The sequence below is a fragment of the Cryptomeria japonica genome, chromosome 4 (genome assembly GCF_030272615.1).
Source record: "Cryptomeria japonica chromosome 4, Sugi_1.0, whole genome shotgun sequence".
NCBI classification, from domain to species: domain Eukaryota; kingdom Viridiplantae; phylum Streptophyta; class Pinopsida; order Cupressales; family Cupressaceae; genus Cryptomeria; species Cryptomeria japonica.
The window spans coordinates 290,012,563-290,156,741 of record NC_081408.1 but is presented as its reverse complement, the minus strand read 5'-3'; positions in this window follow the sequence as shown (position 1 = coordinate 290,156,741).

The following is a 144,179-nucleotide window of genomic DNA, read 5'->3' as shown; positions in this document are numbered from 1 at the left end:
TGCAAGTAGCTCTAGGACTAATGTAATCTACATCATGCTCGATTGACCTCATGAAGGTGTACAACCCCTATCTGACTTCTAAGATACTCAAAAGTAGTCTTAGGATGAGGTTTAGTAAAGATATCTGCAAGATGCTCCTTTGTAGCAACATGTTGTCAAATCAAATCTTTACTTTGCACTGAATTCCTCAAGACATGATACTTCAATTCAATGTGCTTTGTTCGTGCATGCAAGACAAGGTTCTTTGAAATATTTATGGCACTGGTATTGTCACATAAGATCTTTACAGGTTCTGAAAACTTCATCTTGAAACCTTCCAAAATGTGTCTCATCCAGATAGCCTGCATACAATTCATATAAGCAGCAATGTACTCAGCTTCAATAGTAGACTATGAAATACAACTCATCTTCCTGCTACTCCATTAAACAAGTCTTCCTTCCAGACAAAATGTTGCACCGGTTGTGCTTTTCTGGTCATCAACATTACCTGCCCAAACTGCATCTGTATACACCTTCAAGTCAAAGTTTCCTTCATATGGATACCATAATCCATATTCAATAGTACCTTTCAAATATCTTAATATCCTCCTGGTTGCTATCAAATGTGTTTCCTTTGGATTCTTCTGAAATCTAGCAACTAGACCAACTACATGAGCTATATTTGGTCTTTTGTGAACAACATAGTGCAATTTTCCAATCATTGACCTGTACTCCTTTTCATCAACAGATGTAGAATCATCTTCCTTAGACTACTTACAACCTGTAAACATTAGCATCCCAACTGATTTACAGTCACTCATACCAAATGTCTTTAATAACTCTTTCACACACTTAAACTGTGTGATGAAAATACCACTCTTCATTTGCTATATTTGCAAACCTATGAAAAATTTAATCTCTCCCACTAGAGACATTTCAAACTCACTTTTCATTTCATTTGCAAATTCATTTCTCATGTCATTATTGGCTTGATGATTATTGTAATGTATTCATCATTTATTATCATTAATGAAACACGCTCACACACACACACATGATTATATTGACTATTGGTGTAACTTTAATTGTTTACACTGTTAACTGGTATGTTAGAGGTTTCTCTCTAACCGGTACTTTGTGTCAACTAGTATGAGCATAAGAGATAACCTATGGTTATACTATGTCAGCATCAAGATGAAGATCAAGTTGGAGATCAAGTGGAGACTCAAGGACAATGGTTCATATGTTTTATTCAAACTGGTATTAATTATTCCAATCGGTATTTGGTTAATTTTTGTGATGAGTTACCAACACTGACTACTTGGCAATAATTTTTGTGATGAGTTATGGTCACTTGTCAAGATACACTGCACCTAGGAAATTGTGCTATGATTTCCTTAAGACGATATGAAATCTTAATTTCTATATATATCGGCATCTCAGTACAACTTTAACAACTGATGGTATGCATGAAGAGAAAAAAACTTTGTTGAAGAGTGATAAGTGTTAAGATGAAAAGTTTGTTGAAGAGCAGTGTTGAATGTACTTAGAAGGATCTGATCAAGCAAATATTGTGCTACTTAGAATAGATCAAACCATTCTTATTGTTTTTAACCATTACAAAAGAATCAAATCCCTTAACCGAGTAAGCTCTAACAAGCTTCAATGTATAAATCATCTAACAAGGTGATCTATTAGTTTGGATTCTTAAATCTCCAGCGACGTTACTACTAGCAGGGTACTAGTGCAGGAGCACCTAGGACTTAGGCTCATAGTCCTTTTACAATTTTGGCTTATACTGACCTTAGCCAGGTCAGGTTTCTAATAAGGACTCCAGGAGGGTCCAAGGTGTGTGTGTAATTTTTGTTTTGAGTCAAGTGTAGGCCTAGTTAAGTTAGTTTTTGTCCTAGGTTTGCACTTTGTGAGTAGGTGGTAGTTTGAGTAGGTAAATGGTCAAAAGAGGCATAGCTTGGTGTGAATATTATAGAGATTTAGAATAATTTTAGGAATTTTTAAAAAGTCATGATTAATGACTTGTAATAGGTTGCTTGGGTTGAAAAGACAAAATGTGGAAAGTTGTAAAAGTTGTCATGACAACTTTGGTCCTAAAAGAGCTTAGCAATGGAGTTAGGGTTATCATATTGACATAGGATGCCTTCACACATGGGGAAGACTATTTAAACCCCCTCTTGCATGGTTACCAAGGTTGGAAGTTTGATTTTGTATGATTGACAATCTGAAACTACTCATTTTTGGACTGTTATCACTGTTTTTGTCTTATTTTGCATAAAATGTGAGCACAAATGGATTGTCGGTGACCTAAGAAATTCTTCTATCATTTGATATCGGTGTTGGTGCTAGTGTTGGTGAATTATCTGTGAAGTGCCTATCGGTACACAACTAAATAAAAGTATGAAGCCGGAACACAATACTATGTTGCCATCAATGACAACATAGTGAAACCAACCAATTATGTTGAACATAGAGTACTACTAAGAGTGGGGGTGAATAAGTGGTTCCTAAACTTTTTGACTTTCAAATAAACTTTAGAATATCATTTATTCACTTAAAAACTAAACAATCAAACTAGTAGAACAAGAAAGAAAGACAAAGAGATCATTCACACAAATGTAACTCTCAACACCATATTTATGAGGAGAACCCAATGTGGGAAAAACCTCGATGATAAAAGTTGTTGGAGACTACTTGGTGTGGGGGAACTTGAGAAATTTTATTGTGTAAATTCTCGGAGTTTGGTATCACATAAATGAGAACCATAACACACAAATTTATATGTGGAAAACCTCAAAGAGGAAAAACCATGGTGGGATTTGTGACCCACAATATCAATCCACTAGCCATATGAAGGGATATTGAAAAAAATGAGGGTCCTGCACTTGTAGGAAAGATTATAGCCTAGAGCAAACTGCTCAATCAAAAAAGGAGCCTCACTGACTTCATAAAATTCTAGACTACAACCTGGAGAAGTGTGAACTACTAAGATAGCATCTTTTATGCCTGAATGCAGTTCCAGTTTAAGCTCTATCTATTCCGGTTTGAAACCCTAAACCCTTTACCAGAATAACACTTAGATTAATTTCCTCACATACATGATCTCTCTGATACATTTTGCATCATATTACACTCTTATATCCATAATTTCCTATCTCATGTCTATATCAGAATGATCTATCAAACTGACGTATATACCCTATACAAATTGACATGTCTTATGTCGGCTTACAAAGATATATACAATATCAAATTACATGTCGGCCAAATAATATAAATGCATAAACATTAAAATCAATTGCCAATGATAGATCCAAGATATGTTGGCCTACAATATAGATAATTTTTACTAAACCATGTTCGCCTGGATCGTCGGTGACCTAAGAAATCCTTTTATCATTCGATGTTGGTGTTGGTGCTGATGTTGGTGAAGTATCTATGAAGTACCTATCGGTACACAACTGAACAAAAGTATGAAGCTGGAACACAATACCATGTTGCCATCAATGACAACATAGTGAAACCAACCAATTATGTTGAACACATAGTACTACTAAGAGGGGGGGTGAATAATTTGTTCCTAAACCTTTTGACTTTCAAATAAACTTTAGAATATCAGTTACTCACTTAAACACTAAACAATCAAACCAGTAGAACAAGAAATAAAGCCAAAGAGATCATTAACACAAATGTAACTTTCAACACCAGAATTATGAGGAGAACCTAATGTGTGAAAAACCTCAGTGATAAAAGTTGTTGGAGAGTACTTGGTGTAGGGACACTTGAGAAATTTTGTTTTGTAAGTTCTAGGAGTTTGGTATCCTATGATTTTTGGTTTGTAATAAGGTCTAAGGGTTTTAGAATAAGTGCTTAGATGTTTGTAAGGGCCCTAGGACTTACTGATTGGTCAATTTTGGCCTATGGGCTCTTAAGGGTGCCAGATAGAGAAATTGGTCAAACAAGTTGATTTTGAGTTAGAATAGGTTGGTATGATGTAGTTGAGGAGGTTTTAAGGTTATTTGATTCTATAGAAGTGACCTAGGTTGGAATTCGGCAAAAGTTTCTCATAGCAACTTTGCAACATTTTGATAGCTCAGTCACTATGGGTGCAGAGCGACGAGCAGGAATCCCAAATTTCAAATATGGGAATGGTAGATTTCCTAGGGAAGGCAGTCTTTCTAGGGGTGGAAGTGGCAATTAGGCAAGTTTCCAGGCATCCCAAGGTATAGAAGAGGACAAGGAGATAGTCAAATTAGTGGAAGACAAAGATTCCAAAACTGGGGACCCACATGATAGAGGTAAGAAAAATAAATGGTCTTCACTTTTTGGAGGGAAACCGCTGGTAAAATAGGGACTCCCGGAAGTTACAAACATCTCTGATCCAGTTTCAGAGGTGGTTACTATTTCTGTTCTAGATAAGCTGGTTGATCTCACTGTCGATGGTTTAACAATGACATTAGTCAGATGATTTGCTAGTTTTAGGCCTAACATTGATGTTGTTAGGAATTTTATAAGGAGGAAATGGGTTCTTAAGGGTCAAGTGGATGTGGCGGCGTTGCCTAGGGGATTTTTTTCCTTTGCTTTTAACTCTAAAGAAGATATGAACAAGGCTCTATGTGAAGGCCCATGGATGTTTGTCAAGAAAACTTTGGCTCTACAGAAATGGGCTGCTAACCTCTCTCTTGATGAGTCATTTTTTGTATCGGTGCCTATGTAGACATGCCTCCCGGGCATTCAGTTGGGATTCTGGAATGAGGAAGTCTTTAAGGGGATAGTGAGTTCTTTTGGAGAACTTCTCTTGATCGACCTAATGACGGCAGCTAAATCAAGGTTAGTCTTTGCTCGCATTTGTGTAAATGTTAATCAAATGATGAACATGCCCCAATCTATTGAGAATATTTCTAAATAAGGGAAATGGACCCAAGCGATTGAATATGAATCACTCTCGTTTGCTTGCTTCCATTGCAAAAATTTGGGCCATTGGGTAAAATTATGTTCACTTAAGAAAGGTAAGGACAATAAGACTGATAGTAGTGTGCAGCATAAGAAGAAATGGCAAACTAAAGAAAAAAAAGGAGACCCATCAGTAGGGTGTGATCCAGAGAATGAAGTGATGAAGCCAGAAAAGGAGGTGACGAAGGATGTGAATAGTAATAATGAAAAACCTGCTTGTGCTTGTGTCTGTTCTAATAATCAAATAGAAAGTACTAAAGAAGATGAGAAAAGAAGGGAGTTAAATAATAAAAATGATCCAGAGGACTAAGAGGTTGGATTAGTTAGTCAGGAGAAAGTAGAGGAAATTCCCAATGATGATGTGTCTGCATCGTCCTACTCAAAAGCATTTGAGGAAGACTTTAATGAAGTGCAAAATTTTAACCTTTTTGATTTTGAGCCTCTGTTGCTTCTAACCAATGGAATCCCAAAGCCATCCTAATGCAAAACCCCATCACATAGTTTGGAAATGGAAATCTTGGAAGGAAATCTTAGGATTCTTGGCACGAAAGAGGGAAAATCAAATAAGGAGGGACCCCATGGAGGTATTGCAACTAGAAGCAAGAATTAAAAAAGGTAGATGTTGGAAGCCAAAACAAAAAGTAGGGGAGACCATCTCTAAAACATCAGAGGGAATAGGAAAGTTGGAAGAACCGTGTTGATGGAACTCAATGTTCCATTGAGTCAGCCCTATCTCCGGTTAAAGTATGAAGATAATTTCCTGGAATATAAGAGGGTTGAATGCCCCTCACAAGAAGGATGTGTTACATAAAATTATAAGAGATCATAAACCAGATGTGGTCCTTGTTCAGGAAACCAAGATGTGTAAGGATAAATTTGAGAAGATTAGAATATTTAAAAATAATAGAGTTATAGGATCTAGCTCGAAGGGAGCCTCTGGAGGAACTGCGATTTTTTGGAACCAAAAAACTATTAAATGTAAGGAAATCATCTCTGAATTTAATAGGATCTCTATGCATCTTGAGCATATCAAGGATAACTTTCTCTGGGTTTTATCCAATGTCTATGCGCCTAATACCAAAACTGGGAGAGCTAAATATTGGAGAAGCCTTGCTAAAGATAGACTTAATTTTGCTGATTTAAGCTGGATTATAATGGGAGATTTCAATACTCTGCTAAATGAGGAAGGGAATATGGGAGGCATTCCCTTGTAGCTTGATGGTAAACAAGATCTTATGGATTTCATTAATGATCAAGCTCTTATGGATGTGGATCTCCAAGGGATTAACTATACCTAGAATAATAGAATAACTGGAGTTGATCTTATTCAAGTTAAGTTAGATAGAACTTTAATTTTTCCTGAGTGGTTATCTAAGTATAGTTGTTCTCTAGTGTCTATTATCAAGATTGGTTTTGATCATTACCCTATTTCTTTCACGGCCAACTCTTTTTCTGCTAAGAGAAATTTCCCTTTTAGATTTGAAAAAGTGTAGTTATCCCATCCTTCCGTGGAAGCTTGTGTTGCTGATTGGTGGAGTTCTGAGGTTGAGGGAACGACTCTTTTCAGAATAGCTAAAAATCTCAATATTATAAAGGCTAAAATCAAAATCTGGAACAAAGAGATTTTTGGGGATATCTTCAAGAGTAAAATTCAAATAAAATCTGAAATAAAAGAAGTTCAAGATAAAATCCAAGAGGATGGGCTTTTTGAAGAGTTGAGATCTGTGGAAAATGGTCTGTTGTCTAAATACCACACTATCATTTCCAGTGAAGAGGCATTCTGGAGACAAAGATCTAGAGCCTTGTACTTGAAGGAAGGTGATAAAAATACCTAGTTTTTCCACTTAACTGCTATTAAGCATAAGCGGCTAATAGGATATCTAGGTTATCCAATAATAAAGGGATTTTAATAGAGGATAATGATATAACAAAGGAAGCTCTGGATTATTTTGGTTCCCTTATGGGAGAAGTGGATAACCTTGACGACAGTAACCAAAATCTTTTGTTGCAAGCTATTCCTCCCACCTTGACTGAGGAAGACAATAAACATCTATCCAGAATTCCTTCTAATCAGGAAATCAAAAAGGGGGTGTTGTCTTTTCAAGGAGATAAGTCTCCTAGACTAGATGGTTTTCCTATGTTCTTTTTCCAATCTTTTTGGCATATTGTGGAGACTGACATTTGTAAAAGGTGTTAAAGAATTCTTTGGTTCTAGAAGGCTTCTTAAAGAACTGAATGCTACCTTCATTGTCCTTATTCTGAAGATCTTTGGAGCTAATTCTCTTAATAAGTTTAGACCTATTAGTCTCTGCAACTTTGTCTACAAGATTTTGTCCAAGGTTCTTACCTCAAGAATGTTGGATATTCTTCCAATAATTATCTCAGCCTAGCAGAATGGTTTTGTCCCTGGTAGACAGATTCTGGATTCCATTATTTTAGTTCATGAAAATATTCATTCTCTAAAGGCGGCTAACAATTAGGGGTTCTTTTTGAAGTTAGACATGGAAAAAGCTTATGATAGAGTGAATTGGCAGTTTCTCTTAAGGATTATGAAAGCATTTGGATTTGGAGAAAAAATTATTCAGCTTTGCTCACAATTTATGGAAACTTCCTCTTCTACTATTATTGTCAATGGATCCCCTTCAAGTTTCTTGAAAAGTACCAGAGGTCTTAGACAGGGGGATCCCATCTCCCCTATCTTGTTTACTATTTAGCTGAAAGTTTGGGTAGATTCATCTTTAAAAATGTGGAAGAAGACAATCTTAGAGGACTGAAACCTTCCTCCTCCAATTTTACCTGTACTCATGAACAATTTGTTGATGATTCAATCACTATGGGAGAAGCTACTATTAGGGAAGCTAAAAATATGAAGAATGTTTTGAATATTTATGAATCTGCCTCTGGTTAAAAAATTAATTGGGATAAGAGCTCTTTGTTCTTCATCAATACCCCTATTCAAAGACAATTAAGGATTGAGAGAATTATTGGCTGTAAAATTGATGAGCTTCCCTCTACTTATCTGTGACTTCCCCTTTTTATCAATCCTGTGGATAATTTTTAGATTAAGTTGGTTGATAGATTCAACTCCAAATTGGTTGGTTGGAAAGGGGCAGTCCTTAGCCAAGCGAGCAAAGTTACTTTGCTCAAAGCTTCTCTCCAAAACCTGCCTGTTTATGCCCTTAGTTTGTTTAAAATTCCTAGAAAGTTTGTGGAAGCAATTGAAAGAATCCAAAAAAAGTTTCTTTGGTCTGGAGTGGAAGTCAAGAACAAAATTCCCCTTATTGCATGGAATAAAATATGTTCTCCTAAGGCCTCTGAAGGGTTGGGTTTAAGGGATATTAGTTCTATGAACAATGCCTTATTAGCTAAACAAATTTGAAGAATGAAAGGGGAGGAAAGAGAGTGGAATTTAATCTGGAGAAATAAATGTCTTCACATGCAACCCTCTGATGAAGAATTTTTAGATAAATCTTTTATTGTTGAAGGTTCTGCAATATGGAATGCAGTTCAATCGGCAAAAAGTTGGGCTGCAATTGGTAGAATGTGGAATCTAGGAAATGATAGATAATGGATAAACCTCTAGAGGAAATTCCAATCCTTTATGATTGGAAAGATTGGTTCAAAAGAAGGTTTGGGGGTCTGGCCAAAGATTACTGGAGAAATGGGAAATGGATTGATTTTAGCCAGTAGAGTCCGGAGTTAAAATTTCTTGAGGTTGTGATTTCTTATAAAATTCTTAGAGACAACAAAGAGGATAGTTTGATATGGAGGGAAACCCCAGATGGGAAGTATTTTGTGTCCTCAGTCATGGCTATCCAGAGTAAAGTTGTGGAAGAAAATCCTATTTGGGCTAAAGTTTGGAAGAAAAAGTTAGTTCCTACATTTAATATCTTTATTTGGATCTTTATCCAAAACAAGGTATTAACTTTGGACAACCTTCAAAAGCGAGGATTTTTTTTTCATAACAGGTGTGCTCTTTGTTGTAGGGAAGAAGAGTCTGCTTGCCATATCCTCCATCAGTGTACCTTCAGCTAGGAAATTTGGAAAATTATTTTAAGTAGGTGGAAGCTAAGTTGGGTCTTTCTGAACTCTCTAGGGGAATCCTAGCAGCAATGGCAATGCCCTAATTCCAACCCAAAGATAGTGGAGCTTTGGAAACTTACCTTCCCGGATGTTATCTGGAATATATGGAAAGAGCGTAATAACATGATATTTAGGGATAAAAGTGCCATCACTGATGTGGTGGTGGATAAAATTTATAGGAGTATCTTCGAATGCGTCAATGATATTGATGATGGACCAGTTGTTAAAGAAGACTTCGATGACAGGTGGAACCTCTACACTACCAAACCTAGTAAGGAGAAGGGTAGAGAAGGTCTTGTTTGGTGTTTTCCACCTTAGGGATGGCTAAAGGCTAACTTTGATGGGGCTTCTAAGAGGAATCCAGGTAAAGCTGGTTATGGGGGCATTGTCAGGAATTTTGCTAGAAGTTTCCTAGTGGCGGTTGTTGGTCCTTTGGGGAGTCAAACCAGTCATTTTGTTGAAGCCTTAGCTATGCTGAACACTCTTATTGTAGCAAAGAACCTAAATCATGATAAATTATGGCTTGAGGGAGACTCAATTAATATCATTAAGTGTTTGAAGGAGGAAACTGAGTCATCATGATCCATTGAAAACTTTATTTTTAAAGCTAGGGAAATCATTGCTAGTTTTAAAGCAATTATCATTGAACATGCCTTTAGAGAGAAAAATATGGTGGTGAACTATTTGGCAAACCTAGGTGTTAACTATGATTCTCATATAATTTGGCATGGGGGAGATATTAATATGAGTATTAAAGAGCTCCTTAGAAAGGATATATATACGAGGAAAGAAGGACCACATAATCATGATAGCTTATATGAATAATTTATGCTCTGATGGTAAGGTTATGACTACCTCGCAAAGTGACATAATCCCTGTCAAATATAATATCACTTTGCACACTTTGTGGGTCATCTTTTTTGAAATCTTGAGAGACAACACAAAGAAAGTTTTGAGTTTGCAGAAGAATAGAGGCGAAAGTCTGAAATTGAATATGGGAGGAGATTTAAGGAGGGAGGAACCAGAAAACATCTCCAGATGGAAGGACATGCCAAACATTTGGGCGAAGCTGGAAAAAGGATCCCTTATGAGTTTCATGGAGAAGCTGGCTGATTACGACAAAGGTAGGGTTAATCTTGCTATCTCCAAAATCTCTGAAAATTGGTGTAATGGGTCCTTTAAAATCTATGGTGTTAGGTTCAAATTGGACATGGGCCTCATAGCGACTATGATAGGTATGCCCCACTCAGGGCTTAATTTCTTTAGAGATCTCAAGGTTTCCAATAATGCGGTAAATTTGTTCCCGCGTAAGGAAAAGGAGAGGGATAAAATTGGTAAAGCCACAGGCGGTTATTACGAAGCCTCCAACATCAAGAAAATCTGGGGCTGGGTTTTGAATGCCATACTGGAATACATAACTATTGAGGGCCACTTTTCCAAGGCCCACACTTATCATTTTGTGTTATTAAACCACTTTAGACATGAGAAACGGGTATCCTTGCCCTACTATCTCTTCAGGTCCCTTTCTAGGTCTCTCAAAAACCTGCTGGTAATTATCTCGAATATCTTGTTTGCTTTCACAAAAAACCTTGAGGATATTTTGAAGGTCCTCGATAATTCCAGCTCTCCCAAACTAGTGGTGGACCTCGACATGGATGATGATGCTATCGAGATTGGAAGTGGTGAAGCTACACTGGAAACAAAACTAGAGCGAGTGTTAACAAAGTTGTTGTTGCGTCTGCTAAGGAGATCCCTAATCTTAGGGAAAATATCAAAGACTTGTATGGGATTAGCAATAACTTGGCTAATGCCCTAAAAAATATTAATTATTTCCTTTTGTCGGGTCTGGTCGGCTTTTGCTAGTTTTTTTGGGGCTTTAGTTGGTTTTCTCTAGTTATTTTTCTGGCTTTTCTTGGGTTTGTTCCTCTTGATTTCTTAATGCTTTTATCTTGTAAGGTCCTTTTGTAAAGGGTTTCGGGGTCCCTTCAAAACCTATTTTTACCTTAATCAAAAAATTTGCAACATTTGGATTTTCCAAACACCAATGGCTAGTTGGTTGTCCTTTTCAATTAAAGACATTTGTAACCAATCCAAGGCCGATATAAGGCTTGGTAAAACTGATGAGAATGTTGGTTGAAGAATTGAATCAAGGAGAGCAAGTTTAGCCTTTCAAATTTTTTGTTTTCAGCGAGTAGAGTTGAGTTCTATTGGAACTGTATGGTCTTCCAAGCCCAAAACAAGACATGAAGTGTTAGAGAAAACACATATCTTTCATTTGATAGTGATTTTAGGCTTTGAACTATTATAGTTTGCAAGTTTTGTCATTTTTAGTACAGCCAGGTCTTGGAGACCTAAAATTCAGGGTTTTGAAGACTCTATGGCTCATTCCTAACATTCCATGATGGAGCTTTGTACTAAAACCTTATGGAATTTTAGGAGGCCTTGTAAAGTATGTTTTCATTTTTTTTTAAGACAAGGGAGGATAAACTCCAGATTTGCCACCATACCCTAGGCTTAGCACGTTGAGGTGGAAAGCAATGGGGATCATGGACAACAGGCCCTAAATGGGTGAATCCTTTGGATGGAATTGATACAAGGGTGGATTTTACATCCTCATGGATGTACATAACTGAAAAAAGCATCATATTCCTTTTCCTATTGGACTAGTCAAGATTTTCAAGCAAAACCCTATTTTGTAGGCTTAAAAGGAGGATATAATGCCTAAAAAGGGTTAGAAGGGTTAGAGACCAAAACCAAATCCAATTCTGTGATATTGTATGAAAATTCCAAAAGGTTGTTTCAAAATATAAAGAGTTCATAGGGGTGTTCAAGACTTCTGATGGATAACTGGAAAATACCTCGTAGGTAGGCCTAATTGGACTAGGTCTCCTAATAGGTTGAAAAGAGAAAATTAGTCCTTAAGATTGGAATGGGTAATATCCAAAGACCTAGATTAAGGGATAGGCTTGGAAAAAAAGAAAATCAACCCTATGTGTTTTGGGAGTGTGTGAGTGAAGATCCTAAAGTAGAGTGGGGTGGCTCTTAGTGAAGGTGTGAGAAGGTGTTGGGTAGGTGAGTCTCAATTAAGGAGTTTTGGACACTCACAAGATAAGAGGTGGCCACCATAGTCTAAGTACCTTGGGAAGGTCAATAAGGGTGAACCCTACAACCTTTGGAAGGTTGGGATATTATGGAAATAGTGGATGGCTTAGGAGACTACCTAGAGAGACATCAAGAATAAGAAAACCCTGTAGGAGTGAGCATCCTCTCTAAATCAAATTGGTATCAGAGCCACTTGATTTAATAAAGTGGTGTATATCACACCAAGAGGTAGAGTCAGAAGCCAATAGAATTTCCCCTAAGGCAATGAGTAAAGAGGCCATTAGGAAGTTGGTCCAATAAATGCTTAATGAAGCACGAGAGAAAGACTCCAAGCAAGGTAAGGGCAAGATCATAGAGTGGGGTGATGAAACTGATGATGAAGATGCAAATGTGATAGGAGTGGTAATAGAAAAGAAGGAGTTGAAGAAATATCAGCAAATATTTTTGGATTCCCTTAAATCACTCAATAAAGATATCCTAGATTGCATATCGGTATATAGTGGAAGCCCAAATGGAGAAGACCTATTGGATTGGATAGAAGCTTTGAACAATTATTTTGAATACAAGGAGATTGCAGAAGAGAAGAGGGTCTATATGACTAAGACAAAGTTGAAAGGATCAGCTCTAGTATGGTGGAACATGATGCAAGAAGAAAGGGAACAAACCAAGAGAAAGAAGATCAACTCCTAGGAGAGAATGAATATTAGAATCAAAACTCAATTCCCACCTCTAGATTATGAAATGCAAATACACAAGAAGTTGATGAGTTTGAAGAAAATATATATGGATGTGAGTGCTTACATAGAGGAGTTCAACAAACTAACTCTAAGAAAAAGGAAACAAGAGGAAGAAGTGGAGAAGGTAGCAAGATACCTAAATGGCCTTAGACAAAACATTCAAGATGAAACTAGCATGATGGCACCTAAGATAGTCCATAAGTGTTTCCAGTTAGCCTTGAGAGTAGAGGACAAGGTCAAGAGGCAAAGTGAGTTCAATCAAAGAGGTAGAGTGGTAGAGGATTCTGAGGAAGAGGAACCTTTGGAAGGGGTCATAACTCTAGAAAGAATGAAGAAAGTAATCAATCTGAAAATAGTGGGGATAACTTTAGCAAGCATGGTCAGTTTAGAGGCAACTCTAGAGGAAGAAACAAATTTAGGTGCAAATTTGGCACTCAAGGAGGAGGACCCGTAGTCTTCACTAGTAAATGATTTCATTGTCATCAAGTGGGCCACACAATGAACCGGTGTCTTGGAAAGACTTCAAGCTCTTATGTAGGTGAAAGGAGAACTCAATTGGTGTAGGAGGAAGACAATCAAAGTGTTACCTCATCAATCAACAAAGCTGGACTAGTGATAGATGGAGAGAACCTGATGCTAAGAAGAACCTTGTTGAAGATACCATAGGCCAAAGAACCTACTCAAAGAAAGACACTTTTTAAAACCACTTGCAGATCATACGGTAAGATTTATAAGGTCATAGTGGATTCAGGGTCTACAAAGAACATTGTAGCAGTTGAGATGGTTGAGAAACTCAACTTGAAAAGGTTGCCACACACCAATCCCTATAAGGTATCATAGTTGAGTAAAGGACAACATGTGTTAGTTGATGAGAAAGCTTTGGTAGACTTTGAAATTGGAGAGTATAAAGACAGGGTACTATGTGATATACTACGCATGGATGAATTCCATTTGTTGCTTGAATGCCCTTGGCAATATGATGTCAAAGCCATAAATGATGGGGAGAAGAATTCTTATGTTATCACCAAGGAAGGTAGGAAGTTCCAAATGGATCCTTTGGTTGTCTAGGGAGAAGAAATATATGTAGGTTAAAGTGTGATGTTTCTTACTGGGAAAGAGTTCTTTAAGGAGTTGAATCATGAAGGGAACCAATAATGTTCCATCATAGTGAAACCAAAAGTAGAGGCAAAGACTGAACGCAAACTGGTAGTACCTCAAGAAGTGAAGGCCTTGTTGGACCAGTACAAGAATATTGTTGTCAATGAGATACAGGATCATTTACCCCTATATAGAGATGTGAACCATCAGATAGACCTCATAACCAGAGTTACCTTGCCAAATAAAGCTGCTTACAAAATGACACCTACTAAAACTGAGGAAATAGAAAAACAAGTGTAGGAGTTGTTAGATGAGGGATTGATAAAGAAGAGCTTGAGCCCATGTACATTACCTACTATTTTGGTACCTAAGAAAGATGGAAAATGGAGAATATGAACCAACTCAAGAGCCTTCAACAAGATTACCATCAGATACCATTTCCTAATGCCAAGAATTGAGGACCTAATGGACTACCTAGGAGGAGCTTGTTATTTTTCAAAGGTGTATTTGAAATCAGGCTATCATCAAATAAGGATCAGACCTGGTGATGAGTGGAAAACAACCTTTAAGACCAATGAGGAGCTCTATGAATGGTCGGTGATTCCCTTTGGGCTCACAAATGCACCTAGGACTTTCATGAAACTCATGAATGAAATGCTTGCAGAGTTTATTGGTAAATTCGTTATTGTTTATCTTGATGACATTCTGATTTTTAGCAAGTTAAGGGAGTATAATATCAGACATTTGGATGAGGTCTTGAGGAAGCTACATCAATAAAAGTTGATGATCAACTTAGACAAGTGTGAGTTCTTCAAAACTAAACTAGTATATCTTGGTTTTGTAGTTTCTCAAGGTTGTTTGAAGATGGATCCCACAAAAGTAGATGCAATAGTTAATTAGCCTACTCCTAAGTCAATAGGAGATGGTTGAATTTTTCATGGATTAGCTTCAAACTATAGGAATTTTATTAGAGGGTTGAACCATGTATGTGCAACCATATTGAACACAATCAAAGGAGGAACAAACCAAGAAGACATGAGCAGGTCAAGAAGACATTGTTGCAGCACAATGAGAAGTACAAGGCACTAGCAGATAAAACAAGAAGAGAAGTACACTACAAGGTTGGTGATCTAGTATTGGCCTACTTTAGGAAGGAGAGGTTACCCAAGGGACAACCTAGTAAGCTATACATGAAGAAGATTGAACCTCTTAAGGTGATGCATAAATTTGGCAATAATGCATATGAGTTAGAGTTACCTCTAAACTTGGTAATATCCCCAATCTTCAATGTATGTGATTTCTATTCATACAAAGGGTCTCAGATAGATATACCTCAAGAAGAACCTACTTCTATGGAAGAAGTATACTGGTTACAAGATTTACCTCCAAGACAAATGCTCACATTGGAATGCATTTTGGATTCTAAGGTTGTGAAAAAGACTAGTAAAGGAGTCTATAGAGACTATCTAATCAAATGAGAAAGGATATGAGAGTCATAGGCTACAAGGATGTCAAAGAGAGATATAATACAACATGGTACCACTGTTCAAGCCTTATCCACTCAAGGGACTTGAGTTCTTCTAACCTCCAGAGCATGGTACAGTGGCACTTCAGCAATTTTGTTGCATAGGTTCCAGGAGTGTGGTATCTTGTGATTTTTGGTTTGTAATAAGGTCTATGGGAATTAGAATAAGTTCTCAGATGTTTGTAAGGGCCCTAGGAGTTACTGATTGGTCAATTTTGGCCTATGGGCTCTTAAGCATGCCAAATAGAGTACTTGGTACAACAAGTTGATTTTGAGTTAGAATAAGTTGGTATGATGTAGTTTAGGAGGTTTTAAGGTCATTTGAATATTTGGAAGTGACCTGGTTGGAATTGGGTGAAAGTTGCTCAACTATATAAAAGTTGTAAAAAGTTGCAAAATTTGCTCATAGCAACTTTGCAACATTTGCATTTTCCAAACACCAACGGCTAGTTGGTTGTATTTTTCTATTAAAGACTTTTTTAACCAACCCAAGGTCAATATAAGGCTTGGAAAAACCAATGAGAATGTTTGTTGAAGAATTGAATCAAGGAGAACAAATTAGCCTTTCAAAATTTGTGTTTTCAACAAGTAGAGTTGAGTTCTATTGGAATTGTACGATTTGTATGGTCTTCAAAACCCAAACCAAGGCATGAAATATTAGAGCAGAGACATATATTTCATTTTATGGTGATTTGAGGCTTTGAAATGTTATATTTTGCAATTTTTGTTGTAGGTGGGTCCTAAAGACCTAAAATCCAGGGTTTCAAAGACTCTATGGCTCATTCCTAGCATTCCATGGTGGAGCTTTGTACTGAAACCTTAGGTAATATTAGGAGGCCTTCTAAAGTATGTTTTCATTTTTTTTTTAAGACAAGGGAGGATAAACTATAGATTTGCCACCATACCCTAGGCTTGGCATGTTGAGTTGGCAAGCAATGGGGATCATGGACAACAACCTCTAAATGGGTGAATCCATTGGATGGAATTGATACAAGGCTGGATTGGAAATCCTCATTGATGTACAGACCTAAAAAAATCATCATATTCATTTTCCAATTGGATTAGTGAAGACTTTCAAGCAAAACCCTATTTTGTAGGCTTAAAAGGAGGGAATTAGGCCTAAAAAGGGTTAGGAGGGTTAGAGACGAAAAGCAATTCCAGTTTTGAGATATTGTATGAAAATTCCAAAAGGGTGTTTGAAAAGATAAAGAGTTGATAGGGGTTCTCAAGACTTCTAACAGATAACTGCAAAATACCTCGCAGGTAGGCCTAAAAGAGAAAATTAGTCCTTAAGCTTGGAATCTGTAATATCCAAAGACCTAGATGAAGGGATAGGGCTGGGAAAAGAAATAAAATCAACCCTATGTGTAGTGGGAGTGTGTGAGTGAAGATCCTAAAATAGAGGGGGTTGGCTCTTAGTGAAGTTGTGAGAAGGTGTTGGGTAGGTGAGTCTCAATTAAGGAGTGTTGGACACTCACAAGACAAGAGGTGGCCACCATAGTCTAAGAACCTTGGGAAGGTCAATAAGGGTGAACCCTACAACTTTTGGAAGGTTGGAATAGTATGGAACTAGTGGATGATTAAGGAGACTTCCTAGAGAGACATCAAGAATAAGAAAACCCTATAGGAGTGAGCATCCTCTCTACATCACTACTGCTCCAATCCAACCTCATAGGTAAAACGCTAACTTACAAAGATTTAGGGCACCAACCCAAGGAGCACCAACCAAAGGAGAACCAACCCCTACACCAAGCTTCAACTTGGTGATGTATATTGAAATACTATTTGAATACAATTATGACTTCTTGTTGCAATTAAATTTTACAACTCTTTGATCAAATAACTTATTGCTGGTTGACACTATTTTCTCCTGCACTGAATCTCACACTATTGGTTGTGAGATTAGTTTCTCTGATTCTTAGCCTTTGTTATCTTTCTCTCCCACTCTTACACAGTCTCTCAACATACTATGTCACACTTCAATGTTGCCAGCTCTGACACACCTTGCCCATTTGGCTCAAATACAAAACTATAGTTATGTCGGTAGAATCCTCTCAAAGGTATGATTTTTCACCTACACTACAACTTCCTTAGAACTATTTATTAGGCTAGCAATTATTCTCTTTCACTAACTCTCTCTTTTCTCTTCCTCTTCTCCATAGCATCAACTCGCTCTATCTTGAGATCTCTTCTTTTATTCCATGATTTCCCTCCAGAAAGCAATTCAAACTTTAGAACAGTTAGTGTTTCCTCTAACTGACACAATCTTCATGTGATCCGATCCAACCTATCTTGGATTGATCACCTATCCTTCAAGGATGCATCTCTACACACTTTCCATTATCCAACACATATTTGCTGAAAATAGCAATCTCGAACAAGATCTCCTACCTTGAAATATGTCGACACATAAAACGCTTCAGCTGTTTCTTTTTCAACATCGTCCTTAATTATATTTCCTTTGCATTGATCTAGGCGCTAAATACTCCCCGATCTTCCTCTGTCATTATTTTTTCCTTGAGTTGCAATAGTCATATACAATCTTGTGGTTTGTGCTTGTTTCATTTATATCAACAGACAGTTTCACCAACTGTGTCGATGATGGTTTTATCAACCTCTACCTATTTTCCACCTTGACTGCACATGGCATAACCATGGTCAATCACTCTGCTCACTAACATTTAGTTGGTTCAATCTTAAACATTCACCAAACTCATATCGGTACTCACATTTATCAGTAAATCCTTCTTCTTCTGCTAACTTGTAGTGCACACTAACCAGTAACACATCTTCACCTCCAGTGATTTGTGACAACTTTAACATTCTGCCTCTTCATCATAAACAAGTAGCTTTCCTTCAAATTGGTTTATGCCTTACTAGTAACCCTTCATTCTGTCTGCTCACACTCATGTGAATATCCATCATACCGATTGACATGAATGACAACTAAATGCCAAAATGACAACAATCTCCCCTTTTAGCATTGATGTCATGCCAATTGACATCAATGACAACTAAATGCCAAGATGCCAACAATCTACCCCTTTTGCATTGATGTGTCAACTTCTCGCAAGATATTCTATACTAATACATTTCTCCCCCTTTGACACAATGACAAAGGGTACTGTACACTCCCCCTTTGATCTATACCAACCTCCCCCTTTGACTGCTATCAGCTCCCTCCAAATGACATAAAGCCTTCCTATACAAATGACAACTCCCAACTTGTGTTAGAGGTACTGAAAAGTGCTTACCGGTAATGGTTTGGTGAAAATGTCTTCTACTTGTTCATTAGAAAGAACATAATCCATCCTTACCTCTTGTCCTTCAACCTTCTCTCTGAGTCAGTGATACTTGATAGCAATGTGCTTTGTCCTAGAATGCATGATTGGATTCTTTGTTATGTTGATTGCACTTGAATTGTCCCACTGAATGAGAACAGGATCAGTGATGTCCACTTGTATGTCTTTGAGAGTCTACTTCATCTAGAGAACCAGAGAGCAACATGTAGCAACAACAATGCATTCAACTTTAGCAATAGATAAAGAGACTAAGTCATGCTTCTTGATGTGCCATGAGACCAACTGGTAACCTCGAAAGAATGCACCACCACTTTTTCTCTTTTGATCATAAATGCAACTTTCCCAATCAGCATCAGCGTATGCTTCCAAGATAAAATATCCTTGTTTAGGATACCACAAACCATAGATGAGTGTCCCTTGTAGGTACCTAAAAATTCTTCTAACAATGTTCATATGTGACTTCTTTGGTGCAACTTGCAATCTGGCCACCATGTATACTGCCTGAACTATATCCGGTCTTGAAGTAGTTAGATATAGTAGACTGCCTATCATGGATCTTTACAGAGTCTGATCCACCACTGGTGATTCATCATTCTTGTTCAATTTGCTGCCGATCACCATGAGGTACTTACCAATTTACAATCTTCCAGTTAGAATTTCTTCAACATCTCCTTTGCATACTTGATTTGTGAGATAAAGATTCCTTTATCTTGCTACAATATCTACAAACCAAGGAAGTAAGTGAATTCACCAAGAACTGACATCTCAAATTATAATTGCATTTGATCAACAAATTCTTTGCAGAGGGTTTCCTTGTTTCCTCCAAAGATGATGCCATCTGCATACACAACCATAGTGATCATGTGGTTCCCATCTTTCTTTATGTACAAATTGATATAAACACTTCTCTTTTTGAATACCTTCTCCTTCAAATATAGATCTAGTCTTGAGTGCCATGGTCTAGGAGCTTTCTTTAAACCATACAAGGCCTTCTTCAGCCAGCACACAAATATCTCATCATCATGTAGTAGACACCCTTCTGGTTGCTCCATGTACACTTCTTCTTCCAAATTTCCATTTAGAAAGGAAGATTTTACATCCATTTGGTATACTTTATAGCCCTTGTAGGAAGAGTAGGCTAGAAACATTCTGGTTGCTTCTAATCTAGCTATTGATGTAAACATTTCTTGAAAGTCAATCCCCTCTACTTGAGAGTACCCTTTGCAAACTAGTCTAACGTTATGCCTAACAATCTTACCTTCTTCATTCATCTTGTTCCAGTACATCCATTTAGTGCCAATGATGTGTTGGTATTTTGGTATGGTTTTGTCATTGATGTCAACACCTACTAACACCTATCAACTCTAGCACTTTGGAGAATCAACAACATTCACCGGCAAGCAAATGACTCATGCACTATCACCGGTATCTGGTACACCAGGAGGATATAATGATCACCGACACTTGGAATGGCATGGAAAATACTTTGTTATGTCAAAGACATCGTTTGGACACTTTGTCTTGAAGATTTGATTATTGGTATATTCGTATTTGCATATTTGTTGTTACCGACAAATAGGTCTAGGCTATACACCAACAGGTTTATCTTTTCTAGATCAGCATGGCACGCTATGGAGATGATTTATTATTGTTGTAAATGCATTAAGCTGACATGTTGAATTGGTTATTGCATTGGGCATTAATTTAATTATAAATTGATTTTATTGTAATATCCTTTAGAGCCGACCTACTAAAATTGGTCCTAGCTTATGATATAAATGTAAGATCTTATTTGTAAGATCAAATGTGGAATGCGAAGAAGAATTGTGGGAAGGTATATGAAAGAATAAGCAGAGCTATACACATAGACATCATTTGAAGGTAAAACAAAGGTTTTTAAAAGTATATCAAAACTACAGTGGTACTGAATCCAGCATATGAAGATGCTATTTTGAACAGTACATTCTTATTGGATTTAACCATCAAATTATAGTCAGTGTGACTCCTATTTTGTGTTTGAGCAGTGAGCTCTAGGCACTTGGTCTTTCAACATGCGCAGACCCCTTTTGTATACACTTACTATCTGTAGTAGTATCATCTGATTGTGGGTAAGGTTTCCCACCATGGTTTTTACCCTTACAGAGTTTCCACATAAAAATATTGGTGTTAAGTGTTATGGATGACTTTGTCTTTTTGTTTCATGCATTAATATTTACCGGTATTCCAATTAACTGATAAAACTGTCTACCGGTATAAAAGACTGGTTTACCGGTATTAAGAAATAAGTTGGTTAAGTTATTTTGGTTTGAATTTATTTGACAACTGATTCATCTCCCCCCCTCTGAGTTGCCTCTGAGACCTAACAATTGGTATCAGAGCCTAGTCCTCTTTTCCAGAAGTTTAATAGCTTGAGGAGACCCAATGTCTACTAACTATTTTAGGAAGGACAATCCTAAACTCGATGGAACCAACTATGGCATCTAGAAGATCAGAATGAAGACACATCTGAATTTCATTGGAAAGGACATCTGGGATGTTACAAAGAATGGCTATATTGCTCCTACTCAGAGTCAACCCAATCCACCTACCTTGGGGAAATATAAAGAAAATGATTGCAAAGTAAGAGAAGCACTTTTGAGCACATTAACAGATCAGAAAATCATGGGATTATCAGATAGGTCTATTGCTAAAGCTACTTGGGATCATTTGGAAACACTGAATGAAGGAGATTCCATAGTCAAAATTGCAAATCTTGAAAGCTTCCGGGTCAAGTATGAAAATCTGAAAATGGAAGAAGATGAAAGGATTTCTGCTTTTATGGAAAAAGTTAATGAAATTGTTTTGGGTATTAAATGTTGTGGAGGAACCTTAAGTGAAGATGAAATTGTTTCAAAAGTTTTAAGAGGATTGCCACTGGAATATAAAATGAAAGTCACTGCTATAAATGAGTTAAGAAGAATTCCTAATACATCAGTAACTAGAGATACATTGATTGGAAAACTTTCAGCCTTTGAAATTGAGGAATTTGGTCCTCTTGCTACTATAAAGATAGATTTAGCCTTTAAAGCATCAACATCATCTGCATCATCATTTGACAAATCTGATTGGAAAGCCTTTTATGTAAGAGAACTCTAAGAAAGCAGGAAAGAAAATGAAGAACTTGAAGCACTATTTGCAAGGAAAATGCCTAAAGGTCTAGTTGGAAGTAAGTATGAAGGTAAAGCACCCTTTAAATGTTTTAACTACAATAAGATTGGTCATATGGCTTCAAGATACTCTGATAGACATGCTAGACTTAGAGAAGAAGCTAGAAGAACATACAATCCTAACCCTGAATATCAGAGATAAAGATTTAAGAAGAATAAAGACAGATCTTGTTATCTTGTTGATGAAGGAGTGACTGATGAGGATTTGATAGACAATGGATGGGTTTTTGTTGCTATAACAAAATACCAACTAGCACCCACCATTCAACCAGTAGAGCAGGCCTTGGCAGCTAATGTTGAAGTAAATGATGAATGGATCATTGATTCAGGATGCTCACATCATATGACAGAAGATAAAAGTAAATTCTTGAACTTTCAAGAATATAATGGAGGTCTAGTGAGATTTGGAGATGATAAAGCTTGTCTAATCAGAGGTAAAGGTACAATATCTCTTGATGGAAAGCATAATACTAACAATGTCTACTATGTTGAAGGTTTCAAGCATAATCTTTTGAGTGTTGGTCAATTAGTTGACAAAGGATTTCAGTTACAATTCAAAAATGGAAAATACAAAATCATGAGTAGAACTGGTTTAGAAATTGCAACCGGTAATCAAACTAGAGGTAATATCTTTCATTTGAATAACAGTGAAAAGACATGCTTGATTGCACATATTGATGAAAGTTGGCTATGGCATAAGAGACTCTGTCATGTAAACTTTGATTGCATGGTAAGAATCAATACTACTAAGGCAGTTGGAGATTTACCTAAAATTGTCAAACCTCACAATGCAATATGTAAGGAATGTCAATTTGGAAAACAAGTTAGAGCCACCTTCAAAAGTATTCCAGAAAAATCCAATAATGCTCTTGACATAATTCACACTAATTTATGTGGTCCAGCTAGAAGTAAAAGTTTACAAGGTGATAGATATTTCATGCTAATCATTGATGACTATTCTAGAATGTGTTGGGTTACTTTTCTCAGAGAAAAATAAGCACTTGGGAAGTTCAAACTATTCAAAGAAATGGTAGAAAATGAAACCGGTAAGAAAATAAAATGTCTAAGATTAGATCAAGGAGGAGAATTTACATCTAAGGAATTTAATGCATTATGTGAAGTGAATGGAATTAGAAGACAACTATCATCACTTCAAACACCACAACAAAACGGAGTTGTTGAAAGAAAAAATAGAAGTGTCTTGGATGTAGCTAGAAGTATGTTATCAGAAGCAAACCTACCACATGTATATTGGAGAGAGGCAGTAAGTACAACGGTTTATACATTCAACAAAGTTCACATCAAAGGTGAAACCGGTAAGACTCCTCATGAACTATGGTTTGGTATTACTCCTACTTCAAAATATTTGGAAGTTAATGCTATATTAGAAGAGATGAGAATATTGGGAAATTTGAACCTACAAGTGATGAAGGAATATTTCTTGTTATTCATCTAAGAGTAAAGCATATATATATTTTAACAAAAGATTACAGAAAATTATTGAGAGTACAATTGTGAAGATTGATGAACAATTCAGAGGAACTTCAAGGTATATAGACTTTGAATCAGCATGAAAAATTCCAACAAATGAACCTACACTGAATCCACCGATACAAAATGAAGATCCAGCTACACTGGTATCATCTAAAAATTCCACAGTAACTGAGGAACAACAACAAACAAAGACACCCCAGTATGTAAGACTGAATCATTTTGAAGATCAGATAATTGGAAATAAGTATAAAGGAGTTATGACAAGAGCAATATTGGAAAATGAAGAGGTATGTCTGATTTCTCAAATTGAACCATCATCAGTTAATGAGGCATGTGAAGATAAACATTGGACTAAAACTATGGAAGAAGAATTAGAAAAAATTGAGAAGGATAACACTTGGACATTAGTTCCCCAGCCTAAAGATAAAAATGTAATTGGAACCAAATGGGTATTCAGAAACAAACTTAATGAAGATGGTAAGGTAATTAGAAATAAAGAAAGACTAGTGTGTAATGGATATTCTTAGAAAGAAGGAATTGGTTATAGTGAGACCTTTGCACCGGTAGCCAGAATTGAAGCAGTTAGATTGTTTTTGGCTTTTGCAGCACATAAGAACTACAAAATATACCAAATGGATATTAAATGTGCATTTCTGAATGGAGATATTGAAGAAGAAGTCTACATTGAATAACTTGATGGATTTCTCTGACAGATAACAAAGATATGGTTTGCAAGTTAAGGAAAGCTTTGTATGGGTTAAAGCAAGCTCCAAGAGCTTGGTATGCAAGATTCGATAAGTATCTTTTGAAGATTGGTTTTTCTAAAGGTAACATTAACAACAACTTATATTATAAAGTGACTAATGATGACATCTTGGTTATAGAAGTTTTTGTTGATGATATAATCTTTGGAGGAGAAGATGGATTATGCAAAGAATTTTCTATTGAAATGCAGCAAGAATTTGAAATGTCTATGATTGGAGAAATAAAATTCTTTTTAGGATTGCAGATTTCACAGACTGACAAAGGTATATTCTTGAGTCAATCCAAGTACTTAAAGGAGTTACTAAAGAAATTTGGGATGGAGAACTCTAAACTGGTAAGCACACCTATGACTACAAGTGAAAAACTATCACTAAGGGATGAATCTACACCTGTTAATCCAACTAGGTACAAATCTATGATAGGAAGTTTACTGTATTTAACACAAACAAGACATGATATCATGAATGTAGTATGTATTGTTTCAAGATTTCAGAGTAATCCTAGAGAAAATCATGAATCAGTAGTAAAAATGACTTTTCAGTACTTACAAGGCACTACAAATCTTGGATTATGGTATCCTAGAGATGAAAACTTTGAATTATGTGCATACATAGATGCAAATTGGGCAGGAGATGTGGATGATAGAAAAAGCACCACTGGTAGAGCATTTTTTCTTGGAAATAGACTAGTTTCTTTTTTGAGTAAGAAACAAAGTTGTGGATCCTTATCAACAACAGAATAAGAATATGCTACAGCAGCAACGAATTGTACATAGGTATTATGGCTTAAACAAATGTTGAAAGACATAAAGGTCAAATGCAAGGAACCTATTACTATCTATTGTGACAACATTGCAACAATTGATATATCTAAGAATCTGGTACTACATTCTAAAACCAAACATGTTTCTATCAAACTAAATTTTCTAAGGGAGAATGTTGAAGCAAAAGAAATAAAACTGGTTTATGTGAATACTAAAGAGCAGATTGCAGATATATTCACTAAACCTCTGCCTAAGGAGACTTTTGAATATCTTAGAGATTAGCTTGGGGTCATACCCCCACCGGTAGATAATTAGGAAGTTGATGTTTGTCATCAACTGACAGAATTAACAGAGAAATATTTTCCTCCTGCTTTGATGAGGAAGCTACTTCTCAGGGGGAGTAGTTGGTATACTGAATTGGTTGGTATTTTGTATCTGAAAAATGTTTTTACTTTGGCAATTTATGTCAAAGGGGGAGAGATTGGTATGGAAAAATACAAGGAAAAACATATCAATCTCAGGGGGAGAGATTGATACTTTGGGAGAGATTACTTATATTTTGGTAATTGTTGATATGTTCGTATTTGGCATCTTTATTTTGGCACTTTGATGTTTTTTCCATCTTGTGTTGCCATCAATGCCAAAGGGGGAGATTTTTGGTATTTTGGTATGGTTTTTTCATTGATGTCAACACCTACTAACACCTATCAACTCTAACACTTTGGAGAATCAACAACATTCACTGGCAAGCAAATGACTCATGCACAGTCATCGGTATCTGGTACATCAACAGGATATAATGATCACTGGCACTTGGAATGGCATGGAAAACACTTTGTTATGTCAAAGACATTGTTTGGATACGTTGTCTTGAAGATTTGATTATTGGTATATTCATATTTGCATGTTTGTTGTTACCGGCAAATAGGTGCAAGCTATACACGGGCAGGTTTATCTTTTCCAGACCAGCATGGCACACTATGGAGATGATTTATTATTGTTGTAAATGTATTAAGCCAACATGTTGAATTAGTTATTGCATCAAGCATTAATTTAATTATAAATTGATTTTATTGTAATATCCTTTAGAGCCAACCTACTAAAATTGGTCCTAGGTTATGATATAAATGTAAGATCTTATTTGTAAGATTGAATGTGGAATGTGAAGAAGAATTGTGTGAAGGTATATGCGAGAATAAGCAGAGCTATACACATAGACATCATTTGAAGGTGAAGCAAAGGTTTTTTAAAGCATATCAGAACTACACTGATATTGAATCCAGCATATGAAGATGCTATTTTGAGCAGTACATTCTTATTGGATTTAACCATCCAATTGTAGTTAGTGTGACTCCTATTTTGTGTTTGAGCGGTGAGCTCTAGGCACTTGGCCTTTTTGCATGTGCATACCCCTTTTGTATACACTTACTATCTGCATTAGTATCATCTGATTATGGGTAAGGTTTCCCACCATAGTTTTTCCCCTTACAGGGTTTCCATGTACAAATATTGGTGTTAGGTGTTGTGGATGACTTTGTCTTTTTGTTTCATGCATTAATATTTACTGGTATTGAAATTAACTAATAAAACTATCTATTGGTATAAAAGACTAGTTTACCGGTATTAAGCAATAAGTTGGTTAAGTTGTTTTGGTTTGAATTTATTTGACAACTGATTCACCCCCCTCTTAGCCTCCGAGACCTAACATTATGTTCTTGTCTTTCGGTCTAGGGACTAATTCCCAAGTCTTGTTCTTCTCAATTTGTTGCAATTCTTCTTCCATGGCATCCTACATCCATTCTTGTCTTTTGCTTGCCTCATTGAATTTTTTAGGTTAAACTTCGGTCATGAGGTAGAGATTAACTTGTTCATCAATCCGAGCAAGTCTTCTTCTAGTCTGCACACCATCACTCTTATTTCCCAAAATTTTCTCTTCTAGGTGATTCAGTTGTAAATACCAGTTGGGACCCTTCTTGGATGCTTCCTTTGGTTGAATGTCTCACTGAGCTTCATCATCTTCATCATCAAATTTATCATACCAGTTGATCTATGGTTGACATACTTTGTGTATATCCTCATCAAGTTTTACATGCACACTCTCAATGATCCTTCTTAGTATTTTATTATAACATTTGTAGGCCTTGTTGTTTGATGTGTAACCAAGGAAGATTCCTTCATCACTCCTGGAGTCAAAACTTCCTAGACCATCCATATCTTTCTTGATAAAACACTTGCTTCTAAATACTTTGAAGTATTTGACTGATGGCTTCCGGTCATACCACAACTCATAAGGTATCATCCTGTAGTTTGTTCTTAATTGAACCCAATTTAAAGTATATGCAATAGTATGAACAACTTCTTTCCAATATGTGTCTGATAGACTAGACTCATTTAACGTGGCTCTAGCCATCTCCTTCACTGTCTTGTTCTTCCTTTCTACCACACCATTTTGCTGTGGTGTCCTAGGAGTACAGTATTGCCTTCTAATTCCATGTTTTTCACAATAATCTTCAAATTTAATTAATGTAAACTCTCCACCCCATTCTGATCTTCAACATTTTAACCTGCACCCACTTTCTTTCTCCACAATCTTCTAAAAGATCTTGAATCTTTCAAATGCTTGTGATTTATCTTTCAAGAAGGTGACCAATGTCATTCTTTAGTAATCATCAATGAAGAGCATACAGTATCTTTCACCTGCAAGTGCTCTTGTCCTAGTGGGACCACACAAATCTGTATGCACAATTTCAAGTGGTCTTCAGGTGTTGTGCTCTTTTGTCTTGAAGTTCACTTTAGTTTGGTTACCTTTTAAACATTCATCACAAAATGTTCTTAACAGTTTGATGATGGGTGGAGTATTCCTCAAACACCCCTTTTTGCTTACTACCACTAGGTTATCAAAGTTTATGCAGCCTAATCTTTGGTGCCAAATCCAACTTTCATCTAATTTTCCTAACATACATTGGGACTCATAGAATTCCTTTAGATTATAAACATTTCCATATGTTCTCTTTTCCTTCTACCACAACTTTACCAGTACTGCCTTTCTTTATTTGGCAACTAGTTGCATCAAAGGTGAATTTGTAGCCTTTGTCATACATTTGACTCACACTTAGCAGATTGTGCTTTAGACCTTCCACATAATATACATCATATGCCTTCAATTTTCCATCAATTCTTAGACTACCTTTTCCCTTTATTTTGATGGAGGAGTTGTCTCCAAACCTTACTGAACCACCATTCCACTCTTCAAGTTTGATGAATATCATTTTTTCACTAGTCATATAGTTTTAGAAACCACTATCTACAACCCATAGATTTTTCCTTTCAGCATGTAAGACAGTCTGTACTATGCGACTTGATTCCGCCTTTTCCTTTTCTTTCTCAACCCAAATAGGTTTGGTCTTCTTCTTCTTATCAGCTGCTATATTGTGCTTAGGTTTAGTTGCCAGCTCTTGATTCGGATTTGTCTTCTTCTACTTGATCTTATGTTTTTCACATAACTTTCCTATGTGTCCAAACTCTTGACAATTATAGCATTTTACATTTTCATTTAAGGGAACATCCTTAAAAAATTTGTATGGTACTAGTTTATTCTTCCTACAATAAAAACTCTTATGACCATATCCATTGCACTGATAACATATAACATTCATATCCCAGAGTGCATTAAATGGATTTCTACTTTCATAACTCATAGAGGGCTTATTGATTAATCTATAGTCAACTAATCTATGCCCAAATTTGTTACACCGGTAACAGTAACCATGAAAGTTTGAAAAATATCGATTAGGTTGTTTTGGTCCTCAATGGAACTACCTCATTGGGGGTCTTCCCTTCATATTCTTGAGTCTGGTAAATCCTTCACAGTCAACTTTTGCATTTCTCCTTGGATCTCCATGTTGATATAGGAAGTGTGGCCTCTGGTTCATTGTTGTGTTCTGATTTGAGTGGTGATTTCTTACAACGTCTACATATGTCTTTTTGTCGGTATCCATTCTTACAGTGAATGTCTTCTTTTCTTCACTTTTAATTTAATAGGTGAACATTATTTCTTTGCCAAGTTTATCTTTGTGGGTTGAACTTTGACCTTCTTCAAAGCCTAGGCGACCAGTGTCATTGGATTGCTTTTGTTTGCTCAACATCTTGTCTAAGGCCTCGGTGATGCCTTCATACTTGCTCCTTATTTTTATTTCTTCCCTACTTTCTTCAAGCTCCTTTTTGAGCTTTACTGTTTCTTCTTCCAACTCTTGATGCTCCTTTTCCTTCTTTTTTAGATCAGAGGTTGTAGCTTCACATATCCTCTTAGTTTCTTCCAACTCTAATTTCAAGTCAGATATAACTTGACTAGATTCATCTAGGGATTGCTTCAAGATATCTTGTTCATCTACTGCAACAATCTTAACCCTCTTGAGTTCTCTTCTGGTTTTACTCAATTCCTTAAGAGAATTGATAAGTTCACTCTCCAAATCCACTTCATCTTGAATATCCTCCTCTTCCTCATCTTCATCAATTGGTCTATCAATTTCCATGAAGAGATTGACTTTTTTGTCATTCTTATGGTAATCATCTTCTGATGCATTTTATTGATCTGTTGTGTCATCCTCAATAGTATATAGGTTGTTCTAGTTCAGGTAGCCTCTCCTTCCTTGCTGGTAGTCGTTCCTTTCTCTGTTTTTGCCGACAAATCTTCTAAACTCTCTTGACTCTATTATCAGTGTTTAAAAATAGGTGTGCTTTTTCCATTATTGGCTAAGTCTAAATTTTTTTGAGTCTGGTATGTTCTTATTGCTTCAAGGCTGTTTCAAATCCTAATGGGTTTAGGGTTTAGGTTTTAATTCACTTTAATGACTATTAAAAACCCTTTGGTTTCTATTTCTGCATTACTTTATTCACTTAAGTAATGGGTCCCTTTGTTGTGAAGTGTTCCCCCCCTTGTAATTTACCTAGGCGGTCCCTTCAATTGTTATAATTCCCACTTTTAAATATGCCGTCTCCTAAATGTCTGTCAGGACTTGTAAGCATCATGCAACTTTCTGTTGATCTGATGGTCTGCGTTGATTTGCAACCTAAAGGTGCTCGGAATTTATCCGTTGTGAAATAGTGAAAGGCAGAAAGGTGGACCTGACACATAGGTTCACGCCAAAGTTAAATACCGGTCAAGTCCCATTTGATCGGACAGACAGCATGAGTTCATGAGATCAAGATAAACGTGGTTTACTCTTCGTGAAGTCACAAAAAGGTTTGACAGGACCCACAATGAGGACTTTCCCTTCGGTTAAAAGGTAATCAAGTCAGGCCAAGATCGACGGCTCACGTTGTTTCGCGGCTGAGAGATGCTTGCGGTTTACTCATCACGAAGTCGTGAAAAGGGTTGGTGGGCCCAAAGGGCAGGCTAAACACGAACTTAAAAGCCATTCATCTCTAGTTTTTGATCTGACAGTTCTCATGATTTCGTGGCCATAAGTTGAATGATGATTAGTGTTCACAAAGTCGCAGAAGATAGGTGGAAGTCACACGTAGGTGTGATGTGGCAAAATAGATGCTACTTTTGTGGGGCTCGATAGGGATATGTCAAGTGAAACATAGTGCTAAAAGGATTATTAAGGGCCCACTAGGGTGTAACCGACGGTTATGTGGGAGTAATAAAAGATGGCATGTGGCAGATCCAGAATGGGACCCAAGCGAGTTGCCATGGCTAATGGCCGACTACCATGTGGCATGTATTTACTGATGAAAAGGTGGGGTAAGTGATTCCCAGATGTAGGGCCCACTTAAAAGGCAATCATCTCTATTTTGATATGACGATTCTTATCAATTCATGGCCTGAAGATGCCCAAAGATTAATCTCAGTGAAATGGCCAAAATCGCTAACTGTCAAGGTGAGGCACGGTTAGTTATAAAGATTGACGATCTCAGTTGGAATTAAAGGCCGGGTGATTTGAGTTAGATCTAACGCTTGGCATGGCTTCGTGGAGGGGAAGTGCTCAATTGTTAAGTATCGCGAAGTGGCAAAAAGATGGTAGTGCCCAGAACTTAAGCAGAGAGATTAAGTAGAGGTAAAGACAATGCAAGTTCCTGTGATCCAACGGCTAGCATTGCTTCGTGAAAGAAAAGAGCATGGGTTTTATGCACTGCAAAATAGTGAAAAAGTGAAACAGAGGAAAGACTCAAAGGAATCATGACCCGTTGGAGCCATTTTTGAATTCGATTTGGTGAATTCAATTATGAAAAGAAAGCCAAAGCATGTGGAGTTAATTCCTAAAAAACTTAAATTCCAACTTGTCTTCTGTAGTCCACATCAACTTAATTGCTAATACCATTTCATTGAAGTTTGTTGCTGATTGAATTGTTGCAGAGCGAATTGTTGCAGAGTAATTTTCTTCAGATGAATAATCAGGTTTTTATGCTTTTCTTGATAACTCTGGTTTGTTCTCAAATATTTTTCGTGTGAATTACTTTGTTAGAGGTCTATGCTAGTTGCTGGTGGTGTGGTTGCTCGTCCAAAATGGCTCCTAGAAGAGAATTCACCGGGAAGGTGGGATACCAAGAATGAAATATATGTGATGATTTTTTAGAACAATTAACTATGTCTACCAATGCTAGGGCTAAGATCAAAGAATTAGTGCCCAAACACCCTGATCTAAAAATTGGAGATGGCTTGTATGATAAGGGTAATTGGTTGAGAGACCCTGAAATAGGAATGTCAGGCTTAGGACTTTTCAAATTCAGTTTTGGGAAAAGAAATTCCCCTACTCCTATGAATGGCATATGAGAACAGGATGTAGGGAAGCTAGTGGTCCCAGGTGTTTTTATGGATACAGACCTGTTAACTTTGATTGCACAGAATAATGACTCTATGGCAAGGTGCATCTAGAACATAAAGGGGTCAGTCCTAATTGAAATCAATGAAGATGAATTTAGAAAGGCTTTCAAACTCAGTGAATCCTCCAATTTATTGGAACCTATTGATTTTGAATCATTAGCCCAGATTTACAATGTATAGAGGGATCATCTTAGGAATGGCCCATTAAGAGAGTTCTTTGTGAAGATAGGGGGGTTGAGAGTTGTAGGGCCCAGCACAATGGAACCATTCTCCCTCAATTTATTCACCCTAAGAGCTAAGGGTATGTATTGGGCCTTGTGCCAGATCTTTGGGGAAGATGCTGAAAAAGAATATGCCTACCCATTATATGTTGATGATTGCCCAAATTTTGAATCCTTCTTTGGCCATTACATTTGATTATGCTCCATACCTTGTTGATGCCATTCATAAAGGGCTAATAGGAATCAAGAATGGTAAGGTTGACAAGCCATTTGGATGGTATTCTATGTTAATGCACATGTTCCTGTTCAAGGGTGCTGACTACTTTGCAAAGGAGATGGACCTAGTTAAGGTCAAGAATAATGAGGAAATGCCAGTACAATTGTGGAGTACTATTTTATCATGGGATAGAGAGGATGCAAGTTATCTGAAGTTTTATAGATGCTTTGCATCTAAGATCAGAATCCTCTTATGTAGAGAAAACCCTAGAATCTCTAAAGTTCTATTGGAATTTATTAGACCTAAGGAGTTTGCAGAGGCTATCAAGATTGTTCACAATTGGGGAGACATCTATTTGTACCCTGTGTCTACTATTTTCAGAGTGTTTGGATTTAGAGGCACCCCTTATTTATTACCCTATCAGGTCCCATTAAAAATAGGGATTGCAGAAGTGCTAAGATAGATTGGAGGGGTGCAGGAAGCTGAGTTGACTAACAGAGGTAAAGGGACTATTTTCCCAACTGTTACCATGGCCCACCATTTTGTAATCACTAAGGGTGGATGGAGATGTTGTTCTCAAAATCTGATTACCCTTCAATGCCTTTAATAATATAATCTAAAATGAGTGCCAAGAAGACATCAAGGATAAAAGGATTTCAGAGACAACATATGACAAGGTTTGGTTAGACCTTCTACACTTCGGGCTCTTCCCTAAGCCCAGGCGGGTATACCTTTTGTGAATTAAATTCACATTCTTAAGCAACAAACCCACAGCAAACCAGTCCAAAAAACCGGTGAGTTTATTCACCTTGAAAAAACAACTGAAAACAAAGAATGAAACAATATCCAACTTCAGTATATTTGATCAACAAAGCATGCAATAAACAGCTTCGATTAGTACCAGTGCTTTATCCAAGGCTACAGAGTCACTCAAACTCAAATAAAACTCCTGAAATAAAACATCTCTATACTTCCCATCAACTTGGTCTCCATTTATCCCTGTAAATGCCTAGCATCAACAAGAATTTAATCACTTCAAAATAAGCTAAGATCCTCAAAATTCAAAGTTCATCCCGAAGTATTTACTAGTAGAGTGTTCATGCCTGTTTAATTTCCCTCCTAAAGAGAAAAGCTAGAAACACCCATACTGAGATTGCCTTACAATTCCATTCAAACAGAAAAATCCTAGATTATTCCGAATGAAAGAATAAATACGATTAAGGACAAATTTGAAGACGACACAGAGCTTTACTCAAAACTGATGGTCTGTATATTGATATTCATTTGAAAAAAGATTTTACAAGAGTCTGATTCTCCATTAAACTTTGGAAAAGCTCAGATAACATTTCTGCAGCGTTTTCTTACAAAAATTGTGTGATCCCTTTCTCTCTAGTCCTGGTATCCATTTATAACAATATGGATGCACAAAGCTTCGGACTTCTTTGAGGAAAGTTTGTTACAATTACTTCAAAAATTGAAGAAGTTACAATTTCAGTTATGCGCTCTTTTCAGCTTCTTCAGCAGTCTGTTGGACAGGTTATTCAGTTGCAACCTCCTCTGGCTTTTCAGGGACGTTCTCTAACTACTCCGGATCTCGAGTGGAATATTTAATTCCCCACTCACCATACGTCTCCTCGGTCGGCCATACAAAATTAATCACATCACTTTTAACCTTAGTCAACCCTTTCCAAGAATTCCTCAGTTTGTTGACTTCTGAGTTAAGAAAACTGTAGTGTGATTTAATTCTCTCTATTTCCTGTATGGTTATAACAAAAAATGAGGTGTCATCCAGATCAATAATTCCCTTGACCCTTGCTGACAATTTAACATTTATCTCATTGAGCCATATCTGTTTGTCTTTCAGTTGATCTGGGTTAGCAAAAATTCCTGGGAGTAATTCACACACCTGATCAGTGTATTCCTTTTTAAGCAATTTAACCCTTCTTTCCACATTATCCACCTCTGTCGCCAATTGCAATAAACTCTTAGTAATATCAGAAGTGGATTTGATAATAGGGTTAGCTCTTGCTTCATCACAGGAAACACACATGAACTCTAAATCCTGCTCCCTAGGCCTCCATCTGTCAAAAATGGGTGTCAATATGACTTTATCTCTTATCAACTCAGTCCATATCTCCATGACTTTTCCTACACTATTGTGAAGGAGTGAAGCATTTATAGTGTCTGCAAAACTGGAGACTGTGGCCTTGATCTTTTCTTCATACTTCCCTGCATAATAGGCCTGAGTTTGCTTAAGACTCTCCAATTCTTGGGGAGTTATCTCTATCATCTGAGAGCTGGAAGGTGCAGGAGATGGTGGGAGCTCAATAATGGGGCTAGTAGGTGGAGGTCTTGCAGGAGAAGAGGTGATCATTAATGTTGAAGATTCACCTTGTTGACGTTGTCCTGCTAATTAGCTCTGCAATCTGGCAATAATACTCTCCTTGCCTCTTATTTCCTCCTTGGCACTGTCATAAGCCTTCAAGACTGTTTCCAATTTGAGCTGGAGAGCCTCTTTTTCTTTAGCATCCTTCTCAGCTACTGCAACACTAAATTTTGCAGTCTCCAACACCGTGCTAGCAGCCTCTACTACCCCTGTGCTTTCTACTCTCCTGACCATCAATCCGCCAATGTGACTTGTCCCTGTGGTGTCTTTACCCTTCTTGTCCTCATTTCTCTTAAGGGACCACATGACTAGAGCAGCATTGTCTTTACTGAATGTAACCCCTTCCATGGGTTTGGTTTCTTTCCTCACTGCATCCAGCACCAGAGCATCAGCAATATTCCATTCTGGCAAAATGAGCACTCCAGCTTGTGCTACTAAATCTCTCCCCTGTTCAGGAGTGATGGTTTTGAATTCTTCCATCATCTCCTGTTTTATTTCTTCCTCCACCAAGGCTGGATCTTTATTTAATTGTTCTGCCTTTCTTGTTTCACATCTAGCATTATATTTATCTATATGTTGTTTCCATATAAACTGCATGAATTCTTCAGATGTTACAAAACTATCATCGGCTAGAAAAGCACTAGTGGCCTTCTTTATCTCAGGATCCCACTCCTGGCCTTTGAGTTCAGTCGAGGTGATGTCCATTTGTGCTTCAGTGGGTTCTTCTGGCATCCCCTCTTCCACTTCATCGTATGTATACGCAATCTCCCCCAAACTGCCCAACTGAGAGAGGTATTCAGTTGCTGCTTGTTCATCTCCAATGTGGAGAGGGGATTGGGATGGGGAATATAAGGGTGTATCTGATTGCACTTCCTTCCCCACCCTCTGCTTCTTTGGGCTGTCTTGGATGTCAATGACTTCATGTGCTTTCCTCTTCCCTTTAGATGAAGAGGGTTCCCCTCTTGCAGACACCAACACACTATAACCTGCTTTCTTATGCAGGGTGTAATCACCAGGAGGGATGGCTTTAATAGGAGCTGATTTCCCCAAAATCATTCTTGCTTTCTCAGGGTTGTTTTTAATTACAACTCCCCTTTTCTCCTTTATTGTCTGCATCACATCCTCAAAACAAATAATCAAAAATTTTATCTTTTCTTCCAATGGGAAGAAGCTAGACAATGGGTCATAGCTAGCATCAAATTGATGCACAAAATCCAGGGCCTTCCTGTAAGCTACCCATTTTTCCTTCCTCAACTCCTGTTCATCCAAATCAAATTCATTCCTGATGAGGTCTTCAGGAAAGTGGAATTGGTGGGGCCTACCTCTGCATGCTACTTTCTTCCGGAATACACCATTGTAGAAGTCCTCCGGATCAGCACATCTTGACACTGCAGTGGACAAATGGTAGGGTTTGAGGAAATCCTCAAAACATTTCCAGCTGCCCTTGGTGATTACAAATTTGTGGGCTACTGTAGCTGTAGGGAAAATAGTCCCTTTACCTCGGCCTGTTAACTCTGCCTCTTGCAAGTCACCAATTTGTCTGAGAATCTCAGCTATTCCCACTTTGAGGGGGACTTGGTATGGTAACAAAAATGGGGTGCCTCTGAAACCAAAGACCCTAAACACTGTGGACACTGGATACAAATACATATCACCCCAGTTATGAACAATCTTGACATTCTCTGCGAATTCTTTTGGTCTTAGGAATTCCAGAAGAATCTTGGGGACTCGTGGATTGTCAGAGCAAAGAAGAGTCCTTATTTTGGATGCAAAGTATTTATCAAACTTTAGAAAACTTGCATCCTCTCTATCCCATGACAATACGGTGCTCCATAATTGTACTGGCATCTTCTCTCCCTCCTTTTCTTTTACCAGATCCATTCCACTGGCAAAATAATCTCCACCTTTGAAGAGGAAGAGGTGCATCAATAGTGAATACCACCCAAATGGCCTATCCACCTTCCCATTCTTTATCCCCATCAGTCCTCCATGGATAGCATCAGCAATATAGGAGGCATAATCAAATGTAATAGCAAGAGAAGGATTCAAAATTTGAACAATCATTAACAGATAATGATTTGGTATATTAGATTCAGCATCCTCTCCTAGAACTTGGCAAAGTGCCCAGTACATCCCTTTTGCCCTTAAGGTAAACATACTTAGTGAAAAGGGCTCTTGTGTATTGGGCCCTACAACTGCTAACCCTCCCACTTTCAGAAAAAGTTCTTTGAGAGGCCCATTCCTGAGATGAGTCCTCTGTGCCCTGTACACCTGAGTTAATTGTGTGAAGCTTATATGCTCCAAGAAATTGGTAAACTCACTAAGCCCAAACGCTTTTCTCAGCTCTTCTGCATTTATCTCCACGAGGGTTTTTCCATTCACATCCCGGATACACCTGGTAACTGAATCATAATTTAATGCCATCTGGGTTAACAAATCTGTATCCATGAACACCCCTGGGACTACCAATTTCCCAACATCTAATTCCCAAATGCTATTTTGAGGAGCAGGAGAATTCCTCATTCCAAAACCGATTTTAAATAACCCCAACCCAGACAGCCCAACCTGTGGGTCTCTTAACCAATTACCCTTATCATACAATCCTTCTCCAATTCTCAGTCGGGGAGCCCTGGGTACTAATTCTTTGGCCTTAGATGCCTGGTTGGTTGACAGCGTCAACTGCTCTAAGAAGTCATCACACACACTTCTTTCAAGATAATCAACTTTACCAGAAAATTCCCTTTTAGGAGCCATTTGCAATACAACCAGATAAATATTACTTCTGAAAATATTTCTGCTATACGAGAACAGTTTCACGTATCACAACACAAGAACGGCTGCAAAATAAGAAAAAACCTGATGCTTGCTCGAAGAAATTCGCTCTGCAACCAATTCGCCTTCTCTGTATTTGTAAAAGATAACTCTACGTTTGCCTCCTCTGCAAAAATCCTTTTAAGAGGTATCCTTACTTGGTTGTTAGGAAATCAAATGCTTGTACTCTGGGCTTTAACTGTAACATTGATTCCACATGCTTCGACCGTCCCTTCAAAATCGAATTCATACAAGAATTCATATTTTAGCTCCAACGGGCCGCAGTCTTTCTGCAAGTGTCTCTCTGTGAATTTCATTTTGACGGCTTTGTCCTTAGTCTAAGTCCTGTCTTTTTATTGGCCACATAATACCACGCGGCATCCGACCATTGGCTTAGAAAATCCCCTCACATTCTATTTTGATACTGGCTGAATGTCGCCCTTTATACCGTAGCGGGCCCGTGCTTTTCTCTTTTTGCCATGTCATCATCATGACACGTGGACGGCTGATATTCATTCTCGCTATTTCGCAGCCTTAAAGGGTGAGCACTTAACCCTTGCGAAATAGCGCGGGCCGTTGGATTATCTTTCAAGTTAATCACCTTTTAATCCTTCGAACAGGTCCTCAGGAATGGTGGGCCCGCTGAGTCATCAGTGACATCTAGCATCTAGTCATCCACTGTGCTGATTTGTCATTCTGTCATTTGCCGGAAGAAGAACCATGGGGGCCCCACTTCAGTCTCGACAGGTCTACCTCAGAAATGGTGGGCCCACTGAAACGCCATAGACACCTGGCTTTCTTGTCACCTTCGAAGCTGACCTGTCAACTTTTCATTTGTCGAACATACACTATAGGGACCCACAGCTGCCTTTTAGACCGCGTGTCATCAAGACACGTGGACGGTCCAGGTTAACTTTCACTATTTCGCAGCCTTAAAATGTGAGCATCTTACCCTTGCGAAATAGCGCGAGCCGTTAGATCTTATCTCGACTTGCGCGGCATTTAAACCCTGCTAGGAGCTTTCAGAAGAGGTGGGTCCACGGACACATCATGGACACCTGGCGTTCTTGTCCTGCTGACTGTGGCGGCCTGTGCCACGTGTTACCTTATAATACGCCAAAAGAAAGCCACGGGGCTCCAGCTATCACTGACAACTATGCCTTCCACTTACCCTGTCGTGACACATGGACGGCCGATATTCATTCTCGCTATTTCGCAGCCTTAAAGGGCAAGCACTTAACCTTTGCGAAATAGCGCTGACCGTCAGATCCTTTCTGAAGTTGCTCAGCATTTAAACCCTGCTAGGAGCTTTCAGAAGAGGTGGGCCCACGGACACATCATGGACACCTGGCGCCCTGTCATCTTCGAAGCTGACCTGTCGACTTTTCATTCGCTGGAAGGAGCCACGGGGTCTCAATGAATTGTAAGAGCTATCCCTGCCAGGTCACCTCCACCTGTGAGCTGACTCATCTTTGGGGCCCACTTTGATCCTTAATCTTAAAATGTTGACTGTGGCGGCCTGTGCCACGTGCTGCACTCCAATACGCCAGAGAAGACCACGTAGAGGGGGCCCCACCTTCTTGACAGCCGCAACCTTCACTTCCTCCGCATGACACATGGACGGCTGATATTAATCCTCGCTATTTCGCAGCCTTAAAATGTGAGCACTTAGCCTTTGCAAAATAGCGCCAACCGTCGGATCTTTCCCCAAGTTGATCAGTGTTTACTGGGCCCGGCACTTTAGAAGGAAATAATAAAAGGCGAAAATTTTCAAATAATTAACATGACCGCCTAGGTAAATAGCAAGGGGGGACACTTCTTACGACCCCGCGACCCATGACTTAAGTGAAATAAAGTAACGTCGGAATAGAAACCAGGGGACCTAACACAAAAGATAAAGCCTAAAACTTAGAAAAACCTTAAACCCTCTAGGTTTAGAATAAGGCTGAAGCATTTGGGGCCACATCTTATACAAATTTTTTCAAAAACCATAGCCAAATATGGGGAAAGAACCCAATTTTAAAAACAGCGATAACAGGAGATTCTTTGAAGATTTCTTTAAACCGTATAGGTTATCAACTGTAGTGTCAAGATGTGCAGACCATGAGGAATTCTTCAATGGAATGTTCAGAAAAGAGTAGTGTGCAGAGGTAGGCTTCATCAATTTCAGTTTCCTGAGGATTTGATTAGAAATGAGTTCAGCTTAGATGAGCAGGAACTGAGGAAGGAGAAGTGGGTGGCATATAAGAAAGCCCTTGATTTTATTCATCAGTTTGACACTAGCTATGACCTTCTATCTAGCTTCACCCCATTTGAGGAGAAAATAAAGTTTTTGATTCTTTATTTTGAAGATGTAATGTTGACCCTAAAGGAAAAAAGGGAGGCCATAATACAAAATGATCCTGATAAGGTTAAGATGGTCTTGGTCAAGCCTGCTTTTGCTAAAGTAATCCCACCAGGTGACTATGCAATGCTCAAGAGAACAAAGTACACTGTAATGATGCCAGTGACAGGTGAGCCTTCCTCTTCAAAAGGGAAAAGGAAAGTTGAAGATATTGTAGACATTCAGGATTCTCCTAAGAGGCAAAAGGTGGGAGAAGAAATTGAAACTAATGAGCCTCAATATTCCCCATCTCAATCTCCTATCCACATTGGAGATGAACAAGCTATGGCTAAACAATTATTGTAGTTAGGGAGTCTTGGTGAGATTGCCTATACTTATGAGGAGACCCAAGAAGGGATGCCCAAAGAGCCACCAAATGCTAAAATGGATTTAACCAAAGTTGAGTTAAAGGGCCAAGAATTGGACCTTACTATTAAGCAAGCTAGTGAAGAATTCCTAGCTAACAGCAACTTCGTTACATCAGGAGCTTTTCTACAATTTCTCTGGAAACAAAACATTGATCAATTCAAAATCAGATGTGAGAAAAGGGTAAATGAACAGCCTCTCAAAGATGTAGCCCAAATAGAAGAAGAAGTTAAGCAAGAAATGATGGAGGAGTTAAAAGAAATCACCCTCAAGAAAGGGAGGGATATGTTGGATAAAGTTGATGTGTTAATTCTTCCAGAATGGGATATAGCTGATGCATTGATCCTTGATGCAGTAAGAAAGGAAACAAAGCCAATGGAAGGTGTGACCTTCAATGAGGATAATGCTGCCCTTGTCCTATGGTCATTAAAGAAGGATGAGAAGAGGAGGAAGAAAAATGCCTCAGATTATAGCCTCTTTGGAGGAATGATTATCAAGAGGGTTCAAGACACAGGAGTGGTGGAAGCAGCTAGTACTATTCTAGAAACTGCAAAGTTTAACATAGCAATAGTAGAGAAAGAAGCCCAAGAAAAAGCTACTCTCCAATTGAAGTTGGAAACTATTTTAAAAGCTTATAATGAAGCTAAGGAAGGAATAGCCAATAGGGACAGCATCATCACTAAACTCTAGAGCCAACTGGCAAGTCAACATCATCAAGGTGAGCCTTCAACATTGATGATTGCTTCCTCTCTAGCAAGACCCCCACCAACTAGTCCAATTGTAGAGTTCCCCCCTTCTCCTATGCCTTCTGGTTTACAACCAACTGAGACTTATCAACATGAAATGGAAAAGTTGAAACAAGCCCAAGCCTTATTTGCAAGCAAGTATGAAGAAAAAATAAAGGCAACAATTTCAAGCTTTGTTGACACTGTTGATGTTCCTACAGTGTATCTCAATATGAAAAGAATTTTAGATACTCTTAATGAGTTGAATGAAGGTAAGGCTATTTTAGAGCCTATTATGAATAAATGGTTTCCCAGGGAAGTGGACTTAGAATTGATGTGTGCATCATATGATGAGGCACAGGTTGATGTCACTATCAAGTATACATGTAAGTTGGCAAAAGGATTGACAAAGTTGGCTGAAGGAAGAGCTAATGTGGAAAGAAAAGATAATTTATATCGGAAAGAATATACTAAGCATAAATTTGCATTGTTCCCTGGAGGTTTTGTCAACCAAAATCAGTTAAAGGATAAATAGGCATGGCTAGATGAGTTAGGGGCTAATTTATCCTTAAGGGTAAATGAGATAATCAATACAGATGACACCTCTTTGTTTGTTAAAACAATTGAGGAAATAGAGAAGATCAAATCTCATTATGGGTTTTTGGATTCAGAGGTAAGGAAAGTGAGAAACACCTAGAAAAAGTTGTTAAAGTTGAATAAAGAAATTATTGGCCACTCATGGCCTAATGATGATGTTTTCCAAGGATGGTCCCAAAAGTATGTGGTGGTTGATGTGGAGGTTCAAGAAGAAGATGCTCCCAAATAGTTAGAACATGTTCTAGAGCAATTAGAAGGTGCTCCTGAACAGTTAGAGGATATTGTGGAGGAGCCACCAACTGAAGAAGTCGTTGAAGCAGAAAAGGACATGTAACTGCTTCTTCAGTGAAGTAGTATTTTGTAACAAACTCTCTTAGGAAATTCTGAAGCTTTGTATGCATCCATATTGTTATAAATGGATACGAGGACTAGTAGAAAGATGATCGCAAAGAATTGTAAGAAAATGCTGTCGAAATTTATCTGGGCTTTTCCAAGTTTTAATGGAGAATATTTGAAGGTTTTTGTAATACTTTTTTGAAGAAAATATCAATATACAGACCATCGGTTTTGAGTTTAAACTCTATGTTGTCTTCAAATATGTTTGCAAGTGTTTACTGTTTCATTCTGAATAATCTAGGGTTATTTCATTTGAATAGGGGTTGTAAGGCAACTTTCAGTAGATATGTTTCTTAGCTTTTCTCTTTAGGAGGGGAATTAAATATGCAGGAATCATTTCTAATAGTAAATTCTTTGTGGGATACTTTGAATCTTGATGAGCGTAGTTTAATTTGGTATGAATAAGTTCTTATGTGTGTCAGGAATATATAGGGATTTGCAAAAGCCAAACTAATGGGATATGTGGAGATATTTGATTGTGGGAGTATTGTTTGAACTTAGATGACTCTGTGACCTTGGATAAGGCATTGGTATAGATCAAGGTTGTCTATTACATATTTTGTAGGTCAATACTAAACATGAGTACAATTTTCATTCCTTTGTTTCAGTTAGTTTTAAGGTGATTAGATCCATTGGTTTTTGGACTAGTTTGTTGTGGATTTATCTTTTAAAAGTGTGAATTTAGTTCACAAAGGTATACCCACCTGGACTTTGAATAAGTTTGAAGTGTAGAAGGTTGATCAAACCTTGTCATATGTTGTCCTGGAAGTTTCCTACTCTTTAATATCTCTTCTGCATATAGAGTTATCATGTCACTATAAGGATGTTAAAGTGAATCAGATTTTGAGAACAACAGACTCATCTCGATTGGTTTCTTTGTGAGGATAATTAGTAGCAAAGTGTCCTACCTTCACACAATTGAAACATTTAAGTGGTAGATTTCCTTTGTACCAATCGGATCCTCTTTTGAGCTTCCTGACAAAGTTTTCTACTTCTGCATCTAAGTCTTCACTAGATTCTTTATGAGTATATTCGTCTTTGCCCTTTTTGGTGATGTTGAATACTACTTCTTTCCTTGAGGAAGTATCACCGATTGTTCTCATCTCATAGGCTATTAGAGATCCAAATAACTCATCCATTGTAAAAGTCTTTAGATCCTTGGCTTCTTCTATGGCACACACCTTAGTATTATACTTTTGTGTGAGAGATCTAAGTACCTTATTGACAAGAATCTCATCTTCAATCTCTTCTCCAAGTCCTCTAAAAGTATTCACAGTTTCAACAAATCTATGAAGATAGTCTGCAATCTTTTCATGATCTTTCATTTTGATGCTTTCAAGTTGGCCCCTTGGTGTTTGCAAATTGGCTTCTTTGACTTTTGCATCTCCTTCAAATAACCTCTGCAATTTGTCCCAAGTCTCATTTGCTAAAACACAACACATGACTTTGATAAATTCATAATGAGACAGTCCACTCAAGATAGCATGTTTGGCCTTTGCATTATTCTCATACTCCTTTTTGGCATATGGATCAGAGGGAGGAGAATTAGGAACAACTTACCCATTATTGACAGACATCCACACATCAAAACCCAGAGAGGAAATATAGGTCTCCATTCTTCTACTCTAGAAGGCATAGTTGGATCCATCAAACATGAGGGCTTTTGAGGAGGTAGAATAATTTCTTGCCATTATGTTCAAAGTGTAGAATCTACCCAAGGTTTAAAGATAAATGAGAGCCTATTCTCTGATACCAGTTGTTGAACACAGAGTACTACTGAGAGGGGGGTGAATTAGTGGTTCCTAAAATTTTTGACTTTCAAATAAACTTCAAAATATCAGTTATTCACTTGAACACTAAACAATCAAACCAGTAGAACAAGAAAGAAAGTCAAAGACATAATTCACACAAATGTAACTCTCAACACCAAATTTATGAGGAAAACCCAATTTGGGAAAAACCTCAATGAGAAAAGTTGTTGGAGACTACTATTCCAATCTAGCCTCATTGGGAAAGTATTGACTTACAAATATTTAGGGCACCAACCCAAGGAGCACCAACCCCTACACTTTTAGGTCACCAACCCAAGGACCACCAACCCCTGCACCAAGCTTCAACTTGGTAATGTATATTGAAATACTATTTGAATACAATTATGGCTTCTTGTTGTAAATTAATTCTGCAACTCTTCAATCAAATAACTCACTGCCGGTTGACAATCTTTTTGCCTCCACTAAATCTCACACTACCAGTTCTAAGATTACTTTCTCTAATTCTTAGCCTCTATTATCTTTCTCTCCCTCTCTCACAAGGTCTCTCAACATACTGTGTCACACTTGGATGCTAATTGCTCTGCCACACCTTGTCGGTTTCGCTCAAATGCAAAATATAGTTATGTCGGTAGAATCCTCTCACCGGTATGCTTGCTCACCTACACTGCAACTTTCTTAGAACTATTTCTAAGGCTAGAAATTCTTCTCTTTCACTAACTCTCTCTTTTCTCTTCCTCTTCTCTGCAGCATCAACTCACTTTGTCTTGATCTCTCCTCTTTTATCCCGAGATTTCCCGCCAAAAAGAAATTGAAGCTTTAGAGTGGTTAAGGTTTCCTCTTACTGACACAATATTCATGAGATCCGATCCATCCTATCTTGGATCGATCACCTATCCTTCAAGGATGCATCTGTGCATGGTTTCTATTATCCAATGCATATTTGCTGGCAATAGCAATCTTGAATAAGATCTCCTACCTTGAAATCTGTCAACACATAAAATGCTTCACCTGTTTCCTTTTCAAGGTCTTCCTGAATCGGATTTCCTTTGCATTGATCTAGGCACCAAATACTCCCTAATCTTCCTCTATCATTCTTTCTTCCTTGAGCCACAATGGTCAGTTACAATCCTATAATTTGTGGCTATTTCATTTATATCAATGGACAGTTTCACCAACGTCTACCTCTTTTCCACGTCAACTCCACATGGCATCACCATGGTGAATCACTCTTCTCACCGACATATAGTCAGTTCAATCTTAAACATTCCACAAACTCATACCAGTACTCAGCTTTATTGGCATTCTACACTCATATGAGAATAGTTGATGTTGTCATTGATGGAAACCAATTGGCAACCAACTAAAAATAGTTTTCTACATGCACCGACATTACAAACTTCATGGACCAGTAGACATCGGCACCGGAAGCTGCTTACACTAGCATTCAGATTTCATCGGCAATAAAGCATACTGGCACTCAAGCTGACATGGGATGAACTTTTATTTATTGTAATATAATTATCTTTTGTAAAGCCGACTTTGTATATTGTAAAAGACTCATATATGTATGAGATCTTATAAGTCATTTTTTTGTAGTAGATATGGTGAAATGAGTAGGAAATTATTGTATAAGGTGATATAGTGGACAGTGATGGTTTTGGTTAATGATTGAGCTTAAACCGGTACTGAACTTGGCATTAGAGATGCTATTTTGAGCAGTACATTGTATTGGATTTAATAATCCATTTTATAGTTAGTGAGAATCTTCTTTGAGCAGTGAGCTCTAGGCTATTGGCCTTCTTGCATGTGCATGCCCCTATTATAAGTAGTATTTATTTATTGGTCAATGAGTAAATATTGTGGGTCACAAATCCCACATGGGTTTCCTCATTAAAATATATTGTGTTATGGTGTAAAGAAGAGTGAAGAAGACTTGACTTTTAGGTCCCAGAGACAACTGAGAGGGGGGGGGGTGAATCAGTTGTCTAATAAATTCAAACCAAAAACAACTTAATCAACTTTTATACTTAAGACCAAACTTTATGCTGATAGATAGTTTGTTAGTTAATTGTAGTACCAATAAAGATTAATGCATGAAATAGAAAGACAATAACATCCACAACACATAAAACCAATATTTGTATGTGGAAACCTTGTAAGGGGAAAAACCACGGTGGGAAACCTTACCCACAATAAGATGATACTACTATAGATAGTATGTGTATACAAATAGCGTCTGCACATGCAAAAAGGCCAAGGACTTAGAGCTCACTACTCAAACACAAATAGGAGTCACACTGACTATAATTGGATGGTTAAATCCAATAATTATTTACTGTTCAAAATAGCATCTTCATATGCTGGATTGGTTACTGGTTTAGTTCTGATATGCCTTCACAAAAACCTTGCTTCACCTTCAAATTATGTCTGCATGTATAGCTCTGCTTATTCTCGCATATACCGAATTATTATCCTTCTCACATTCGCACATTGATCTTTACAAATATGATCTTACATATATACCATAACCTAGGACCAATTTAGTAGGTCGTCTCTAAGAGATATCATAATAAAATCAATTTACAAGTAAATCAATAACCGATGCAATAACTGATACAACATGTCAGCTTAATGTATTTACAACAATAATAAATCATCTCCAAAGTGTGTCATGCTGATCTGGAATAGATAAGCCTATCGGTGCTTATTCTGGACCTATTTGTCGATAACAACAAATATGCAAATACGAATATACCAATGAAAAAATCTCCAAGACAAAGTGTCCAAACAATGTCTTCAGCATAACCAAATGTTTTCCATGTTATTCCAAGTGTCAGTGAACATTATATCCTATCGGTGTACCAGATACCACTAACTATGCATAAAGTCACTTGCTTGCCAGTGAATGTGGTCGATTCTTCAAAGTGCCAGAGTTGACAAGTGTTTAATAGGTGTTGACATCAATGACAAAACCATATCAATATAACCAAAATACCAAAAATCTCCCCCTTTGGCATTGATGGCAACACAAGATGGAAAAACCATCAAAGTGCCGAAACAGAAATGCCAAATACCAAAAACCAACAATCTCCCAAAAGAGATCAAAACCAGAAATCAATCTCTCCTAAGATAACAATCTCTCCCCCTGAGAGTAACATGTGTTTTTCCATATCAATCTCTCCCCCTTTGACATCAAATTCCAAAGTAGTACAAAACCAAGTTCAAATACAAAATATAAACCAATTCAGTATACCAACTACTCCCCCTGAGAAGTAGCTCTCCTCATCAAGGCCGGAAAAAGATTTTTATGTTAATTCTGCCAATTGATGACAAACATCAACTGTCTAAGTCTCTACTAGTGGGCGTATGACCCAAGCTAATCTCTGAGATATTCAAAAGTCTCCTTAGGCAAAGGCTTAGTGAAAATATCTACAATCTACTCTTTAGTATTCACATAAACCAATTTTACTTCTTTTGCTTCAACATTCTCTTTCAAAAAATTCAGTTTGAAAGAAACATGTTTAGTTTTAGAATGTAGTACCGGAGAATCCTTTTTACTACTGATTCATGATTTTCTCTAGGATTACTCTAAAATCTTGAAACAATACATACTGTATTCATAATATCAGGTTGGGTTTGTGTCAAATACAGTAGCCCTCCTATCATAGATTTGTACCTAGTCAGATTAACAGGTGTAGATTCATTCCTTAGTGATAATTTGTCATTTGTAGTCATAGGTGTGCTTACTGGTTTAGAGTTTTCCATCCCAAATTTCTTCAGTAACTCCTTCAAGTACTTGGATTGACTTAAGAATATACCTTTATCAGTCTGTGAAATCTGCAATCCTAAAAAGAGTTTTATTTCTCCAATCATAAGCATTTCAAATTCTTGCTGAATTTCAATAGAAAAGTCTTTACATAAGCCATCTTCTCCTTAAAAGTTTATATCATCAACAAAAAATTCTATAACCAAGATGTCATTATTAGTCACTTTATAGTATAAGTTACTATCAGCACTACCTTTAGAAAATCCAATTTTCAAAAGATATTTATCCAATCTAGCATACCAAGCTCTTGGAGCTTGCTTCAACCCATATAAAGCTTTCCTTAACCTACAAACCATATCTTTGTTATTTGCCAAATAATATCCATCTGGTTGCTCAATGTAAACTTCTTCTTCAAGATCTCCATTCATAAATGCACATTTAATATCCATTTGATATACTTTGTAGTTCTTGTGCACTGCAAAAGCCAAGAATAATCTGACTGCCTTAATTCTAGCTACCAATGCAAAGGTTTCGTTATAATCAATTCCTTCTTTCTGAGAATATCCCTTACACCCTAGTCTTTCTTTATTTTTGATTGCCTTCCCATCTTCATTAAGTTTGTTTCTAAATACCCATTTTGTTCCAATCACATTTTTGTGTTTAGGCCGGGAAACTAATGTCTATGTGTTATTCTTTTCAATTTGTTCTAGTTCCTCTTCCATCTCTTTAATCGAGTGTTTATCTTCACATGCCTCATTAATTGATGATGGTTCAATTTGAGAAATAAGACATACCTCTTCATTTGCCAATCTTTCTCTTGTCATAACTCCTTGATACTTATTCCCAATTATCTAATTTTCAGAGTGGTTCAATCTTATATACCGGGGTGTCTTCGTTTGCTGTTGTTCCTAAGTTACAGTGGAATTTTAAGATGATACCGGTGTAACTGTATCTTCATTCTATACCGGTGGGTTCAATGTAGGTTCATTTGTCAGTATTTTTGTTGTCGGTTCAGAGTCTATATACCTTGAAGTTCCTCTAAACTATTCATCAATCTTCACATTTGTACTCTCAAAAATTTTCTGCAATCTTTTCTTAAAACATCTATATGCCTTTCTCTTAGATGAATAACCAAGAAATATTCCTTCATCACTTCTAGGATCAAATTTACCAATATACTCATCTCTTCTAATATAGCATTTACTTCCAAATATTCTGAAATATTTAAGAGTAGGAGTAATACCAAACCATAGTTTATGAGGGGTCTTACCGATTTCACCTTTGAAGTGATATTTGTTAAATGTATAGACTGTTGTACTCACTACCTCTCTCCAATACACATGTGGTAGATTTGCTTTTGCTAACATATTTTTTAGTTGCATCCAAGATAGTTCTATTTTTCCTTTCTACAACTCCATTCTGTTGTGGTGTCCGGGGTGCTGACCACTGTCTTCTGATTCCATTCACTTCACATAATGCATTAAATTTCTTAGATGTGAATTCACCTCCTTGATCTAATCTTAGACATTTGATTTTTTTACCAGTTTCATTTTCTACCATTGCTTTGAATATTTTGAACTTCCCAAGTGCTTCTGATTTTTCTCTAAGAAAAGTAACCCAATACATTCGAGAATAGTCATCAATGATTAGCATGAAATATCTATCACCTTGTAAGCTTTTAGTTCTAGCTGGACCACATAAATCAGTTTGAATTAAGTCAAGATCATTATTGGATTTTTCTGGAATACTTTTAAAAGATGCTCTAACTTGTTTTCCAAATTGACATTCCTTACATACCAGATTGTGAGGTTTAACAATCGTAGTTATATCTCTAACTGCCTTAGTAGTACTGATTTTTACCATGCAATCAAAATTTACATGACAGGGTCTCTTATGCCATAGCCAACTTTCATCAATATGTGCAATCAAGCATGTATTTTCATTGTTATTCAAATGAAAGATGTTACCTCTTGTTTGATTACCAGTTGCAATTTCCAAACCAGTTCTATTCATTATTTTGCATTTTCCATTCTTGAATTGTAACTGAAATCCTTTTTCAACTAATTGTCCAACACTTAAAATATTATGCTTTAAACCTTCTACATAGTAAACATTGTCAGTAATATGCTTACCATCAAAAGATATTGTACCTTTTCCTTTGATCAAACAAGCTTTATCATCTCCAAATCTTACTAAGTCTCCATTGTATTCTTGAAAGTTCAATAATTTACCTTTATCACCAGTCATGTGATGTGAACATCCTGAATCAATGACCCATTCATCCTTAGCTTCAAATTTAGCTACCAAGGCCTACTCTACCGGTTGAATTGTAGGTGTTAGTTGATCTTTTGTTATAGCAACAAAAACCCATCCATTGTCTACGGGATCCTCATCAAAATAATCAGTGACTCCTTCATCAGCAAGATAACAAGATTTATCTTTATTCTTCTTAAATTTGTATCTTTGATATTCAAGGTTAGGCTTGTATGTTCTTTTAGCTTCTTCTCTTAGTCTAGCATGTCTGTTAGGGCATCCTGAAGCCATATGACCAATTTTATTATAGTTAAAATATTTAAAGGGTGCTTTACCTTCATACTTACTTCCAACTGGACCTTTAGGCATTTTCCTTGCAAATAGTGCTTCAAGCTCTTCAAGTTCTTCATTTTCTCTCCTACTTTCTTCAAGTTCTCTTGCATAAAAGGCTTTCCAATCAGATTTTTCAAATGATGGTGCAGATGATGCTGATGCCTTAAAAGCTAAATTTGTCTTTATAGTAGCAATAGGACCAAATTCCTCAATTTCAAAAGATGAAAGTTTTCCAATTAATGTATCCCTAGTTATTGATGTATTGGGCATTGTTCTTAACTCATTTATAGCAGTAACTTTCATTTTGTATGCCGATGGCAATCCTCTTAAAACTTTTGAAACAATTTCATCTTCACTTAAGGTTCCTCCAAAACATTTAATACCCAAAACAATTTCATTAACTCTTTCCATAAAAGCAGAAATCCTTTCATCTTCTTCCATTTTCAGATTTTCATACTTGACTCGGAAGCTTTCAAGTTTTGCAATTTTGACTTTGGAATCTCCTTCATTCAATGTTTCCAAATGATCCCAAATAGCTTCAGCAGTAGATCTATCTGATAATCCCATGATTTGCTGATCTGATAATGCGCTCAAAAGTGCTTCTCTTGCTTCGCAATCATTCTCTTCATCTTTGGTTAGATTAGGTGGATTAGGCTGACTTTGAGTAGGAGCAATATAGCCATTCTTTGTAACATCCCAAATGTCCTTTCCAATACAATTCAGATGTGTCTCCATCCTGATCTTCCATATTCTATAGTTTGTTCTACCAAGTTTAGGACCATCCTTCTTGAAATAGTTAGTAGACATTGGATTTTCTCAAGTTGTTAAACTTCTGCAAAAAGAGGAGTAGGCTCTAATACCAATTGTTAGGTCCTGAAAACAATTGAGAGGGGGGGGGGGTGAATCAGTTGTCTAATAAATTCAAACCAAAAACAACCTAACCAACTTTAATGCTTAAGACCAAACTTTATGTCGGTAGACAATTTATTAGTTAAATGTAGTGCTAGTAAAGATTAATGCATGAAACAGAAAGACAATAACATCCACAACACATAGCACCAATATTTGTACGTGGAAACCATGTAAGGGCAAAAACCACAATGGGAAACCTTACCCACAATCAAATGATACTACTGGAGATAGTATGTGTATACAAATGGGGTCTGTACATGCAAAAATGCCAAGCACCTAGAGCTCATTGCTCAAACACAAATAGGAGTCACACTGATTACAATTGGATGGTTAAATCCAATAATGATGTAGTATTCAAAATAGCATCTTCATATGCTAGATTCAGTACTGGTTCAGTTCCGATATGCCTTCACAAAAACCTTGCTTCACCTTCGAATGATGTCTGTATGTATAGCTCTGCTTATTCTCACATATACCAAATTATTATCCTTCTCACATTCACACATTGATCTTTACAAATAAAATCTTACATATATACCATAACTTAGGAGCAATTTAGTAGGCTGAGTCTAAGAGACATTACAATAAAATTAATTTACAAGTAAATCAATAACCGATGCAATAACCAATACAGCATGTTGGCTTAATTCATTTACAACAATAATAAATCATATCCAAAGCGTGTCGTGCTGATCTAGAATAGATAAGCATGTCGATGCTTATTATGGAGCTATTTGCCGATAACAACAAATATGCAAATACAAATATACCAATGAACAAATCTCCAAGACAAAGTGTCCAAACAATGTCTTTGACATAACCAAGTGTTTTCCATGCTATTCCAAGTGTCGGTGAACATTATATCATGTCAGTGTACCAGATACCGGTGACAGTGCATAAGTCACTTGCTTGCCGGTGAACATTCCTGATTGTTCAAAGTGCCAGAGTTGATAAGTGTTTAATAGGTGTTGACATTAATGACAAAACCATATCAATATAACCAAAATACTAGCATTGACTAGGAGACTTAATGATGCAGGAAATGAAATTTGGAGACTTAATCATGAAAAATATATGCGGAAGACAGATGTGATTCAGATGCAACATGACAAGGAGGAGCTTGCAAGACAAGTTGGAATTATGGAAAATGAGTTGATCACTGCAAATGAACACAAAGACAAATTCAAGAAAAGTTCAGAAAGGCTTGATGACATGCTGAAAAGACAAAAACCTGATGGAGAGACAAATGGACTTGGATTTGAAATTGGAGAAAGTTCCAGTACTACAAATAATCATGATCACAGTAAATCGGTAAGACAACCTAATGAAAGCTATCAGTGCAGATTTAGAAATAATCAGAATAATTCACCCACTGGTCAATGTTCCAAATACAACAAAGTTGGACATAAATTCTAAAAATTGTAGAATGAATGTGAAATGCTATGTTTGTGGTAGATTTGGGAATTTATCCAATCAATGCAGATCACAAATCGGTCAAGGATATGGAAAGGCTATTCTGAGGAATAATGTAACTTGTTATGCCTATAAAAAGATTAGACATATTGCAAAATTCTATAGAAGCAAGACTACATCGACAAACAATAAAGGATCTAGTTTGAAGGGAAAAGAAAAGGTAGATGAAGTAAAGCAATAATTTTCAAAACAATGAATTAAGAAGAGTGATTATAGAAGTAATGAAACTGTCTCTGTACGGGTAGAATAGAGTAATCCTCCACCAATAGGAGATTCTTCATCTGACTGAGGAATAACCCTGAGGGGGTATTGTAGAAAATTGAAAATCATGCATTCTACCCTCGGTTGATGGTGAGAAGATAAATTTATTCTTTACTAGTCGATGTGTTAATTTTTCACTTAATCAGTGAGCATTTAATGCAGTTGTTGGAAGATATTTCATTATATGTGATAAGAGCATTGCAAATTACTTTAAATCTTTTCAAACTAAGATGAGAGCTAGAGAAAGGTTACCATAGAGCATAGTTGATAAGTATGACAAACAAATCTTTTTTTTCATTAAGCGAGATGAGACTTGGATGGAAGCAGTAAGCCCTAGAACTATTTGGGTTACTGAGATGGGTTATGAGGTAGACCTACCTATTCTAGAGACATGCAAAAGCTCTACTTAAAGCACCAAGGGAGCCATCTGAAGAAATATTTGGTAATGTTGAAACTATTGCAAGTAATGTATCTATGCATAAACAAATGAAGAAAAGAGACAATTTTATCAGAGATGCATCTAAGAAGGCCAGTGAAATTAAGGAAAATGTTATTAATCTCAGTGGTGTATCAGCTAGTGAGCTTGAAGGATTGCAACCTGAAGCACATGTTTCACCGGTTGTCACATCTTCTGATATTGATAGTGGGATGGTAGATGAGTTTAAGAGAGTTGAAAGGAAGAAGAGAAAACCCTCACCGGTACCCTCTCCTTCTCCCAAAAGGACTAGGACACTAAGGAAGAAGCAACAGGCAGTTAGGGAACTACAAAAGAAGCTTATACCAAAGAAGAAATAGACACTAGCTACCCCTACACTTGATGATCTACTGAATGAGATTACATAGGAAGGTAATCTGGTAAATTTAAATAAATGGTATAATTCTCTTAAGGATTCTGACAATCAAAATATTGAAGAAAGAATTATTTTACATTTGGATATTTACAAGAAATTTTTGATAGAAGTAATTGATGATTTACCCAATGATTTATATATGAGATTAGAAGCTAAAAGGCTATCTGTGATGGAACTGGATAAGAAGCTTAAAGTTGAAGCACTTTTGGCTGTACATCTAGTAAACTCTAAGGAAGAGATAGATGAGCTTATATCTAAAGCTAATCAGTCCGTATTTGTCAGTGGACATCGGCAAGTAAGCTTGATGGCTAGAACGGTTAAGGAAATTACAGATGAGACTGCAGATAAATGGGACATATTTTTTGTTGAGAAGGAAAAGAAAGAGGAAAGAAATAGACCAAAAGTGGAAAATACATTCAAGATATATGAGAAAGATAAGGGAAAAGGTAAAGTTGGTGGTGTACCTACTATAAAAGTAATAGATAACATCCCTCCACCGACTCAGGACACCCCTCCATTAATTTCAACATCACCGGTACATATAGCTAATCCATCGGATATGACTACTGAAGGTATAACTCGTGATGATACTAACCTAGAGTTAGAAATTCTTTTTATCATGAATGTGGATACATAGGATATAAACATTGTTGTGGACAAAGAGACTGCAGAGGTTAAGGTAGATAATGTTAAAAACAACAAGATCTCTGAGATATCGACACACTATTGACTCTCAGGAAAATGGGATACCGACACAAGCTAAGCATTCAGAGACTGAGAAACCTATAGAGGTTTTGGCAAATAACATAGGGCAACTAGAATTAGAGAAACTGACAGTTATATAGACTGAGAAACAATCTAAGAAAGAGGTACATACATAGACAGATCCACTAGAAGAAAATGTAAGTAAAGTGGAAGCATCTGGTGGAAATAAAGAGGATATAGTGAAGGTAATTGGACAAACATCTATTGAGAAGAAACCCATAGTATAACAGAGGACATCTACAAGTGAAATTAGACCTAAGAACATAATAGAGGTTCTATTGGGGTCTATCAAGAGGATAACCAATTACAATGCCTTAGCATTTAAGGCAATTGATAACACATTACCTATCTTGAAAATGATTTCACCTAATTGTCAAATAGAGCACATTAATGATTCTTTAGGTAAATTGGACACATTGTCCAAATTCATTATTGATAATGTAATAACCATAGATAAGGTGAATGGGGATATCATTAAGAGGAGAGTTGACAAAGAGAAAAATGCATTCTTTGAGAACACTATAAAGAATTGTAGCGATCACTTGGACACACTTTTACCAGTACTCAATTCTACTATTTTGGAGTATAAGGAGTTATATAGAGAAGCATGTAAACCTTGCTATTTGACAAAGGACATTGATGAGGAAATTAAAAAGACATAGAAATAAATTGATGATATTGGATATTGTGAATAACATGATATGTTCATCTAGACTTATATAAGTTTTTGAGTAGGAAATGGCAGTTTTTGAGAAGTTGGAGAAACTTGAGAAAGAGAAAACAAGGATAAGGTTAAAAGCCCGGGAACTCAAAAGTAAAATTGGTCCAAAATTGGACAGTCTTATTACTCAGTGGGTTGAATTATCTAAGGCAACAGTTCAAGGAGAATGGTCACCGAAGCAAAAATGCACTATCACACTGGTATGATCCAGCAAACTAAGGTAACTCTAATTGATAGCAACACGTTTATGCAGAGTTTGAATCTACTTTTGGCAGAAATTTTTCAGATAGCACCCATCTTGTTACAGACCTTGAGGTAAAATTTTGTACTCTTTTGATTATTTATGACATCCTTTGTCAATGATGTCAAAGGGGGAGTAGTGGAGAGAAAAATGCATGTAAAGAGGAGATCACTTGCTCAACGGGAGCACATCTTTTTGGATTTCAGTTTTGGATAACAGTTTTGGATTTTTCTCATGAGTGTTACCATCAATGCCAAAGGGGGAGATTGTTGGCATTCTACACTCATTTGAGAATAGTTGATGTTGTCATTGATGACAACCATCTGGCAACCAAATGGCAACCAACCAACAATAGGTTTCTACATGCACCAGTAGACACTGGCACTGATAGGCACTTACACCGGCATTTAGATTTTATAGACAACAAAGCATACCAGCACATAGGCCGACATGAGATGAACTTTTGTTTATTGTAATATAGTTATCTTTTGTAAAGCCAACTTGGTATACTGTAAAAGACTCATATATGTATGAGATCTTATAGGTCATTTTGTTGTAGTAGATATGGTGAAATGAATAGGAAATTATTATATAAGGTGATATAATGGATAGTGAAGGTTTTTCTTAATGATTGAACTTAAACCGATACTGAACCTAGCATTAGAGATGTGATTTTGAGTAGTACATTGTATTGGATTTAATAATCCGTTTTGTAGTCAATGAGACTCTTCTTTGAGGAGTGAGCTCTAGGCTATTGACCTTCCTGCATGTGCATGACCTTATTGTAAGTAGTATTTATTCATTGGCATGTGAGTAAATATTATGGGTCACAAATCCCACCGAGGTTTTTCCCACACCGGATTTCCCCATTAAAATATCTTGTGTTACGGTGTGTTTCTATGTTGTCTCTATTATTTATGTTTACTGCATTAATTCTTAATGATTGAACTTAAACCAGTACTGAACCTAGCATTAGAGATGCGATTTTGAGTAGTACATTGTATTGGATTTAATAATCCATTTTGTAGTCAATGAGACTCTTCTTTGAGGAGTGAGCTCTAGGCTGTTGACCTTCCTGCATCTGCATGACCTTATTGTAAGTAGTATTTATTCATTGGCATGTGAGTAAATATTATGGGTCACAAATCCCACCAAGGTTTTTCCCACACTGGATGTCCCCATTAAAATATCTTGTGTTACGGTGTGTTTCTATGTTGTCTCTATTATTTATGTTTACTGCATTAATTCTTGTTTACCGGTACACTGTTTTGGGTAGAAAAGTTATAAATAAGTTTAAATATACAACTAACTAGTTAGACACTGATTCACCCGCCCCCCCCTCTCAGTGTCTTTGGGATTGTCATCGAATCTAACAAGCTTTACCAGTAAAGCCTTCTTTTTCTGCTAACCAGTAGAGTACACTATACCAGTGACACATCTTCACCTCCAGTGGTTTGTGACAACTTTAACATTCCGCCTCTTCATCATAAACAAGTAGTTGTCCTCCAGACCGGTTTATGCCTTACCAGTAACCCTTCATTATGTTTGCTCACACTCATGTGAATATCCATCATGCCGGTTGACATCAATGACAATTAATACCAAAATAACAAAAAAATGAGTGTCAATTACCAACAATCTCCGCCTTTGTCATTGATGGCAACACTCATGTGAAAAATGGTCAAGGTTTCATCTGCCAGTTTCATCCTACCCTACTCCCCCTAAGCTAAATATGCAAAATAATCCACATATCCATAACTCCATGACTCCATAACTCCCCCTAATGTATAAAACTCATTTTATTATTTTCCACATGTATATCACCCCCCCAATGCCATAAAAAATTCTAAAAAGAATGTCAAAGAATAAGAACAGTACAATGAATATCCCAAAAATGTCTTACCGGAGCTTGACAAATTTCATAATTTTCAGATAAGCCTTCTGTAGTAGCTCAAGATAAGTATCCCAATCTATTTTGAATGTGTCGTAAATAGATACAAGTCCACTCAATATATGTGCAAAAAAATCTTTCTCATTTACCTATGCCGGTGTGGGCTTCCCCACCATATCCATGCATTCTTTCTTATGTACACTTAATGAATCCAACCAAGGACTCACCAACCCTCTAAGATTTATGGCTCTTCTTATTATTTTATCTTTTTCCTTCTCAAGAACAGAAATTTTTCTCTCCAAAATCAAAATTTGACCATCAATTGATGTAGTCAATAAAATTAATTTGTCAAAATAATTAGCTATACTTGCAATTTTCTCCTGAATTTATTTTATCTTTTTATCCACATTAGCTGTAAGTATTTCAGTGTTAGAACATACCCTATATATATTTGTACATTTCTTCAAAGAATTTTCTATTAGTATTATCTTCTCATCAATCTTTTTCTTCTCTATTTCAATTACCTGATCAAAGGCAACCCTCTTAGCCTGAGTAAACCTTTCTAGTGCTTGTCTATTTGAGATTTGCTATAAGGATTGAAAATCCTTTGAAATTTTCCACATGGGCTTTCTTAATTTTCAATCTTACACTCTGGGACGAATCTGTGTAAAATAGTGATTGATTGATCAATAATCCCTTTATCTGTGGATCCCTCCTTCATTAGTTTTCTGTGTTGCATCATCATGAGTTTAGTAGGACTCATCTATATGATGTTTTTATTTTCAACCTATGAGATGTCAATTGACAACAATGATGGACCAACTACCGGTTCCCTGCTAGATTCCCCTTTCTTCTCTTCTGAAGATTAATCCTTTATATCCTCCTCACTTGCACTAGTGGCTTCGCCACTTGGTGCAGTCTATGTAACTGTTGGTTCCTCTGTAGGAACTATAACCTCAACCTGTACATTTGAATCTAGAGGACTATTATCCTCAATATTAGTATCTTGTACAATATTAGCTTGTTCACTCTCTGTATTAACCGGTATCTCAATATTTGTCTATACATCTATATTTACTAGGGGCTTAATTTCCACTATCTTAATATTTTTTTAAACTGAGGGTGAAGTACCCATAATCCCCTTTCCTTTTCCTTCAACTAGGTTATCTACAGTGTCTGTCTTGGTTTCTAGTGAAATAAAAAATTCTCTGTTTTCTCCAAAAAATTTAACCCATGCTTGTTGAGTCTCCTTTATTATTTCATCTACTCTTCCTAGCATCAAACTAGTTATCCTATGTTTTCTATTGAAAAAACTTTTGTCTACCACCTCAAGTGTCTTTTTCATTTCATCGGGAGCAATAGTAACACAAATAGATAATAGCTCTTGAATTTTAATATGTTTATCTTCTTGCATAGTTGACAATCTTCTAGCATCTAACATATTATACAATTCAACCGATATTTGATTTTCTATTTCTATTAAGGCTTTCTTATAAATATCCAAGTATAATAAGACTGCTTCCTCTACCTTTCTTTGTTCATCATCCTCTAATTGTTCATAATAAAATTGAACATTCTTCAACATGCCATCTTTAGTGATTTCATCTACTAATTCTGCACAAGTTCTAGGTGGTATGATAGTCACATTACCAGATTCAATTGCTAAGTCGATGTCACTCTTCTTCTTCCTCTTTACAGTACCGGATGCAGCTAAAAGTATTGCCTTTGGTGCTTTCTTTTGTGCCAATAATTTGATTGCAACCTTCCCAACTGGTTGCTTCCTAGCTTCTACCTTTGTTTCCTCTATTTTATTCCTAACAACCCTCTTAAATGCCAATGGTGTATCATCCTTAGATTATGATTCTGTAGTAATAGGCTCAATATCAACTTTAGGATCCTTCCTCTTTCAGCCTTTCTCCAGGACAACATCAATTAATGCTTTGATGTCCTTTGAGACCTTCTCCACAAATTTTCTAGCTTTCCCTTCTTGCTTCTCTCTTTTCTTCCAACTGAACTCTATTTCAACCTCCTATGTTTTCTATTGTGTACTACCATAGGGTTTCTCTACCTCATCAATTGGTGCATCAATCAACATTTTTGCATATGCATCAAGAATTTGTGTATCCACCTCATATCCCATTTCCTCAATCTAAATCTTTCGGGGCTTAACTGCTTCCATAAGTGTCTCATCCTTCTTTACCATGAAGCATATTTTGGTTGAATATTTTTCTACAATATGCTCAGGTACCCTTACCCTAGACCTCATAGATTTTTGGAATGCTTTGATATATCCCCATACCTTATCATCTCTTTGACTTCGTAAAGAAGAAATTGACTATTTGAATTGTCTCCCAACTAGGATGTCAAATGCCCATTGCCTCTTACCAAAACCAGTGGTATCATTCATGAAATATAACATCAAGCAAACTATAAAGTTTCCATAACAGAATGTACCCTTCTTTTACCCTTAATGTTCCCTATATCTATTAACAACTCATCTAACATCCAACTATTGGTATTTTGGTATGGTTTTGTCATTGATGTCAACACCTACTAAAACACTAGCGCTTTGGAGATCCAACAACATTCACCGGCAAACAAGTAACTATTGCATAGTTACTGGTATATGGTTCACCGACAGGATATAATGTTCACCGACACTTGGAATGATATGGAAGACACTTGATAATGTCAAAGACATCGTGTGGACACTTTTTTTTGAATAATTGATCATTGGTATATTCATATTTGCATATTTGCTTTTACCAGCAAATAGGTCCAGGGTTATCTAGGGTTACACCAGCAGGTTTATCTTTTCCAGATCAGCATGGCACGCTATGGAGATGATTTATTATTGTTTTAAATGCAATAAGCCAACATGTTTAATTGGTTATTGCATTGGATATTATATTGTATGTAAAATGTTTTTATTGTAAAATCTTGTAGAGACGACCTACTAAAATTGGTCTTAGGTTATGGTATAAATGTAAGATCTTATTTGTAAGATCGAATGTGGAATGCGAAAAAGAATTGTGTGAAGGTATATGCGAGATTAAACAGAGGTATACACAAAGACATCATTTGAAGGTGAAGCTAGGTTTTTGTAGAAGCATATCAGCATTACACCGGTACTGAATCCAACATATGAAGATGCTATTTTGTACAGTACATTCTTATTGGATTGAACCATCCAACTGTAGTCAGTGTGACTCCCATTTTGTGATTGAGCAGTGAGCTCTAGGCTATTGGCCTTTCTGCATGTGCAAACCCCATTTATGTACACTTACTATCTGCAGTAGTATCATCTGATTGTGGGTAAGGTTTCCCATCGTGGTTTTTCCCCTTACAGGGTTTCCATGTACAAATATTGGTGTTATGTGTTGTGGATGACTCTATGTTTATGTTTCATGCATTAATCTTTACCGGTATAGCAATTTACTATTAACATTGTCTACAGACACACTTAACTGGTTTACCGGTATTAAGAATTAAGTTGGTTAATTGGTTTTTGGCTTAAATTTATTAGACAACTGATTCAAACCCCCCTCTCAGTTGTCTCCAGGACCTAACAATTGGTATCAGAGCTTAGTCCTCTTTTGTAGAAGTTTAACAACTTGAGGAGATCCAATGTCTACTAATTATTTCAGGAAGGATAGTCTGAAACTTGATGGAACCAACTATGGGATATGCATGATTAGGATGGAGACACATTTGAATTGCATCGGTAAAGACATTTGGGAAGTTACAAAGAATGGTTATACTACTGCCGTAGCTAGTCAAACTACTCCAACTACCTTAGCTAAAGATGAAGAAAATGATTGCAAAGCAAGAGAAGCACTTTTGAGCGCATTATCAGATCAACAAATCATGGGATTATCAGATAGGTCTACTGCTAAAGCTATTTGGGATATTTTGGAAACACTAAATGAAGGAGATTCCATAGTCAAGATTGCAAAAATTGAAAGCTTCTGAGTCAGGTATGAACATCTAAAAATGGAAGAAGATGAAAGGATTTCTGCTTTTATGGAAAGAGTAAATGAAATTGTTTTGGGTATTAAATGTTGTGGAGGAACCTTGAGTGAGGATGAAATTGTTTCAAAAATCTTAAGAGGATTTCCACCGGCATATAAAATGAAGGTTACTACTATAAATGAGTTCAGAACAATGCCTAATACATCAGTAACTAGGGATGCATTGATTGGAAAACTTTCAGCCTTTGAAATTGAGGAATTTGGTCTTGTTGCTACTATAGAAACTGATTTGGCCTTTAAAGCATCAACATCATCTACTCCATCATTTGACAAATCAAACTAGAAAGCCCTTTATGCAAGAGAACTTGAAGAAACTAGGAAGGAGAATGAAGAGCTTGAAGACCTTGAAGCACTATTTGCAAGAAAAAAGCCAAAAGGTCCAGTTGGAAGTAAGTATGAAGGTAAAGCACCCTTTAAATGTTTTAACTGCAATAAGATTGGTCATATGGCCTCAAGATGCCCTAACAGACATGCTAGACTAAGAGAAGAAGCTAGAAGAATATACAAGCCTAATCCTGAATATCAGAGATATAGATTTAAGAAGAACAAAGACAAATCCTGTTACATTGCTGATGAAGTTGTGACTGATGATCCCGATGAGGATCCAATAGACAATGGATGAGTTTTTGTTGCTATAATAGAAGATCAACCGGTACCTACTGCTCAACAGGTAGAACAAGCCCTAGCAGCCAAAGTTGAAGCAAAGGATGAATGGATCATTGACTCAGGATGCTCACATCATATGATAGGAGACAAAGGTAAATTCTTGAACTTTCAAGAATACAATGGAGGTTTAGTAAGATTTGGAGATGACAAAGTCTGTTCAATCAAAGGTAAGGGTTCAATATCTCTTGATGGTAAGCATAACACTGGCAATGTCTACTATGTTGAAGGATTAAAGCATAATCTTTTAAGTGTTGGTCAATTAGTTGAGAAAGGATTTCAGTTACAATTTAAAAATGGAAAATGCAAAATCATGAATAGAACTAGTTTGGAAATTGCAACCGGTAATCAGACTAGAGGTAATATCTTTCATTTGAATAATAGTGAAAAGGCATGCTTGATTGCACATATAGATGAAAGTTGGTTATGGCATAAGAGACTATGTCATGTAAACTTTGATTGCATGGTAAAGATCAGTACTTCTAAGGCAGTTAGAGATCTACCTAAAATTGTGAAACCTTAGAATACAATTTGTAAGGAATGTCAATTTGGAAAACAAGTTAGAGCTAGTTTCAAAAGTATTCCAGAAAAATCCAATAATGCTCTTGATTTGATTCACACTGATTTATGTGGTCTAGCTAGAACTAAAAGCTTACAAGTTGATAGATATTTCATGCTAATTATTGATGATTATTCTAGAATGTGTTGGGTTACTTTTCTCAGAGAAAAATCAGAAGCACTTGGAAAGTTCAAACTATTCAAAGCAATGGTTGAGAATGAAACTGGTAAGAAAATCAAATGTTTAAGATCAAATCAAGGAGGAGAATTCACATCTAAGGAATTTAATACATTCTATGAAGTGAATGGAATTAGAAGACAATTATCAGCACCTCAGACACCACAACAGAATGGAGTTGTTGAAAGGAAAAATAGAACTATCTTGGATGCAGCAAGAAGTATGTTATCTGAAGCAAATCTACCACATGTGTATTGGAGAGAAGTAGTTAGCACTACTGTCTATACATTCAACAAAGTTCACATCAAAGGTGAAACCGGTAAGACCCCTCATGAACTATGGTTTGGTAATATTCCTACTCTTAAGTATTTCAAAATTTTAAGAAGTAAATGTTATATTAGAAGAGATGCATATATTGGAAAATTTGATCCTAGAAGTGATGAATGAATATTTGTTGGTTATTCATCTAAGAGCAAGGCATATAGATGTTTTAATAAGAGATTGCAGAAAATTGTTGAGAGTACAAATGTAAAGATTGATGAACAATTCAGAGGAACTTCAACGTATATAGACTCTGAACCGGCAATAGAAATTGTGATAAATGAACCTACACCAAATCCACCAGTACAGAATGAAGATCTAGTTACCCCGGTATCATCAGATGATTCTAAAATAATTGAATAACAACAACAAACTAAGACACCCGGTATGTAAGATTGAATCATTCTGAAGATCAAATAATTGGAAACAAATTTAAAGGAGTTATGACAAGAGGAAGATTGGCAAATGAAGAGGTATGTCTTATTTCTCAAATTGAACCATCATCTATCAATGAGGCATGTGAAGATAAATTTTGGATTAAAGCTATGGAAGAAGAATTAGGACAAATTGAGAAAAATAATACTTGGAGATTAGTTCCCCAGCCTAAAGATAAAAATGTAATTGGAACCAAATGGGTATTTGGAAACAAACTTAATGAAGATGGTAAGCTTGTCAGAAATAAAGCAAGACTAGTGTGTAAGGGATATTCTCAGAAAGAAGGAGTTGATTACAATGAAACCTTTGCACTAGTAGCCAGAATTGAGGCAGTCGGATTATTCTTGGCTTTTGTAGCTCACAAGGACTACAAAGTTTATCAAATGGATATTAAATGTGCATTTTTGAATGGAGATCTTGAAGAGGAAGTATATATTGAACAACCTAATGGATTTTCTTTGATAGATGACAATGATATGGTTTGCAGGTTAAGAAAAGCTCTATATGATTTAAAACAAGCCCCAAGAGCTTGGTATGCAAGGTTGGATAAGTATCTTTTAAAGATTGGTTTTACTAAAGGAAATGCAGATAGCAATTTATATTACAAAATAACTAATGATGACATCTTGATTATTGAAGTATTTGTTGATGATATAATCTTTGGAGGAGAAGATGGATTATGTAAGGAATTTTCTCTTAAAATGCAGCAAGAATTTGAAATGTCTATGATTGGAGAAATAAAATTCTTTTTAGGATTGCAGATTTCACAAATTGATAAAGGTATATTTTTGAGTCAATCCAAGTACTTGAAAGAATTACTAAAGAAATTTGGGATGGAGAACTCTAAACTGGTAAGCACACCTATGACTACAAATGACAAATTATCTCAAAGGGATGAATCTACACCTATTAATCCAACTAGATACAAATCTATGATAGGAGGTTTATTGTATTTAACACAAACCAGGCCTGATATTATGAATGCAGTATTTATTATTTTTAGATTTCAAAGTAATCCTAGGGAGAATCATTAATCAATAGTAAAAGGATTTTCCGGTACTCACAAGGAACAACAAATCTTGGATTATGGTATCCTAGAGATGAAATTTTCTACCTATGTGCATATAGAGATGCAAACTGGGTAGGAGATGTGGATGATAGAAAAAGAACCACTGGAGGAGCATTATTTCTTGGAAAAAGATTAGTTTCTTGGTTGAGTAAGAAATAGAGTTGTACATCTTTATCAACAGCAGAATCTGAATATGTTGCAACAACACCTAAATGTACACAGGTACTATGGCTTAAGTAAATGTTGAAAGACATAAAGGTAAAATGCAAGGAACCCATTACTAGATATTGTGATAACACTGCAACAATTGATATATCTAAGAATCCGGTATTACATTCTAAAACAAAATATGTTTCTATCAAACTGAATTTTCTAAGGGAAAAAGTTGAAGAAAAAGAGATAAAACTAGTTTATGTGAATACTAAAGAACAACTTGCAGATATTTTCACAAAACCTTTGCCTAAGGAGACCTTTGAATATCTTAGAGATCACCTTGGAGTCATACCACCACCAGTAGAGACTTAGACAGTTGATGATTGTTATCAACCGGCAGAATTGAAAGACAAATATTTTACTCCGGTCTTTGATGAGGAAGCTACTTCTCAGGGGGAGTAGTTGGTATTTTGTATGAACTTGATTTTTGTAACTTTGGCATTTGATGTCAAAGGGGGAGAGATATCTATGGAAAAACACATTATCTTTTGAGGAGAGATTGGTATTAAAGATTAATCTTTGGATAAACACATGTTGCTCCCAGGGGGAGAAATTGTTGTTTAAAGGAGATTGTTGGATTTTGGTATTTGACATTTCTGTTTTGGCACTTTAATGGTTTTTCCATCTTATGTTGTCATCAATGCCAAAGGGGGAGATTGTTGGTATTTTGGTATGGTTTTGTCATTGATGTCAACACCTACTGAAACACTAGCACTTTGGAGATCCAACAACATTCACCGGCAAACAAGTAACTATTGCATAGTTAATGGTATATGGTTCACCGACAGGATATTATATTCACCGGCACTTGGAATGATATGGAAGACACTTGATAATGTCAAAGACATCATGCAGACACTTTGTTTTGAAGAATTGATCATTGGTATATTCATATTTGCATATTTTCTTTTACCGGCAAATAGGTCCAGGATTATCTAGGGTTACACCAGCAGGTTTATCTTTTCCAGATCAGCATGGCACACTATGGAGATGATTTATTATTGTTGTAAATGCATTAAGCCGACATGTTTAATCAGTTATTGCATCGGATATTATATTGTATGTAAAATGTTTTTATTGTAAAATCTTGTAGAACCAACCTACTAAAATTGGTCTTAGGTTATGGTATAAGTGTAAGATCTTATTTGTAAGATCGAATGTGGAATGTGAAAAAGAATTGTGTGAAGGTATATGCGAGATTAAGTAGAGGTATACATGAAGACATCATTTGAAGGTGAAGCTAGGTTTTTGTAGAAGCATATCAGCATTACACCGGTACTGAATCCAACATATGAAGATGCTATTTTGTGTAGAAAATTCTTATTGGATTTAACCATCCAACTATAGTCAGTGTGACTCCCATTTTGTGATTGAGCAGTGAGCTCTAGGCTGTTGGCCTTTTTGCATGTGTAGACCCCATTTATGTACACTTACTATCTGCAGTAGTATCATCTGATTGTGGGTAGGGTTTCCCACTGTGGTTTTTCCCCTTACAGGGTTTCCACGTACAAATATTGGTGTTATGTGTTGTGGATGACTCTATGTTTATGTTTCATGCATTAATCTTTACCGGTATAGCAATTTACTATTAACACTATCTACTAGCACACTTAACTTGTTTACTGGTATTAAGCATTAAGTTGGTTAATTGGTTTTTGGTTTAAATTTATTAGAGAACTAATTCACCCCACCCTCTCAGTTGTCTCTGGGACCTAACACCAACAACATAGATCTAATTTTACATTCTCTCTCATCATTTTGTATGGAACCAAAATGTATGAAATGGAAATGAAATTCAGTCAGTTTGACTGAGTTACATTATATCCGATGATCATGCTACCGAATTTGATGTCCATGTTTGTGATAGTGCTCACTTTCATTGATCTTTTTTCAAATGTCCTGTCAGTGATCTTTTTCATGAAATACTTTGAAACCTTCTTGTCTGGATGTTGCCCAACTGATGGTAAAGTAGTGATTTCTTGGATGGCTTCCTTGGTTATTTTGTAAGGTTTGTTTAACAATATAAACCCCCCATGTACTCTACTCAAAATATATCTGATTATCTTATCCTCAAATTTTAGAATATCCAAAATGTCAGTAAATCATAGGTCTTCAATATGCTTGTATGCCGGTTTGATCTTTCAAGATTCTCCCATTAGCTCACTCATATGCATGCCCTTAATTTCAAAAGTTCCCAAGTCCTCAATGTGATAGTGAATATATGCCCTAACATCCTCTACATAGACAATTGTTGGCATATGTGCAGAGTTTGATGACATGATGATAATGTATGTTGTCATTGATGTCAATATGTTGAAGTGTGAACCGGTATATTGAAGTAATCAAACTGGCGAGTGAACCGGTATAATGAAGTGTGAACCGGTATATACAAAGTTTATATCGGGGTTTCATTTGATATGACTACCTGTTTGTAGTCTTAGCTTCAAGGTTTCCGGTTGATGTATTCCAAGTCTGTGTGATTCGGCCAACGACATCCTGTGATGAGTTAGCATTGAAATGAAGATCAGATCGTGTTGCCATGCCAGCCTTGTCCATGTGAAGGATTTCCTTGAGGATCTTGCATGAAGAAGATTGATTCTATCTACCTCAGGAATGTGCAAAATCTTAGTAAACAGTGGAGAGCGTGTAAAGGGTTATCAGCTTCCAGAAGCGATGAAGAATGGATGATGAAGAACATCTTGAGATTTGTTAAAGATTGTTTTAGCCTATGTAATGTTATTAAATGGTTAGGATTGGACCAAATGTAATGTTAACCCATATGCTTAGGGTTTTAGGTTTTTCCCACCGACCTAATTGTTGTCTATAAGGTTGATGATGGTTTTCATTTGAAGTTGTTGGCAAATGAATCTATGTGAGGTGATTCTTGCCAGACTAGAGAAGAAAGTAGAGATTTGTAGAGTGTGATTGCAGATGTAAAGGAACTGAAGTGGATCTGCCTCGACATTGAGTGTTGTTATCAGATCAGTGTATTACCTATTGACTTGTAACCATTTCAGTAGTTGGAAAATCCCTTTACTGTTAGGGGTCCCATAGATACTGAGAGGGGGGGGTGAATCAGTATCTATCTGGTAATTAGAATTTCTTAACTTAAAACATGCAGAACATAATATAACAGTGTACCGGTAAGCAAGAAATAATGCAATAAACAGAATCAAGAACATCCACATGAAAAGCACACCATAACATAGGATTTTAACGAGGAAACCCAGTGTGGGAAAAACCTTGGTGGGATTTGTGACCCACAATATTCACTCATTGGCCAATAAGAGAATATTACTTACAATAGGGGCCTACACATGCAGGAAGGCCAACTACCTAGAGCTCACTGCTCAATGGGAAGTCACACTGACTTACAAATAAGGATTATACTAATCCAATAACTTGTACTACTTTACAATAGCATCTTCAATGCCAGATTCAGTACCGGTTCCTGCTCTATTCTTTACATATACCCTTTGACCTATATTTCGCACATTAGGTCTGCCTAATATTTTTCTTTTTCCTTCTACATAACTCTTTCAAATGTCTACAATGATCTCCTTTATATATAAGAGTCATTTTACAATTTGCCAAGTTGGCTTACAATAATAAACAAAATCTTATATAACAAAATCCTGTCAGCCTCTGTGCCGGTATACTTCTTTTCTTCTATGCCAATGTCGGTGTCCTGAGTGCCGGTGTGATCTACTGATGCTGGTATAATGTCTTTGCCAATGCCATAAGATTGCAAGGTTTCCATCAATGACAAAACCTTGAATCACATACAATGTCTCATTGGAGTGTGAATATGCCAACAATCTGCCCCTTTGGCATTGATGGCAACACTCATGAGAAATTTCAAAAAGTATCCAAAAATGTGCAGTCCAAAAATGTTACCAAAAATGTGTGTGCTCCCCCTGAGCATATGATTCCTATGATTTGAATTTTCTCATCCCACTACTCCCCCTTTGGCATCAATGACAAAGGTTGTCAAGATGTCAATAGATTTTGTAGTTTCAACTATCCATAACCACAACCTTGTAGCTGGGTAGTTATAATTTGAAAAAGATCTCCCAAAATCAAGTTTATACTATCCATAAACTTCTTACTATCCTTTATTGTTGTCTCAGTTCTCTTCACTATATGGGTGAGATGCTGCAAATGCTCTGCTGGTGTTTTGCTTCCCTGTATTAATGCCTCAGAAATTTCCTTCCATAGAGATGCTAGATAGTCCAATCTTGGACTTAGTTTAGATCTCAAATGTTTTCCCTTATTTATTATTCTTTCTTTCTCTCTTTCCAATTTGAGTAGTTCTTCCTCAAAAATTGTTATCTTCTCATGAAAAACTGATAGTGTATCAGGTGAGTTGACATAGCTATCTGCAAGTTTATTTATCTCATCTTGTACCTTGCTCATTTTCTTGTCAATATCTACAGTCAAAAAGTTTGTTTTACAGGTATCTTTATACAAATTTTTGTATTCTTTCAACAAACTACATAGTTCCGGTAGAAGTGTGTCAAAATCTCTATTACACTTCTTTATTTCCTCATCAAAGAATTTCTGTTTTTCAATTTCTACCTTATCCTTCACTGACTCTTCCTTTATTTTCTCAATGTTTTCTAAGATATATTTACACAATGTATCCAATTGTCTTAAAGAATCTTTGTTATCTATATTACAGTTGGGAACTATCACCTTCAAAATTGCTATGGAATCATCAATTGCTTTGTAAGCTTGTGAGCTGCAGTCGATTATTTTCTTGATAGAATCTAGTAACACCTCAGTCATATTTGTTGATTTATATGTTGATGATGATCCAACAATCTGAGTACCGGTGGAAGTAACCAATCTTGTATTGAGCTCTGGTAGGTCAGTTTGTGTCTACATTTCTTTAAGCACTGGTTTTCCTACTTCACTAGTTATGGGTGGAACTATTTCGTTATGTACCTATTCTGGTTGATGTTGTTTTGGAGCCTTTAGCTCTATTTGTTTCTCTGTATGTTGTATTGCCTCAGTCTATGACTTAGTCTCTACCTTTTTCTTTTTATCTTCTGTCGGTTTCTCAGTTTCCCCTGCCATCGAAGGCTCATTAGCCATATCTGACTTATCAGTTGTATCTTTGTCTACTACTATGTTGATCTTCTAAGTATCAACATCCACAATGTATAGGACTTCAGAATTAGGATTATTATCCTCTACATCCATACTCTCAGCTGCCGGTTGATCTTTAGTAGTCTTTGTTTTCACCAGTGGAGTATTTAAAGAAGGTGGGGGTAAGTTGTCTTTAACTTTGATGCTTGGTGGTCCACCAACTTTTCCTTTCCCCTTATCTCTGTCTTTCTGATAAACCTTTATAGGTTTGGGATTCCTGTACTCTTCTTGTTTTTCTTTCTCAACCAGGAATATATCCCATCCATCTTTTGTTTCCTCTATCACCTCATTAACTCTTCCTGCCATTAGTAAAATATGTCAGTGTGCAGTAGAGAATACTGACCAGTTTGCTTGAGCAATTAAATCATCAATTTCTTGTGGAAAGTTTACCGGATATACAACAAGTAGCTTCTCAATTTTTATTTCTTATCCATTTCTATCACTGCCTATCTTCCTTCCTCTAGTCTTTTGAATAATTCATCAGGAATTTCATTGACTACTTCCATCAAAAATTTATTGTACATATCCATGTGCAATATAACACTATTTTCAAGTTGCTCTTTTTCATCAGTTGTTAGAGTGTCATATATTTTCTCTATGTTCTCCAGTTTACCTTCCTCTATGATTTCATTCAGCAGTACATCAAGAGGGGCCAAGTCTCTATTTGTCCTCTTCTTCTTCTTGGGTGTCGGTTTCTTCTTTGGTGTGGCCTTTCTTACCGGAGATCTCACAGCTTGTTGATTTTGCCTTGTCCTCCTAGGTGAAGGTGTGGTTGCCAGTGAGGGATCTCTTTTACTTACAACTCTTTTAAAAGTTGTAGGCATGTCACTTCCTGAAGAAGTACCTACCGGTGATAGGTGAGTTTCAGGCTGTGGAGCTACTAACTCATCCTCTGTTATGTCGGTTTTCTTCAAAACATCTTCTTTAATGGCTTTTGCTTGTCTGGACCCTTTCCTTACAATTGCCTCAACCTTTTTCACCCTTTTCTTTGATTGAATTTTTCTTTCAGTATTCTCAGCTCTACCAAATAGTTCTTCCTTTGGCTCTCTGAGGGCTTCCAGAAGTGCTTTGGCATATGTTTCAACTATGTGATCATCCGTTCCATATCCCATCTTGGTTACCCAAACTATCCTTGGGATGACCGCTTCCATCTAGATTTCATCTTTCTTGATGACAAAGCATATATCATATTTGTATTTGTCTACAATTTTCTATGATAACCTTACTTTTTTCTTCATTTTAGCTTTTAATGCTTGAAAGAAGTCATTAATATTGTTTTCATTGTTCTCACCCATGTTATTGAATAGTTCAGTCAATTGTTTTCCTACCGGTATGTCATATCCAAGTTCTTTGTAACCTATATCGGGAACCTATTTTGTTATGTGTAGCATTAGGCATACTAATAGATTTCCAAATCTGAAAGTTCCTTTCTTGTCCTTCTTGATCTTTCCAAGATTGTTAATTAATTCATCCTTTCACCACTCACATATGTCAATTTTTGCATTATCTATGACCATGTCATAAGCACTCTTAATGCATAAACTTGAAACTGAATTATGTCTATTAGCATGAGTAGCTTTATAAACTAATATCATACTAATGATTCTCACATTGATATTTGTTACATCATTAACCCTTAGAGACCTTTTGTCAAATGTAGCACTAGTTAGGTTTATAACTAGGTCATTCGAAACCTTTTTGGTTTTATCTGGTCTCTTACCATGGTCGGTAACCCTGTGACACCTTTCACAGCTTCCTTAGTGATCTCATGGATTGCATCTAACCAGAAAAATTCTCCATGTACCCTGCTTAAAACTATCCTAATCACATCCTTTGGAAATTCAGGAATGCTAAGGATTTCTGTAAATCCTAGGGTCTCAATGATTTTGTGTTCATCCTTTACATTGCCGGTATTATCACATATCATGGTTTTATACATGGTTTTAATTTCCTCATCTCCTAATTCTTCAATGTTGTAGTGGATGTACATTTGGGGGTCTTCGGCTTAGACAACTCCCTTAGGAATTTGAGAAAAAGCACCTAAGGTATCATCCTTCTTTGCTATCTTGGGAACTAACTAAAATATGGGCCTAGGTCTTTTTATTGCTTCAACAACCGTAGTGTTTGCTATGTATTCAATTATAGAGGTGGATGCCATGATTAAATACCTTTTACTACCTTGGATGGATGATTGCTTGGAGTGTGCTTGCTTCTTGCTCGAAATGCCTTAGCTCGGAGACTTCGCGCTCTTCAAAAATTTGAAATTTTGGTGAAATAAAATGGAGCCAAAACGTTGACTTTATAGTGTCTTTTCACCATCTACCACATTAATTGCATGTTGGTTAAGTATTCACTTAACATTGTTTGCCGGTAATAAGTAATTTTCAACTTCTTATCTCTAACCGAGGGAATAATTAGCACATGTATCAATAGATTTCCAAACCCTCAAGGAATTTTTCTTCAATTAGATGAAGAACTTCCTACTGGTGGAGCACTACTCTGTCCTTCTGGTGAAGCATCACTCTATCCTACCGGTGAAGCATTGATTGGTTCTATCGGTGGAGGAGTATTCCCAATATTTAGATCAGCTTTTCTAATCCATTGTTTTGAGAATTCTTGCTTAACCTCTTCAAATTTTTCTTTACCTTTCAAGCTAGCACTTTTGTTGTCTACCAGTGTTCCTTTACTTCTACAAAATTTAGCAATATGCCCAATCTTGTTACATGCATAACAAGTTACATTATTTTTCTGAATAGCTTTCCCATAACCTTTGTCGGTTTGTGTTCTGCATTGATTAGATAGATGTCCAAATCTTCCACAAACATAACATCTCACATTCATTCTGAAGTTTTCAGAGATGTGACCAACTTTGTTGCATTTAGAACATTGATCAGTGGGTGTGTTGATATTCTGATAATTTCTAGATCTACATTCATTTTCTCTATGACCATACTTATTACAGTTAAAGCATTTACCATTGAATTTATAAGCATTAGGTTGTCTTACCAGTTTGTTGTGATCCTGAATATTTGCAGTACCAGAGCTTTCACCAACTTCAAAGCCAATTCCAAAAGTGTCACCTTTAGGTTTTTGATTCTTCAGCAAGGTACCAAGTTCCTCTGAGCTTTTCTTGAATTTTTCTTTGTGTTGATTTGCAGTTTCCAGTTCTCTTTCCAAGATTTCTTTTTGTCTCATCAATTCATTTGAGTCATTCTGAGTATGCATCAGATCTATCTTCAACATGTCATTTTCATAGCTAAGTCTTGTATTCTCATTTGCTACATCACTTAGGCTTCTAGTCAATTCTTCTTCATTCTTTTTCCTATCCTCAATCTCTTTGCAAAATCTCATAGTCATATCCTGCATTTCATTTTTTGTTGTCATGATCTCTTGTTTCAACTTGCTTATCATATCATTAAGTGATTCCTTTTCATCACTCTCATTTTGCAATTTTTCACAAAGTTCTCTTCTCTTATTTCTTGCAACAGTAAAATTTTCTTGAAGTGCCTGAATGATATCCTGAGCTTCTCTTAAATCATCTTCTAATTTGATATTTTTCAATTTTTCTGCATCATAGTCTGTAAGACCTCCTTCAAGTTGCTTCATCAGATTTTCCATCTTTATCGATGTCAAGATCTTCCTCACGTTGTTAGGCCTCTGAAAATAGAGGACCAGGCTCTGATACCAATTGTTAGGGGTCCCACAGATACTGAGAGGGGGGGTGAATCAATATCTAACCACTAATTAGAATTTCTTAACTTAAAACATGAAAAACATAATATAACAGTGTACCGGTAAGCAAGAAATAATGCAATAAACAGAATCAAGAACATCCACATGAAAAGAACACCATAACATAGGATTTTAATGAGGAAACCAGGTGTGGGAAAAACCTCGGTGGGATTTGTGACCCACAATATTCACTCACTGGCCAATAAGAGAATATTACTTACAATAGGGACCTGCACATGCAGGAAGGCCAACTGCCTAGAGCTCACTGCTTAATGGGAAGTCACACTGACTTACAAATAAGGATTATACTAATCCAATAACTTGTACTACTTTACAATAGCATCTTCAATGCCAAATTCAGTACCAGTTCCTGCTCTATTCTTTACATATACCCTTTGACCTATATTTCACACATTAGGCCTGCCTAATATTTTCCTTTTTCCTTCTGCATCACTCTTTCAAATGTCTACAATGATCTCCTTTATATTTAAGAGTCATTATACAATTTGCCAAGTCGGCTTACAATAATAAACAAAATATTATATAACAAAATCCAGTCGGCCTATGTGTCGGTATACTTCTTTTCTTCTGTGCTAGTGCTGGTGTCCTGAGTGCCGGTGTGATCTGGTGATGCCGGTATAATGTCTTTTTCGGTGCCATAGGACTGCAAGGTTGCCATCAATGACAAAACCTTCAATCACATACAATGTCTCATTGGAGTGTGCATATGCCAACATTTACCAGGTAGCTTTAACCGGCTTTTTGTAAATCCTTTAACAAGGTGACTCAAAATTATTGAGTTCTTCAAATCCTCTTCCAAGGTAACCTTTAACAGGGTTTTAACCTCTAACTAGGTATTTAGCCATCCCTTAACCAGGTGATCCCTAATAGGATCGGTTCCTAGCAGAACCTGTTGTAAAAGTGTTTAACCACACTAGGCTTCTAATAGAGTGAACTTCAGAAGAGTTCAAGAACAATTTGTGGGTATTCATCCCCACTATGGTTTTTCCCAGTTGGGTTTCCACATAAAAAATCAGTGTGTTATGTGTGATGCTTTTTCATGTGATGCTTTAAGTATTTTCTATTAAGTGGTAATGCAAGTTGATCCAATGGTCATTTTATTTTTGATGTATTAGTTGCTTAGGCACGTGGGTGAAGTTGAGATGAGATGTTAGGTTTTGTGAAGAACTAAGTGTCAGCGGTTTATAAATTTCATAGTCACTATGTTTTACCAGTATTGCCTTGGTTTAAGTTGGTAAGGTTGTTTACCATTTAGTGTATTCTTTGTAGTTTAAGTTGTTTAAGAAGTTTTTGTGTATACTGATTCACCCCCCCCTCTCGGTACCTATTGGGTGTTTATTTTTCATCATTATTTATCAACAACTCCCTCTAGAACATGAGAAAATGCTCCAACCAAATCTTCCAAGGTAGCTACATCTAGATGTTGCTTGAAAATTGGCCTGGGGTGGTCCTTGACCTCTACTACAGTTGGGTTTGTAACAAAAACAAGAATAGATGATGACCCCACTTCCATGTTTAAAGATAAATATCTTTCGATTTCTCTTGGTGAAAACCTCCAACAAATTCTTCCAGACACCGGTGAAATTGCTCAAGAATAAATTTGATTTCTTTGAATTGCCTTTACTTGCTCTTAGTCCCTCTAAATTGCTCTGAAATTTCTCTGAATGCAAGGTGATCAACAATGAAGTCAACTCAACTTTTTAACCTTTGAGAAAAACCCTAATCTTCCATTGACATAAATTACTACCAGTGAAAGATACTGAATCTCACTTAGAACTTATCCATGCCAGATAATCATCTCCAATATCTATAACATCTTCCAAAACCTCTTCCTGGGACATATGCAACATCTTCATGAAATTTTCCTACCCCTAAGGCATCTACCTTAGTTATCGGATAAGCTACCTACCGGTGTAGGAGCAACCTCTTCTACTAGATAAGAAACTGGAACATTTCCATCTAATGATTGTTGTTCAGTCTTCCTAACCCATCTCTATGTATGATCTTGTCGGATTTCACTAACCTTCTCTTTTCCTTTCTCATTTGATCCTCCATTACCAACCAGTAGATTTTTGCTTCTACATAATTTAGCAATATTTCCAGCCTTATTACATGCATAACATGTAACATTGTTCCTTTGAATTTATTTGCTAAAATTGGTGAAATTTCTTGACCTGTACTAATTAGCCATATGTCCAAATTTTCCACATGCATAACATTTAACATTCATTCTGCAATCTTCTATTTTATGACCATACTTATTGCATTTGGAACATTTACCAAGAGGAGAATCAGGGTTCTGATTTATTTTGTTTATACATTACCTAGCCATGTGACCAAATCTATTGCAAACAAAACATCTACCATTGAATCTATAAGCATTAAATTGACTTACCGGTGCCTTATGGTTTTGATCTTCATTAGCAGTATCAGAACTCTATCCTTGCACAAATCCAAGTCCATTTGAATCACCAATCTACCTTTGTCTCTTCAATAACTCATCTAGCTGAACTTGAATTTTTATTTATACTCACTTCAAGTAGTTAAATCTTCTCTCATAATTATCATTTGTCTCTCAAGCTCTTGTTCATTACTATGGGATTGTACTAGATCATTTCTCAACATATAATTCTCATGAACCAACCTACCACATTCTTTAAATTTGTTCTTCATGGATACATCAATATTTTCTTCCTTCTCCTTTTTGTCCTCAATCTTCTTAGACATCCTCATAGTTATAACTTGCATTTCATTTTTAATAACCATGTTCTCCTAACTCAATTTCTGACATTGTTCCTGGTGCAGGAGCACCCAGACAAGATTGGCCACCATGAGGCCATAATGAAGATTTATGAGATATTAATTATATAAGGTTAAAATTACCATTTGATATTTTAAACATGGATAATAATTCCATTTGGAGTCATCAAACTCATGTATTGAGTCATTTTTTTAATAAGTTGTCAAAATTGCCATGTTGGGCAAATAATGTCAAAATGAGTAATGTAATGGGTTTCAATGGGTAGAATAGGTTTTTATTGAGAATTTTAAGTTTCATAAGGTCTTGTGTGACCATATTAATGTAATAAAATTGTTTAGAAAGTTTCAAGATGCAAAAAGGTTAAAAACTTGTCAATTGACAACTAAAAGTGTCAATTTGACAATAAATTAAAGTTGTAAACACCCAAAAGTGGTTGTATGGGTGGTTAAGAGTTGGTTTTAAGTTTCCATGAAGAGAAGAGGTTTAAATATGTTTGTAATGATCCAAAATGAAGAGGTAGAGGGTCGTATTTTCTTGGCATTGTAATAATTTGTGGTTTGGCAATAAAAATACAAGGTTTTCCTTGCAATTTTGGTCTAAAATCTGCACTTTATTGGTCTGAAACTCTTCTTCTTTGCTTCATTTTTTATTGGAAATAGATTTGGAAATGTAGAGGAGTGTTTTTAATATCATTTGATACTATTATTGAAGGTTTTACATTCAAATCTAATACACTTCTATTTGTTGTTCTAAAATCTGCTATAGGTGATTGTTTTTGGGAAGTTTTGAGAGTCACAATGCAAATGTGACCCATTCCACTTTATTTTGTTGATATTTCTTATGTAATGGGTCAGGAATAATGTAATATATGTATCTCTAATTTTACATGTGCATGGAATAACATGGAGATGAAGTGTTGATACCTAGGGTAAGAGATTGAGTGAGGAAAAGCATGAAAATGGAGGCATGAGTATAGCAGCAAAAGATCTACCTTAAGGATGTAGTGTTTTTATGTGAAATAGTGTTAGGGGATGGTAAATTAATGGTGAATACCAAGTTTCAAGATCTGGAAGTGAGTTTTGGGGTTTGAACAAGGAGGCCCTAGTTATTTAGGCCTAAAAAGGGGGGTTTAGTATCTAACCTGTCAAATGAGTGTGTATTGTCTTGAAACCTAGAAAATATATAGTTTTGGAACATTTTTCAAGAATTTTTTTTGGTTTGGAGTTGTGGTCATACCATTTGTTGGTACTTGCTTTGAAAAAGAGGGCTAATTGGGCCTAGTTGGTGTGTAGCAGGGTGCTGGTTTGAGTATTTCGTCCAAAATACCCATAGTTGATTTTCACATATGTTAGGTAACTTCCAAAACAGAATCTAGATATGCAATTTATTTGTCAAGTTTTTTTAAATTATTTTGAGTAAATGACAGAATACCCGTTGAACAGGGCTACTAGGGAATTGGCCTATTTAGGGACCTAGGTAAGAGTTTGTGAGAAAACCAATTGATAGGGTGAGTGAAGCCTATTGGGTAAAGTGGAATAGGGTATGTAGAGACCCTAGGAAGTGCTGGAACAAGTTGGTGAGGTTGATAGTTCTATTTGGGCATCTTGGTGAAGCCTAGTGAAGGAAGGTGAAACAAGAAGAGTTGAGTTTTTGAAGAAGCAAGAATGATAAGTTGAAATGTGATTGTGGGAGGGTCCATGATGCTCTACATCAGTTCCTTAAGTGCATATTTCTCTTCATTATCCTGACTTTGCAAAAGTTTCTTCATCCTATCTTGAATAGATGATAACCTTTCTTGTAGGAAAAGAATGATTTCCTTAGCAGAATTCAATTCATCTTGAAGCTTTAATTTTTTCAACCTTTCATCATCATAATCTTCAAGTTTCATCTCAAGTTTCTTCTCCAAAGCCATATCCATGGATTCTGGTTTCAAGATCCTCCTCAAGCTATTAAACTTCCTCTGAGGCATAAGACTCTGATACTAATTGTTGGAATCCAATAACACTGAGAGGGTGGGGGGGGTGAATCAATGCTATATAGAAATGATTAATTTTAGCCTTATTAAAACATGCATACATGAATTGGTATACCGGTACATACATAATTGAAAGAAGTAAAGCAACCAATAATCCAATCACATAAATGAGAACCATAACACTTAGATTTATATGTGGAAAAACTCAAAAAGGAAAAACCACGATAGGATTTGTGACCCACAATATCAATCCACTGGCCATATGAAGAGATATTACAAAATATGAGGGGCCTTCACTTGCAAGAAGGCTTATAGCCTAGAGCACACTGCTTAATCACAAAAGGAGCTTCACTAACTACAAAAAATTACAAACTACAATTTGGAGAAGTGTGAATTGCTAAGATAGCATCTTTTATGCTAGAATATAGTTTTTGGTTAAGCTCCATCTGTTTCGATCTGAAACCCTAAACCCTTTACTGGAATAAACCTTAGATGAATTTCCTCACATACATGATCTCTCTAATATATTTCACATGATATTACATTCACATACCCATAATTTCCTATCTCATGTCTATATCAAAATGATCTATGAAAGTGACCTATATACTCTATACAAATTTACATGCCTTATGTCAGCTTACAAAGATAACATAAATGCATAAACATTAAAATGAATTGCCGATGTCAGATCGAAGATATGTCAGCCTCCAATATCGATAACCTTTACTAAACCATGTCGGCCTGCATTGCTTGTAACCAAAGAAATCCTTATGTCCTATCAGTGCCGACGCCAGTGCTAATGAAGTATCTGTGAAGTGTCTGCCAGTACACAACTAAACCAAATAATGAAGCCAAAACACAATACCATATTGCCATCAATGACAACATAGTGAAACCAACAAATTGAGTGTCAATTACAAAGATTCTTTACGTTTGCATTTCAAAGTTTGTGCAAATCTCAAAAAAAAAAAAGAAACATAGGCTCACTCTCACCTTAGGTTGTGTTGTAATTTTCATTTCCTAAAGGTGCACTTAGTTTCATGTCACTCTCATTCCAAAAATTTAAAATTCTGAAAAAAACATAGGTTGCATTGTCGATCATTTGTCACATTTAGTTGCACCTCATTGTCATTTCAAATTCAAAAGCCCAAAAACATAAGTTGCATTTTCATCCTTCTAGGTTGCATTATTTTCATGCATCAATCCTAAAATAAAAAATCCCTAAATATTACATTGCATAGTGGCATGGCCATTGAAACAAGATCTAAATCCAAGAAATCACATGAATCAACATATCAAGCCATGTCTTTTCCAGTGGATGATACCCAATTGAGACAATCACAATTCTATCCAATCCAACAACAAGGTAGTATCATACAACCAAACTTTGATCAACATGTTGGTCCACATACAAACATGCTACCAAAGTATGAAATCATTAAGTTGGGACCACCACCAAATTTTGAACCAATCTTTGTGTCAATGCAACCAAGACTTGGTAGTATTCAACCAAGATCACCCTCAAATCAAACAAACATTCAAAACCAAACCTCAAGTTTGCATCCAAAACATCAAAATCTTAGTTTGAACAAGACTAATCCTATCCCACATGCAATTTGTTTAGAGAAAATGAAGAGAGATAATCAAATACCACCAATCATAAGAGAACCAGACTCAGACTCAAAATCAGAATCAAAATTGGAATTTGAGTCATACCAACCTTCATATTCTTATGAGATTCAACCTTCACAAGTGATCTATCTTTCCTACCAGTCCAACTTAGACATGGTCCAATAGATCCCACTAACACAACCAATGGTTAAATTTCAACAATATCCTCATCTAAACACACAATGTCAACAATTGGATCAACAAACTATCAAGTATCAACATCCAACTAAGTCAACAAATCAATATGAACAATTACAACCAAAAATTCAAAAACCTAAGTTGCAACTTACATCAGAGAATGTTTCAAAAATGTCAAATCAAAACCAAATTCTTTCAAAACAAATCCAAAATCAAAACCTAACCATGTGAAAACCTCATAAGGACTCAAATGTGTCTCCAAGGAAAGGTGGCTTTAAACCACAAATCTTAAAGAAGATCTTAAGCGATCATTTTGAGAAAGATCAAAATAATGCACCTATGTCTAGCAATGGCCCATCCCCTTGTAATCAAGTTGACTCTCTAGTGGCATTTATCCCTACACCTTTTGAAGTTCAACAAGAACCTTCCATATCATCCTCATCAAATGATACACCCAAGGATGAAATTCCCCAAGGGTTGTCCACAATAGATATCCAATATGATCTAATTCATGATGCAAGTCCTTGCCATGTTGCATAAATGCTAGACCCAACTCAACCGTATGCTTCATTTCCCATAAAATCTATTGAAGAGGATCCTATTCAAAGTCCATCTCCCTCATTTCAAAGCATTAATTCCTTGCCCGAATCCCCAACACATATCCAAAGTCAAACCCCATGTCAAGGATAATTCAGATCACAAACAAATGAGTCCTAAAATAGATCAAGATCAAGATATCCCAATCCATCCTATCTCAAATGATCCTCTTCTATTTCATGACCAAAATATCCTTTCAAGTCCCATTTATATTCCACTACCTGAGAAAGATCAAGATATCCCTTCGATTCCTTCTCATAATCTCATTGAAATCCAAGCACATAGTATCTTTAAAGAGGAATCCAGTGATCTTCCTCCTTGTCAAGATCAAAGTATCCTTCCATATTCAAATCCTTCATAAGACCCTATTATCCCTTTAAATGCCCCACAAAATTATATCTCCTCAGATGATTCCATTATTCCTCCCACTCCATCTCATGAAGAGCTTGCCATTGATCCATGTCCACCAAATGATCCTAATCCCCCTAGTGATCTTGATCCCCCTCATGATCCTAATAGGTTGTCATAATATGTTCAAGGACCCCATACATTCACAATGGGTTCCTCAATTTTGGTCAAGTTTGATCCACTTCACGATCCCACCATTCCCATCGTGTCATATCCACCTCATAATGGACTTACATCTTTTTCTCAAAGAAAATAGTCTCCTACGGGTCAAAATATTCATAAAGGAAAAGGGTTAGACCCTCAGGAGAAAGAAACCCTACATGTTAAAGAAAATATTAATGATCATAGCTACACAACTCACTCTCAAGGCATTGGTATCCCTAAACCCAAATCCAAATAGACACCTTCCCCTTCATCTCTTCCATCCATTTTAGGTCCTTATATTCCTTCATCCTCTATTCAAGGTCAACAAAGGCACATATCTTTGAGAACCTTCCATCCATCCAAATTATATTCATTTCATTCCTATCCATCCATGCATTATCTTCCAATTAATTTGGATGCCAAGCATACAAGTTGTAAGTCCAACAATCTACATGTATTCAAGGATCAACATTTCCCACCTAATCGACATGTCAAAGCAAAGAAAAATATGACCCAAAAAGAAAAAGAAGAATCCAAAAGGCCACAAAGGCCCATTGAGAAAAAGAAATAAAAGTTAACATTTATATGGGTTCCTAATTCTCTTGTGCAAGCAATGCATTCCAAGGAACCACAAAAGCATGAAAAATAAAAAACCATGTGGATCCCTAAGAATCTCCTTGAAACACAACAATCTAAAGAAGCATCAATAGTGGCATCCAAAATTTATATTCCTCCATCCAAACCTTCAAAATCTATTTCTCCAAAATCTCCTTCATCCATTTTGGGTCCTTATTCCCCCAAAATCCATATCCTTTCCTCCATAAAAATCCCAATATCCAATATCTATTTTTCCTCCATCAATCCACCACCCCTCAAGGTATGTGCCAATGTTGATCTTTTCAGAATTTCCATCCCCTCAAGATCAATTCTTCCAATACCCCATCCATTATCCAATACATATTTTCCATCCTTTCGTCCCTCTTATCCAATCCTTTGCATAAATTTGCCTTAGTCCCATTTCATTTCCATGTCATTATCCTGCGAACATCTTTGAGCATACCTTAATGGTCATGGTCCAGTTTCAAGGCTACTATCCAAATAACAAGATTCTTGAGTCCTTCCATCCCCTATCATATGTCTATTTTCTTCCAAAAAGTCAAAAAAAGAAAAAAAATTAGAAAAAAAAAAGGGGAAAAAAAAGAAGAAAAAAACAAGGAAGAAAAAGAAAAAATTAAAAAAAAGGGAAAGAAGAAAATCATTTGTGCACTAGTGAAAACCTAGAAAATAGGTGTCATGTGTAATATATGAACTTCTTGCATACAATACTTGGGAGCAAGTTTCATTTATGTTATCCTATCATATCCAATTTCCCTTCATTATCCTATCATCCTATCACTTGTGATATGCTATTGTATCCCTATCATACCTTCCATTATCCTATCTTGTCCATATTCCATTTTCCACCTTTGATTTTGACAAGGTTGAGGATCTTTAGGAGTGTCATGCATCCTATTCACAACTTTTAGTCTATCATAGCTTTTGGTTTTTATCCACTGGCTTACTACAACCCTTCATCCAAATTCCTTGACTTATTGAAACCTTTTGTTAGTATCCCTTACCCTATCACATCCTTATCCTATGTATATCCTTTATCCATTTTGATCTTTCTTATCCTGTCCATATCCTGTCATCGTTCATACACTCTTTGTTTCTCTTGATCTTGATTTGACATAAGGACGTGAAATGTAAAACATGTTTCTCAAAACCTCTTGACATGTCCCTCATGCCATGCCACTGTTTTACATTGTCATATCTAGTATCTTATCTCATTCTGCAATCTGCCTTGGAAAGTCAATCCTTTGTATCCTAATAAATGGTCTTTGTCTTCCCTTCTATCCACCAACATTTCATCAGGCTTCTTTATCCATTTGTCCCATTCCTTTCCTTGGTAGACACTAGGGAAAAGTCTTGAAAAATCCCAAAAAATAAAATAATATCCTGAAAAAAATCCAAAAAAGAAAATAATGTCCTAAAAAAATCTTTAAAAAGCAAATAATGTCTTGAAAAAATCCCAAAAAAGAAAATAATGTCTTGAAAAAATCCCCAAAAAAACAAATAATGTCCTGAAATAATACAAAATAATTGTAAAATGTTCTAAAATAATCCAAAAAAATTGTAAAACATCTTGAAAGAATTAAAAAAAATCATAAAATGTCCTTAAAAAAGCACAAAAAAATAATTTCTTTTTAATAAACCTAAAAATCAGAAAACATAAAAAATCCAAAAACAATTGCTTTTGTTTCATTTTGTCAATAAACTATCCCCTTTGTACATACATAGACATTTTAGCAAACATCAGATAGAAACACATTAAACATTGTGCTTTCACAAAATCATGCATTAATAGATGAACTGTTCATCAAACAAAGCATTCAAATTGATCAAAGTTTTCCTATCAATCAACAACATCAACTTTATTAGTCCTTTGTCAATAATATCATGCATCTTATATAGGGTGTAGTATACTCAAAACCGGATTGTGTCCAGTCTTTCATGGGGTATTGCATTCCGTGAAACTAGATAGCATAATCATCCTATCAACACAACACTATAACTTTGGCAATGGAGATTAGGATGTTTGTTTGACTTGTTTTAATTGGCGTGCTTTATCTTTCATTGATTTATCTTTGATCATTTTCTTATGCTACTCGATGATGTCATTGAGTGATTTAGAGTGGCTACAACGGTCCATGGTCATTTTTTATTTTGTATTTTGTTTGTAGAGTGTTTCATAGCATTATGGGGAATGTTTGTCTTAGGATGTTTGAATCATTCCTTGTCTGCGACATGTCTTCTTTATGCAAAGGGATTTCATTCTCACTCTAGCCTTCATCGCCATAATGTTTTGCCTCCATTTTACAATATTAAATAAAGGTTTTCACCTAATTTTGTGCATTTCTGAAAGCAAGCTTTTCTTAACCACTAATTCTTCTTTGTCTATTTCCTCTTACTAACATTTCTTTTGTCTGTCCTTGCAATCACCTTGGTCTAATTTTGGTGTTATTTTTTATAAATTGGCCTCTTTTCTAAATTTTATGCCCAATTTCTCGAGGGGGCACCCTTGTAGCCCACCATTGTTAGGGAAATGTTTTATGCAATTTTTCTTTATTATACTTTGAAACAATGCTCAAAATCGCATTGTCTCAAAGACGGGAAAAATGTAAGCATCTAAAAATGGTCAAAACTTGTAGTGTCATACTTTAACATGTTTGTGTTACCTTCTTTTAGGTTTTTGCATTTTACTAACAATTCAGCTATGTTGCAGATTTGTTCATTATCATTTGTGAACATCGTGCCATTGTTCAACTTTTTCTTCCTATTTGATCCTATTTAGTTGTTTCACTTTGGGTCTTATCAATGTCAATCTCAATTGTCATTTCATGATCATGGTTAGCTATCAATTTCATATAATCATCATAAATCAGTTTTCCATCAATCATTCACCTTTCTCAATTGTCCTTGTCATTTCAATCATTATGATCAATCTTGAGCATTGATTTCAATAAATTTTAGTTAATTTGTCAATCATTATATCAATCAATCAATTAAATCATAAAATCCTTATCCTGATCATGTTAATTATTTCACGACATCATCTTGATTTATGTCTCTCTCTTAAGGTTTAATAATTCTTTCAATATTAATCCTTTTCTAATATTTCTCTTAAGGTAAATGAATTTATTAATTTACATGTCTTGTGTCAAAATTAAATATTTTATTTGATTGGCTAATTTCCCTTGTGTGGGCTAATTAATAAATGAAAAGTTATTAATTATTCCCACATTTCTCTCCCTCAATTTTCTCCAAATTTTGTCATAATTTGTCATCCCAAATTTCATGCTTTTCATTTCCTATAATTTATCCCACCATTTCTCCACTAATTTGTGTCCACCTTTTGCTCAAATTGTGAAGCTATTTTTGTGCTCAATTTATCATAAATCAATGAGAAAATTTTAAGGCCAGTTTGTCATAAATCATGAAGCATAAATATCTCTTCAATTTGTCATATTTTCACATAGCAACTTGTCAATCAATTTGTCATATTTTTTCATTCAATTATGCTTTTTTTGGATCAATTTTCCTTTCTAAATCAATCATTCTCATTTAATGATTTTCCTCAATTTTGGTCTATAAATTGAGCCTCTTTTCTCATTCAAAATAACCACACTTTGAGTATCCTTGTGTTGTCTATTTTCTATCATTTTATCATCAATTTACTTTCATTTGCACTTGCATTTGTAGGTGACGTCCATATAATTTGAAGGAGAAAGAAGAACAATGGAAGGGAATGGAAGAAACATTTCCATTGGTTTGTATTTATTTTAAATGTTTTTTTTTCATACATTTATTGAATGTGTTAGAAATATTCTCATAGCATTTACCTTTGTGGTTGGCTAATTTATGTTATGATTTCCTTTGCCTAATTTCCTACATCACACCTACCTTTTGACTCTTCCTGAGCCAATTCCTAGGTTGCATGTGCCTGAAGTGTTGTTGCCACCAAACTTTTCTTAGTCCATGACATCTTGTGATATGATTTGTCAAAACTGATAGAAAATTTTGACAAGTTCTCTTTGGCTAAGGATGAAGTGTCAATTACCATGCCAGGAGAAAGATTTGTCACAACTTCCTTACCCTTGTCTGCTAGGGAGGTAACCTTAGAATCCTTTAATTCTTGTGCACTGGTGGCTTCAACACTTGGTTCCCTATCTAGCTCCTATACATCCTCTGCACCCTAATTAATTGTATCCTTATCTACATTCACCTCTCTATCCTCTGTATTTTATACATTATCAGATAGTATATCCTCTATTGCAAAATTTGACTCACTAATTGGTACAGTGCTAGCCGGTTTCTTAGTATTTACACGTGGTTGTTTTGTCAGTTGTTAATCTTTTGGCAACTAAATATTCTGAGATTGAACAAAACTAGAACTCAATTCATAACCCAAACTCAAAATAATTCTTACCCAAATATCTACAGTTTCCTTCTGAATTTCCTCAAACCTTTCGAGCATAGGGTTGTTTATTCTATGCTTAGGATTGAATTTAGATGAGCTGGTTTTCTTTATTAGATCAGACATCTCTGGAGGAGTTAATGTAGGACATAGATTAACCGATTCTCTCTTTTATCTGTTGGTCCAAATTCTGAGCATGTAATTTTTTGGCCTCCAACTTATCATACAACTCTTTAGGAAAATTTTTCTCAAGTTCAATCAATTCCTTACTATAAAACTCAAGATATAAAAGAATTGATGATATGATGAATCAATAAGGATCCAGAAAACTACTTAGAGGTTGGGGGGGTGAATCAGTAGATAGAAAATTGACTAAAATTTCACCAAACTCAAAAACAATCTTTCAAGTCAATCACTGAACAAACTGGTTCAAACACTAAGCTACAAGCTGCAATAACACTGACAGTTTACTAGTTGACTAGTATACAAAAATAACAGTATAACAGATCTGAAACTCCCAAACCATTTAACCAAAACATCAAAATACTTTACTACCAATAGTAAAAGCACATTTCAGATTACTGTTGGTCATCTTAACATATCTAAGTGGATTTAACAGTTAAGCAAATTAACCATATCCTACATAACCACAAAAACCATTCACCACTTGACACAATGATTTTTGACGTGGAAACCCAAATGGAAAAAAACATAGTGGGGATGAATACCCATAAGTATTCTGAACACTTCTAAAGTTTGCCCTGTTAGGAGCCAAGCCTATTAAAGCTTTACAAAAATGTCCTTTTAAGAATAGATCTTGTTAGGGACCACTCGGTTAAGGGATTGACTATAATGCCCTGTTAGAAGAAATACCCTATTAGGAGTAACCTTGATAGAGGATTTGAAATCCAAGATAATGGATCACCTAGTTAGAGGATTTAGAAAGCACTAAGCCTGTTAAAGCTTACCCAGTTAAGGGATTTAACTGTTGTAATTGTTAAAGAACAACAGGTTTTACTGATTTGGTAAATAGCACTACTTTTCTTTGTCAGATCCTTTTCATGCTCCTATCTACCTTCACACATATTGTAGAAAATCCTTCTAGTTAGGCAATCAATCACACTAACACTTAACCAAAAATTACCAACACTACAACAACAAAACTCATCGAGCTTATAAACAAAACAATAGGTCGGTAACACATCACAAACCTAAGATCTCATAGAGATTACAAACAAATTGGTTCAAGTATGACCATTAGATTACATAGAAATCAACAACACATTGTCCAAGACAACCTCGACTGCTCCTTGATCATCACTCATCGATTCCTATAACTCATCACATAGCTTCCTTTTAATGCAATGTATCACTCATTCCCAAGATATGCATGTTGTATGTGAATAATGATTATGCCATGTATGCATGTTCTTTGAAATATTTATTGCACTGGTGTTATCACATAAAATTTTTACTGGTTCTCTGATCTTCAACTTGAATCCTTCCAGAATGTGTTTGATCTAGATTTCCTGGGTACAATTCATATACGTTGCAATATATTCAGCTTCAATAGTGTATTGTGATATACAACTCTACTTCTTTCTTCTCCAAGATACAAGTCTTCCTCCAAGAAAGAATGCACCACTGGTTGTGCTCTTCCTGTTATCAACATTTCTTGCCCAGTATGCATCTATATAAACATTCAAATCAAAGTTACCTACATATGGATACCATAATCTATAATCAATGGTACCTTTCAAATATTTCAATATCCTTTTAGTTGCAATCATGTGTGTCTCCTTAGGGTTATTCTGAAATCTAGAATCTAATCCAACTACATGAGTGATATCTACTCTATTATGAACAACATAATGCAATTCCCCTATCATTGATCTGTACTCCTTTTCATCAATGGATGCGGAATCATCCTCCTGAGATAGTCTCAAACATGTAGCCATTGTTGTCCCAACTGGTTTATAGTCACTCATTCCAAATGTCTTCAATACCTCTTTCACATATTTGGATTGTGTGATAAAAATAGCACTCTTCATTTATTGAATTTTCAAACCTATGAAGAATTATATCTCTCCTACTAGAGACATTTCAAATTCACTTTTCATCTCATTTGCAAAGTCATCATTCATGTCATCATTGCCTCCAAAAATGATATCATCCACAAACACTTCACTAACCAGTATCTTACCTCCTTTAGTCTTAAGATATATTGTTGTCTTTACTGGTTCTCTAGAAACTTATCTTCATCAAGTGTGAATGTAGTCTTTCATACCATGCTCTTGGTGCTTTCTTCAAACCATATAGTGCCTTGTGTAGTTTAAACACCATATCCTTTGCATCAGTCAAAGCATAACCATCTAGTTGTTCAAAGTATACTTCCTCTTCCAATATTTCATTTAAAAATGTTGACTTCACATTCATTTGATATAATTTGAATCCCCTATATGTTACAAATTCAAGTAGAGTCCTAACACCTTCTAGTCTAGCAACTAGTGCAAATGTCTCGCCATAGTCTTCTCCTACTTCCTCTGCATAACCTTTGCATACTAATCTTTCTTTGTTTTGGACTACTACTCCATCTTCATTTAGTTTATTCCCAAATACCCATTTAGTACCTATCACATTTTTGTTCATCGGTTTGGGTACTAGGGTCCATGTATTGTTCTTCTCAATCTGTTCAAGCTCCTCTTCCATAGCCTTGATCTAGTGATCATCTCCAAAGGCTTCCTTAGTAGTTCTAGGCTCAATAGTGGAGATCATGCAATAATTCTCTCTAATTCTTCTTCTGGTTAACACTCTAGCATATTTATCTTGAATAATCTGGTCAGGATTATGATTGAGTCTCACATACCTTGGTATGACATGATCATTATCTTGAAGTTCTTCTTCCTCACTATCATCATCTTCTATAGAATCTACCTATTCTAGTTGAACCAGTACTACAACGTTCACTTCACCAACTTCTTGCTTCATCGGTTTTGGTTCTAAAATTAGAATGTAAGGTTCATCTTCCTTCTTCTTCTCACTAGTTTCTCCTGAAACTTCAAGACACTCACCCACTTAGACATCATCACTTTCAATGATTCTCTTTGTCTAGTTTTTGTAACATTTGTAGGTTTTACTCTTGGTGGAGTAACCCAGAAATATGCCTTCATCACTTTTAGCATCAAACTTACCAACATAGTCACCTCTCTTGATAAAACATTTACTGCCAAATATCTTAAAATACTTGACATTAGGTGATCTACCATACCATTATTCATAAGGATTTTTAGCCTTACCTCTCTTTATCAATATCCGGTTCATAGTGTATACAACTGTGCTGACAACTTCTCTCTAGAAAGATTCTGCTACACCTCCTTGTATTAGTATCATTCTAACAACTTCAACAATTGATTGGTTGTTCCTCTCTAAAATACCATTTTGTTGTGGTATCCTAGGTGCAGAAAGTTGCCTCTTAATTCCATTATCTTCATAATATCTAGTGAATTCCTTTGAAGTAAATTTTCCTCCTTGATTAGTTCTCAGACAATTTATCTTCTTACCACTTTCCTTTTCAGCTAAGGCCCTAAATTTCTTCAACTTACTAAAAGATTCTATTTTTTCCTTCAATAATGTGACACACATCAGTCTTGAGCAATCATTAGTGAAGATCATAAAATATCTATCACCTTGAATACTTTTAGTCCTTATTGGTCCACAGAGGTCTATATGAACCAAATCTAACAAATGTTCAGTTGAGAAAGATTTGGTCTTAAAAGTTGAGGATGTCATCTTCCCTAACTGACATTCCTTGCACAAAGAATTCACCAGTTTGTCCAACTAAGGCAAACCTCTTACTGACTTGGACTTACTGACTTTGACAATGTTATCAAAATTTATATAACAAAATCTTTGATGTCAAAGCCAACACTCATCTACTTTAGCAATTAAATAGTTTTTGATTTTAGGATTTAGGTGAAATAGGTTACCTTTTGTCTACTTGCCGGTTGCAATTAGTTCACCTTTGCTCCCATAGTTTTTGCACATTCCATTCTTAAATTCTAATGGATAATCTCTATCATTTAGTTGAGCTACACTTAATATATATTTCTTGAATCGTTCAACCTAGTAGACATCATCTGAACTTCTCTTTCCATTAAGACAAATGATTCCCTTTCCTTTTACCATGCAAGGTGAGTCATTTCCAAATCTCACAACTTCTCCATCAAATTCCTTCAAAGTAATAAATTTACTCTGGTCACCGATCATGTGGTGTGAACAACTAGTATCTATGATCCAATCATCAAAACTATCCATACGAGAAACTAATACCTTCTAATCAGATGTCTCCTCTTTAATGGTAACAAAGACAATGTCTTCTTTAGCATCTCCCTTAGATTCCTCATCAGTGATTCCACCATCAACTACAATACGACAATCTCTTTTTCCTTTACTTTTCTACTCATTGTACTTCTCACACTTATTCTCATTGTCACCATTAGGATAGTTAGTAGAAATATGTCCAATCTTGTTACAAGAAAAAAACTTCAAAGGTAATTTACCTTTGTACTTACCAATAGCTCTGGGTAACCTCTTAGCCAACAATGCTTCAAGATCGGTTAGACTGTCTTCATCATCAACTTCTCTGCTGGATCTATACTCATAACTGTGACTAACATCTGTTCTTTTCCTCATAGGTGGATTAGAGACTGAAGCTCTAAATGAAGATTTAGATTTCTGAGCACTACCATCATAACCATTTAATTCAAATGTAGTAAGTTTACCAACGATGGAGTCAAGAGTTACCTTTATTTTATCAATCGATTTTAGCTCTTGAATGGCTGCAACTCAGATAGTGTAAAATAGTAGAAGGGTTCTCAACACCTTACTAACCACTGTGGCATCCTCCACTTTACCACAAGAACTCTTGATCTCACTGACTATCTCCTTTGACCACACTATTGAATATTCTCACCTTTAGCCATCTGCATGTCATCAAATTTACATCTCAGACTCTCTTCTTTGGAAATCTTCACATGCTCATCACTGCTATAGATTTTCTCAAGTTTCTTCTACACATCATAAGCATTCTCCAGACCATGGACATCAACATACTCTAAACCAGACAAAGAACTGATAATGGCCTCCAATCCTTGATTATTCTCTTGTTGCTCTTTCTTTTGATCATCATACATAGTCCCACTAGGTGCAGTATATTGTGTAAAAACATGTTCCCAATATTGAATTCCTAGACTCTTGATATATATTTTCATCCTATCACTCCATATTGTGTAGTTTGGCCTATTAAAATTTAGACCTTCTTTCTTCATCATGATATTCTAGACCTTTACCTCAAGTTGTTAGGCTTAGACACTAGAGGACCTGAAATGCTCTGATACCAATTGATTATATGATGAATCAATAAAGATATAGACAGTTACTAAGAGGGGTTAATCAGTAGATAGAAAATTGACTAAACTTTCACCAAACTCAAAAATAATCTCTCAAGTCAATCACTGAACTACAAAAGGCAATAGTAGTGACAGTTTACCAGTTGAATGGTATTACAAAAATAACAATATAATAGATCTAAAACTCCCAAACAATTTAACCAAAATATCAAAACACTTCACTAACAATAGTAAAAGCACATTTCAAATTACTACTAGTCATCTTAATATATCTAAGTGGAGTTAATAGTTAAGAAAATTAACCATATCAAACATAACCACAAAAACCATTCACCACTTGACATGATAATTTTTGACGTGGAAACCCAAAGGGGAAAAATCATGATGGGGATGAATACCCACAAGTATTCTAAACTCTTATGAAGTTCACCCTATTAGGAGCCAAGCCTTTTAAAGCTTTACAAAAATGTTCTATTAAGAACAAATCTATTAGGGACCACCCAGTTAAGAAATTGAGTATAATGCCCTGTTAGAAGCAATACCCTATTAGGAGTAACCTTGATAGAGGATTTGAAATCCAAACTAATGGATCACCCAGTTAGAGGATTTAGAAAGCACTAATCCTATTAAAGCTTGATGAATAATGATGAACAACAAATACCCTAATTGATATTGAGAGGGGGGATGAATCAGTATAGACAAAAAATTTCTCAACAACTTATCAAGCTAAAACAACACTAACCGGTTGTCTTCACCACTGAACTTAACCATGGAAATACTGATTAAACATAGTAAGACTTCAAACAACATAGACTGGTAAGTCTAAACACTTCAAATACATTTAATAATTGATAAATACATCACCCATAAACATATGCATGCATTATATCAACAATACCATAATGATTAGCTCTGCATGCATAATCACTCAAACAAATAATACTTAATCATGATAGGAAAAATGTACAACTCATGACATAGATTTTTCATGCGGAAACCCAAATGGGAAAAACCATGATGGGGATGAATACCCATAAGCCTATTTTGAACTCTTTTGAAGCTTGCTCTGTTAGGAGCCTAGTCTGGTTAAAGACTTTACAATAAGGTTCTGCTAGGAACCCATCCTGTTAAACATCACCCACCTAAGGGATGGCTATATACCATGTTAAAGGTTGAAACCCTGTTAAAGGTTACCCTGCTAGAGGATTTGAAGAACTCAATTATATTGAGTCACCTGGTTAGAGGATTTACAATAATCATGTTAAAGCTACCAAGTAAAGAGATTTTCCAAGTGTTGAAATGGTTAGAAGACAACAGGAAAAACTCTGATCTGATAACAACACTACATGCCAAGGCAGATCCTTTTCATTTCCTCTACTCTATAATCACACTCTGTAGTTTTCCTCTTACTAGTCTGGAAAGTATCTCATCACTTAGACACACACACACAACATTTTCCAACAACAAACAATAACAAACATCATCAACCTTATAGACAATAATTAGGTTGGTAGCATAAACCCTAAACCCTAAGAATTTTAGGTTTACAATACAAGTAGTCCAATCCTGACCATCCAAACACTTTGGATACAGGAATACAATTTCAAACAGATCACAAGACAATTTGCATCATCCATTCTTCACTACACATGAGAATTAGTGAACCATCACTCTCTCTTCTCATACCGCTAAGAAGAATGATCATTCCTGAGGTAGACATTTCATGCAATCAATCTTCACATGCAAGATCCTCAAAGAAATCCTTCATGCATACAAAACCGATGTGGCATCTTGATCTCATCCTCATCTCCTATCTAACTCATCATAGGATGTCATTAGTTGCATCGCACAAGTGAGATTTCCAAACTAGAAACCCTAGGGCTGAGACTACCAACCGATAGTCACACTTAGTAAAACCCCCACACCGGTTCACTGCATCTCTTCATACCGGCTCACTTTCACTTATTGACATCAATGACAACATACATTATCATTATATCAACATGTCAATTCATCATATGCCAACAATCTCCCCCTTTTTCAATGATGGCATTACAACTGTAAACATCATATACCAATGTATCTACATCATTAGATATCTACCCATACATCAGATATCATCTCCCCATACATCAGATATCATCTCCCCATACATCAGATATCTTCTTCCCCTTTGACAACATTGCCAAAGTGGATGCACAAGCTTCCATTTTTCACTATGGTACTCCCCTATGGAGTACCATCCTTCAACCCGTCAATCCTGAAAGATTTCACACTATAGTACCTGACTGATGTAGATTACACAACTTTAGTTGACTTCATGAAGGGGCAAAACCCCTAATTCACCTCTCAAATAGGTAAATGTAGTGTTCGGTAAGGGCTTAATGAATATATCTGCTAGCTGCTTCTTATTGGAAACATGTTCTAGTACAAACTCCTTATTCTGAACCTTTTCTCTCAAGAAGTGATACTTAAGTTCAATGTGCTTAGTTCTAGCATGCAATACCGAATTCTTTGAAATATTTATTGCACTTGTGTTGTCACAAAATATATTCACTGGTTTAGATATAGGTACTTTGAAACCTTCTAGTACATGTTTCATCCAGATTGCTTGAGTGCAGTTCATAAATGCTACCACATTGTTGTCCTCAATTTCAGTTTGACCAAAATCGTGAGGCAACCCTATGAACCTGGTCCGTTTTGTACCTTATGGTCTTTGGGAGAGCGTAATCGACTTGGTCGGTTAGTTCATTTCGTTCTTTGCTTTTCATTTTTCTTGTTTTCCTTGTTTCCTAGCTTTGTAGTTTTTCATGCAGATCGGACTTTGAAGTCTGAACTGCAAGAGGTTTTAACCTACAGTTCGGACTTTAAAGTCCGAACTGTGTTTTTTCTCAGCATGCAGTGTGGACTTTAAAGTCCGAACTGCGGGTTGTCTTTGTCTGCAGTTCGGACTTTAAATTCCGCACTGCAGGTGTTTTGCTTTCGTAGTTGCATGTTGGGATTTAAAGTCCGACGTGCAACTGTCCCTAGCTTGCATGTCAGACTTTAAAACCTAACATGCAATAGTGGGTTATAATTAATGGGGCATTAATTATTTTTAGGGTTAGTTAAATGCCTTTTAAGTTAATTTTTCATGTTTTTTCTTCTTTGTGTTTCATTTTCCTCTTCGTACGCTCCCTCTTCCATTTTCTCCCATCGTGATTCATCTTTTATTCTTTGTTGCTTGATCGAATCGCTCGATATCCAAATTTTGCCAACACCATAGTGAAAGAGGTAGGGTTCTTGTTTTCGGGTTTTTACTGTTTGTATGTTTTCATTTTTTTTTCTCTCCATTTCTTTTCATTTTTATTTGTTGTTTTCAAATCTCTTCAAAGGACAATCAGGTTTTGAAGTTCGATTGCCTCCTTTGTTTCTGAGAACATGTCAGGTTTCAAAACCCAATTGTCCTCCGAAACCCCCTATCTTAGTCCACATACCGGATTTTAAACTCTAGTGTGCGGTTGAAGATTTGCTTCCCCGCATGTTGGGTTTTAAAGCCCAATATGCGGCCTATAAACCTTCACATATCAGACTTTAAAATCCAATATGTGGAGGGGTATAGGGTGACATGTCAGGTTTTAAAACTTGACATGTCACCCTATTATCCTTCCCTGTTAAAGCACATCGGACTTTAACGTCCGATGTGTCTATCATATTTTTCCCTACCTTGTACATCGGGTTTTAAACTCTGATGTGTAGGTTGTTTTCTCTAGAGTGCACATCGGGTTTTAAAATCTGATGTGCTATTAAATTGTTTCAAAATTGAACATCGAACTTTAAACCCCGATGTGCGAGTTTTGTTTGTGAAGAAGCAGATCGGACATTTTTCTCTAACCTGCTGTTTTGGCAGTTTTTACTCCTTGGCCTGTTTTGAGTCTTGTTTTTCGATCCTTTTGAGAAAAAATTGATTTTTAATAATGACGAATGGATAATCATTAGTATTGAATGCAGTCATTATGCATGAATGTCAAAGAAGCCTGAGTCTTCCTCAGGATAGCCTTCTCTGAGTAAAGCATCATCAAAGAAGATGAAATACAAGTACGATAGGTACTTGAATATGTACCCTGAGAGTTCAGTGGACTCAAACATTAAGGAGATCAGGGACACCAAAACTGGGCATGTTGACATGCAAGAGCTTCTTGACCAAGTTCAAAAGGCTCCTGCATGCCTAACCAGTTTAATCAAATCTAAGCTGCATGAGTATGCATCTTTCCTAGTTGCGGCTCACGGTCCTGAATTTGTACTAGCAGTGGCTAATCAATTTGATCCAAGCACAAGGTAGGTAAAAGATGATGATCAAAAGGTCATAATGACTCTAGATAGTGTATTCTTCAATAGTGTTTTCAAAGGCTCATCAGCTGAAGAAGTAGCTGATATTTCTCAAGAAAGTGCTCAAGAGTACTACGAGAAACATGAGGATAAATGCAAAAAGGTGATCAATACAGTTTATCTCTCTACTGCAAGAACCTCCCTCATGTCACGCTGGCCCAAATCCTTCCACAAAAGTGATTTTAATGAAGAATATAATGACATGGTTACTATGTTGTCCAGAGTAAGAGGATTAAAAGACTCTCATTATTTCTAGAGCTGGATGGTTTACTACATGAATATAATCAGAAAGGGAGCCACAAGGATTGATTGGGGAGAATAGATTAGTGATGCGCTTTGCACCTAATTGAAAGAGGTCAAGGTAACCTTGAAGTTTTATATGACCTCATACCTGGTTTATGCAGCTACCTCAATGAGGCAATATCCAGGCTTGTCAACCAAGGGTGATAGAAGAGTGGTACCCGTTTGGGAGTACTATGACCAACTAATAATCAAAAATCAAGGTAATCATTACAGAAGGGTTAATGATGCCTTCTTTGTTGTTTGGAAGTGCATTTTTGATAAAGGCCTATATAAGAGAAGAATATCAGAGGTTACTTATAGCAGGGTGTCCCATTTTGGGTGTGTATCCCTACAATTTGCCACATTCACCTACATCCAGATTGGATGCTTCTTAGGTGAGCCCTTCATCCTTCCAAGGTTTCCTTCAAGCAAAATTGTCCTTATGGAGTTGTGCAGACAACTGATTAGTGTGCGTGAGAAACAATCACAAGCACACAAGATTGGGCTAAAATTCCCAGAGTCAATTGGCAGGTATTCTGTGTTTACTAATCCCAAAGCCAAAAATATGGAGGAGGAAATGTAGTGGAATACCATGAGAAGATTCAAGGAACCGATTTTGATTTTTGGGATATAAAGAGAAAACTCAAAAGGACATACACTCATGTCTATAGGTTTGAAGATTTTTGGGCAGATTGTCAGAATGAGGAGGATTTAAGGAGGATGGACTTCAGCCGCCTTACTCTAGAACAAATTGAAAATCTGGATCTAGCTAGGATCCCAATGACTATGGAAGACACATATGACATAGTGGATCCTGTTTACTATGAGACAAGAACCAAGAACAGGGCAGACTAACAAGCACTATCCTCATCTCCTCTGGTACAATCAAAAGGTAAAGGGCCTAAAATCAAATTTATAGTTAAAGAGTCAAAGCAAGGCGAATCATCATCAGCATCATAGGAGGCAATGGCAAAGCAGCTAGAAAAACCACCTTTCAGTGAAGCTGGAAAGGGTAAGGAGGTCGAAGAAGGTGAAATTCCTCAACAAGAGGAAGTACAGGCAGAAGAAGTACCACATTCAGCTGAAGTAGATACGACAACCACTTCACCAGTAGTTGTTCACTCTATTGATTCTGACTTTGATTCTGATCAAGAAGATAAAGATGTTCATGAAGCTGGAGATCTAAATATGGGCATGCCGCAATCAGAGACCGCTAGTCAATTTTTTACAATAACCAACTTCTCTACTTTAGATGATATCCCTTCATCTACTTTTGAGTCTACCATGATGGATTTTAATGAAACCTTACAAGATTCACTTGCAGAACAGGTTTCGATAGATTTACCTGACATTACTACCACTGTCACAACAATCCCTTCATTGGTAAGTACTGAAGTTACACTCACAGCACCCTCAACTCTTCCACCTATAACTGAAGCGATAGTAGCAACAAATGTTCCACTAGATGCTTCAATGTCAGCACCAACAGTTACATTGACAACTGCTTCAAGTTCTAGTCAACCCATTCCAGATTCTTCAACCCCAAGTCAGCAAGGAGCTACTAACCCATCATCCAATCCAGAACTACCCCCTTGGATGGAAGTAGTGGCACCTAAGAGGAAAAAATAGGTAATATCTCCTGATGAATTTGACTTTGAACTTTTGGTTCCTCCAAAGCCTAAGGGAATGAAGAAACCAAAGACAATATCTCGAGAGGTAGTAGACCCAGCTTCTAATAGAAAATATGCTAAAGTTATGGTGCCATCATTAGACAAGGACAAAGGCAACATACGATCAGAAGATTATACCATGCAGGTTGTGGAGCTCGGAGTGGAGACACATGAAAGTGTGAAATTAGATTCTCAGATAGCCCTTAATTCTTTGTTAAGACTGGATCAGGAGAGGGTTGAGAAAAATATCCTAAAGCAAAAGTGTGAGTAGTTGACCAACGTGCTCTTAAAGGTAACACAATCTTCTCAAGAGGTTCAACATATAGGATCATCAATAAATACTCAAGCTCTCAAGAAGATTTAGCAGATAGGAGCTAAAGGTCGAGTAATGGATGAATGGATCTCGTGGCTAAGGTCAGAAGGCTATCATCTTCTGAGTTCAATGGTGGAACTATTGTCTGATTATGAAGTGATCCAGAGTCGGATGCAAAGACTCAAAACCTCTTTATCCCAGGAAATTGAGGAAGTTGTGAAAAGCACTACCCTTTGGAGCAAAATGGAGGATTACAGGATAGATGTCCTGGTTGAGAACAAGGTAATTCCCACAAGGGAGAAGTATATTCAGATCTTGTCATTATTGTCTCATAAACAAGAGACAATGAAATTAATCATTGCAGAGCTGGATCACAAAAAGAAAGAAGGTGATGATGAGGTTGACCTTATTTTTGCTAAATGCATGGGACAAGACTTCTCACTGGATACATTTGATAAATTGTTAGAAATTCAAGTCAGCTTTGAAGTACTCGCATCCATCCTAAAGGATGTTAAGAAGAAGCACGTGAAGATCCAAGATGTAATTTCCCATGCTCAAATCATCACAAGTTCTACCTTGATGCCAAACGAATCAGAGGTCAAAGCTATCCTTGCCAAGTTTGAAGGTTTTCAGAAATCCAACAAAGAAGAGAATCAAGAATAAAGTTCCCCCTTTTGGCACTCTTTCTTCATGCAGCTGCACCAATAGATGTTGTTAATTTTTATGCAGCTGCACGTTTTCTTTATGTAGTAGTTGTAGTAAAATGGGACTGTGTGGTTGAATAAGTCAACTGTGCCCACCTTTTGCTCAACTTCTTTTCCTATATAAGGAGGACCTTTTTGTAAATATTTTTATCAATTTCATGCTTAGCAAAACTCTGCTGGATTTTTATCCCAATTAAGACTTTGGGCTTTTGTGGTGAGAATTCCATCAAACAAATAAAGAAATTTTTTTTTGTTGATTGCAAACTTTGTGTTGTATCAATAAATTTGATTATATTATTTAATGTTCCTATGTCCATTGAATACATATTATCTTTACGTATTTGATCTTTAAGATATTGCTGCATGGTTAAAGAGCTCTCAAATCTTGCCAATAGACTTTGTGCTCTTGGCATACTTGAGAAACCCGCTGATAAAGGAAGTAACTTGTAGTAAGCTTTGTATTGCTATGGTTATTAGTAGTTTAATTAATTATAAATCTATACTTGAAGACTTTGTGCTTTAAGCTAAGTTTCTTATTATTTGATTTGTAACAATAAGTGTGAATTAGTGTTACTATAAAGAAGACTTTGTGTTGCTTAAGAGTAACTCATTGTGTAGTTCGTTAGATTGATAGTTCTTTTCTTTAAGTATCTGAAGAGGTAGAGAAACTGTAACTAGGTGAAGTGAAAATAGATAAATTTTGAAAAAAGAGAGTTATATGCCCAACACCAACCCACAAATTTAATTTCTTGTTAATTAGAGGAGAAATTTCATAGGGAACCTCCCCTTAATGAGAGGAGATATTAATTTCTTAGCATAGCGTTGTGTGAATTTTATGTTTTTTCATTAAAATGCTGGTGACAAAATATTCACCCAACAGTTTTTTGGTGACTCTACTAGGGAATGACGTGCAACCGGTTTGTCTCTTGGGTTCGAGTGCATTTTCATTGTAATTTCCACATTATTGTTTTTCTTCAAATCATAATCTGGCTGATCGACGTTACACTCGTGGGCAATGATTAGCAAGAATTGTTGATCCTACCTTTGAAGTATTGCATAAATTCAACTTTCCCTTTGTGACACCTCCATAGACATTTTCACCTTTGCAACGGACACGAAGTTTTCCTCCATCTGCACGGCGATCTCCCGTACCAAGCAAGGCATCAAGTTTGCAAGTTGTAGTTGTTCCATTAGCAAATATTTTTGTAATACCACCTTATAATCCATTAAGGATGGTTGTTGCTGGTCCTTGGGGTACTTCTTTTGGTCCTTTGAACTTGATCGCACCTTTGCATGAATTACCCAAAGGTACGCGAAAAAATCTACCCAATTTTTCGGGGGATGGTGCTCAACATCCAGACGAACACATTGCTGCCTTCTACATCGCGTGTGGAGTTCTTGGTGTTCAACATGAAGATGTTTCAGTAAGATTGTTCATTGAAACTTTGCATGAAGCTACTGTCGATTGGTTATATCATCTACCCAATGCTTGTATTACAAATTGGGCATCTCTCATAACATTGTTTGAGGTGAGATTCAAGTCTGCTAAAGATGATCATGCTTTATTAGCACAATTAACTCAGTTGAAGTAAGAGCCTCAGGAACCCATGCGTAAGTTTGTAGCCAAGTTCGACAAGTTACATAATCACATTTCAATTGCTTCAAGACCTACTGCTGGAAACTTGAAATGTTTTTTCATGTACTCCCAATTGCCTGAGGTGAGTTTCCTTTTGCGGAGGAACAATCCTACAGATTTGGCTGCAGCTCAACAAATGGCCATATCAGTTGAAGATGATCTTATCCTTGCTGGCAAGATAAAGAGAGATCTTGACAAGGTTAGGAGTAATCAAGCTGCTGATGCATCTCTTTCTTCAACTAGTTCCATTGATCCTATGATACAGAATCTAGCAAATGAGTTGCTAGTGCTTAACAAGCAAATTTCCTCACAAGGAAATACTTCTTATCAAGACATCCCAAGAAGGACTTACCCAAACAATGCTTCTAATTATGCTATGCATAATCAAAATAAATTACCTCCTACTCCAAAGAGGCTTGCATTGGAAGCACCACCCCAAAATTCAGCTACTGGATACTATGAAGCTGAATAAAATGATCTTCCTCCTTTTGGTGAAGAAGATGCTAATTCATATCAAGAAGGTGATGTAGATTTAGCTGGTGACTCTAACATCAGGTTTATGCAGTACCAAGAAGATGATACATCAAATGCACGTGAAGGAGATGTCTTTGCAGTATTCACTCATTCACAAACACAAGCGGCTTCGCCACCTGCCAATGTGAAAAATGATGATTATGCTCAGATCAAGGATTCTCAACGTTTGCCAGTTTCTGTTGCTAAGTGTGGGACTCCTATACAAAATCCTCCAAGGGACACTTCTATCTCAAAGGATGTCACAAAAGATAAAGGTGTAAGTACTCCTTCAACTGCTGTCAATTTTTCTGCACTTGTCAGTTCTTCTGCACCTACACCAAAGACTAGTGTTCCTCATGTTGTAAGTTCTCAAAATGAGAACGCAAATTCATCTTTGATGAGTTCTTTTCAGTCATTTGATATTCTAGATCATGCTAGGAAAACTAACATACAAATGTCTGAGGTAGAATTTTTGAGATCTAACACCGCTCAATTTGACCGTTTGGTGAAACTTGTTAAAGAAAAAGATACTACGACTAGCAATCTTCCAAAATAAAACTTTCTTCAAAAAAATCTAGTATCTTCCCCTTCTCTTGTTGAGAAGATAGAACCATTTTACATCTCTTTGTTAATAAATGGTTACAAGCTTAGCAACTGTGTAATTGATTTCGGGGCATCTGATAATGTTATGCCATCAAAAGTTGCCAATTCCCTTGGTTTAACTTTGACCAGAACTTTTGGAAGGTGTTTCTCTATGGATAAAAAACAAGTTCCTTTGATTGGTCAAATCAAAGATACACAGTTTGCCTTTGCTTCATTCCCAGAAAAGAAAATCAAGATGACAGTACTGGTAGCCGACGTACTGGCTTCCTATGGGCTATTGTTGGGAAGGAATTTCTGTAAAGATGTTGGGGGTGAGTTAAATATGGATATGATTGAGGCTCGTATCCCAATTAAAGGAGTTGTTCAAAGGTTACTTCCAGAAAAAGAATCAAAATATACCATTGTCAAGTCTGATGATTAGCGGGCCTAGATTCTTTTTGAATCATCAGGCATGGGTAATTATTTCATGCACATTGATGATGGTCTAAAGATGACTCCTGAGAGTGAAGTTGATACTTCACTCAATTATTTCCCAGTTGATTATAAAAGTAGTTGTGAAAGTAGTGTTATTGAATCAGAAGAAGCTTCAACTTTACAACAAGAAATTCTCAATTTTGATACCGTCAGCATTGGTGGTCCAGATGATGTTTGGACACTGGAGTTTGATGGTAGCTATTCTTCCACTAGATCGGGAGCCGATATCGTTTTGATTTCTCCCAAGGGTAATCTTTTCCCTTTCTCTTTCAAATTGCAATTCAATAACATGAACAAAACTGCTGAGTACGAGTCCCTCCTTCTCGGAATGAATGTTGCTTAGCAAAAGGGAATCAAGAACTTGCATGCTCAAGGGGATGCTGAGTTAATAGTCTGTTAGATCATAAACATATATCAAACAAGGAGTGAAAGGCTACAGCATTAGCGTAATCTTGTCTGGGATCTAATAGAAACATTTGATGCTTTTGATATATCTATGGTTTCTTGTGAATTCAATGGTAAGGCTGACTCATTAGCAATATCAACAACATCTTTGATTCCTCACAAAGATTTTTCAGGATCAACTTATGTTGTTGAGTTAGTTTTCCGGCCAAGCATTCCTGACAACTCTGATCATTGGTAGGTGTTCAATGATGATCATCATGTAATAAATTTCTTGCAAACTTTTGATAATTTTGATGATCTATACTTTGAAGGTAGTCACTGCCCTTCAAAGGATGCAATTGAAAGTGTTGACACAGAAACAGGAGAAAAATTTCTGCAATTAAAAGGAAACAAGATCCCCAAGGGTCTAGTTTCACTGGAAAAGCTTTTTGACAAGCATGATCGCTATGTTAAGAAACAACAAAGATCAAAAAAAGGGTCAATGGAATATGAACAAATAAACATTGGGACTGAGGACAATCCAAAAATGATCAACATTGGAAAATGTTGCTCACAAGGAGAAAGACAGAAATTTGTTGCATTATTGCAGCAGTATGTTGACGTCTTAGCATACTCCTATGAAGATCTAAAGTCTTTTCATCCCGAAGAACTCTGCCATTACATTCCATTGAAACCAGGTATTATGCCTTTCCAACAGAAGCAAAGGCAATATAACCCAAAAATATCTGACACTATCTTTGCTGAAGTACAAAAGATGTTGAAAGCAAGGATAATCTTCCCCATCCTCCATTCTTCTTGGCTAGCCAATATTGTACCTGTACGTAAGAAGAATGGTGAAATTTGGATATGTGTAGATTTCCAAAACTTGAATCAAGCATCCTTGAAAGATAATTATCCTTTACCTATCATGGACCATGTCTTACAAGCTGTTACTGGAGCAGAAATGATGTCCATGTTGGATGGGTTTTTCAGGTTATAATTAGGTAGAAGTGTTGGAGCAAGATCAACATAAGACCACATTCACTACACCTTGGGGTACCTTCGCATATCATAGGATGCCTTTTGGATTAATAAATATGGGAGCAAATTTCCCATGTGCAATGGACTTGGCCTTTTGAAGTTTTCTTGGTAAGTTCATTGTTGTCTATTTAGATGATTTGATAGTTTATTCTAAGGAACGTCAAGATCATTTTTCCCATCTACAACAAGTCTTGGAAAAATGCCGCGAGCATGGAATCTCTCTCAATCCCAAAAAGTCTATTTTTGGGGTCACTGAAGGTAAATTGCTCAGGAATATTGTTTTGAAGGAAGGTATTAAAGTTGATGCAGAAAGGGTAAAAGAAATCCATGAATCCGTGACCTTTCCTTGCTGACTAGTAAGACTGTCATTCATTATTTCTTTGGAAAAGTTAATTTCATGCGAAGATTCATTCCCGACTTCATCGAACAAACTTGTCATATAGTAAATATGATGAAGGGTAATTCTCTCTTCAAATGGACTCCAGAAGGGAAGCAAACTTTCCATCAGATCAAAGAAGTCATGGCAAATGCTCTAGTCTTAGTGTGCCCAGATTATTCTAAGGAGTTCATTATGTATAGCTATGCGTTAGATCATACTTGTTCAGCTATACTAATGCAAAGAAATAGTGAAGGTGTGGAATCACCTATCGCGTTCATGAGTTATCTGTTGAAATCTCATGAGTTCAAATACTTAGAAATGGAGAAGCATGATTCTTTTGCCGTGGTGAAAGCAGTTAAACATTTTAGGTTCTATATTCTAAATTCACATGCCATTGCTCTTGTTCCTGATGCTGTTGTCAAGTCTATTCTGACACAACAAGAGTTTGGGACTAAAAGGGGCAATTGGGTTGCCAAGATTCAAGAATATGATATGGAAATCAAGCCCACTAAGTTGGTTCATGGGAAAGGTCTATGTCAGTTGACAACTGACAATAAATTGATAGATGAAATGGTACTTGAAAAAGAAGGTATTAATCAGGATCTTACTCATGTTCTATTTATTAGTACTACTGACGAGTGGTATTCCGACTTGGCGTATCTCTTGACATATGGAGATTGTCCTGCACATCTATCAAGGAAAGAAAAATGAACGTCAAAGCTCAAAGCAGTGAATTTTGTCCTATGGGATAATGGTTTGTACAAGAAGGGTTTGGACGACAATTTCCTACGCTGTGTGGACAAACAATAGCAAGTAAGATTACTTCAATCTTTTCATAATCTTGCTTGTGGAGGACATTTTTTTGCCCCTATTACTATACACAAAATTTTGTGTGCTAGGTATTACTGGCCAACATTGTTTAAACATACATACAGTTGGGTTCGCAAGTGTGAGCAATGTCAGTAATTTGTTGGCAAGCCTAAATTAGCTGCTCTCCCACTAAAGCCAGTAATAATTAAAGAGCCTTTCAAATAGTGGGGATTGGACTTCATTGGACCTATCAATCCAACATCAAGTGTAGGTCACATATACATCCTCACAGCAACGGATTACTTCACCAAGTGGGTGGAAGAAATTCCAACTAAGCAATCTACCTAGGCGGTGGTTTGTCAGTTTCTAAAGGAGAACATCATCTCAAGGTTTGGTGTTCCTCATAAGATTGTAGCTGATAATGCTTCATATTTTTCATCTTATGAGATAATTGACCTTTTCTTTGATCATAGTATTACTCTTTCACACTCATCTAACTATTATCCACAAGGAAATGGTCAGGCTGAGTCAAGCAACAAGAATCTGGTCACTATCATGAGAAAACTTGTTGATGAGAAACAACGGTTTTGGCATAAAGCTCTTTATGATGCACTATGGGTGGATCGTATAACTCCAAAAAGAGCAATCAGTATATCAAATTTTGTATGGGTTGAATGCCAAGATTCCAATCACTGTAGAACTTCCAACACTAAAGCTCGCTAAGGCCATTGAAGACAACACATATCAAGATTCACTGGATAAGTGAATTATGTTTTTTTCTCAGCTGGAAGAAATAAGGACTGAAGTGGTAGATAGGATTGTTGTACACCAAAGTCAAGTGAAGGCATTGTTCGATAGGAAAACAACTTCCCGTGACTTCTCAGTCGGTGATCAGGTCTTGTTATGGGACAAGAGGAGGGAACCAAAAGGTTTGCATGGAAAGTTTGATTCCTTATGGAGAGGTCCCTTCACTATTCATGAAGTATGTGGTGAGCATAGCTACTTACTTGCATATGCAAATGGTACCCCATTCTTGCTACCTCATAGTGGACAACATTTGAAGCTCTTTACTCAATAGAGAGAAATGTAAAGGAAGTTTTACCTTTTTGTAAAATATGTATATTCTTTTCTTTTTTCGTCGCCTAACTCTATAGCCCAATGGATACAAGCACTTGGAGTTCTGGATTCTATGAGCTTCAAGTGGTGCTGCTTGTTCCCTAGTCAGAGCCAGCTGTTGCCTTCAATTTTAGTTTGGCCAAAATCGTGAGGCAACCCTATGAAACTGGTCTGTTTCCTACCTTATGGTCTTTAGGAGAGCTTAATCGACTTGGTCGCTTAGTTCATTTCGTTCTTTGCTTTTCATTTTTCTTGTTTTCCTTATTTCCTAGCTTTGTAGTTTTTCATGCAGATCAAACTTTAAAGTCTGGACTGCAAGAGGTTTTAACCTACAGTTCAGACTTTAAAGTCTGAACTGTGTTTTTTCTCAGCATGCAGTGTGGACTTTAAAGTTCGAACTGCAGGTTGCCTTTGTCTGCAGTTCAGACTTTAAAGTCCGCACTATAGGTGTTTTGCTTTCATAGTTGAATGTCGGGATTTAAAGTCCGACGTGCAACTATCCCTGGCTTGCATGTCGGACTTTAAAACCTGACATGCAACTGCGGGTTGTAATTAATGGCACATTAATTGTTTTTAGGGTTAGTTAAATGCCTTTGAAGTTAATTTTTCATTTATTTTTTCTTTGTGTTTCTTTTTCCTCTTCGTGCGCTCCCTCTTCCATTTTCTCCCATCATGATTCAACTTTTATTCTTCATTGCTTGATCAAATCGCTCAATATTTGGATTTTGCAAACACCATAGCGGAAGAGGTAGGGTTCTTGTTTCTGGGTTTTTACTGTTTGTATGTTTTCATTTTTTTTCTCTCCATTTCTTTTCATTTTTATTTGTTGTTTTCGGATCTCTTCAGAGGACAATCGGGTTTTGAAGTCTGATTGCCTCCTTTGTTTCAGAGAACATGTCGGGTTTCAAAACCTGATTGTCCTCCAAAACCCACTATCTTAGTCTACATACCAGATTTTAAACTCTGGTGTGCGATTAAAGATTTGCTTCCCCGCATGTTGGGTTTTAAAGCCCGATATGCAGCGTATAAACCTTCACATATCGGACTTTAAAATCTGATATGCAGAGGGGTATAGGGTGATATGTTGGATTTTAAAACCTAACATGTCACCCTGTTATCCTTCCCTATTAAAGCACATCAAACTTTAAAGTCCGACGTGCCTATCATATTTTTCCCTACCTTGTACATCGGGTTTTAAACTCCGATGTGCAGGTTGTTTTCTCCAGATTGCACATCGAGTTTTAAACTTTGATGTGCTGTTAACTTGTTTCAAAATTGCACAGCGGACTTTAAACCCAGATGTACAAGTATTGTTTGTGAAGAAGCATATCATACTTTAAACCCCAATGTGCGAGTTTTGTTTGTGAAGAAAAAGATTGAACTTTTTTCTCCGACCTGCTGTTTTGGCAGTTTTTACTCCTTGGCCTGTTTTGAGTCCCGTTTTTTGATCCTTTTGAGAAAAAATTGATTTTTGATAATGATGAATGGCTAATCATCAGTATTGAATGTAATAATTATGCACGAATGTCAAAGAAGACTGAGTCTTCCTTAGGACAGCCTTCACCGAGTAAACAATCATCAAAGAAGATGAAATACAAGTACGACAGGTACTTGAATATGTACCCTAACAGTTCGAAGGACTCAAACATTAAGGAGATTAGGGACACTGAAATTGGGCATGTTGACATGCAAGAGTTTCTTGACTGGGTTCAGAAGGCTCCTACACTCTTGACCAGTTTAATCAAATCTGAGTTGCATAAGTATGCATCTTTCCCAGTTGCGGCTCACGATCCTGAATTTGTACTAGCAGTGGCTAATCACTTTGATCCAAGCAGAAGGCAGGTAAAAGATGATGATCAAAAGGTCATAATGACTCTAGACAGTGTATTCTTCAATAGTGTTTTCAAAGTCTCACAGCTAAAGAAGTAGCTGATATTTCTCAAGAAAGTGCTCAAGAGTACTATGAGAAACATGAGGATAAATGCAAAAAGGTGATCAATACGGTTTATCTCTTTGCTGCAAGAACCTCCCTCACCTCACGTTGTCCCAAATCCTTCCACAGAAGTGATTTTAATGAAGAATATAATGACATGGTTACTATGTTGTCTAGATTAAGAGGATTAAAAGACTCTCATTATTTCCAGAGCTGGATGGTTTACTACATGAATATAATCAGAAAGGGAGCTGCAAGGATTGATTGGGGAGAACAGATCAGTGATGCACTTTGCGCCCAATTGAAAGAGGTCAAGGTAACCTTGAAGTTTTATATGACCTTATTCATGGTTTATGGAGTTGCCTCAATGAGGTAATATCCAGGCTTGTCAACCAAGGGTGACAGAAGAGTGGTACCCATTTGGGAGTACTATGACTAGCTAATAATAAAAAATCAAGGTAATCATTACAAAAGGGTTAATGATGCCTTCTTTGCTATTTGGAAGTGCATTTTTGATAAAGGCCTGTATAAGAGAAGAATATCTGAGGCCGCTTATAGCAGGGTGTCTCATTTTGGGTGTGTATTCCTACAATTTCCCACATTCACCTACATCTAGATTGGATGCTTCTTAGGTGAGCCCTTCATCCTTCCAAGGTTTCCTACAGAAAAAATTGTCCTTATGGAGCTGTGCAAACAACTGATAAGTGTGCATGAGGAACAATCATAAGCACACAAGACTGGGCTGAAATTCCTAGAGTCAATTGGCAGGTATTCCATGCTAACTAATGCCAAAGCCAAAAATATGGAGGAGGAAATGCAGTGGAATACCATGAGAAGATTCAAGGCCTGAACTAATTTTGATTTTTGGGGTATAAAGATAAAACTCAAAAGGACATACACTCATGTCTATAGGTTTGAAGATGTTTGGGTAGATTGTCAAAATGAGGAGGATATAAGGAGGATGGACTTCAGCCGCCTTACTCTAGAACAAATTGAAAATCTGGATCTAGCTAAGATCCCAATGACTATGGAGGACACAGATGACATAGTGGATCCTGTTTACTATGAGAAGAAGATTGCTGATTCCATACTTCCACTTGTGCAATGGTCAAAGAAGGAAAGCAAGTCCATTACTCAAAGGATCTCTCCCATCATAGCAAACACTAATTCTTGGATTCTAAAGAAGAATCTCAAGATGAAATAGTTTCCCACTAGTTCAGGAGATGATGACAACAATTATGGCCCATTGGGCAAGACAGTGACAGCTAAAACAAGAACCAAGAACAGGGTAGACTCACAAGCACTATCCTCAGCTCGTGTGGTACAATCAAAAGGTAAAGGGCATAAAATCAAATTTACAGTTAAAGGGTCAAAGCAAGGCAAATCATCATCAACATCACAGGAGGCAGTGGCAAAGGAGACAGAACAACCACTTGTCAGTGAAGCTGGAAAGGGTAAGGAGGTCGAAGAAGGTGAAATTCCTCAACAAGAGGCAGTACAGGCAAAAGAAGTACAACATTCAGTTGAAGTAGACACAACAACCACTTCACAAGTAGTTGTTCACTCTATTGATTTTGACTCTAATTCTGATCAAGAAGATGAAGATGTTCATGAAGATGGAGATCTAAATATGGGCATGCCGCAATCAAAGACCGCTGGTCAATTTTTTACAATAACCAACTTCTCTACTTTAGATGATATCCCTTCATCTACTTTTGAGTCTACCATGATGGATTTTAATGATACCTTACAAGATGCACTTGCAGAATAGGTTTCAGTAGATTTACTTGCCATTACTACCACCATCACAACAATCCCTTCATTGGTAAGTGCTGAAGTTACACTCACAACACCCTCAACTCTTCCATCTGTAACTAAAGGGATAGTAGCAACAAATGTTCCACTAGAAGCTTCAATGTCAGCACCATTAGTTACACTTAGAATTTCTCCAAGTTCTTGTCAACCCATTCCAGAATATTCAACCCCAAGTCAGCAAGGAGCTACTACCCCATCATCCAATCCAGAACTACCCCCTTGGATGGAAGTAGTGGCCCCTAAGAGGAAAAGTTAGGTAATATCTCCTGATGAATTTGACTTTGAACTTTTGGTTCCTCCAAAGGCTAAGGGAATAAGGAAACCAAAGACAGTATCTCGGGTGGTAGTAGACCTGGCTTCCAAAAGAAAATATGCTAAAGTTATGGTGCCATCATCAAACAAGGACAAAGGCAACATACAATCAGAAGATTATACCATGCAGGTTATGGAGTTCAGAGTGGAGACACATAAAAGTGTGAAATTAGATTCTTAGACAACCCTTAATTCTTTGTTAAGAAGACTGGATCAGGAGAGGGATGAGAAAAATATCCTAAAGCAGAAGTGTGAGAAGTTGACCAATGTCCTCTTAAAGGTAACACAATCTTCTCAAGAGATTGAACCTATAAGATCATCAATAGATACTGAAGCTCTCAAGAAGATTGAGCAGGTAGGAGATAAAGGCCGAGTAATAGATGAATGGATCTCACGGCTAAAGTCAGAAGGGTCTCATCTTCTGAGTTCAATGGTGGAACTATTGTCTGATTATGAAGTGATCCAGAGTCAGATGCAAAGACTCAAAACCTCTTTATCCCAGGAAATTGAGGAAGTTGTGAAAAGCACTACCCTTTGGAGAAAAATGGAGGATTACAGGATAGATGTCATGGTTGAGAACAAGGTAATTCCCACAAGGGAGAAGTATATTCAGATCTTGTCATTATTGTCTCATAAATAAGAGACAATGAAATTAATGATTGCAGAGATGGATCACGAAAAGAAAGAAGGTGATGATGAGGTTGACCTTATTTTTGCTAAATGCACAAGACAAGACTTCTCACTAGATACATTTGATAAATTGTTAGAAGTTCAGGTCAGCTTTGAAGTACGTGAATCCATGCTAAAGGATGTTAAGAAGAAGCACGTGAAGATCCAAGATGTAATGTCCCATGTTCAAATCATCACAAGTTCTACCTTGATGCCAAATGAATCAGAGGTCAAAGCTATCCTTACCAAGTTCGAAGGTTTTCAGAAATCCAAAGAAGAAGGGAATCAAGAATGAAGTTCCCCCTTTTGGTACTCTTTCTTCATGCAGCTGCACCAATAGATGTTGTTAATTTTTATGCAGCTGCACATTTTCTTTATGTAGTAATTGTAGTAAAATGGGACTGTGCGGTTGAATAAGTCAACTGTGCCCACCTTTTTCTCAACTTCTTTTCCTATATAAGGAAAACCTTTTTGTAAATATTTTTATCTTTTTCATACTTAGCAAAACTCTACTAGATTTTTATCCCAATTAAGACTTTGGGCTTTTGTGGTGAGAATTCAATCAAACAAATAAAGAAAACATTTTTTGTTGATTGCAGACTTTGTGTTGTATCAATAAATTTGTTTATATTATTTAATGTTCCTATGTCCATTGAATACATATAACCTTTACGTATTTGATCTTTAAGATATTGTTGCATGGTTAAAGAGCTCTCAAATCTTGCCAATAGACTTTGTGCTCTTAGCATACTTGAGAAACCCGTTGATAAAGGAAGTAACTTGTAGTAAGCTTTGTATTGCTGCGGTTATTAGTAGTTTAATTAATTAAAAATCTATACTTGAAGACTTTGTGCTTTAAGCTAAGTTTCTTATTGTTTGATTTGTAACAATCATTGTGAATTAGTGTTACCATAAAGAAGACTTTGTGCTTCTTAAGAGTAACTCATTGTGTAGTTCATTAGATTGATAGTTCTTTTCTTTAAGTATCTGAAGAGGTAGAGAAATTGTAACTAGGTGAAGGGAAAATACATAAACTCTAAAAAAAGGGAGTTATATGCCCAACACCAACCCACAAATTTAATTTCTTGTTAATTAGAGGAGAAATTTCATAGGGAACCTCCCCTTGATGAGAGGAGAGATGAATTTCTTAGCATAGCGTTGTGTGAATTTTATGTTTTGTCATTAGTACGTTGGTGACAAAATATTCAACCAACACACATATTCTGCTTCAACTGTAGACTGGGAAATACAACTTTGCTTCTTACTCATCCATGAGACTAGTCTTCCACCAAGAAAGAACGCTCCACCTATTATGCTCTTATGGTCATCCACATTACCTATCCAATCAACATTGGTATATACTTTGAGATTAAAGTCACCATTATATGGATACCACAATCCATAGTCAACTGTTCCTTTCAGATATCTAAGAATTCGCTTTACAACTACCAAGTGGGACTCTCTTGGACTTTTCTGAAAATGAGCTACTATGCCCACTACATGAACAATATCGAGTCTGCTGTGTACCACATAGTGCAGCTTATCGAACATTGACCGATACTCTTTCTCATTCACCAACCCTGAATCATCTTCCTTAGTTAATTTTTAGTTGGTCACCATTAGTGTACCAACCGATTTTCTCTCCTCCATGCTGAAAGTCTTCAAAACCTCTTTGACATACTTGGACTGGGTAACAAAGATACCCTCTTTCATTTGCTGAATTTCTAGACCAATGAGAAATATTATCTCTCCAATCAGGGACATCTCAAACTCTTTCTTCATTACATCTGCAAATGCATGGCTCATTTCATCATCTCCTCCAAAGATTATTTCATCTACAAACACTTCACAGATCAAAATCTGATCACCTTCATATTTCAGGTAGATGTTCTTGTCTTCACTTGTTCTCTCAAATCCAATCTTCACAAGGTGAGAGTGTAATCATTCATACCATGCCCTTGGTGCTTGTTTTAATCCATAAAGGGCCTTGTGTAATCTACACACCATGTTACTATCTTCTAATAGGGAAAAATGATCCAGTTGCTCTATATATACTTCCTTATTCAAGGATTCCATTCAAGAATGCAGACTTCACATCCATCTGATATACCTTCAATCCCTTGAATTCTATAAATGCAAGTAGCATTTGAACACCTTCTAGTCTAGCCATTGGGGCAAAGGTTTCTCCATAATGTTCTCCTTCTTCTTGAGTGTTTCCCTTGCATACAAGTCTTTCTTTGTTCCTTATAACTGTGCCTTCTTTGTTCATCTTATTGTTGAAGACCCATTTGGTACCTATGACATTCTTGTGTTCAGGTCTAGGTACCAAAGACCATGTTGCATTCTTCTCAATCTGATCTAGCTCATCTTCCATTGCCTTAGTCTAGTCTTCATCTGTAAGTGCCTCTCTAATAGTCTTAGGCTCCAACTTAGAGATCATGCAAGAGTTCTCTTTCACCTTTCTTCTTGTGAGTATCCCTGCATCATTATCTCCTATGATCTGCATTGGATCATGATGTAGTTTGACATATCTAGGAATGACCCTAGCTAGTTCTTCTTTCTTTTCCTCCTCTTCTTCTTGTCCATCTTCTTCTTCACCTATCACAACTTCTACTAGTACAGGAACACTGAGATCTTTGCTTGATATTTTTGTAACTGGTTCCCAAAAAGCTACACCCAACTCACCTTCCACTTTCTCGCTACTAGTTTCCTCAGGTTTCTCAGAGGATTCATCAACCCTGACATTGATTCTCTCAACAATTTTCTGAGTTCTTTTGTTGTAGCACTTGAGAGCTTTGCTCTTAGTGGAATATCCCTAAAATATTCCTTCATCACTTTTAGCATCAAACTTGCTCAGATGCTCACCTCTCTTGATATAGCACTTACTTCCAAATACTTTAAAATAACTCATAGTGGGAGTCTTCTCAGTCCATTACTCATAAGGGGCTTTATCTTGGCCTTTCTTGATGAGTACTCGATTCATAGTATAGACTGCAGTACTCACCGCTTCTCTCCAAAAAGTGTGAGAAACCTTTCCTTGGATTAGCATTGTTCTAGCCGCTTCAACTATCGTCCTATTATTCCTTTTTGCTATGTCATTCTATTGTGGTGTCCTAGGGGAAGACAATTGCCTCTTGATGTTGTTCTCTTCACAATACTTGTTGAATTCATCAGAAGTGAATTCACCTCTTTGATCAATTATTAGGCACTTTATCCCTTCGGTTCTTTCCTTCTCTACTAATGCTTTGAAGGCTTTGAAATTTCCAAATGCTTCAGACTTTTCTTTCAAGAATGTAACCCACATTATTCTTGAGTAGTCATTAGTAAGAATTATAAAATAGCTATCTCCCTGAATACTTCTAGTTTTCATAGGACCACACAAATCAGTATGCACGAGATCAAGTAAGTTTTCCGCTGAAAAAGACTTACCTTTAAAAGTTGAGGAAGACATCTTCCCAAGTTGACAGTCTCTACACAAAGAGTTTTCTAGTTTGTTTAGCAAAGGCAATCCTCTCACTGCCTTGATCTTACTCACTTTAACAATATAGTCAAAGTTTATATGACAGAGTCTCCTATGCCATATCCAACTGTCATCAAACTTAGCCATCAGACACTGACTAATTTTGGCATTCAACTAAAATAAGTTACATCTGGTCTTCTTACTAGTGGCAATAAGTTCATCACTTTTTCCAATTATACTACAAACTCCACCTTTCAACTCCAGAATGAGTCCTTTATCATTTAGTTGAGAAACATTCAATAGGTTATTCTTAAAACCTTCTACGCAATAGACATAATCTACATTTCTCTTTCCATTTAGTGAGATGGATCCTTTATCTTTCACCAAGCATGGTGCATTGTTGCCAAATTGGACAATACCTCCATCATATTCTTCCAGAGATAGAAACTTTCTCCGATCATGAGTCATGTGGTGAGACACCCACTATCAATAATCCACTCATTGGAGTTGTTAATGCGAGAGACAAGGGATTTCTTATCAGACACTTCTTCCTTTACGGATACAATTACTATGTCATCATCCTTAGATTCTTCATCGGTAACACCTTCATCCACTACAACAAGACAATTTCTTCTACTACCTCCTTTATACTTTCTAAACCTTTCTAGTTTATCTTTATTATAATTGTTAGGACAATTAACAGTTATATGTCCTATCTTATTATAGGAAAAACATTTTAGAGGAATCTTACCTCTATATTTACCAATTCCTTTCCGAAGTCTTTTAGCAAGAAGAGCTTCAAAATCCATCAAAATCTCTTCATCATCCATATCTCTGCATTGGCTGGATTCATAACTGGTACTAGCTTCTTTTCTTTTTCTATATGATGCAACATATGCTTTAAAGGCTGACTCGGTCTTCTGAACATTGTCATCATAGCTATTCAACTCATATGTAGTCAACTTTACAATGATAGAGTCTAAGGATACCTTGGTTTTGTTGATAGACCTTAGCTCCTAGATAGCAACAACTCTGATTGCATAGACTGGTAACAATGATCTCAAGACTTTACTAACAATGGTGGCATCCTCAATCATTCCACAAGTTCTTTTTATATCTCCAACCACAGACTAAATCCTTCTACCATATTGTTGAATGGTCTCTCCTTCAACCATCCTCATGTCTTCAAATTTTCCTATAAGGCTCTCTTCCTTATCTTTCTTTACATGCTCATCACCACCATAAATAGTTTCCAATGTTTCCCATACATCTTTAGGAGTGTCCTTATCTTTTGCATCAATGAACTCAATTTCAAACAAACTACTGATAAGGGCTTCCATGACTTGCCCATATTCCTGAATCTCTTTTTTATGATCATTGGTCGGAGTGCTAGTGGGGATCACATAGGCATTCTCAACATAGCTCTAGTGTTAAGAACCCGTACTCTCGATGTAAGTCTTCATTTTTTCCTTCCATATCTTGAATTTATCTCTGTTGAACTTAGGACCTTCCCTCCATCATTATAGTAGGATATTTTACCTCAAGTGGTTAAGCTTATATGACCAAGGACTTGGAGGCACTCTAATACCAATTGATGAATAATGATGAACAAACAATACCCTAATTGGTATTGAGATGGGGGCTGAATCAGTAAAGACAAAAACTTTCACAACAACTTATCAAGATAAAACAACACTAACCGGTTGTCTTCACCACTGAACTTAACCATGGCAATACCAGTTAAACATAGTAAGAATCAAGACAACATAAACTAGTAAGTCTAAACACTTCAAATACATTTAATACTTGATAACTACTTCACCCATAAACACATGCATGTGTTATATAAGTAATACCATAACCATTATCTCTCCATGCATAATCACTCAAACAAAGAATACTTAATCATCACATGAAAAATGCACAACTCATGACACAAATTTTTCACGTGGAAACCCAAATGGGAAAAACCATGGTGGGGATGAATAACCACAAGCCTGTTTTGAACTCTTTTGAAGCTCGCTCTATTAGGAGCCTAGTTTGGTTAAAGACTTTACAATAAAGTTCTGCTAGGAACCGATCTTGTTAAAGATCACCACATTAAGGGATGGCTATATACCATGTTAAAGTTTGAAACCCTGTTAAAGGTTACCTCGCTAGAGGATTTGAAGAACTCAATGATCTTCAGTCACGTGGTTATTAAACCTACCCGGTAAAGGGATTTTCCAAATGTTGAAATGGTTAGAAGACACGAGGAAAAACTTTGATCTGATAACAACACTACATGCCAAGGCAGATCCTTTTCATTTCCTCTACTCTGCAATCACACTCTACAGTTTTCCTCTTACTGTTCTGGCAAGTAAATCATCACTCGGATACACACACACAACATTTTCCAACAACAAACAATAACAAACATCATCGACCTTATAGACAACTATTTGGTTGATAGCATAAACCCTAAACCCTAAACATTTTAGGTTTACAATAGTAGCAGTCCAATCCTGACCATCCAAACACTTTGCATAGAGAAATACAATTTCAAATAGATCACAAGACAATGTGCATCATCCATTCTTCACTGCACATGGGAATCAGTAACCCATCACTCTCTCTTCTCATCCCACTAATAAGAATGATCATTCCCGTGGTAGACATTTAATGCAATTGATGTTCACATGCAAGATCCTCAAGGAAATCCTTCACACATACAAAACTGATGTGGCATCTTGATCTCATCCTTGTCTCCTAGCTAACTCATCACAAGATGTCATTGGTTGCATCGCACAAGCGAGATTGCCAAACTAGAAACCCTAGGGCTGAGACTACCAACCGGTAGTCACACTTAGTAAAACCTCGACACTGGTTCACTGCATCTTTTCATACCAGTTCACTTGCACTTATTGAAATTAATGACAACATACATTATCATTATATCAACATGTCGATTCATCATATGCCAACAAAGATTACCCGGTTAAGGGATTTAAGTGTTGTAATCGTTAGAGAACAACATGGTTTGATGATCTAGTAAATAGCACTACTCTTCTTGATCAGATCCTTTTCATGCTCCTATCTGCCTTCACACATACTGCTGATACTCCTAGTTTGACAATAAATCACACTAGAACTCAACCAAAAATCACCAACACTACAACAAACCAACTCCTCGACCTTATAAACAAAACAATACATTGATAACACATCACAAAGCTAAAATCTCATAGAGATTACAAACAAATCGGTTCAAGTATGACCATTAGATTACATAGAAATCAACAACACATTATCCAAGACAACCTCGACCACTCCTTGATCACCACTCATCGATTCTTGTAACTCATCAGACAACTTCCTCTTCATGCAATGTACTCTCTCATTCCCAAGATAAAACCATTATTTCAGCATGCCAAAAACCAATTGTAACTCATCACATACAACATGCATACATGGAATAACCATTATCGCTCATCATTTTATCATTAATCAATAAAATCGATTCACTAAGCTCCATCGGTTAGGATTTGGCACATCAAGAGGTAGGTTTACCTGTTGATCTCATTATTTCAAAAGTAATATTGGTTTCCTTCACTTGAACAACTACTGGTTGCAAAACAACATCATTACCAGTTATAATTGACATTAATGACAACACAATAGTTCATCAACACAATTTTTAATCAAATGCCAACAATTGCTTCCTCAACTTTCTCTTTCTTCTTCTCATAAAATCCATCAAATAATAAAGAAATGTTATCTAAATTCTTGTCATTAATGATTGGATAAATTAGATCCCGAGCATGCATTTTCTTCCTACCGATTCTCCTCTTGGCTTCTGGTTTGAGCTACTCTTCTGAGTTAGGTTTTTGCTTATGTAAAATTGTTATTTTGGGCTTTTGGGGAGTCTCCTTAATAGGTTCTTTCTTTTTCTCCTCCTTTTTCTCCCTCTATACTCCTTTCTTCTTTGGAATTTCCTTTATACTATCATCATATTTTGTTTCCTTAGAAGAAATAGTCATGTATTGTTGGGTAGCCTTCTACTTTTTCTTGGTAGGCTCAGCTGGTATAGAACTAGCATGCTCAATGGATGATGCTTTCAATTTATTGGAAGTCTCTATTTGTACCAGGACAACATTGGGCATGGCTTGAGCTTCTTTATGGGCTTCTCTTTCCTCTTTCCTCTTTTTCTTCATCTCTTCTTTCCTACGAGATTCAAGAATATGGGCTTCTCTTTCCTCTTTCCTCTTCTACTTCATCTCTTCTTTCTTGTGGACTTCAATAATTTTAACTTTTTGTTCAACTTCTTCCCTGTCATGTCCTTCACCTATAAGTGATTCCACTGAAACCTTAGTTATTTTATTTCTTATTGTTAGTGCAACCTATTCTTAGTGAACCTTAAGTCCTTTTTCTTGGGCGATGCCAAATTTTTCTTCTTTTTCATCTATCGGTGCGTGCAGTAAGTGTTGTGCATAGGCATCTAGTGTGGCCTCATCTAGCTCATAGCCCATAGGCATGATCCATATAATCTTTGGTTGTATGACTTCCATCACTCATTCATCTATATTAACAATAAAACATATAGTATCCTTATCCTTTTCTACTATTGACTTAGGAATTATCGATTAGTTCTTCATTTCTTCTTGGAATATCTTGAAAAAATCCCATAGATTAGCCTTACTTATCTTGTGCCCTTGCCTATCCAAAATTTGACCTATTTGAGATACTACCAGGTGGTCAAAATCCCATTGAATCTTTTTAAAATTGGGAACAATGCCCAAAAAGTAAAATACCAGACAAATAATAAAAGAGCCATACCAAAAATTATTCTTCTTATCTTGCTTGATTTTCTAGAGGTTTGTCATGAGCTCTTTCATCATTACACTACAAAGATCATAGTGTGTATCCTCCTTAAATATTTCATGAGCAACCAAAATATTATTACCGAAGATAGAGTTCAGCCAGTTAGAGTGATAGACCTTATAGCCAATAATAGTCATGACAAACTTGACGTCAACATCCCTCACATTATTAGCCCTCATGGATTGTCCATTGAAAGTAGTGATGGTGAGTTTTTTGAGTTCTACAATAGAAATTTTTTACCTAGGGCTGGGTACACCTCCAACCTTGTTAAGACAGGTGACATTCTTAATCACTTCCTCGATGATCTATGACCAGTCCAACCAGATAAAGTCTCCATGAATGCGGATTAAAATGTATTGCACATATTTTGCCTCATTAAAAGGGAAAATCTATGAATAGAGTGAAACCCTTCCTTTGCAAGTGAGCAAATTCTATTTTCAACTGGTTTTCAGTGATTAATTTTTCTGTGAAAACGCAGACAACTCATATCCATCAAGCTCCTCAATATTACAATGGATGTATGCCCTAATATCTTTAGTGTGAATAATACCATGGAAAACACTCAAAAAATACTCCCAAAGGTTAATCCAGAAGTGACTTGAAAGGATGCCTTTTGAAAATAGGATAGGGGTGGTTTTTGATTTCTACCGGCAAAGGAGTGTTAATGTTTGATGATGAATTAGCCATTATAACCAAATACAAAAACTAGGGTTTTTGCAAATGAAAATACCTTAAGATACTCTCAGGAGATGAGATCTCTTTTAAAATAAAGTGCTTGCAAAAATATCTTTGGACTTTGAATCTCTTTGGAAATCGCTCGTCTAAATGCTCAATCACTGTGTGAAAAAATAAACTTTACTTTTCCCTTTTATCGTTGTTAACACTAATTTTTCAATTTCATAAATGTTGTCGGGAGGCATTACCGGGTCACATAGTTTTCAAGTAGATTGTGGTAAACAACTAAATTTTCCTAAGTACTTATCTTCAATCAGAATTCTTTGACTACAAATCTAATCTAGGATATTTTCATGATCTTCAATGCTTTGCCTACCCCTAAGGCATAGTGCCTTAGTTACCAGTTGTATCTACTACCATTGTAGGATCAGATGACTCTATTAGCTGATCTGTCAGTTGTGTATTTGATCTTCTTACCCATCATTTCTCATGTTGTTTCCTAACATCTTCCACTTTTTCCTTTCCCTTCTCATCTACATTTCCATTAGTTGTTGGTGGGTTCATACTTCTACAATATTTAGCAATATGTCTAAGCTTGTTGCATGCATAGCACACAATATTTTTCTTCGAAATTGCTTTATTAAAGAATTGATTTCCTTGATTTCCTTTTGATCTACATTGGTTATTCATATGTCAAAATTTTCTACATGCATGACATCTTGCATTTGCAAGACTAGTGAATGATGCATTGTTCTAATTATTCCTATTTCTACACTAACTAGCCATATGACCACATTTATTGCAAACAAAGCATGTACCATTGAATTTTTGAGAATTAGGTTGTCTTACCAATGATTTCTAGTTTTGATTGTTGGTATGATTTTGCTTCTATCTAGATGATTGATCTTATTGTGTAGTACTAGATCTTTCTCCTTGTTCATAACCAAGACCTCTCTTGTAATTAGCATCTCTCTGATTCTTCAACAGTTCATCAAGTTTAGTAACTCTATCCTTGAACTTGTCCTTGTGCTCATTTGTAATTACCAAGTCATCTCTCATGATTATAATCTATCTTTCAAGTTCCTCTTCATTGTGATGGGACTGGGTCAACTTAAGTTTTAGCATGCCATCATCATGAGTCAGTCTATTGCATTCATTAGATCTATCCTTCAATGCTTGAGCTAGGTTTTCTTCATTTTTCTTTTTGTCCTTAATATCCTTGCACATCCTCATGGTTAGGGCTTGCATCTCATTCTTCAAGATAGTGGTCTCCTGAGTGAGTTTCTAACATTGATCCTTCATAGCATCTTCCTCAATATTGTTCTAATTTTGGAATTGATCACAAAGTTCCTTCCTCTTAGGCTTAACAACTAAAATATTTCCTTGCAATGAAATGATGTGTTCTTTAGCTTGCTTCAATTTACTTTTTCAGTAAACTATTCTCCATCTACACATTATCAATATCCTCAAGAGTAAGTTGAAGTTGTTGTTGTAGACTGGTTTCCATTGAATCCAAATTTTGGATCTTCCTCAAGTGGTTAAACATTTTCTTAGGAACCAAGCTTGGATACCAATTGTTGGGATCCAATAACACTAAGGGGGGAGGGGCATGAATCCATGCTATACTAGTAATGTTAGTTTTTAAATTATTGCTTATTAACTAGTTAACAATAAACAAATTTAAAGTGCATACACCAAATAACACATAAAGTGGCAACACCATAACACCAATATTTATACATCAAAAACCATGCAAAGGGAAAAACCATAGTGGCCTTGATACCCACAATATCTATATACTTAGTCAAGGTATATAAATATTACATGAAGGGGATTGCACATGCAATCAGGCCAACCATCTATAGCTCACTACTCAACACAAAAGAAGAAGTCCCACTGACTTACAAATCATTACAAATTAATTACAACAAGGAATGATCTTATAATATGCATCTGACCATGCTATTTATGTTCCAGTTCATGCTATAATATCCTTCACTATGTGCTAGTTTGTTGATGCTTTGTTCTGCTATGTTCTACTACCGGTTAAGTTGTGCACCTGAAACTACACACAAACACTTCTAGTCACTGACCAAAATGCATTCTGATAATCTCTGAATAATTCACAATCCAAAATTTGCATTCCAAAACTCTATTAATCCATCGCTGAAGGGATCTCCTTAAATATCCTTCTAACTTCCACCATGTCGGCTTCAATGAAAAATATAAACCTGGAGGTTGCTGGATCATAATGAATCTCAAACATAATCCCAATGATCATGTCAGTCGTCACACGTTACCATAAATTCTATGAAATAAATAATTGGGGCCATAAGATCTCCTAGTCAGGTCCTATCCATTACCGGGTTCCAAATGTACATTACCAAGATCAGTTACCGCAATCAAGACTTAGCCAGGTGTGAAGAAAATTGAATGTCAGTTAATCCAAACAAAACAAACTAATGAATACTGATGACTTCCCATGAATTGCAATCACTTGAAGATGAGTTTCCATCAATGACAACCCAAAATGCCATTAACTCTTACAAGATGAGTGTCGATTTCCAACAATGGATACTAGTGATGATTTTGTGGATCCCATTTATTTCAAGAACAATATTGCTAATACTCCTCTTCCTCCTATTCAGTGGTCATAAAAAGAAAACTAATCTATTTCTATGAGATTTTCCCCTATCATAGAAAATACCAATACATAGCTTCTAAAGAAAGGCATAAGGATGAAACAACTCCCTACAAGTTCTCATGAGGAGTAGAATGATGAAGTTCCAAAGGGTAGGACATAAGAAATGAGAACCAAGAATAGACAGGATCCATAGGAGCTACCACCAATTTCATCTCCTAGGTCAAAAGGGAAAAAACCTACATACAAGTTCACTATCAAAGGTTCTAACAAAGGAGAATTCTTGTCTCAAGATGCACAAAAGGATGTTTTTGGAGAGCCAACATCAAAGGAACCAATAAAAGGACAAGAAGATTGAAAAATACCATAGGAAAAAGAAATGCAAGATGTGGGGGAATCACTTCCACTGTTAGTTATTACCATTTCTACAACAACACAAGTAACAATTCATTCTATTGAGTTTGATTCATATGAAGAAGATGAAGAACAATATTATGAAGGCTTGGATGTTTTCATGTCACAAGGAGAAGACAATGAAGAATTTGTGACTTTGTCAAGATTTCCAAGTTTTTATTATGTACCTATGTCTATGATTGAATCTTCAATCTTAGACTTCACAAAAGAAATGGTGAAGATTTCTCAAGAGCAATAGGCAGTGGCACTTCCTTCAGACATTGTTATTGTAGAAGCTCTGCCACTTGTTTCAACCATTATTACTACAAAAGCTCCATCATTGGTTTCTACTACTGTGGCAACAACATCTTCCTCTGAAGTTCCTAATGGTGCTGATACAATTGCCCTTGTGCCAATATCCCAAGGTGCTCCAACTACAAGCTAGACAACAACAGAAGTATTTATGACTGGGCAAACCTGTACCACAACTCCAAAAACAAAATGAGATCTTCCTCCATGGTTGGATATTGTGGCACCTAGAAGAAATAAATAGGTAATCTCACTAGACGATTTTGATTTTGATTAATTATGTCTTGTCAAGTAGAAAGTCACCAAGAAGCCCAAGACTATATTTACAGTCTTGGTTGATCTAGTAGGAAAATGGAAATATGTTGAGGTCTTAGTGCCATCTTTAGACAAAGAGAAGGACAATATTCAACCTACGGATTATGCTACGCAGACTATGGAAGTTGGTGTGGAAACACATGAGAGGGTTAAGTAAACTATTATAATCAAAGATCATTGAGAAGGGGAAGGTGAATTAGTGATCTACCAAAAATAAATTCCTTAAACTTATTCTTTATCCACTGGTTAGCAATGTATAATAGAAAAGAACATAAATATGCAACAAAGAATACCCAAATCCACAACACCAATTTTTTTATGTGGAAACCGAGAAAGGTAAAAACCATAGTAGGGCTGGAACCCACAATATTTATTTACTATGGCTAGGAGTACATAAATATTATATAGATGGGGAATGCACTTGCATTAAGGTTCACTGCCTAGAGCTCACTGCTCAAATATAGTTTCCTGGAAGGCTAAAACCTTCAAGGAAGTCTCACTAAATTATAATTGATTACAATGAGAAAATACAATGAAATGAACTCTCAATTAGCATCTGACTATGCACGAATTAGTTTTGGTTCAACACTGAATCTCTGACTATCTTTGCTATATTGAATACTCTATTTTCATCTCAGTCAACTATCGGTTGGTCTAAAAGAAAAGTGTGCATGTGAAACTATGCTCAATCGCACCAAAATAGATCACCACACCACTACCACACCAAAAATCGATCGCCAAATCGATCTTAGATATCTAGTCTTAACACAAAAGCAATCTCCTTCAAGTTGACTTCAAGAAGTATAACATGTAGCTCTAATTCAGCTTCAATCTTAATAAAAAATAGCACCAAACTAAAAGATTATAATCACATGCTTCCTAAGGGTCTTCCCAATCATCGAGATCACAAAAATAATCACCAAAAACACTGCAATCATGGGAAAACATTGTGGACCAAAACATTACCGAAATACCTTGTTTTACCGGTTAACTTGAGCTTCTGGATAAGATGAATCATGACTACTGGATCAAATTACCAAGAAGAGTTACCATCAATGACAACCCTAGACCATAAATCAAACATCAATAGTCATCGAATGAGTGTCAATTGCCTACAATCTCCCCCTTTAGCATTGATGGCAACACCTGTGAAAAAATGGCTAAGTGTTGAAACCTGTACACTAGATGAAAGAATGAAAGAATTCTAAGGCACCCCCTTATATCAACAATCCAAAAATATGCATCACCAAATTGTACACCCTATACATAATTAGTCTATACTTTTTTCACCTCATCTCTACCCCTTTAACAACAATGCCAAAGATGGGGTGCTGCCCAAAATTGATATACAAATGAATTTTTTTTTACAAATACTTGAAGATGTTAGCATAATTAGGCTTAAAAAATCCCAAGTGAGTTTCCCACCCACTCTTTAGGTTATCCAAAATTGTGATAAATGCATTAAATATAGTAGCATGAATTAATGATTCTCTCAAATCTGATGGTACAAGCCGAGCCATTTCCTTCATATAGTTTGGCTTATTACTTAGCATAGTATCAAACTAGATGGTAATCACGTTCTTGAGTTCACCCACTTTCCTCAAAAGTTTCTCCTTATCCACTTAAAGGCTTGAGATTGGATCATTTAAGGCTATAATTTGTCATTCAATACTTTTGTTTAATGTTACATTAGGGTCAAAAGATTGAGAAATACTAGCAAGCTTTCCTTGGTAGCCACTTATTTGTTTGTCAATATCAATAGTGAACTTAGAAAAAATAAGACAAGATTCATACAACTTACTAGCTTCTAACAATGTGGTAGAAATAGTCTGTAATCTCTTATTCAATGTTACCCTATCATCTTCAATCATTTTCAGGAATGTTTGTTTTCTAACTTCCTTAAACTTGTCCAAAGAATCAAAATTGGTATTTACACTATTAATCAATTGTAATAATTTACCGGAGGGGCATATATTTGAATCTAACTGTACATTGGAAGCCACCTTCTACATAACATCTATAGACATCAAAATTATATTTTTGTCTTGATTCTCTTATTTCACGAGATCTTGACTAGCTTGAGCTTGCACTATAGTAGCAAACATAAGCTTATCGAAATGAGACATCTTCCCAAGATGAATTGAGCCATCAAGATTGATTGGAATCTAAATCAGAATCCTTGTAGCTCGAGGACTGGCAAATGCTAGATCAAATATGCCTTTACCTTTTTCCACCTTAGTTACCTCAGCTTCTCCTGACACAACATCCTTCTTCTTTCCTTTGTCCCCAATATCAGTCTATTGAATCACAGAGGCAGCAAAGATATCTATCATTGGAGGATTGTCACCAGTCTTAGCATCAATTGTGGTATTACCTTGGTCTCCTAGTTGATGTTCAGACTGAATCTCAACCTTCTGACTTCTAGAATCACCTTGCTTATCTTCTGGCTGAGATGGTCTAAATTCATATTTGTACAAAGGGTCATTTTGAATAATCTTTTTCCATATTTCCTTTATCTCTTTCCTTACCTCCTCTACATTGCCAACCATTAATCAATTGATTATGTTCTTAATTATGTATTCCTTTTTTTTTTCTTCTTCAATTAATCTATTAACTTCACTATGAGTAATACACATACATCTATTTACTATCTCTCTCTCCTTCATCTGTCTATCAATTTTGCATGCATTCATTCTTCTAGCATCTATTGAACTGTACAAGTCCTTTCGAATGGACTTTTCTAATTCAATTAATGTCTTACTAAAATTCTGTGAATATAATACTATTGCTTCCTCAACTTTCCTTCGGTCTTCATCATCAAAATGCTCAAAATTTGCTTCAAGATTCTTCAAATTTTCATACACTAATATTTCATCTATCAACTGATATGTTGATAGTGGAGGAATGATCATGTTCTTACCTTGTATATTGCTAGACTGAAGGTTTTTGTCAAGTTGACTTTTGACCTATCTACCTCTTTGGGATCATCTAGTAGAAGCAGGATCTGACTTAGTCTTTCTCACTAGGATGAGATTGAGGATTTCTCACTAGTCTGACAAACTCTCCCTTTTTCTTAGCTCTTCCTACCTCTTCCTCAGATTTAGTTTTTGAGGCCACCAGAGATACTACAACATAGGTTATTTTGCGTTTTAATTTCTCCTTCAGCACACCTTTTTTCGGATGGGCTAGGTTTTGCAGGTTGTGCTACCGAAGTAGGAGCAGACATAGTTACCTTAGATTTTTCCTTAGAGGGAACCAGATCAACCTTGGGTTTCTTGGTTTCCTCTTGGGCCTCCTTTTGAGAATATTTTTCTCTTGCATTCTTCACCTCCTCCTTGGTGAAATCCATTTGAGTGGCTACTTCTTCTGTCATCTTGGTGACTTTTCTCTTTTGGGTAGGAGTAGTGAATTGCATATGTAAACTAAGGTCCTTTTCCTTGTGCCAAATCTCCCTTCCTTTGGGATCCACCGATTGGCTTAGAAGGTGTTGTGCATATTCCTCAAGTGTACCAGAGTCAACTTCATACCCCATGGGCATGATCCAAACTATCTAAGGCTCCACTACTTCCCTAAGACACTAATCCTTATTGACTATGAAGAAAATGTTTTTCTCATATTTCTCAACTACCTCCAAAATTCTCTCCCTATTCTTCATTGTAGCTTGGAAGGTTTTGAAATATCCTTAGAGGGCATATATTTTCATGTTTGCATCATCAACTCCCCATAGACCTTCCTTGATCTACATGGACAATAGTCTATCATAGTCCCATTGGACCTTACCATTGATACTGAGTATCTCATTCATGAAGTACAATGCCAGGCAAATAAGGAGTGTACCATATTTGAAAGTGTGTTTTTTATCCTGCTTAAATTTTCTTCAAATTGCTCAATAATTCATTCAAAAGTGTAGTGCACAGACCATACCTCTTATCTTCCTTGAGTATTTGGTACGCAAAGTAGATAGTTGTACTTGAGATAGATTTGTACTAACTAGACTGGTAAACCTTGTATCCAGCAACCATTGAAGCAAACTTCACATCATTCTCCAAAATGTCATTCACAGTCAGGGATCTACTATCAAATTTAGATCTAGTGGTAGCTATAACAATGTCATTTGATACTTTTCTTAAATTGGGCACATCACCAGTTTCAACTAAAGTAGTTACAAAATGGATTTCTTGCTTGGTGATTTTGTGAAGCCTATCAAGCCATATAAACTCATCATGTATGCAGCTAGGGATGTAGTGGATTCATTCTGCCTCATCAAAAAGTGGAAAATAAATGAACTCTAAGAAACCCTTAGCACGTAGCATCTTATATTTAGGTTTGATATATCCCAAACTGTCATCCACATGTCTGTTGTATAGATCCAACATGTCTGCATTCCCAAGCTCTTCAAGGTCACAATGAATGTAGGCCCTGATATCTTCACTATGCAGCATGTCGTAGGGCATAGATTACAATGCACCTTTGAGATCATCCTTGACTGATTTAAATGGATGTTTCATAGACACTGGATGAACCCAATCCTTAATTTCATCTACCAGAAGAGTCACAATACTAGAAACATAAGCTATTTCTAATCCTAGGGTTTGCAAAAAAACTAAAAAATATGAATAGATAGATACATTGCTTCACAACTGGTGCTAAAATTCACTTAGAAATTGTTGAAATTACTCTTGAGATCACCAAGTTAATTTTTTCTCACCTCTTCTCTTACTTTCTTGGTCTCATTGCAATAAATGAAGTCTTGAGATACACTTTTATCCTTCGAAAACTTCATTTTTTATTTTAATAAACGCAACAATCGGTTATCTTGATCTTCACAAAATTTCATACCAAAGAACAACATTCTTTAGAAACTTTTGGATATCATTTGTACATATGATTCTATCCTTCTGTCTAGAATTGATTGCAGACCACCAAAGAGGGGATTCTTAGAATCTGGATGAAAAGATCCCTCAAGGCATAAAGCCCTAGTTACCAGTTGAAGATCCTGCACTAGATTTAGGTGTAGACTTGTTGTTAGCTTTGGATTCATCATTTCTCACCCACATCTTCTCATTATTATCTTTGATCTCTTCTACTTTCTCTTTTCCTTTCTCATTTGATTAATCCTTGTCTACCGGAGCACTGTTATTGCTTTTGCATTACTTTGCAATGTGACTAGTTTTGTTGCATGCTCGACAAACAACATTATTCTTCATAGGTCTAAAGTTCACCTGATTCTGTCTTGTCATGTACTATTAAAAAATATGTCCAAACATTCCACAAGCATAACATCTTTTGTTCTGAAAATTATTCATTATCACTCTACACAAATTTGACTTGTGTCCAAAATTATTGCATATGAAACACTGAGCGATAAAGGTAGGAACATTAGTCATTTTGTTCATCATATTGTTATTATTCATCATTCTATTATTCATCCTACTTCTGCAATGACTTGCCATATGACCAAATTTGTTGCAAGTAAAACATCTACCATTAAATTTATGAGCTTTAGGTTGTCTTACCAGAGGATTGTTTTTGTTCTTCTGATTAGGTTTAGCATTGCCTTGTCTAGATCAAGAGGATTCACCTTTATCAAATCCTATACCTCACATATTCTTTATGTTTCTCTGACTTTCCAGCATCTCATCAACCCTTGCTAGACTAGATTTGAATTTATCTTTGTATTCATTGGCAATAGCAAGTTCATTCCTCGAGGTAGCAATCTATATTTCAATTTTTTCACCATTGTTTCTTGATTGTGTCAACTCAAGCTTCAAATGATCATTCTCATACGTAATCTTGAATCATTCATCATCTTTGTCCTTCAATGATTGTGCCATATTCTCTTCATTCTTCTTTTGATCCTCATTTTCCTTAGTCAATATCATCACAATGGCTTGGTACTTCATGATCTGATCTTATTTCTCATTCAACTTGTCCATTAATTCCTTCCTCTTTTCTCTAAAAACACTTGCTTGATCCTTTAGCTCACTAATGAATTCATCAATAGCATTCAGATTCTTCTTAAAGGTACATACCTCACTTCAAGCTACATCATGATCCTTAGGTGCTATATTGTGTAGTCTCTAAAAACTGAAATTAATTAAATAAATCTCCCAGATCTTCCATAAGAGGTTAAGCTTCCTCAAAGGAACAAGGCTATGATACTAATTGTTAAAATCAGAGATCACTAAGAGGGGGGGTGAATCAATGATCTATCGGAAATAAAATCCTCAAACTTATTCTTTATCCACTGATTAGCAATGCATTAAAAAAAAGAACATAAACATACAACAAAGAATACACAAATCCACAACACTAGAATTTTTACTTGGAAACTGGGAAAGGGAAAAACCATAGTATGGCTGGAACCCACTATATTCATATAGTATGGCCATGAGTACATAAATATTACATAGATGGGGAATTATGCACTTGCATTCAAGCTCACTTCTTAGAGCTCACTACTCAAATATAGTTGCCCAGAAGGCTACAACCTTTAGGGAAGTCTGACTAACTTACAGTTGATTACAATGAGAAAATACAATGAGATGAACTCTCAATTAGTATCTAACTATGTAATAATGAGTTTTGGTTAAGCATTAAATCTCTGACTATCTTTGCTTTGCTGAATTCTCAGTTTATGTCTCACTCAGCTACTGGTTGGTCTGAAAGGAAAATGCGCACATGAAACTGCACTCAATGACACCAAATTTTTTTTTCAAAATCAATCTTATATATTTGGTCTTAACATAAAAGTAATCTCCTTCAAGTCGGCTTTGAGAAGTGTAACATGTAGCTTCAAGTCGGCTGCAATCTTGAACAAAACATAGCACCAAACCAAAAGACTATAATCACACACTTCCTAAGGGTCTCTAAATCAGCTAGATCACAAAAAAAATCACCAAAAGAACCACAATCATCAGAAATCATTTCAAACCAAAACATTACTGAGATACCTTGTTTTACCAGTTAACTATCTAATGATTAACTCTAGCTTCCAGATAAGATGAATCACAACAGTCGGATCAAATTACCAAGAATATTTTCCATCAATGGCAACCCTAGACCATATATTAGGCATCGAAAGTCACTGGATAAGTGTCAATTGCCAACATGAACAACTAACTAGCATTCTGCATAAAATTGTGCAGTCATCACAAGAGGTTCAGCCAATAGTTTCTTCAATTGACATATAAGAACTTTAAAAAGTGGAACGGTTGGGTATAAGGGGTAGAGTAATGGAGAATTGGATCGATCTCTTGAAGTAAGAAGGGTCACATCTCATTGACTCTACAATCAATCTTTTTATAGACTTTGAGAATGTACAAGTATAGGTTCAAGATGTACAATCTTTATTATCCCAAGAAATAATAGAACTTGAGAAAGATTTAGGGCTTTGGGATAAAATAAGAGAATAAAGAGTAGACATTCTTGTTGATAACAATGTGGTATTGACTCGGGGTGAGTACATCCAAACCTAATGAATACTAGCACATAAGGATGAGCTAATGAAAATGTTGGTAACATATCTGAATAACGATAATAAAGCATGTCTTGATGCAATAAAAATTATTTCATCGGGGATATGAGAATTACCTTGCCAGTTATTTGATTCAGATTAAATAAGAATTCTTCACCATCATTGACTAGTTGGTAGATGATCAATTTTCTCTAGCATCATTTGATAAGTTCATTGAAATTCAAGTCAACTTAGATGATCTTGCATTAGTTTTGAAAAAATTTAAAAGGGCTTATGTAGTAGTCAAAGATTCCATCTCTCGTGCTCATGCCATTTCTAATCCGACTTTAGGGCCAGACAAATATGATATGAAAGATACGCTAGCAAGATTTGAGGAATTCCAGAAAATATGGGGGGGGGGGATAAAGAATAAAGTGTCATTGACACTATGTATGTAGTTTTCATGTCATTGCATCTTTTTGTTAGGGTTCCCACAGATACTGAGATGGGGGCGTGAATCAGTAACTGACTGGTAATGAAATTTTCTTAAAACTGAATATGCAAAACATAAAGTAATAGTATACTGGTATGCAAGAACAATAAGAAGTCACACTGACTTACAATGAGGATTATGCAAATCCAATGATCTGTACTGCTCTACAATAGCATCTTCAATGCCAGATTCAGTACCGGTTCTTGCTCTGTTCTTTACATATACCCTTGACCTACAATTTGCACATTAGGTCTACCTTATAATTTTCTTTATGCTTCCTATCCATATCCTACAAATGTCTACAATGATCTCTTTTATATACAAGAGTCATTTTACAATTTTCCAAGTCAGCTTACAATAATAAACAAAATATTACATATCAAAAATCCTATCGGCCTCTGTGCTGGTATACATGTTCTCTTCTATGCCAGTGTACATCTTCTGTGCCAGTGTTGGTGTAGAGTGATCTTGCTGGTGCCGGTGTACTATCTTTCTTGAATAATGCTTTGCCGGTATAATGTCTTGCCGGTGCCATAGGATTGTAAGGTTTCCTGTGTAATGCTTTGCCAGTATAATGTCTTGCCAGTGCCATAGGATTGTAAGGTTGCCATCAATGAAAAAACATTCAATCACACACAATGTCTCATTAGAGTGTCCATATGCCAACAATCTCCCCCTTTGGCATTGATGGCAACACTCATGAGAAATTTCAAAAGATATCCAAAAAATGTGTAGACCAAAAATGTTACCAAAAATGTGAGAGCTCCCCCTGAGCATGTGATCCCTGTGTTTTGAATTTTCTCATCCTACTACTCCCCCTTTGGCATCAATGACAAAGGTTAGTAGATTTTGTAGTTGTACCAATCCATAACCTCAATCTTGTAGTTGGGTAGTTATTATCTGAAGAATATCTACCAAAATTAAGTTTATACCATCCATAAACTTCTTGTTGTCTTTTATTGTTGTCTCAGTTCTGTATACTGTACCAGTGAGATGCTGCAAGTGCTCTGTCGGTTTTTTGCTTCCCTATGTTAGTGCCTCTGAGATTTCCTTCCGTAGAGATGCTAAATAGTCCAATCTTGGACTTAGTTTAGATCTCAAGAATTTTGCCTTGTTTATTATTTTCTCTTTCTCTCTTTCTAATTTGAGCAATTCTTCCTCAAAATTTGTTATCTTTTCCTCAAAAGTTGATAATGTATCGGGTGAGTTAACAAAATTATCTACAAGTTTATTGATCTCTTCCTGTACCTTGCTCATCTTTTTGTCTATATCTATGGTCAAAAAGTTTATCTTATAGGTGTCTTTGTACAGAGTTTTGTACTCTTTCAATAAATTACACAGTTTCGGTAGAAGTGTGTCAAATTCCCTGTTACACTTCTTTATTCCTTCCTCAAAGAATTTTTGTTTCTCTTTTTCTACACTTTCCTTTATAGATTCTACCTTTGTTTTCTCAAAATTTCCAAAAATATATTTACAAAGTGTATCCAACTGGCCTAAAGAATCTTTATTGTCTATATTACAATTAGGAGCTATTGATTTCAAAAATGGAATTGAATCATCTATCACTTTATAAGCTTGTGAGCTATAATCAGTTATTTTCTTGATAGATTCAAGTAATACCTTAGTCACATTTAACAGACTTATACATGTTTTTGATTTCTTCATCACCTAATTCCTCTATGTTGTAATGAATATACATTCTAGGGTCTTCTGCATAAACAACACCTTTTGGAATTTTTGAAAAAGCACTTGTGTTGTCATCTTTCTTAGCTACCTCGGGAACTAGCTAAAACATGGGCCTAGGTTATTTTATAACCTCGACTACTAAGAGGGGGGGGTGAATCAATATCTGACCGGTAATGAAATTTTCTTAAAACTAAATATGCAAAACATAAAGTAACAGTATATCGGTATGCAAGAATTAATGTAAATAACAGAATCAAAAACATCCACATGAAAAGAACACCATAACACAAGATGTTTAACGAGGAAACCCAATGTGGGAAAAACCTCATGGGATTTTTGACCCACAATATTCACTTACTGGCCAATAAGAGAATATTACTTACAATAGGGGCCTACACATGCAGGAAGGCCAACTGTCTAGAGCACACTGCTCAATAAGAGGTCACACTGACTTACAATGAGGATTATGCAAATCCAATGATCTATACTGCTTTACAATAGCATCTTCAATGCTAGATTCAGTACCGGTTCTTGCTCTATTCTTTACATATACCCTTGACCTACAATTCGCACATTAGGTGTGCCTTATAATTTTCTTTATGCTTCCTATCCATATCCTACAAATGTCTACAATGATCTCTTTTATATACAAGAGTCATTTTACAATTTGCCAAGTCGGCTTACAATAATAAACAAAATATTACATATCAAAAATCCTATCAGCCTCTATGCCGGTATACATGTTCTCTTCTGTGCTGGTGTACATCTTCTGTGTCAGTGCTGGTGTAGAGTGATCTTGCTGATGTTGGTGTACTGTCTTGCTTGAATAATGCTTTGCCAGTATAATGTCTTGTCGGTGCCATAGGATTGTAAGGTTGCCTGTGTAATGCTTTGCCGGTATAATGTCTTGCCGGTGCCATAGGATTGTAAGGTTTCCATCAATGATAAAACCTTCAATCACACACAATGTCTCATTAGAGTGTCCATATGCCAACACTTTTCTTACTACAATTTTTTTTGGAGTTGCACTTTTATTTTATGTAGTAGTTGTAGTCAAATTGGACTCTGTAATTGAATTATTCAATTGTACCCACATTTTTCTCCACTCCTTTCCTATAAAAGTAGGAACCTTATTTATAAATCTTGTCTATTTATATGCTAAGGAAAAACTCTCTTGAATCGTTGCCTCAACAAAGACTTTAAGATTTTTGTTGAGAAGATTCAATCAAGCAAATAAAGGAAAACATTCCTTTTGATTCCAAAATTTCTACATTGGGCCAAAGATTGTTTATATGAATGGATGTTCCTATGTTCATTGCTTATATATGTTCTTTAGTTCCCTAATATTGGTGGAATTTTTGTTCATGTAATTAAGGGAGAATCTAAATTGTGGCAAATAGACTTTGAGCTATTTTCATATTTAGTAATTAGTATTGTGATATAGTGATTAGGTAGTAGGCTTTGTATTAATATTTCTATTTGCTTTAGATTATTGGAAGTTTCATATATATATATATATATATATATATATATATATCTTGAAGACTTTGAGTAGCAAGTTATTTTAGTTATAATTGTTATTGATTTGAAAGTTAGATTGTACTCACATAAGAATTTTCTCTTATGTAGTTTTAGAGATATAGTTTAGTCATTGTATCCAAGTTTCATTAATTGATTATTTTGTAAGAAGTTTCATCAAGTAAATGGATATACATTAATTCTAAAAGAAGAGAATTATGTGCCCTAAGATTACCCCCAAATTTACTTTCAAAGTTGTTGAAATACTAAAATTCTACCAAGGAACCTCTGCTTGATGAGAGGAGAGACTTTGTCTCAACCTAGTTATGTGTGAAATACAGTTTTTGCCATTGGTGTGTTGGTGACAAAATATTCACCCAACAATTTTTTGGCAACTCAACTAGGGAGCGATGTGCAACCGATATTTTTTGTTTTAGGTTGCAATGTGTGTTTTTCAATTATATTATCTATATTGCTAATTTTCTCAAAGTACAAATTTGGCTAATCAAAGTTACACTCATTGACAATGAGAATCAAGAATTATTGATCCTATGTTTGAGTTTTTGTAGCAACATAATTTTCAATTTGTGACTCCTCCATGATTAGGATCTCCTTTGTAGCGGACAAAGAGTTTTCCTCCTAGTCCACAATGGTCCACTATTCCAATGAGGCATCAAGTTTGCAAGTTGTGGTTATCCCAACCATCAATTGTTTTGTAATTCCCCCATATAGTCCACTAAATATGGCTGCCCAAGGTCCTTGGGGTACCACTTTTGGTCCCTTGAATCTTATAACAACTCTACATGAACTTCCAAAAGGCACAAGAAATAATTTGCCTATTTTTGGGAGATGGTGCTCAACACCTTGATGATCACATCATTTCTTTTTATATTTCATGTGGTGTTCTTGCGATTGGGCATGAAGATATTTCTGTAAGGTTATTTATTGAAACTTTGCAAGGTGTAGCTGCTAATTGGTTTTATCATCTTCCAAATGATTGTATTACAAATTAGGTTAGCCTCAGAACAAGGTTTGAAGCAAGCTTCAAGCCCACTGAAAATGATCATGTTGTTTTAGTACAATTGACTCAAATGAAGAAGGAACCACAAGATCCTATGTGAGAATTCATGGAAAATTTCAATAAGTTGTACAATCACATTATGGTTGCCTCACAACCTACTGCTGGAAACTTAAAATTTTTATTTATTAATGCTCAATTGTCAGAAGTAAGTTTTCTTTTGCGTAGTAATAATCTTGCAGATTTGGATGATGAATAATAGTTGGCCATATCGGTTGAAGATGATCTTATCCTTGCTAGTAAGATAAGAAAGGATCCTAACAAGGCTAGGAATAGTCAAATTGTTGATGCATCGTCCTATTCAACAAATTCTACCGATCCTATGATTCAAAAGCTAGCAAATGAATTGTTAGCACTCAAGAAGCAAATTTTTGCGCAAAGGAATATGCCATACAATGATGTTCCAAGGAGAACATTCCCTAACAATGCATTCAATTATGTTGCTCCTAATCATAACAAGTTACCTCTAGCTTCAGAGAGACTTGAATTGGAAGCACCACATCAAAATTTGTCTATTGGTTATTATGAGGTGGAACAAAATGATCTTCTACCTTTTGGTGATGAAGATGCTAATATGCCACAAGATGAAGAGGTATAATTGGCTGACAACTCTAGAATTTGATGCATGCAGTATGAAGAAGATCATGCACAAGAAGGACATGATGGAGATGTCTTTGCATTATTCACTCATTTGCAAGCTTAACCCAATTAGTTGAAAGCCAGTGCAAAGACTGATGATTCAACACAAGTCAAGGATTCTTAGTTCTTACCAGTTACCATTACCAAGAGTGGAAAACCTTGGCCAAATCCACCAAAGGACAACCCAGATCCTTCGAAATATAATGCGAAGGATAAACATGTAAGCTCTTCTTCACCTCTTGGAAATTTTTCAGCAGCTGCACCAAAGATTTCAAATCCTCAAAGTGAGAATCTTTCTCAATCTTTAATAAATTATTTTCAAGCCTTCGACATAATAGATCATGCTAAGAAAAAAAGGTTCAAATGTCTGAAGTAGAATACTTGAGGTCTAATCCGGATTAATTTGATCGATTATTTAATTTGTCAAAGAAAATGACAATACCCCAAATCCTCCACAAAAGTGTAAAGTTTCTCAAAATAACTTAGTGACCTCTCCTTCCCCTTTGGAAAAAAATGAACCATTTTACATTCATTACTGATTAATGGTAACAAGTTAAGAAATTGTGTCACAGATTCTAGTGCATCAGATAATGTGATGCCTGCAAAGGTTGGGAATGATATTGGTCTCACCTTGAATAAGACCTTTGCTAGGTGTTTTTCTATGGATAATAAAAAAGTACCATTGATAGGTAAAATTAAAGATGCACAATTTGCATTTGTTGCATTCCCATAGAAGAAAATTAAAATGACAGTGTTGGTAGTTGATGTACCAACTTCATATGGGATTATTCTTGGAAGAAATTTGTGTAGAGATGTTGGAGGTGAGTTGAGTATGGATATAACATGGGCTCATGTTCATATGAATGGGGAAATCAAGAGGTTGCAACTAGAGAAAGAATCACAATACACATTTGTGAAATCTGATGATCAACGAGCTCAAATTATTTGTGAGTCATGTGGTATGGGAAATTATTTCTTATATATTGATTATGAGTTTGTAGTTGTATTTAAGCCAGAAGAAATGTGGTTTCATTTGAATCGAATTCAAGTCATGATAAAAGTGTTATTGCCGAGTTTGCGGGTTCATCAAACCCATAAGAATAATCTCCCAGTTTTGACACAATAATTGTGGGTGGTCCAAATGATGTTTGTACGTTGGAGTTTGATGTTAGTTGCTCTTCTACTGGATTAGGGGCAGGTATTGTGTTGGTATCTTCTTATGGTAAATTTTTGTCACTTTCTTTCAAGTTGTAATTTATCAAGACTAATAATACTTCTAAGTATGAAGCTCTCCTTTGGGGCATGAATGTTGCTTAGAAGAAAGAAATTAAAAATGTGCATTCTCAAGAAGATGTAGAACTCATAGTGTGTCAAGTTAGGAGTATCTATCTGATTCCCAGTATGCTCTTCTTTTACCTTGTTGGTGTTGGTATTTTGGTATGGTTTTGTCATTGATGTCAACACTTATTGAATACACCTACTTTGGAGATCCAACAACATTCACTGACAAGCAGTAATCTGTGCAACAGTTACTGGTATATGGTTAACCGGCAGGATATAATGTTCATCGGCACCTAGAATGACATGCAAGACACTTGGTAATATCGAAGACATCATGTGGACACTTTATTTTGAAGAAATAATCATTGGTATATTCATAATTGTATATTTGCTTTTACCGGCAAATAGGTCCAGGTTATCTAGGGTTACACCGACAGGTTCATCTTTTCCAGATCAGCATGGCACGCTATGGAGATGTTTTATTATTGTTGTAAATGCATTAAGCTGACATGTTTAATTGTTTATTGCATTGGATATTATATTATTTGTAAAAAAAATATATTGTAATATCTTGTAGAGCCAACCTACTAAAATTGGTCTTAGGGTATGGTATAAATGTAAGATCTTATTTGTAAGATCAAGTGTGGAATACAGAAAAGATTTGAGTGAAGGTATATGTGAGATCAAGCAGAGGCATACACGAATACATCATTTGAAGGTGAAGTTAGGTTTTTGTAGAAGCATATCAGCATTACACCAGTACTGAATCTAGCATATGAAGATGCTATTTTGAGTAGTACATTCTTATTGGATTTAACCATCCAACTGTAATCAGTGTGACTCCCATTTGTGATTGAGTAGTGAGCTCTAGGCTGTTGGCCTTTTTGCATGTGCAAACCCCTCTTTGTACACTTACTATCTACAATAGTATCATCTGATTGTGGGTAAGGTTTCCCATCATGGATTTTCCTCTTACAGGGTTTCCACGTACAAATATTGGTGTCATGTGTTGTGGATGAGTTTATGTTTATGTTTCATGCATTAAATATTATCGGTATAGCAGTTTACTATTAACACTATCTACCGACATACTTAACTGGTTTACCGGTATTAAGCATTAAGTTGGTTAATAAGTTTTTGGTTTGAATTTATTATACAACTAATTCACCCCCCCTCCTCTCAGTTGTATCCAGGACCTAACAATTGGTATCAAAGCTTAGTCCTCTTTTGCAGAAGTTTAACAACTTGAGGAGATCCAATGACTACTAATTATTTCAGGAAGGACAGTCCTAAACTTGATGAAACCAACTATGGGATATGGAAGATCAGAATGGAGACACATTTGAATTGCATCGGTAAAGACATCTAGGAAGTTACAAAGAATGGTTATACTATTGCTATAGCTGGTCAGACTACTCCAACTACCTTAGCCAAAGATGAAGAAAATGATTGCAAAGAAAGAGAAGCACTCTTGAGCACATTATCAGATCAACAAATCATGGGATTATTTGATAGGTCTACTACTAAAGCTATTTGGGATCATTTGGAAACACTGAATGAAGGAGATTCCACAGTCAAAATTGCAAAACTTGAAAGCTTCTGAGTCAGATATGAACATCTAAAAATGGAAGAAGATGAAAGGATTTCTGCTTTTATGGAAAGAGTAAATGAAATTGTTTTAGGTATCAAATGTTGTGGAGGAACCTTGAGTGAGGATGAAATTGTTTCAAAAATCTTAAGAGGTTTGCCACTGGCATATAAAATGAAGGTTACTGCTATAAATGAGTTGAGAACAATGCCTAATACATTAGTAACTAGGGATACATTGATTGGAAAACTTTTAGCTTTTGAAATTGAGGAATTTGGTCCTGTTGCTACTATAAAGACTGATTTGGCCTTTAAAGAATCAACATCATCTACTCCATCATTTAACAAATCAGACTGGAGAGCCTTTTATGCAAAAGAACTTGAAGAAACTAGAAAGGAGAATGAAGAGCTTGAAGAACTTGAAGCACTATTTGCAAGGAAAATGCCAAAAGGTCCAATTCAAAGTAAGTATGAAGGTAAAGCACCCTTTAAATGTTTTAACTACAATAAGATTGGTCATATGGCTTCAAGATGCCCTGATAGACATGCTAGACTAAGAGAAGAAAATAGAAGAACGTACAAGCCTAATCCTAAATATTAGAGATACAGATTTAAGAAGAACAAAGATAAATCTTGTTACATTGCGGATCAAGGTGTGACTGATGATTTTGATGAGGATCCAATAGACAATGGATGAGTTTTTGTTGCTATAACAGAAGATCAACTGGCACCTATTGCTCAACCGATAGAATAAGCCCTAGCAGCTAAAGTTGAATCAAAGGATGAATGGATTATTGACTCAGGATGCTCACATCACATGACTGGAGACAAAGGTAAATTCTTGAACTTTCCAGAATACAATGGAGGTTTAGTAAGGTTTGGAGATGACAAAGCCTGTTCAATCAAAGGTAAGGATTCAATATCTCTTGATGGTAAACATAACACTGACAATGTCTACTATGTTGAAGGATTAAAGCATAATCTTCTAAGTGTTGGTCAATTAGTTGAGAAGGGTTTTCAGTTACAATTTAAAAATGGAAAATGCAAAATCATGAATAGAACTGGTTTGGAAATTGCAACCGGTAATCAGACTAGAGGTAATATATTTCATTTGAATAATAGTGAAAAGGCATGTTTAATTGCACATAGAGATGAAAGTTGGTTATGGCATAAAGACTATGTCATGTAAATTTTGATTGCATGGTAAAAATCATTACTTATAAGGTAGTTAGAGATCTACCTAAAATTGTGAAACCTCAAAATAAAATTTGCAAGGAATGTCAATTTGGAAAACAAGTTAGAGCTAGTTTCAAAAGTATTCCAGAAAAATCCAATAATGCTCTTGATTTAATTCACACTAATTTATGTGGTCCAGCTAGAACTAAAAGCATACAAGGTGATAGATATTTCATGCTAATTATTGATGATTATTCTAGAATGTGTTGAGTTACTTTTCTCAGAGAAAAATCAAAAGCACTCGGGAAGTTCAAGCTATTCAAAGCAATGGTTGAAAATGAAACTGGTAAGAAAATCAAATGTTTAAGATCAAATCAAGGAGGAGAATTCACATCTAAAGATTATAATACATTCTATGAAGTGAATGGAATCAAAAGATAGTTTTTAGCACCTCGGACACCACAACAGAATGGAGTTGTTGAAAGGAAAAACAAAACTATCTTGGATGCAGCAAGAAGTATGTTATTAGAAGCAAATTTACCACATGTGTATTGGAGAGAGGCATTAAGCACTGCTGTCTATACATTGAACAAAGTTCACATCAAAGGTGAAATCGGTAAGACCCCTCATGAACTACGGTTTGGTAATATTCCTACTCTTAAGTATTTCAGAAGTTTTGGAAGTAAATGTTATATTAGAAGAGATGAGTATATTGGCATATTTGATCCTAGAAGTGATGAAGGAATATTTCTTGGTTATTCAGCTAAGAGCAAGGCATATAGATGTTTTAATAAAAGATTGCAGAAAATTGTTGAGAGTACAAATGTAAAGATTGATGAACAATTCAGAGGAACTTCAAGGTATATAGACTCTGAACTGGCAACAGAAATTGTGACAATTGAACCTACACTAAACCCACCAGTATAGAATGAAGATCTAGTTACCTCGGTATCATCAGAGGATTTCATAGTAATTGAAGAACAACAACAAATTAAGAGACCCTGGTATGTAAGACTGAATCATTCTGAAGATCAGATAATTGGAAACAAATTTAAAGGAGTTATGACAAGAGGAAGATTGGCAAATGAAGAGGTGTGTCTTATTTCTCAAATTGAACCATTATCTATCAATGAGGCATGTGAAGATATTTTGGATTAAAGCTATGGAAGAAGAATTAAGACAAATTGAGAAAAATAATACTTGGACATTAGTTCCCTGGCCTAAAGATAAAAATGTAATTGGAACCAAATGGGTATTTAGAAACAAACTTAATGAAGATGGTAAGGTTTTCAAAAATAAAGCAAGACTAGTGTGTAAGGGATATTCTTAGAAAGAAGGAGTTGATTACAATGAAACCTTTGCACCGGTAGCCAGAATTGAGGCAGTTAGATTATTCTTGGCCTTTGCAGCTCACAAGGATTACAAAGTTTATCAAATGGATATTAAATGTGCATTTTTTAATGGAGATCTTGAAGAGGAAGTTTATATTGAACAACCTAATGGATTTTCTTTGACAGATGACAATGATATGGTTTGTAGGTTAAGAAAAGCTCTGTATGGATTAAAACAAGCCCCTAAGAGCTTGGTATGCAAGATTGGATAAGTATCTTTTAAAGATTGGTTTTACTAAAGGAAATGCAGATAGCAATTTATATTACAAAGTAACTAATGATGACATCTTGATTATTGAAGTATTTGTTGATGATATAATCTTTGGAGGAGAAGATGGATTATGTAAAGAATTTTCTCTTGAAATGCAACAAGAATTTGAAATGTCTATGATTGGAGAAATAAAATTCTTTTTAGGATTGCAGATTTTATAGACTGATAAAGGTATATTTTTGAGTCAATCTAAGTACTTGAAAGAACTACTTAAGAAATTTGGGATGGAGAACTCTAAACCGCTAAGCACACCTATGACTACAAATGATAACTTATCTCAAAGGGATGAAGCTACACCTGTTAATCCAACTAGATACAAATCTATGATAGGAGGTTTACTGTATTTGACACAAACCAGACCTGATATTATGAATGCAATATGTACAGTTTCTAGATTTCAGAGTAATCCTAGGGAAAATCATGAATCAGCAATGAAAAGGATTTTCTGGTACTTACAAGGCACAACAAATCTTGGATTATGGTATCCTAAAGATGAAAATTTTGATCTATGTGCATATATAGATGCAAATTGGGCAGGAGATGTGGATGATAGAAAAAGAACCACTGGAGGAGCATTCTTTCTTGGAAAGAGATTAGTTTCTTGGCTGAGTAAGAAACAAAGTTGTACATCTATATCAACAGCAAAATCAGAATATGTTGCAGCAACAACAAACTGTACATAGGTACTTTGGCTTAAGCAAATGTTGAAAGACATAAAGGTAAAATGCAAGGAACCTATTACTATATACTGTGATAACATTGCAGCAATTGATATATCTAAAAATCCAGTATTAAATTCTAAAACAAAACATGTATCTATCAAACTGAATTTTCTAAGGGAAAAAGTTGAAGAAAAAGAGATAAAATTGGTTTATGTGAATACTAAAGAACATCTTGCAGATATTTTCACAAAACCTTTGCCTAAGGAGACTTTTGAGTATCTCAGAGATCAACTTGGATTCATACCACCTTCGGTAGAGACTTAGACAGTTGATGATTGTCATCAACCAACAGAATTTAATGGACAAATCTTTTATCTCGGTATTTGATGAGGAAGCTACTTCTTAGGGGGAGTAGTTGGTATATTGAATTGGTTGGTATTTTGTATGAACTTGACCTTTTGTGACTTTGGCATTTGATGTCAAAGGGGGAGAGATATCTATGGAAAAACACATTATCTTTTTGGTAAGAAAAAGAGATTTTAAGGGAGAGATTTTGAAAAACACATTTAAAGAAAATTGGTATGAGAAATTGGTATTGTTACTCCCATAGGGAGAAATGAAGATTGTTGGTTTCTGTATTTGGCATTTTTGTTTTGGCACTTTGATGGTTTTTCCATCTTGTGTTGCCATCAATGCCAAAGGGGGAGATTGTTGGTATTTTCGTATGGTTTTGTCATTGATGTCAACACCTACCGAATACACCTACTTTGGAGTTCCAGCAACATTTACCGACAAGCAGTAATCTGTGCAACAGTTACTGGTATATGGTTAACCGATAGGATATAATGTTCACCGATACCTGGAATGACATGGAAGACACTTGGTAATATCAAAGACATCATGTGGAAACTTTATTTTGAAGAAATAATCATTGGTATATTCATATTTGTATATTTACTTTTACCGGCAAATATGTCCAGGTTATCTAGGGTTACACCGGCAGGTTTATCTTTTCCAGATCAGCATGGCACGCTGTGGAGATGATTTATTATTGTTGTAAATGCATTAAGCCGACATGTTTAATTGGTTATTGCATCAGATATTATATTATTTGTAAAAAAAATTTATTGTAATATCTTGTAGAGCCGACCTACTAAAATTGGTCTTAGGGTATGGTATAAATGTAAGATCTTATTTGTAAGATCAAGTGTGGAATGCGGAAAAGATTTAAGTGAAGGTATATGTGAGATCAAGTAGAGGCATACATGAAGACATCATTTGAAGGTGAAGTTAGGTTTTTGTAGAAGCATATCAGCATTACACCGGTACTAAATCCAACATATGAAGATGCTATTTTGAGCAGTACATTCTTATTGGATTTAACCATCCATTTATAGTCAGTGTGACTCCCATTTGTGATTGACCAGTGAGCTCTAGGTTGTTGGCCTTTCTGCATGTGCAGACCCCTCTTTGTACACTTACTATCTGCAGTAGTATCATATGATTGTGGGTAAGGTTTCCCACCATGGTTTTTCCCCATACAGGGTTTCCATGTACAAATATCGATGTCATGTGTTGTGGATAAG